Below are 144,179 nucleotides of genomic sequence, written 5' to 3' on the forward strand. Positions count from 1 at the left end.
CATTCTGAAAGAGATGGGAATACCAGACCACCTGACCTGCCTCTTGAGAAACCTGGATGCAGGTCAGGAAGCAACAGTTAGAAATGGACATGGAACAACAGACTGGTTCCAAAGAGGAAAAGGAGTACGTCAAGGCTGTATATTATCACCGTGATTATTTAACTTATATGCAGAGTACATCATGCAAAATGCTCTGCTGGATGAAGCATAAGCTGGAATCAAGATTGCCGGGGGAAATATCAATAACCTCAGATATGTAGATGACACCACCCTTATGGCAGAAAGTGAAGAACTAAAAAGCCTCTTGATGAAAGTAAAAGAGGAGAGTGAAAAAGTTGCCTTAAAGCTTAACATTCAGAAAACTAAGGTCACGGCATCTGGTCCCATCACTTCATGGGAAATGGATGGGGAGACAGTGGAAACAGTGTCAGACTTTATTTTTTTGGGCTCCAAAATCACTTCAGATGGTGATTGCAGCCATGAAATTAAAAGACGCTTACTCCTTGGAAGGAAAGTTATGACCAACCTAGACAGCATATTAAAAAGCAGAGACATTACTTTGCCAACAAAAGTCTGTCTGGTCAAGGCTCTGGTTTTTCCAGTGGTCGTGTATGGATGTGAGAGTTGGACTGTGAAGAAAGCTGAGCACCAACAAATTGATGCTTTTGAACTGTGGTGTTGGAGAAGACTCTTGAGAATCCCTTGGACTGCAAGGAGATCCAACCAGTCCATCCTGAAGGAGACAAGTCCCGGGTGTTCATTGGAAGGACTGATGCTGAAGCTGAATCTCCAGTACTTTGGTCACCTAATGCAAAGAGTTGACTCATTAGAAAAAACCCTGATGCTGGGAGGGATTGGGAGCAGGAGGAGAAGGTGATGACAGAGGATGAGATGGTAGATGGCATCACTGGACATGGGTTTGAGTAAACTCCGGGAGTTGGTGATGGACAGGGAGGCCTGGCGTGTTGCGTCATGGGGTCACAAAGAGTCGGACACGACTGAGCAACTGAACTGAACTGAACTGGGGTTGGCTCAAACTCATGTTCATTGAGTCAGTGGTGCTATCCAACCATCTCATCCTCTGTTGCTGCCTTTTCCTGCTGACCCCAATCTTTCACAGCCTCAGGGTCTTTTCCAATGAGTCAGCTGTTTGCATCAGGTGGCCAAAGTATTGGAGCTTCAGCATCAGTCCTTCCAAAGAATATTCAGGGTTCATTTCCTTTAGGATTGACTGGTTTGATCTCCCCTCTGTCCAAGGAATTCTCCAGGCAAGAATACTGGAGTGGAAACCATTCCCTTCTCCAGGAGATCTTCCCGACCCAGGGATCAAATCAGGGTCTCCTACATTGCAGGCAGATTCTTTACCATCTGAGCCACTTGGGAAGCCTTGGATCTCTGGAAATAGAAGTAATACACTTTTTTTTCCTTCAGAGGAATTTTGAGAACTTTAAAAGTAGTCCCATATGCAGCAACAAACACTCAGATCAGCCAAAAATAAATATTTTTTTAAAAAGAAAGTGAATAGTATCAAACACATGCCTAATAAGATTCTTTCCTTCTTGTCAAAAGACTCATTTGGATTAACACACTATTTCTAAGTCTAGTCAAATTCTTTCACATGTAGATGAAAGAGGGACTCGGTAGTGAGGTTCTTGGAAACTTTTTTATGAAAGCATTTTTGTGATCTTTTCAATAATTTTCTTAAGAAAACTGTAGCATCCTAATGACTTAAACATTTGTCAGTGATTGACTAATTAGTTAATAATTCACACTGGATTTACATATATATTTTGGTGAAAATGACAAAGAATGTGCTTGGTAAGTTGAGTTTTTTTTTTAACTAATCCTCAGAACTTGATATATTATATGAAAATATTCATGGTCTGTGAGCTAGAGTTTCTTCTTTTTTCCTCTTTAACCAGGTTTGTGATTCTGAGCAAGTAAACACATCTCTCCTGGGGTCTCCATTCCATCCTTAGTAAGATGGGAGGATTGGATTAGATCACCTCTAGGGGGCCTACCATCTTTCAGGTCATTTGCAAAACAAAAGTTTACATCACTTTCATCAGCATTACTAAAGTTTTATACACTACATTAGGGCTGAATTCAAGCTCCTAGGATTATTAAGCTTCCTCAAGTAGTGTTAGAATTGAAATGCCTAATACTGGGATGTTGGGCTGAAAAAGATGGGCTTCACTGGTGTTCCAGTGATTAAAGAATCTGCCTGCCAGTGCAGGGGACACCAGTTGGATCTCTGCTTAGGAAGATGCCACATCTGTGAGGCAACTGAACCTGAACCCACAGCTACTGAGCCTGTGCTCCAGTGCCAGCAGCAGTTACTGAAGCCTATGCACCTCAGTCTGTACCCTGCGACAGAAGCCACCAGCCCACTGCTGCAACCAGAGGGTAGACCCCAATCCCTGCAATTACAGAAAGCCCGCACGCAGCAACAGACACTCAGAGCAGCCCCCAAATAAATATTTTTTAAAAAGAAACTGAACAGTATCAAACCCATGCCTAATAAGATTCATTTCTTCTTGTCAAAAGACTCATTTGGATTGACACACTATTTCCCAGTCTAGTCAAATTCTTTCACATGTAGATGAAAGAGGGACTCGTTGGTGAGGTCCTTGGAAACTTTTTTATGAAAGCATTTTTGTGAACTTTTCAACAATTTTCTTAAGACACCAGTAGCATCCTAATGACTTAAGCATTTGTCAAACAGATGGCTACGGCAACAAAATGGCCAGTGATCCTCTGAGCAGGACTTCAGCAACATTTCATGTCAATTGTTGGGACTTACAAGAGCTACACCCTTACTTTTGCCTTTTAAAGTTTTGGGTAGAATAGTCCACTCCTTAAGCTGTTTCCCATTTCCCTCCTCCACTTTATTCTTCTTCTAGCCCTGTCTGGCCCTTTCTATTCTGCTTGGCAAACCCTTCTCTCACTTTGATCTCTGTGTCTGAGAGACAGTGTCTGGATTAGGGCAGGGTGTGTGAGGATCATAAACAGAGCTAGAGCTTACAATGCTGGGATTTACAAGTAGGTACATATCCAGCTTCAGAAAGAATACAAAGATTTTTATTTGGAATTACTTTTCCATCTTTAAGACATTGTTATCTATCTCACAGGGATCAAGTGACTACACTTACCCTGTTAGGCAGTTTCTCTGTAGGACTTACACATGGCTATTAATATTTTGCTATAATTGAAAAAAGTTATCATGTATTTCCCCACTTGGATGCTTCCCTTTTATCTTAATTACTCGCCTTATTTTCTCTATTGGAATAAGGTCACCACCCAACGAAATGTCAGCTCCAGCTCCCTCAGTCTGGAGAAAAAAATTAAGTTCAATAGCAATTCATGAATGTTTTCTTTTTGGCACTTTAAACTATGCTTCCAATTATCTTTATTTGGGCACATCTGCATCACTAAGTAGATTTTGAGCTTCTAGGGTTCTAGGATTCTGAGACTTCTAAAGAAGCTTTGTGTTTTCTGATTACACAACTTAGCACCTTGCAACTTCTTAAGCAAAGCTGAAGAAGCTCCAATGCTTTGGCCACCTGATGCTAAGAACTGATTCATTGTAAAAGGCCCTGATGATGGGAAAGATTGAAGACAGGAGGAGAAGTGGATGACAGAGGATGAGACAGTTGGATGGCATCACTGACTCGATGGACCTGAGTTTGAGCAGGCTCTGGGAGTTGGTGATGGACAGGGAAGCCTGCTGTGCTGCAGTCCATGGGGTTGCAAAGAGTCAGACACGACTGAACGACTGAACTGAATTGAAAAAGAGCTTGTTGAACTGAAGGAGACTGGAAACCTGCAATATCTGTTCATCAGCTCAAACATCATTCATCAGAACTGTTTGGATTGTCTTTTGCAGTCCATTTTGAGGTGAAATAACTACCCTCTAGGGTAGGAAAAAAAACTCATCTCCAGTCTTAGCAGGTGAGGATAATTTTAATAGAAAAATTATAATGACTTTCTTTGCTTTCTAGATCCACATAATTCCAAAACTAATTTTCAAAAGGATTACTGTCATTCAATAAACAATCTCACTTGTTTTCTAACATTGTCTTGACAGACTGTTTATAAAGATCCCTTGACTTTCTATTTTCAAGTCTGTCAACCAAATAATTTGGAAAAAATGTATTCTGAATCACTATAGTAGAAACTCTCAGATTAATTATGTATACATATGTAATATAATTATATATGTAACTTATATAACTACATATTACATAAATTGTTGTTGTTTCATCACTAAGTCTCATCTGACTCTTTGTGACCCCATGGACTGTAGCCTCCCCAGCTCCTTTCTCCATGGAATTTCCCAGAAGAGAATACTGGAATGGGTTGCCATTTCCTTCTCTAGAGGATCTTCTCGACCCAGGGATCAAACCCAAGTCTCCAGCATTGGCAGGTGGATTCTTTACCACTAAGCAACCAGGGAAGCCAGCCTTCAGTGTCTCAAGAAAATATTAAAAAAATATATATATATATATGTATGTATGTATGTATGTATACCCATTTGTAAATAACATAACACACCATAGATTTCCCTTTAAATTCAGCATCAAAGAAGGCAGATGCATTGCTTGCAATCTTGACACTTGTAGAAATAAAATCTCCAATTATGAGAAAAAGAGTCAGAAATTCATTCCCATATCATCTTATGTAAGAGTCACTCCAAAAGAAGAAAAGCAAACAGAACCCACTGCAGAAAGAAAAAAGATACCTTGATTTTATGCAGGGTTATAGACCAATCTTAAGGGTCATATTTTCTTATTATTCCATCAATTAACAAGATGGGAATTAAAATCTCCAATTATAATTTTGAATGTTAATTTCTCCATGAAATTATATTAGTTTTTGCTTCATTATTTTGAAGATCTATTATGTCCTCTTGATTGACCACTTTTTCATCGTCCCTGTTAATATTCTTCATCAGATTTTTGCTCACTGGCAATCTTTGCAATGGCAGCAGAAAACTCCCTGCCCAGAGGAATAGCAATATTCCAGTAAATTCCACCCCCTCCCCACTGGCTTGTAGATAGCTGCCTTTTCTTTGTGCCCTCACATAGCTTCTTCTCTGTGTGTGAAGGTGAAAGTTGCTCAGTCATGTCTGACTCTTTGTGACCCCATGGACTATATAGTCCAGGGAATTCTCCAGGCCATAATACTGAAGTGTGTAGCCTTTCCCTTCTCCAGGGGATCTTCCCAACCCAGGGTTCAAACCCAGGTCTCCTGCATTGCAGGCAGATTCTCTATCAGCTGAGCCACAGGGGGTGCATAGAGAGAATTCCAGTGTCTCTTTTCTCTAAGAACACCAACCCTGTGGACCTAGGACCCCACCCTTAGGGCTTCACTTAACTTTAATTACCTCCCCAAAGGTCATATCTTCAAATATAGTCACATTATGAGGCAGGGCTTCATCCTGTGAAGTTTTAGTCGGGGTTGGGGAGAACAGTTCAGTCCATTGCCAACAAAGTCCGTCTAGTCAAAGCTATGGTTTTTCCAGTAGTCATGAATAGATGTGAAAGTTAGACTATAAAGACATCTGAGCACCGAAGATTGATGCCTTTGAACTATGGTGTTGGAGAAAACTCTTGAGAGCCCCTTGAACTGCAAGGAGATCCAACCGGTCTATCCTAAAGGAAATCAGTCCTGAATATTAATTGGAAGGATTGATGTTGAAGCTGAATCTCCAATACTTTGGCCACCTGATCTGAAGAACTGACTCACTAGAAAAGATCCTGCTGCTGGGAAAGATTGAAGGCAAGAGGAGAAGGGGATGACAGAGGATGAGATGGTTGGATGGCACCACTGACTTGATGGACGTGAGTTTGAGTAAGCTCTGGGACTTGGTGATGGACAGGGAAGCCTGGTGTGCTGCAGTACATGGGGCAAAGAGTTGGACACGACTGAGCGACTGAACTGAACATCTTCCCACATGTACAATTTCGCATTTGTTATGTTTGGTGTTGATAGGCCATCTGCCATGGCAACACTAAATTACTCAAATTCCCTGAATTTCTAACATTTTTTCCTCCATGCTGTTGCTCATATTTTAGTTTTGCTAAGTTCTTGCTTCTCTATCTGGCAAACCTGCAGGTCAATCTCTTTTCTGAGGACTTTTCTTTCTTCAGGAAAAATGAGTGTAGTCTCATACATAACCTCCAATATAGCATTATAACATTAAACTTTAATTGATGGGAGATGCTCAATACATATTAATATTTTTGAACAATGAATGATACTAACATTTTTACAAGATCTCTCAATATTGCTGAGTGATTGAAACCTGGAGGGGGCAGGGGGAGGTCTGGGATGGATTTATTTATTCTACAGTTACTACTCTAGTAGGCAAGACTCCAGCCTCCATGACCTTTTGTGAGTTCCAAAGGGTGGATTCGAACAGTTGGTAATCAAATGAGGAGTACACAAGAAACCATCTGAGGCAAGATGGTGCATCAAGATTAGGAGACTGATCATCCCAGCCCTGCACAACCTACTCTTGTCAGCAACCCCATCTTTGAACCATTGTTATAAAATTCCTCATCAAATCCTCCCCGATTGAGACACATTGAATTATCAAGGCAAGGACCTGCTTTTCCCCTTCACCTGGCAATAAAGCAATAAAGCTATCCTTTTCTACTTCACCCAAAGTTCTGTCTCTGAGATTCAGTTCAGCTCCAGTGCAGAGAGGCTGAGCTTTCAGCGTCAACATGAAGATAGTTCTTTAGAAAGTTGTATTCATGGATTATTGTTATGCAATCGAGTCTTTCCTCCCAACTTTAAGGGATTACCTAAAGTAAGGGATAGGTGTTCCTGTCTCAGACTTTCAGGCAGAAATTTAATTTGAAGAAACAACTGATAATAAACATTAATTTTACTTTGAAGTCCATATATTTGAAATCTGTATAAGTGATGGCTACATAATTAGGAAAAATATTTTGTTTAAAATTTAAGAAAAACTGGTAAGTCTGGAAAACCCAGGACTCCCTAAGTGATGTGGGACTCTCTCCAGGACGACATATAAATTCATCACACCAGTCATCAAATCTGTCTGTTTTCTCCCTGGACTCAAAGTTCGTTTGTTTTCAGGCCATGGGCTCACCCACAGTTACTAATAATTGGAACATATTGCCCAGATAATAGAAAAGTCTAGTTGCTACGTTTCCCACTAAAAAAAGGAATTGTCCAGAGAACTTGGTAACATTTCACTTTTCTCATAATTTAACTGACCCTGTACCTATATGGGTGATAATATCATTGTCTGAAATAGGCAGTCTGAGCTTAGAAAATTTCAATTTTAGTATATGTGCTGCCGAAGCGAGCACAAGTCTAAGCTTAGAAAATTTCAACACTAGCTATGTGTGTGTGTACGTGTGAGCTTAGTCACACACTCTTTGCAAACTCAGACTGTAGACTGCCAGGCTCCCCTGTCTATGGAATTTTCCAGGCGAGAATATTGGAGTGGGTTGCTATTTCCTACTCCAGGGTATCTTCCCGACTCAGGGACTGAACCTGAGACGCTTATGTCTCCTGCATTGGCAGGTGGGTTCTTTACCACTAGTGCCACGTGGGAGACAAATTTATTATCCTGTGGTTGTCTTCTTATTTGTAAAACAGGGACTCACCTCTCAGGATCACTGGCAAGATTAAATGAATACATGTAAAATACTCAAATCAGGGCCTAGCATTTATTAAATACTCAAATGTTAGTTATTATATTCACTATTATTAAAGTGTCACTTGGTTGAAATTAGTCCTCCATAAGAATACTCTACTAAATGAGCTGTTAGGTCTCAGAATCCCACACAGACATCAAAGATTACAACCAACCAGGTATGCTTACCCTCCTTATGAAGGATGCCTTAAAATTTTGTGATCTAAGAAAAAACTTCTCTACTGCTGAAGGTTTACGTACGATCCAAACTAGGTATCTGATCCAATTGCTTAGGAACATAAAATGAGTTGGTAAAAAAAAAAATGGGAATGGGGTAGAGATAGCTCTGCAGATAACTGTTTAACCCCGAGTCACTGTTCAATACTCAGTTATTGTTCTTTCAGAGTTGCAGATGTTAATGCTGCTATGAGGATTTAAATTTCTTTAGAAAGGATAGTATATAACCTTTTCTGAACCAACACACAGCAACACCAGATTTCTAGAAGTCATATATAAATTATATCAACACTAGACCTGCAACCAGGGTCTTTGGCTTGGTGTAATCTTGAAGTCTGCAAATTTCCTTGACCAAAGGTTTGGGAACCATTCTTGGCTTCTAGCTCCAGCTCAGCAGTGATTTGGTGAGATGTCTGTGACAATCAATGTAGACAGAACTTATCTTGTTTTTCCTTCCTCCTCGGTCTGTATCGACAAAACAATGTTATCAAATAGTTTTACTTGGGATGGTCACAAGAACTTGGGAACACTGCACTTCAGCCTTAAATGTCAGCAGAATTCGGCCACTTTCCCTACTGCTATTAACAACGACTCCAAGCACTTAAGTTAAAATCTTGCGATCAACCTTCACTCCTTCTATGCCTATGTGTCAGATCTGCTTTACCAGAAATACTGTGGCTCTCCTTTAAAAAAAAATAGCCAGAAACCTATTACATCCTATAAGTTCCACTTCTATCCTTGATCTAAGCTGTTGTGACATCACCTTAATTATTACAATACTCATTTATCTATGGCTGTGCTGGGTTAGTTGTGGTGTCGGGGCTACTCTTGGTTGTCCTGCATGGGCTTCTCACTGTGGTGGCTTTTGTGTTGTGGGCTCAGTAGTTGGTGTACCGCCTTAGCTGCCCGTGGCATGTGGAATCTTCCCAGACCAGGGATTGAACCCGTGTCTCCTGCATTGGTAGGCACATTCTTAACTACTGGACCTCCAGGAAGTCCCACAATACCTTTAACTCATCTTGCAGCTTCCACCCTTGTCCACATTATGGTCTTTGTCTCAACATAGTTGACAAGATGATCCTTTTTAAAGTCTTACCAGGCTACTCTTCTGTCCAAATCCTTTGGCTCCGTGTCTTGCTCAGAGAACAGCCAAGTCTTTCATAAAAATCCTGTGTGATCCTGAGCTTCTCACTCCTTCACCAGCCTTCCTCACTTTTCTTCTCTTCTCTTGTGACCTCCCTGTGCCACGAATGCTCTTCCTTTCCTTTTTCACTCAACGGCCACCTCATTGAGGCTTATCCTATTTAATTGTGCACAGGCCCCCCCACACACCCAAGCATTTCCCATTCCATACTCTGGTGTTCTCTAGAGGAGAAGTTCCTAAAATGTGATTCCAGAACTTTCAAATTCCGGTTGTGATGCTGATGGGGTCCAGCGACCACACTTTAGAGGAATCTTCCTCCTAGGCTCAATCTCTCTGATGGGAGTAGGGGTAAACTACTAAAACTTGAGGGGCCACCAGATTACCTAAAGGGTTTCTTTCAAATGTGACTAGTTGAATAGAATATATGATATTCTTTTTTTTATTAAGTGTATCTATTTCCTCCCTATTAGAATAAAACTCTGAGGCAGGGATTTGTTTTTTTTTTTTTTTTTCTTGTTTTCTGCTGTTTCCTCATGCAAAGAACAATACCAGGCACATAGTCGCTGCTCAATAAATACATGCTGACTGACCAAATGGAAATTACTTAACCCTAGTGATATGTCAGAAAATTTCTTTCTTCTGTCAGATTTTATATGCAGAATCACAAAGTTAAAAAACCTTTATAGTTCAATCTCTTCCTGCAAGAAAGCATTTTAAAGTAATGGGCTGCAGAGACAACTGGGATTTCTTGATATTCAGGAAATTATCAATTTATATTATCATCGCAACATTACTCTTAATAACAATAAACATTTATGGAATGCTATTTGCTGAGTATTTCATGTGCAGTATTTCACTTTTCATATTGAACTCTAAGGTGGCTAGTGGTGTCACCTCCATTTTACAGACAGGAGTTGCTATGACAAAGCCCTCTTCTCTCCGGTTTTCATAGCATCTTCTCCTCTCCATGTGCTCTCCCAATTGGGAGCAATAGGTTGGGTGTGAAATGGGAGGTGACAGTTTTCTTCCCAGTGGCCAGACATGTTAGGATCTGAACTAAAATTTGCTGAGCTATAGTTTACATTTACCATTTATAACATGAAAGATCATCCAAGTCATTTTTCTATTTCAATAAAGTTCCACAGAGCTATATCAGAACCCTGGAATTGCAGATGCAAATGTTGAACTCTACAAATGTTGTAAGAATTTAGCTGTGAAAGATATGAAAATAGTTTTCAGGAAGCTTGTTTTTGGGGGGCTTGTTTTTATAATAATTTAGAACCGTTTATTCTGCATATTCATTCTATCAAACTCTACATAACAGCACTACACTTATGCAAAGAAAAACAGAAAGACATTATGAGTTAATGATTCATTTTCTTTCAAACAGACTGTTAGAACAGGGGTCAGCAAACTTTTCCATAAAGGAGCAAGTAGTACCTATTTTAGACTGGCAGGCTGTATAATTCTGTAGTCATGGAAAGCGACCACGCACAGAACATAAATAGATATGATTCAGTTTCAATAAAACTTTATTTATATAAGTGGCCAGCCCATAGACCACAGTTTGCTGACCCCTATGTTAAAAGATTCCAAATATTAGTGTAATGAATGAAATACACCAGATAAATTTCAGGTACATCTGCCAAATTTCTCTCATTTTAAAAACTGTGACTTTAAAAAAGTGACAATTTCAGCATGCAAAAATGGTATCTGGCTCTGCAATAAGTCAAACTAGTTAAAAGAAACCTTGTATTTATTTTTTACACAGCACAAATGCAGGTGACACAGTAAGTTCATAATTCCCCACAAAAAACTTATAAACTTAACAACTGAGAATCATGTTCTTATAATCTGCATCATTCATAGCTATACACTCTATGGAATCCATTCCATAGCAGCAGAGAACCTTAACTCAAAAGCACCAAGTTTCCAGGCATTACTACAAATATCTTGTTTTCATTCTCTAATACATGCAGTCAAACTGCCTAGGAAGCAAATACCAATTCACCTTAAGTGTCAGCGGGTAAGGGAAAACAGTTGAGCAACCAACATTATTCTTATGTCTAGAATTGATGCTACCTCTTTACTTCATTATTTTTTCCTTTCATGAACATTTTACTTTTTAGTGTAGCTACATTTGAGTATAAACTGAAATTTGAATATAATCTTTCAGATTCATCTAACAGTTTAGAACATTCATATCTGTTTAATTAATCCTGAGAAAACAGAAATATGATCTCTAATCTAGAATATTCTGGCAGTCTTTATTAAAAGTTAAGTTCAGACTTTTATAGCAAAGTGATTATGTTCTGTTTGTTCAAATTATAGATTATAAGATTCCTTCATTTATTTAGATTAAGATACAAAGCTAATTCCCAATACATTTTATAGAAGTGTTTTCATTTCTTGAACAAGCAGGGTTCAGTGGGCATTTTAGGACCTTGCTCACATTAGAGAGCTATATAATCAGAGACTACTGGATCCACTAAATGGACAATGAAAACTGGATGAGGCTGCTGATGAATACTTCAATAGGAATCTGATACACAGACACAGATTTCATTGTTACAGTCAATGGAACTGAAATCTTCCTTAAAACTGTGCTCCTGATAGGCTGAAGATAGAGTAGTGGACTGTTAGTTCTTTAAGCCAAAAATGCATGGATGTTGTACAAAGGCTTCATTCTCTGCCTGTAGTCAGTAACTTGAGGGCCTTCTGCAGATTCTGCACTGCAGTGCTGACATCTTCATACTGCAAAGCACTCCCAGCATACTTGCAGTATTTCTGAGCCCTAGCAAAGTCCTCTGGTGTTAGTCGGATATCTCCTAAGAGAAAAACAGAGCAATGAAAGCATTTATGAAGAATATAAAAAGTGTTATTTAGGTTAGGTAAATGCTTATACTCAAGATTACAGAAAATGTTTAAGTTTATATAAAAATATGAAGGTCTTTCCCCAACCCCTAGTTGTATCTGAATAAATTTTCTTTATGCTTTTAAATTTAATTATTAATATAAACTATACATATGCCAGTGCATAATGACTTCTATGAGATTTTCTTTCCAGAAGTCATCAACTGGAAGTCTTTATATATTGGCAAATTAACTGCAAAAAATTATATTCATATTCTGTATAAAATAAGGAAACTGGCTTTGGTATTTATGTCAGAATTGCTGACATAAAAAGAGCAATAAAAGAGACTCTCTTTTTATGGAACAACACACACAGTCTAAGACATTCAAACCTCATTTGAACTAGAATATACATATAAATAAAAAATTATGTAACAAACTTTATGCAAATATTACATACATTATCTAAATTTTTTTAAGCATGTGAAGGGTTAAGGATTAACTAAAACATATTATTAAACTACACAATCAAACCTAAACAATCCTTATTAGTTCTTTGTTCAAAATTGATTCTCATCAAGCTTTCTATCTAGATACACATGTTTAACAAGGATAGACCTAGGAAAATAATTTGGGTAAAAAAAAAAATACTGAAAATATTTAATCTAAGATTTATATTTGAATATATAGTTCTAAAAGTGAAATTAAAAACTGACTTTGTGTCTTTGGAAATAAATATTTTCTTTATAGAAATTTTAATGAGGACCCTAAGAACTGATCAGAAGGCTGGGGGTACACAATACAATGAAAAGATAATATATTTTGATTCCCTTTCTAAATGAACATATATAAATATAATTGCTTTCCACTTAGTTGCCTTTAATTTTGCCAGAAAATAAAGCATAAAATGAAAACTTTGACATTTGAAGTCCTACTTCAAAGTATGTAGCAATTCCAGGTACTCTGATACTAAATTCTTTTCCAAATTAATATTTTCTAAAATTTTCAAAATAGAATGCTAAAGTAATGTATCCTAAAGTTTCTAACCCAGTTGTCAGGCACTCATAAGTGCTGAATAACTTCAATGAATGGCTATAAAAAAGCCATATTTACTTTAAATTATTAGGAAATAATTTAAATAATTTAAAAATACATTAAGTTCACACAGAATTAAACATTAAATTTAAGATTTAAAATAATGTAAAATTAAAACATTAAAATTTAAAATTTTAAATTTAAAATAATGTACTTATACATATACAATGCCTCCAAATACTTGTTGAGTATTAAAGATTACAATCATAGTTGGTCCTCACTGTTGTGAATCACAGATTGTTGTTGTTCAGTCGCTAAGTCATGTCTGACTCTGCAACTCCATGAACTGCAACATGCCAGGCTTCCAGTCCTTCAGACCTTCGGGAGTTTGCTCAAACTCATGTCCATGATGCCATCCATCTCATCCTCTGTCCCCGGCTTCTCTTCCTGCCCTCAATCTTTCCCAGCATTAAGGTCTTTTTCAATGAGTCAGCTCTTCACATCACGTGGCCAAAATATTGGCGCTTCAGCTTCAATCCTTCCAATGAATAATAAGGATTGATTTCCTTTAGGACTGACTGGTTTGATCTCCTTGCAGTCCAATGGACTTTTAGGAGTCTTCCCAGCACAACAATTGGAAAGCACTAATTCTTTGGAGATCAGCCTCTTCTATGATCCAACTCTCACATCTGTACCTCAAAGTCACTGTGGATAGGGACTGCAGCCACAAAACTGAAAAATGCTTGCTCCTTGGAAGGAAAGCTATGACCAACCTAGACAGTGTATTAAAAAAGCAGAGACAAAAAAAAGGAAAAAAGGAGCGCCATCATTTTGTGAACAAAGGTCCATATAGACAAAACTATGGTTTTTCCAGTAGTCATGTATGTTCCATAAAGGTTGAGTGCTGAAGAACTGATGCTTTCAAACTGTGGTGCTGGAGAAGACTCTTGAGCATCCCTTGGACTGCAAGGAGATCAAACCAGTCAATTCTAAAGGAAATCAATTCTGAATATTCACTGGAAGGACTGACGGTATAGGTGATGCTCCAATCCTTTGGCCACCTGATGAGAAGAGCTGACTCACTGGAAAGGACGTGATGCTGGGAAAGATTGAAGGCAAAGGAGAAGGGGTTGGCAGAGGAAGAGATGGTTAGATATCATCACCGACGAATAGACATGATTTTGAGCAAACTCCGGGAGACAGTGAAGGACAGGGAAACCTGGCGTGCTGCAGTCCATAGGGTTGAAAAGAGTCAAACATGGCTTAACGACTGAACAATAGTCCTCTGTCAAGATCAATCAACCTTGGAAAGGCATAGTTTTATCAATTAGGTATACAGGGATTTCTTTTTAAGCCAAATAATGATTGTGTTGTCTCTAGGTTATTTCCCCAACTCCAAAAGATAATAATCTTATACCACTGTTTCTTGATTTATAAGTTTTTCAGATCATTTCAGTCAATCAGTTGTGTCTGACTCTTTGCAACCCCATGGAAGCAGCACACCAGGCTTCCCTGTCCATCACCAACTCCTGGAGCTTGGTCAAACTCATGTCCACTGAGTTAGTAATGCCATCCAACCATCTCATCCTCTGTCCTCCCTTTCTCCTCCAGACTTCTATATTTCCCAGCAGGGTCTTTTCCAATGAGTCAGTTCTTAGCATCAGGTGGCCAAAGTACTAGAACTTCAGCATCAGTCCTTCCAATGAATATACAGGACTGATTCCCTTTAGGATGGACTGGTTTGATCTTGCAATCCAAGGGATTCTCAAGAGTCTTCTCCAAAACCACAGTTCAAAAGCACCAATTCTTCGGTGCTCAGCTTTCTTTACACTCCAACTCTCACATCCATACATGACTACTGGAAAAACCACAGCTTTGACTAGATGGACCTTTGTTGGCAAAGTAATGTCTCTGCTTTTTAATAAGCTGTCTAGGTTGGTCACAGCTTTTCTTCCAAGGGGAAGGCGTCTTTTAATTTCACGGCTGCAGTCACCATCTGCAGTGATTTTTTGGAGCCTAAGAAAATAAAGTCTCTCACTGTTTCCATTGTTTCCCCATCTATTTGTCATGAAGCGATGGGACCAGATGCCATGATCTTAGTTTTTTGAATGTTGAGTATTAAGCCAGCTTTTTCACTATCCTCTTTCACTTTCATCAAGAGGCTCTTTAGTTCCTCTTTGCATTTTGTCATAAGGTTGTTGTCATCTGCATATCTGAGGTTATTGAAATAATTTCTGTAGGCAATCTTGATTCCAGACTGAGCTTCATCCATCCTGGCATATCCCATGATGTACTCTGCATATAAGTTATAAAAGAGTGACAACATACAGCCTTCATGTATTCCTTTCCCAATTTGGAACCAGTCTGTTTTTTCATGTCCAGTTCTTCCTATTGCTTCTTGATCTGCGTACAGATTTCTCAGGAGGCAGGTAAGGTGGTCTGCTATTCCCATCTCTTGAAGAATTTTCCACAGTTTGTTGTGATTCACACAATCAAAGGCTTTGGTAGTCAATGAAGCAGTAGATTTTTTCCAGGAATTCTCTTGCTTTTTCTATGATCCAGGGGATGTTGGCAATTTGATTTCTGGTTCCTCTGCCTTTTCTAAATCCAGCTTGAACATCTGGAAGTTCTTGGTTCATGAATTGTTGAAACCTAGCTTGGAGAATTTAGAGCATTACCTTGCTAGCGTGTGAGATGAGTGCAATTGTGCGGTAGTTTGAGCATTCTTTGGTATTGCCTTTCTTTGGGATTAGAATGAAAATTGACTTTTTCCACTCCTGAGGCCAGTGCTGAGTTTTCCAAATTTGCGGGCATACTGAGTGCAGCACTTTTATGGCATCATCCTTTAGGATTTGAAATAGCTTGGCTGGAATTCCGTCCCTTCCACTAGCTTTGTTCATAGTGATGCTTCCTAAGGCCCACTTGACTTCACATTCCAGGATCTAGCTCCTGGTGAGTGATCATACCATTGTGGTTATCTGGGCCATGAAGATCTTTTTTTTGCATAGTTCTTTCATGTATTCTTGTCACCTCTTCTTAATATCTTCTGCTTCTGTTAGGGCCACACCATTGCTGTCCTTCATTGTGCCCATCTTTGCATGAAATGTTCCCTTGGTATCTTTACTTTTTTTGAAGAGATCTCTAGTCTTTCCCATTCTATTGTTTTCTTTTCATTGATCACTTAGGAAGGTTTTCTTATCTCTCCTTGCTATTCTTTGGAACTCTGCATTCAGATGCGTATATTCCTTTTCTCCTTTGCCTTTCACTTCTTTTCTTTTCTCAGCTATTTGTGATGCCTCCTCTCTGCTATAAAAGGTAAAGTAGTTAGCCACTTACACTCTTTCCTTCTTTCTTACCCTGTCTCCTCCTAAATTTATTATTTTTTTCAAATTTTTTAGTTGCTTACTTCTGTTTTCTCATTCCATCAACTCTAGAAAAAAATTTCAACATTTCACTTTTGGACACTCCCCCTAAATAGAACCTTCTTTTATTCCACCTTTCAACCTCATTACCTTCAACTTGTCAGTGTTGATTTATATTCTGTCCTGAATAAAATACTGTTTGTGATAAGCCTATGCCATTTCAAGGAGAATGTTCTTTGTGTCCAAGGCAAACAAAATCCCTTTTCTTATATTTCATAATTCTATTATTGTTCAAAATCATGGCATATTTCAGTTTGCTTCTTACTTGAAATTTCTTGTACAATTTAAAATGTTTTGTTGGATATTTTCATTCTTCTTGGCAGACAAAATCTATGGCTTCTTATCCATTTCTTTCACATTCTACAGCTTTTTATTGTATATATATTGCATGGAATCCACTTCAGTTTTCTTAAAGGAGGGGTGCTTTGGTTTTCTGTTCTAATTTTAGAGCAACTGTTTTTCAAGCCTATGGAAAAGCTGTCAATGGAATTTTTCCTGTTAGGTGACATAAGGTTAATTCCACCATTTCTTACATCTCATATTTCTTCTCTTGATGGAGTATATCCTCTGGTAACTTCTTTAGAAATTGTATGTGGTAGGTGAAACTTCAGAACCCTTACATATTTAACAATATTTACTCTGCATTCATACCTGACAGTTTGGTTGGGTAAGATGGCAGACTTAGCATATGTAATTTTTTCTTCTGAAACCATATTAAAATGATAAGGTAAAAAACAAAAGGAAATAAATCCTAAAACTGAAGGAAAAGCAGAGAAGTCAAAAAGTGTAAAAACTGGAACAGGTAACTGACAAGAGATTTAAAGAAATTCCTAGAAAACTAGAAATTAAGTGGAGGTATGCCATTAGATGGGCTTCCCTGATGGTTCAGACAGTAAAGAAAATTCTGCCTGCAATGCAGAAGACCGGGGTTTGATCCTTATGTCAGGAAGATCTCCTGGAGAAGGGAATGACAACCCATTCCAGTATCCTCACCTGGAGAATTCCATGGTGGGCTACAGCCCATGGAGTTGCAAAGAGTCATACACGACTGAGTGGCTAACACACATGCTGTCAGATAAGACTGGAAAAACATTCCAGCTCAAAGCATGTTTGTAGGAGGCCTTTATGTGGAGCTTACCTAGAGAAACTTCAGAGAAGTGGGGTGAGGGGTCTGTACTCCATCCGTCTAACAGCCCCACTCTGTCACCCTCTGCATATATGCACATCCTCAGCCCCACTGCTTTCCCATCTCTCACATGACACCCCAGGTTAAAAAGACTGAGAATGTCTCTCTAAAATCATGGAATTAACCTCCTGAGGACTGACAAGGTATGTGTGGTACACCCCTTGCCACTACCCTCCAAGAAAAAAATCTCATCCATGGCTGAGATGCAAGAGGAAGCTGAATAGCCTGTTTTCACAAGGGAGAAGAGAAAAATCAAGTGGGAAAACAGACTTGCAGACATAACATCAGGGAAATTCAATAACAGCTACTGAAAGTAACCAATCAAGGCCTTCACCTTACATATAAAAGGACTAATCTCATCAGACATATGAAGAAAATTCTGAAAAAGACTAAATTAAACAAACAGAACAACCAAGTTGTTCTGTTTCTTTCCAGAAAAGCTAAAAATCAATCAAAATAACAATCCTCAGAGACTTCTATCTTCAACTATGGTTAGTTTCTCTCTTCTTAGATAATCTACTAACTCAGTGCAGGTGAAGAAGATTGTAATCATGAGGCTTCTCTGGTGGCTCAGTGGTAAAGAATCTGCCTGACAATGCAAGAAGACTGTAATCAAATCACAAGGTAATCTTGAACTAAACTAACAGAAGCTTCCATGATAGCTTTGGTTACATGTTTGTACCACTATATCCAGCAGTACATAAAAAAAAGGGGGGAATGTCTTTGGATTTAAATATTTTTGATCTAAGAAATAATCTTGGTTTATTGGAGAATTTGGTAAATACATTTAAAGAAGTGTGTTTCAAATTACCTAGACATTCAAATACAGGCATCCCAAGATAAAAGCACAGAACAATGCCCCCAAATAGGAGATACACTATACTTCATAAAACAGCTGACTTACCCTGGGAAACTGTACTGAAGAGTGCAGGATCAATGGCCGGAATAGTCTGTGGAGTAGGCTGGATAGTGTTACCTGTTACACCTGCAAATCAGAAAACCACAAATGAGTACAAAAATGTTACACTCTCAATCCTCTTAATTATATACTAGGAAAGCACTCAGAGGATCATGGAAGAATCTCATTACTTCACTTAATTAGTTTCCTGAAATCTCAATGAACTGTAATTTGAAATACATCTTATTTGATGTTGGAGGCTGGTATAAGAAATATGCAGAAAAATAAATTTTGAGCATTTACACAGATGTGTTATTAGGCAATATATATTCTTATAACATTATTTTGCATTTTCGACCACATCTACTACTTCAAGGTGCTTCTCAATAAAGCTTACCATATCTCTATAGAAGTAACAGATTCCCTTCCTAGCTTTTAATATAATTAAGTAATTTTGAGGACAAGATAGGATATAATTATGATTTAGTTTAACTTATGGAATGAGTCCTATTTCATCTCTGTCAATGAAATTTACAAATTATATATTCCAATTTTCCAGTTTATATGTTTTTAAGATAATATTTTACACACCCAAGAAGCAATTAGTTATGACTTCCTATTAGAACTTGTCATGATGATCATATTCAGTGGATAACTAGCATTCTTGATTAATGCTAAGTAATATACTAAAGACTATTAATCATCTAAAAAATTAACATAAACTGTTGAAACTTCCAAAGAGTTTCAATTAACAAAAATTATTCAATTAACAAGATGTTTCAATCAACAAGAAAGCAAATGAAGAAGAAAAGCTGATTACTCTCAATCAACAGACTCAAATGGAAAGCAGGATTCTTCTGCCCCAAGCTGAGGTTCAGTCTGAACAGGCAGTGTGTAGTAGGGGGCCTCCCAGGTGGGTCAGTAGTAAAGAATCTGACTGCCAAGCAGCAGATGAGAGTTGGATCCCTGGGCTGGGAAGATCCCCTGGACAAGGAAATGACAACCCATCCCAATATTCTTGCCTGGAAAATTCCATGGACAGAGGAGCTTGGCTTGCTACAGTCCATGGGGTTGCAAACAGTCAGACTATAACTTAGTGACTAAATAGCAGTAGTGTAAAGTAGGAAAGACACTAGGACAAGAAGAAAGTAACAGAAGAGAGAAAGAAAACAAATTGGGAAGTTTATAGGGGCAATGAGAGTTCTAGAGTTATGGCTTGACTTAGGTTCTCAAATATATCCTGCAGGTACGAATTTTACTTGAAGGACTTCTTGACTTTGAAGGACCTTATTATTTCCCACCCAAAGGAAAACAGTTTAAATATATACTATTTTATATCATTCAATTTTGTTTTGGCAAACTAGTTTCACTTTCACAGCCTTGGTGCTATTTTTATTAAGTCATATAAATCTTCCTTTTTAACTAAAAATGAAACAAAAATTTCCAAAGTCCGAAGGGGTATGGATGAAAAGTCAAGTACAAATTTTAAATAGCCAAAAAACAACAACAACAACAAAAAAAACAAAAAAAAACCAACTACCCCAAAAAGGGTGCAAAAAAGTGAAAAGCTTACCTCTCATTCTATTCCACTTGAGGACTATCACTAGTTTCTAGGGCACCCTTCTATTCACATAAAAATGTGTGTGTTTTCAGACCAGTGTATGCATGTATAATAAAGAAATGTACTTTGCTAAGAAATCTGCGTTCTTGCCTAAATCTAAATCTTCTGGTCAAACTCCTCACTCTGTGGGGAAGGCATACTTCAGCATACGTGTTATTAATAAATTAATATTTTGCTAATGGTACTATGTCTGCATACTGCACTATTCTGTGCATTTTTCACTTAATATGCCTTAGCAATAATTCCAGATTAAAATATATAAATCTGCCTTGTTCTTTTTAATGGGTATATATAGTAGTGTTCCATTACATATGTGAACACAAAGTTTATAATGCTATCCATCACTGAGGACATTTAGGTTGTTTCCAATCTTCTGCTATAGCTAATACTAGCAAACAATCTTATACAGTGTATACATATATATGTATGAATTAATTTATAGGAAAAATTATATAACTGCAAAGTCAAGAGACACACAAATTTAAATTGACCAATCCAATGACTATGTTTTGCTCGATTTTAAAAATTGCTAACGAAATATGCATGTGTGTGTGGGGTTAGTAGCTCGGTCCTGTCCAACTCTTTTCAGCCCCAAGGACTATAGCCCACCAGGTTCCTCTATCCATGGAATTTTCCAGGCAAGAATACTGGAGTGGGTTGCCATTTCCTCCTCCCTGGGATCTTCCTGACCCAGGGATCAAACCCACATCTCCTGGGTCTCCTGCAGTGGCAAGGCCCTAACAAAATTTATTTAGTTATAAACATATGACATAATTCTCCCATAAAACTTGAACTTTCAAAGGCAAATAATTACACAATTTCATTTTTTTTTTTTTAAACTTAGAATGCAAGATTCGACAGGGCTCTTTAGAAATTACCTAGAGAAGTCCAGGCAGTTGAGGCAGCTGAGCATAAAAACACATGTTGCTGACTACAAATATTTTTCACACAGATCTTTAGGAAAAAAAGGGTAAGTTGACAACTCTTCACAGATAATCTGGATATCAATGTCATTTCTAAGTAATTTGTGTTTCTGAGTACATTAAAATCCTCCTAACAAACCCCTTTCTCTATGGAGAATGTAAGGTTTCCTTGGTCAGCATCCTGCACTAATTTTTAAATGCTTCCTTGCACATCTCCAGCTGATTAAGTAGGCAATATTACTTAACAAGAACAAAAGAGAATTTACAGAGATAATCTATTATGTATTATGTGTGTGTGTTAGTCACTTCAGTCATATCTGATTCTGTGATTCCATGGACTTAGACTGCCAGGCTCGTCTGTCCATGGGATTCTCCAGGTAAGAATACTGGAGTGGGTTGCCATTTCCTCCTCCAGGGGATGTTTCTGATGCTGGGATGGAACCTGTGTCTCTTATGTCTCCTGCATTGGCAGGTGGGTTTTATACCACTAGCATCACCTGGGAAGACCATTATGTATTACAGTAAAATTTTATTTGAGTGATACTGAAAAAAGAAAAACCCACAAATAGTCTGCATTTATTAAGAACTCTGATCAGAGTCATTCAACCAAGGCTTGAACTGACAATATAGGCTGCTCAGCAAGTCTCATGCAGCAGTGAGAAGACACGGCTTCTCATCTGTCTCCACGCACAGGGACCAAGGCCTAAGTCCTTGGTAGCTACCATGACACATTCCTGTGGGGGCCTAGCACAGAGGTTCAACTAAGTGTATAAACACCAGTTAAATCAGTAAGAATGGTTTTTAGTTTACGTTAATTTATCATTTTAAAATGCCCTAAGCTACTTATTTTTCCTTCTTACCTCAATTTGTAAAGGTTTCATTTGTTATTTTGCAAATGGGTTATAGCTCATTATACTACAATATGTTGGAATGATGTCACCATAAAACAATACTGGGGAAGACAGAAGTGTGTTGGAAATTTCTACCACTTAACAAAAAAGAAATGTTAACAAGTAACTTCTGGCTAATTTTTTTTAGCAGATGGTTTTTATATAGCCTATTTGATGAGATTATATACACTCAAAAATTAAATACTTTATGACTTCTGATTAAGTACTAAGTTGTTCTCCTGACTGCATGGTGTGGGAATTCTAGAAAAGGAGAAATGAGTGTTGGTAAGAAAACTCGAGAAGATGATGCACGAAGTATAATTAAACAGAACCCTGAATGGCAGTAACATTTGAAGAGGCAGTGAAAGAGAAAGACATGATAACTACGAGGAACACTGTAAGCAAACATAGGAACGCTGGGTTGAGTAAACTTCAGAATAATCATGGAAAAACAGTGCTGACAGAAACAGTCAGGCCAGAATACAAAACACTTTGAAGGCTGGATAGCAGAGCTCAAATGCAGTCCTTCTGTCACTTAACGAAAATAAAAGAGTGAAGTTTTTGATCTAGATATGAGGTAAGCTGCCTTTATAATTAAAAGGTTTGCATTAATTCTAAACTAATTTTTAATCTATTTAGATTTACTACTGAGATGTTCTTCCTCAATATTTACAGACTGCAGAAAGCATATTTTAAGAGAAGGAAAAAACGGTAGGCTGTATGACCTCTATCTGATAGTACACAGCGGTAAAGGCACAAAGAGCCAAACACTTGGCTGTTTAATCACTAAACCCGCCCTCCTTGCACCCTCTTTGCTTTTCTGTGGAAGAACTAAACACTGTATATTAGTACATACTATTCTTTTCAGTTATCTTAAGGATTTCCCTTTGATAAAAGTACATCCTGGACCTTTATATGAGAGAAAGTAAATCATTCTTGAAGTGAGTAAGAGGGGAAACATCTGCTATATTTATAAACTGAAAATGTTATTTCATTTTCTATTGGGCTACTATGAACTAATTTTTTAAAACTGTTTTAAATGTAATAGAAAAATTTGCCAGCAAACGGTGATTTCCATATCTAAGCCAATCTTAAGGAGAAAAATATTATGAGACATGTATGTTTTAATCTGATAGAACTTACAGTTTTTCAGAGGAAGGGAAATAGAAGGGAGGTGCCAAAAACATGAAATCCAAAAGACTTGGGTTCAAATTCTAGGACTGTCAGTTATTAGCTATGCTAGTATGTATATTTCTTCAGGATAATGGCTTTTCTTTAGTTTGAAAATTAGGGATAGCAATATCTAATATAATTCTGTCAGCATAAGTTTGTGAAATAGCCATGATAATTATTTAAATGCTAAGTCTGTAAGAACATATACCTGATGCCTTAAAGCAATTCTAAGATTTTCAATTTTATGCCTCATGCTAAAGAACATAAGTGGGAAAAAAAATAAGGCTAATGCCACATTTAAATGGATTGCAATGAACTATTTATGGCAGAAAACTTCTTAAAATAAATAGAAGACTACTTCTTGATATCTATCTTTATGTCTGCATATTCTAAGCAGGAGTCTGTTAGTTTGAATATATGAAATTAATGTTCTATCACCTTCACTGTACAAAAACAGACACATGGTTTGTGTCTATTTTGTCCTATGAACCATGGTCATATGGTTCAACCTGTTACAACCCTCCTACCAGAAGTATACTTTCCATCTCATATGTTTGATATATAGACATACTGTAAATATGTAAAAATGGCAACCCACTCCAGTATTCTTGCCTAGGATATCCCATGGACAAAGTCTGAGCCTGGTGGGTGGTAGTCCATGGGGTTTCAAAGAGTCGGACAGGGCTTAGCAACTGAGCACACACTGTAAATATATGCATATGTGCCTATACCATAACTCTGCCCTAAGATACACTGAGCAATAAAACCCTTTAGTCAACCTTTTCGTAAGGTCAATGCCTTATCCACAACTGTGATACTGTTCCTGATTCACAAAATAATTTTAAGTGTTCATTAACTTGCTATTAAATATCCTTTCTTTGGCACACAAATAGGAAGGAAGGTTAAAAAAAAGGAAGCTAATTTGCTGAATACAGATTTTTTGTTAGGCACAGTAATCAATCTTCATACTTTTTCCTCTTTAATAATTGAAACAACTATGAAAAGTATGATTAATTTCATTTTGAAAGAGGAAAAACCGAGAGAGAGAAGAGAGGAGTAACAGTAGAGTTTGTGGTTTAACAAGGAGTAGAAAGTAGTAACTAATACTATGTGACTCCCACGTGCACTTTATTTTCACTTTGTCCTTCTGTAAGGATGACTGTGTTGGAGGCTCTAGGTCAGTGTTTAAACTTACTAGTATATTCGAGCAGTATTTATCTAAGGCAAATACATCTAAGTATGTAGCTGGTTTTGCTTATTTTGTTCTACAATGGAAATACTGAACATTCCCCCAAAGGTAATAAAATATTTAAAACAATGTTCCATGAAATTTTACTTACAAAACTAATGCAAATTGGTCTATTAATGCCATCACATAGACTATGAGGCAATGAAAAGTCAGGCAGGGTAAAATTTAGAGAATGATGATACAAAAGAGATCAGCATTAAAACAACCATGCTCATCAATATGCTTAAAGACAAAAATGTTTGTGGTATTTATAGATGATATGAAGTTGAAAGTTTTAAAACAGAAGGGAAGAGAAAAACAGGAGGGAAAAGACTAGTCACACACCTACAGTGGTCAAAATAGAAAACTTAATAGTTTCTATTTGACAAAAATATCAAAACAGAAAGCAACTTAAATGTTGTTCAACTCATGCAAAATAACCTAAATGGTTTGGGTAAACAGAAGCTGAAAGTCTGGAAGTCAATGAAGTAACGGTGAGTAACAGAAATAGTAGAATCATCAAGGCTCAAAGATAACTTCTATTAAACATTTTGAAAATATAGTTTACTACCATAGATTACTAGTAGGCTGAGATAAAAGTAAGTTTAAAAACAATTTATGGAGAAAAATTTTATTAAGTTAAGCTTTATTTAAATTACGGTTTTAAGTGCCCTTCTGTTTGGAAGTAAAGGTGATTCTCTGTCAACAATACAAGAAAACAGAGTAGCTGTCTGCAACTTTAAACAATTTATCTACTGACACTGACTTATTCTTGGAGACTAGTTTTGTCAGTGACAACGCACTCCAGTGTTCTTGCCTGGAGAATCCCGTGGACAGAGGAGCCTGGTGGGCTGCTGTCCGTGGGGTCGCACAGAGTCGGACACGACTGAAGCGACTCAGCAGCAGCAGTTTTGTCAGATATTTTTTTCCATGAAAACAAGGTATATAGTACTAATTTATTCAAAGACAGTAGATATTGCTTCTGTGGTTTATTTTTAGACATGTTTGTAATATTTAAAAAAACCAAAACCTGAAACCCCTCCTTTCACTTGTCTGTAAATCCACTGCTACTGAGATTCTGTGCCTCAAAGCCGGCTCCTTCATCAATAATACCCATACTGAGGGTAAGGAGTCAAGAGAAAAATGGATCTTGTGATCACAGTAGGAGTCTGACTGACACTCCTATAAATAAGACCCACTCACTTCAGTGCTACTCTTCAGTAGCAGTGAAAAGGAAAGAAAGGGAGGGGAAGAAAAAGAAAAGGGAAACACACATGAAAGTACAGACACTATGTGGGGGTGGTGGTGGTATAAGTTGCATCTGACTCTTGCAACCCCGTGGACTTAGCTCACCAGGCTCCTCTGTCCACAGGATTTCCCACACTGGAGTGGGTTGCTATTTCCTTCTCCACGGGATATTCCCAACCCAGGAATGGAACCTGGGTCTCCAGCATGGCGGGCAGATTCTTTACCACTGAGCCATGGGGGAAGCCCATAGACACTATACTTATTAATAATATAAAGTAAATAGTAATCAATCACACATAAATATTCTTTCATTTTTTAAAAAATTAAAATACAGTTAGTATTAAAATTTCAATGAACACAATTTTGTAAAGCAAATATCTTTCAATTTAAAAAATATATAAATTAAAAAAATTTCAGTGAAAAGGATTTAATTTTTTTGTGGGTTCCAGTGGAATTCAAAGAACACTTCATGCTTTAGGGCCATCATTATGAGGCAAAAATAAGATAAGAGGAGCAGTTGTTATTTACGAAAGGAAGAGTTCAAACCTGTTAAGCTTCAACTTCCTACCTGTGCTGTGAGGCACTTCTGCTGGGGTATTAGCTGGAGCGTGGGCACCAGGGGGAATCTGGATTCCAGCATAGCCGCTCGATGGCATGTTGCTTGGGTCATACGTTGAAGATGACGGCTGAAGTGGCTGAGTGGGCAGAGAGGTGGCTCCAGCATCTTCATTTTCCTCAACGTCTACTACATGATGTACATGAAATGTTAAACGAGATCCAGACAGTTTTTGATTTATGATTTTGTCTTTTTTTTTAAAAACGGTAGTGTAAAAGTGATATGGTTTTGGTAGAAACTATACTTTGAATTTTGATCTTTTCCCAGGCAGCAATAAGCGGTATAGTATTCTCTTTGATGCTGGGCAGTGGGAGCCACAGCTCCCAGTCAGCCACGAGATCACAAAGCTAAACAACTGATACACTCACAACCATTCTCTTTTTCACTTTCAGTATATAGTCAATAAATTACATGAGATACTCAACACTGTATTACAAAATAGACTTTGTGCTAGATGATTATGCCCAGCTGTAGGTTAACCTGGGCTAAGCTATGATGTTCAGTTAAGGTAGGTTATAAAACGCATTTTCAAATCATAGTTATTTCCAGTTTATGATGGGTTTATCAAGATATAACCCCACTATAAGTCGAGGAAATCTGTATTTTGAAAGAAAAATGCCAAATATTCTTTTGATATACAAACATGATAGACCTTCAAGTGCAATTCTATTTAATGCAGTTGATAAGCAGCTTCTCTTAAAATAATTGTTCTAGTTTTTTTCCTTTTCTTACAATAATTAGTTCTCTGGCAATATGCATAACATTTATTTAAATTAATACTTTCCAACTATGTAAAATCTATGCATATATTTTTCTTAAAAGTAAATTCTTTAAACTCAGTCTTAAAATTTATGAAAAAAAAAAAAAGGAGGACTTTTCAGCAAAACATACCACATTTATGCTTTCCCTAAGAGCTCTATTTTCTGATAGCTGCCTTTTACTCAAGATTTATTGTTTACTAGCTATTAAATGATTACCTGTGTCATTCAACAAATTAATCAACAAAAACAAAGGAATAAAGTTTCACATTGAGCTGTCTATGTAGAAAGGAGAAATATGAGTTAGTCACTTTTGGGAATTTTACTAAGTGGACGTGTAGATGTTATATATACTAAAATAACTTTTTCCCATATTAGAGAACTCTAACACAAACATCCTGGGAAGGAAAACAAACAAACAAACTTTTTAAAGACACTGGAGAGTGAACAAAGGACAGTTAGAGAGTTTAGGATGGACATGCACACTCTGCTATATTTAAAATGGATAACTAACAAGGACCTACTGTATAGCACATGGAACTCTGCTCAATGTTATGTGGCAGCCAAGATGGGAGGGGAGTATGGGGGAGAAGGGATACATATATATGTATGGCTGAATCTCTTCCTTGTTCACATGAAACTGTCACAACATTGTTAATCAGCTCCACCCCAATACAAAATAAAATGTTACCAAAAAAAAAAAAAAAAAAAAAAAAACCGTTGGTAGAAATTAGAATGAAGATGAGCCTTGACAGAAGAAATCTCACCAGGGAAGGTTTGCTTTCATGTCGCTTTTCACCTGAGGACACCCAAAAGTCTATGCAAAAAAAGGAGTTGCAGAGAAGTGGGCCTTGAAATGTTTGTATGAACTTGAACTAAATACCTATATGGCCCTTGAATTATGCAGGCAGACTCAGGGAAGGGTCTAAGGAACCCTGAAGAAAGCAACAGCCTTAAAGCTGAAAGAAAAGAGGGGCAGTTTAGGCAAGTTAACTGTCTGCTAGAACAAGAATCAAGACTTTGCAAAGGAAGATAATTGAATGCAGAGGAGCTACAAAGGTTATCAATACAAAAATTAGAGATATGGGGGGAAGGGAGAGGAAGAAAATGTGACCAGAGGCAGGTGAAAAAGAGACAGGAAAAGACCCTGATGTGACTCAGATATTGAAATTAGTGGAAAATAACTTTGAAGCAAATACTATAAATAAGTTCAAGGCCATGGAGAAAAATGTAGTCATAAGGAATAAAAGAAGAAAAACTCAAAATTACCTTCATTAGTTTTTATTGAAGTATAGGTTAATGTTGACCATTTAAAAAGAATACCTGGGGAATACATGTAAATCCATGGCTGATTCATGTCAATGTATGACAAAACCCACTATAGTATTATAAAGTAATTAGCCTCCAACTAATACAAATAAATGAAAAAAAAAAAATACCATTTTGCAGATACTGAAACCAAGTGGATGTGGAAACTCAAGAGTTTGAATGTTAACAGATTTCCCTTCAGCTAAGCCTATATTTTTTCTAGAATGCTTTTTTTGTATCAATTGTATGACTCCTTCTGTACTTTTAGACAATATGGTAATATAGTACTGCTTTCAAAAATAAGAATACTTTTTTTCCCTCTTCCTCTAAACTAACAAACGTATAGTATTTATTTTTTGGCAGCATTGCACAGCATGTACAATCTTAGTTCCCCAACCAGGGATTGAACACATGTGCCCTGCATTGGAAGCTCAGTGGAAGCTTCTACTGGACCACCAGGGAAGTTCCTAGTACCTATTATTTTTTACTAGCTTTACTAGACTTACAGAACAACAGAAAATTAGACTTTTATTAAACATAGTATCTTTTATACCTAGCATATCTTGTAAAATTTAATAATACAAGGAATACAATGCTACATTGAAAAAAAGAAAAGTCAGTTTTAAAGAAAAGTTTTTGAATACATATTCAGATTTCATGACATCCTCTTTCAGACCCATAAGCCATTTCTAAGCAGACACTGTTAGATGTTATGACATTAACACCTAATTATGACACCAGGCTACATTTTAAATTATTTAATAGGTTGAAAAGTATATAGTGAAAATATTCTCTTATATATTTTAAAGGATTATTAGTATTCTATAGCTAGCAATTTTCTGCTATCCAGAAGCTCTATAAAATAGAATGGAAATAATGAATAAATAAAAACTACAAGCTCAATTTAAGCTAATTTTGGGAAATTAAAACAAAAATTATATAGTATATATTTAATAATCTACAATATTAGAGAGGACCTAAAATAACCATTTCAGAACAAAAGAGACTATGATAATGATCAAAATGTAACACTTCCTACTTTCAAGAGAAAAGGTTAAAATTTTTAGGATGAGAGGTCACTGATACTCAGAGTACCTGAAAAACAAAATTGATCATTAGGTATTTCAATGTATCTAGAATGATACCTCTGAAATACTACTGAAAAGTATAATGATATGTTTAAAACAACAAAGATATTTTCATTTTCAATGTGTATTTAAGAATTGAGACATAAATCAAATGTCTGAAATTATGAATATTACATGTATTTTTACATTTACTACATGTATTTTTATGTACCTTACTTAAAATAACAGAAGTGCCTCTGCTTCAGTTTCTAATCTAATGCGATTAGTAAAAGTGTAGAAAGGCTGGTTCCATCTTTGCTTATAATTCTTAAGCAATCCATTTTCCTTGGGTTAGCCAATATTTTACTTTAGCTTCACTTCTTCCTTTTAAACTGACAACTCCAAAATACCACTTTTAGCCTAGATCTTTCTTCTGAAATCTTGGGTAGAATATCTAATTGCCCTTGAACTTCTTCAAGGAGTAATCACATTGACATTTCACTAGAAACCAAACTGTTGGACCTTGATCTTGGATCTTCCAACCTCCGTAACTGTGAGAAAATAAACACCTTTTGTTTCAGCCGTCCAGTCTATGGTACTTTGCTGCGGCAGCCCTAGCAGATTAAGCCAACAGGAGACAGGAGGAGGAAATAAAGCCGGTAAAGTAGGTCGGTTCCATATCACAGTGAATCTTGCTTATTAGGCTAAGGATCTCAGATCTTTTCTTTCGGACAACTATAAATGACTAGTCGTTCTGTACACAGCAGTACTGACACATAACATTCTGGCTATGGACAGCATTAAAGCAGGGAGAAAAGTACGTAAAACATTCAAAAATATTAAATGAAAAAGTGAGAAATAAAGTTGTGGCAATAAACTTTAAAAAATCCAATTTCACTGTTGTGATGTAAATAAGCCCAAAACTTAATCATGCTTTAGAACAGTCAACTTTAAACATTTAATAACAACTTAGTATTACAGTATTCACGCTGCAGTGTTAGTAAAAAGAGCCCAGGACTTAAGAGTAAGAACTCCAGTTCTGGTTCCCTTCTCTGTGGGTCTATGAAATTAGGACAGCTAAACCTGAAACCTCAGTTTCCTCTTCTGCAAACAAGAATAACATCAAGTGTCAAAGATTTCTGAGGGTGTGCTATATATAAAAGACTATCTAAAGATTAAACAAGTGTTTTTTTCAGAAATAGCAGAAAATTCACTTGAAATGCTGTATGTTGCATCTCTAGAGTTTACATGTAGTAGCTATATGTACAACCATAGTGCTGCTTTTTTAAACTGAATGGTATCATAAAATTCTAAACAGACTTCTTAAATAAGTCAACCACCCAGATGCATCAAAAGAACAGTGTGTATAATACCAACTGTGTTAAGAAAGTGAGGATATATATTCCTATTTACTAGTAATTTATAAAAAATAACTTCTATAAACATATACAAAATACTAAAAAAATACTTCTTTTGGTTTCAGTAGAATCTGGGATGATAAAGAGTAGGGTGGAAATGAGAAATTCACTTAAGATTTTTTACATACTCTATTACAAATTTTGTGAAAGTATTACCTACCCCCCTTTCCCCTCCAAAACTCACCTTATTAAAAAATAAGTTTTCAGTTTTCTCTATGGTTTGGAAACATTTTATAGACTACAAAAGGACTGCCTGTCCCATGTAGCAATGAAATCTGATCAGATGCAGGAGAAAACCAAGCCATTCTGTTGTTGACACAAACAGATATTAGAGCAGTTTTGCCTTAATTTTTCACTTGTCCCTAAGGTTATAATTTTACAACTGATTTTGGACCTGATGAAGGAAGTAAAATGGCTTCCAAAAATTCTGAATAGTAATATATTGAACAATTATGATTCCACCAAATCATTTTACTTACATAAATACATACCATTATCTTCTTCAATCCCAACAGGCCCTGCTTGAGGAGTCTCTCCATTCTTTAAACAATTATGAATATATGTTGCCTTCCACCTTGCATACTTTCTGTGTTTCACATTCTAAAAGAAATATTTTTATGTCAATGTTAGACTGCAGTAAAGAAGTCAAATAAAACTATACATTATGATGACCTATATCATACTTCTAGATAAAACCTATTTTTGCATGGTTCAGCTCTGGAATATTCTGGCAATCTCCCCATGTCATCACTGGATTCTACCAACTGCCTAGGGCATGACAAACTTCATGAAAAGCTATCTTCCTCAAGACACATAACTAGTTCTCTCTTAAGGTTTCATGTTTCAGAAAAGGACTACAATGGAACTATGAGGGTGTCCCTCCAGTGAAACTTACAACTCTTAATGCATAGGAGATAGGTCAAATGTAATTTAAAATTAAATATAAAAGAAAACAACAATTTTCACTAAAGAGGGAAAAACTGATCTGTACAAATCTACAAAAACTAAGATGCTATAGTGGCCAAAGCAAACATATGAACAACTGACTGACAGCTGGGCAAACTTTACCTTTTAACTTGTGTTATTTAACAGCTCTAAATATCATTTACCTTAGTTCTAAAAAGGGGGAAATAATATATCATAGGGTCGCTGGAAAGAGAACTGGAAAATCAGTGAAAAACCTGCTAGTTACCTCTTCTTTCTTAAGACTTTTTCTATATTCATTGATCAGTGGTACTGCTATCACCTGGGAGCCTGTTAAAAATGCACTCTTCAAGTCCAACTGAGACCCACTGAACCAAAATCTGTACTTTATCAAGACGTTCCTCCTTCCCCCAGGTGATTTGTACGTACAGGAAAGCTGGAGAGGACACATGATTTTGTCATGTTGAAAACAGATGTAATTAGTCTGTTGTAAAGATCCATTAAGTCATCAGTAACTGCAAGTACTGCATACAGTTCAGATACTCAGTTGAGTATTCTGCAATGTGAGATTCTCTACATACTGCTATGGATAAGTGCTTCTCTGTAGCTAAAACGGTAAAGAATCTGCCTGTGATGCAGGAGACCCAGGTTCAATCCCTGGGTTGGAAAGATCCCCTGTGGAAGGGAATGGCAACCCACTCAAGTATCCTTGCCTGGAGAATTCCATGGACAGAGGAGCCTGGTGGGCTACAGTCTGTGGGGTCAGGAAGAGTCAGACATGACTGAGTGACACTGCACTACACTATAGACTAGTGGTGTTTGTCTGTGTGCTCAGTCACTCAGTCAGAACAGACTCTTTGTGACCCTATGGGCTGTAGTTGGCCAGGGCCCTCTGCCCATGGGCTTTCCCAGCAGGACTACTGGAGTGGGTTGCTATTTCCTACTACAGGGGATCTTCCTGGCCAGGGATCAAACCTGTCTGGCGTCTCCTGCATTGGCAGGTGAATTCTTTACTACTGTGCCACTTGGGAAGCTCTAGGTAAGTAGTATATAAAAACCTCAAAAAAAAAGTAATGCTCCAAATGACTCAATTTGCATATTTAAATTTTCTTCTCTTAATAATTCTCTCATATATTCAATTCTTTAAAAAGGTCCATACTTTGATTCTCATTTTCTTCCAGGTACAATTATAATTTGCTCCACTTCACAAAGAAGCTTTTCAGCAGCATCCATATTTAAAGTCTTCAGTTCTTTATTATTCAATTCACTCCATGTGGATCTTTCCTGTTCTGTTCTCATTCTTGTCACTCGCAAGGTCAGAGAACTTGAATGTGCCCAAGTCTTTTAATGGCAGGGAGACCACACGTGGCAGTCTCTACCTTACTTAATTTTAAGTAGTCAGTTCGACTGAGGAATTGCTCTTGCTAATGTCACCAACAGCCTATTCCACACGCTAGTAAACCCAACCAACACTTTCAGGCATCATCTTACCAAACTTGTCAGCAGCATATTAAACACGAGACCATCCAAGCTTTGTGAAATATTCTGTTTCTAGTTTTTATGACACTATATTCTGGTTTCCCAAACATCTCTTCTGGCTGCTAATCCTTTATCAGATCTCTAAATAATCCTAAATACCCTGTCCAAGCAGAGACTGTAATTTGGTGGGTTAAATCAATGCTGACTCATACAATTTTAAGTATGAATTATATTTTCCACATAATTCAATACTAGAAAAGGCACAGAAAATCCAAATTCTTAACTTCTTGTTTAAAAAATGGAAGGTCTAATAACATCAGGGCCATATTTATTTGGTACTAATTTTCTTAGTAGAAGCAGCCCCTTTCAGATGATGCACATAAGTTCAGATTTATCTATTCTCTCTATAACACCACTCCCCTACCCCACCTCCCTCTCTAGTTCACATACCCTTATATCAGTTGTCATTTATTATCTCACAGTGGGCAGTCTTCACCCATTGTATTTCCTGCGATTCCTGCAAGCCTCAGGACTCCTGTCTTATAGCTTATTTTCTTACCTCTCCATACTCATTCTCATGGTTTTAAATACTACCTTTATCTTTATTCCTAAATTTATGTATCTAGCTAGAATTTGCTTCTGACAAATATCCAGTGACTACACCTGGATATCTCATGTACAACTCAAATTATTTTGTCCCCAGCTGTTCTCTCGACGGCCCCCTCCCCGCTGCCCCCGCCTCACTTCTTCCTCCACAGAATCGCATTCTCCCAAGTCAGAAGTCTTTGGGAATCAAGCTTTGTACCTTTCTCTCACCCTGTGTCTCTCTACTGACTCCCGCACGTAATTTATCAGGACCCCAGTTGATTATGCTTCTGATAACTTTCTAGAACTTCTGTTCTGTTCAGTTCAGCTCAGTTGCTCAGTCGTGTCCGACTCTTTGCAACCCCATGAATCACAGCACACCAGGCCTCCCTGTCCATCACCAACTCCCGGAGTTTACTCAAACTCATGCCCATCGAGTCGGTGATGCCATCCAGCCATCTCATCCTCTGTCGTCCCCTTCTCCTCCTGCCCCCAATCCCTCCCAGCATCAGGGTCTTTTCCAATGAGTCAACTCTTCACGTGAGGTGGCCAAAGTATTGGAGTTTCAGCTTCAGCATCAGTCCTTCCAATGAACACCCAGGCCTGATCTCCTTTAGGTTGGACTAGTTGGATCTCCTTGCAGTCCAAGGGACTCTCAAGAGTCTTCTCCATACTTCAAAAGCATCAATTCTTCGGCGCTCAGCTTTCTTCACAGTCCAACTCTCATATCCACACATGATCACTGGAAAAACCATAGCCTTGACTAGATGGATCTTTGCTGGCAAAGTAATATCTCTGCTTTTTTATTTTTTGTCTCTGCTTTTTAATATGCTGCCTAGGTTGGTCATAACTTTCCTTCCAAGGGGTAAGCCTCTTTTAATTTCACATCTGCAATCACCATCTGCAGTGGCCTTGGAGCCCCCAAAATAAAGTCTGACACTGTTTCCACTATTTTCCCCATCTATTTCCCATGAAGTGATGGGACCAGATGCCATGACCTTAGTTTTCTGAATGTTGAGCTTTAAGCCAACTTTCACTCTCCTCTTTCACTTTCATCAAGAGGCTTTTTAGTTCCTCTTCACTTTGTGCCATAAGGGTGGTGTCATCTGCATATCTGAGGTTATTGATAGTTCTCCTGGCAATCTTAATTCCAGCTTGTGCTTCTTCTGTAACAGCCCCTTAATCTGTCTCCTTTCTTGTATTCTTGTCTTATCCCCACTACACCTCTATCATTCAGTCTTCAGAGTAGAATGATCTTTCAAGATATAAATCTACTCATGTCAGTCTTTTTAATGGCTTCCAGTGTACTTAAAATACAAAACTGTAACTCTAGCTACAGATCCTACTCTACTTGGTTCTTGACTGTTTAATTTCCTCTAATGTTCTTATCTGTTCACTTGTCACCAACAAGCTACCCTGGCAGCTTTCCTGTTCCTAAACACATGGGTCCCACTCACTGTGTTCCCTCTGCCTTTTCCCCTTTCCTCACCTAGCTAACTCTTAAGAGCTCATTCTTCATAGATCAGGCTGAACATCATTTCCTCTGAAATGTTCTCCTGATCGCCTCAAAATTTTCTCATATTTTAGAAAATATTACTTACCACAATTTAATTACATTTTACATGTATGTTTATGAAGGCCCCCACACCACAACAGGCATACTCTAAAATATAAGCTCTTCAAAGGTAGGGTCTATGTCTGTCTGTTGTTAATGACAAATTAAGCACTTAGTTCGGTGACGAGCATACAGTAGCTGCCCAACAAATATACACATCTCAGATATATGATAGCTTAAATGATTAGGATGGCAGTTATTCTGTTTAATGTACAGATTTATTATTTGTGGTGGCATAGTGAGTACTAGGTTTAAGATGTTCAGTTAAATTTATTATATACTTAGGTAGAATGATTTGAAATATTCAGTGTTTGACTATTTTTGACATATAGAAACAGCACTATCACCTGGTTCAACTTTTTTCCCCTCCACTCCCATTCTTTCAGAATAAGCAATGTGCGCTAAATAAAACACTGGGTTTCCTCACTTGTTTCACTGTTTCAAAATCCTGAACAATAGGGACTGAAGCTCTGCAAAGAGTGAATTCTTCCCACACTTAAGAGTCTCTAGGTTTGCATGTTTACTTAAATTGAGTATCTGTAAAATAACATTATTTAAAAACTATTACTATTAACCTATACTCCAGCAAATAAGTCAATATATTATTTCTGTTTTTAGGGAACTAATCATCTTGTTATGGATACAGAATTAAAATATAAATGAAAATTATTATAAAATAGATTAGCGAGGAAGTATTACAGATTTTCTTGGAGTAAGTAAAGCAAAGAGTTCCTCGAATGAAGGAAAAAAAATGGAATAAAGGATAACTGATAAAGCAAATAGTACTTCAGTTTGGTCTTGCAGGATGGATATGATGTAAAAAAATGGTGGAAAGCAATAATAAGACTATTCTATGGAGAAGTATCAGCAAGGTCAGAAAGGTAGAAACATACAAGGTGGACAGGCAATGAGGGAGAAGAAATAAATTTTGCCATGGATATAAGATATATATTAGAAACTACTAGAGTAAGTAAGCCAAATCCAAGATAAGATTGAAGTCTTGGACAAAAATGTTTAAAGTAGTCTATAGGTTATAAGCAGGGAAATCCACTAGACCATTCAGGTATGACCTAAATCAAATCCCTTACAATTATACAGTGGAAGTGTCAAATAGATTCAAGCAATTAGATCTGATAGAGTGTCTGAAGAACTATGGATGGAGGTTCACAACATTGTTCAGGAGGGAGTGATCAAGACCATGCCCAAGAAAAAGAAATGCAAAAAGGCAGAATGGTTGTCTGAGGAGGTCTTATAAATAGCTGAGGAAAGAAGAGAAAGAAAAGGAAAAGGAGAAAAGAAAAGATCGCCCATTTGAATGCAGAGTTCCAAAGAATAGCAAGGAGAGATAAGAAAGGCTTCCTCAGTGATCAATGCAAAGAAATAGAGGAAAACAACAGAATGGGAAAGACTAGAGATCTCTTCAAGAAAATTAGAGATACCAAGGGAACATTTCAGGCAAAGACGGGCACAACAAAGGACAGAAATGGTATGGACCTAACAGAGGCAGAAGACATTAAGAAGAGCTGGCAAGAATACACAGAAGAACTGTACAAAAAAGATCTTCACAACCCAGATAATCATGATGGTGTGATCACTCACCTAGAGCTAGACATCCAGGAATGAGACGTGAACTGCGCCTGAGGAAGCCTCACTATGAACAAAGCTAGTGGATGTGATGGAATTCCAGTGGAGCTATTTCAAATCCTAAAAGATGATGCTGTGAAAGTGCTGAACTCAATATGCCAGCAAATTTGGAAAACTCAGCAGTGGCCATGGGACTGGAAAAGGTCAGCTGTCATTACAATCCCAAAGAAAGGCAATGCCAAAGAATGTTTAAACTATCACATAATTGCACTCATTTCACACACTAGCAAAGTAATGCTCAAAATTCTCCAAGCCAGGCTTCCATGGTACTTGAACCATGAACTTCCAGATGTTCAAGCTCAATTTAGAAAAGGCAGAGGAACCAGAGATCAAACTGCTAACATCTGTTGGATGATAGAAAAAGCAAGAGAATACCAGAAAAACATCTACTTCTAATTTATTGACTATACCAAAGCCTCTGACTGTGTGGATCACAACAAACTGTGGAATATTCTTTAAGAGAAGGGAATACCAGACCACCTTACCTGCCTCCTGAGAAATCTGTATGCCGGTCAAGAAGTAATAGTTAGAACCGGACATGGAACAACAGACTGGTTCCAAATTGGGAAAGGAGTACGTCAAGGCTGTATACTGTCACCGCGATTATTTAACTTATATGCAGAGTACATCATGCAAAATGCTCCGCTGGATGAAGCACAAGCTGGAATCAAGATTGCAGGGAGAAGTACCAATAACTTCAGATATTCAGACACCACCACCCTTATGGCAGAAAGCAAAGAACTAAATAGCCTCTTGATGAAAGTGAAAGAGGAAGAGTGAAAAAGCTGCTTAAAACTCAACATTCAAAAAACTAAGATCATGGCATCTGGTCCCATCACTTCATGGCAATTAGATGGGGAAACAAAGCAAACAGTGGCTGATTTTATTTTTCTTGGCTCCAAAATCACTGCAGATGGTGATTGCACCCATGAAATTAAAAGATGCTTACTCCTTGGAAGGAAAGCTATGATCAACCTAGACAGCATATTAAAAAGCAGAGACATTACTTTATCAACAAAGGTCCATCTAGTCAAGGCTGTGGTTTTTCCAGTAGTCATGTATGCATGTGAGAGTTGGACTATAAAGAAAGCTGAGTGTCGAAGAAGTGATGCTTTTGAACTGCGGTGTTGGAGAAGACTCTTGAGAGTCCCTTGGACTGCAAGGAGATCCAACCAGTCCAACCTAAAGGAGATCAGTCCTGAGTGTTCATTGGAAGGACTGATGTTGAAGTTGAAATTGGAATACTTTGGCCACCTGATGTGAAGAGTTGACTCATTTGAAAAGACCCTGATGCTGGGAAAGATTGAAGGCAGGAGGAGAAGGGGATGACAAGGTATAAGGTGGTTGGATGGCATCACCGACTCCTTGCACCTGAGTTTGAAAAAGCTCCGGGAGTTGGTGATGGACAGGGGAGCCTGGCGTGCTGCAGTCCATGGGGTCGCAAAGAGTCTGACACGACTGGGCTACTGAACTAACTAACTGTAGGTTATAAAGCACCTTCACATGCTGTCCCTTTAATTGGTCCTTCCCATAAACCATGAAATTAAGCAGGTAACATTTTACTCACACTAAGGCTCTGAGACATTAAAGCCTGACCCAATGTAAAATACAGATTAATCTAGCATTTACTGACTTCCCTGGTGCCTAGAGGGTAAAGCGCCTGCCTGCAATGAGGGAGACCTGGGTTCGATTCCTGGGTCAGGAAGATCCCCTGGAGAAGGAAATGGCAACCCACTCCAGTACCCTTGCCTGGAAAATCCCATGAACAGAGGAGTCTGGTAGGCTAACAGTCCATGGGGTTGTGAAGAGTCGGACACAACTGAGCGACTTCACTTCAACCCAGCATTCAAGGCCTTTCACTTTATGGACATGGCTTCAGTCTCATTTCCTACCCTTACCCTCACTCCAACTGGGATTCTGTCCCATTTTCAGTCTTTTTGTATGCTATTCTTCCTCTTTCATATGGTTTCCTCTTGTGTCAAAAGTCTCCTCTTCTTTTAGGCTCACGTTCCCATAAAAGACACCCTGATTCCCAGGAGGTCCACAGGTATCTGGCATTTACTTAAGTCACTTCCCATGCTAACTGCTAGAGGTAATGAGATGAACGCGTTAGCCATGTGCTTGGGAGTCCAATGTGAAAATCAGGCAATAACTCCCATCATTAAATGTGACGCCTGTATTATCTAAAGTCTATAATATTTTCTTCACGTTTTTCTCTTAGGAATCTTATAATTCCATCATCAGAGAAATGAGGAAGTGGCATTACAAAAGTAAAATGACTTACCCAAGGCCACATTAGCAGTCAACTCAGCTATCCCATTTCAAGGTGCTCTGGTTAGCTACAATTAGCAAAATGCAATTTGCAATTTAGGTAGGAATATATAAAATACAGGAAAATGGGCTTTTAAACAGTCAAAGGTCAGATACTTAATGTGTATTTATAAGGGATATATTTTGGTAAATATAGAGAATCATTTTGAAAGTAAATGAATAATTGTTTAGGAAAGTTAAGTTACTTTCTTTTAGAATCTTTTTTAAAATGAGACATATTTTCTTTGGTTTGAAATAATTTAAAATTTTCTAAAGACTCAGTTAAGTAAGTCATATTGTAATGATTTTAGAAGGTTCCTTCATTCCTAATTTCATAGTATGAACAGTATAGAGATATTTAAACCATCTTGGGTTCCTTCATTAGTATGTGAGATTTAAAAAATATTAACCTGAAACGGGTTCATTTTAATAAATACAGTAAAAAAGTTCCTCCAAAGCAGATAAATACAATAGTTTAATTTATAATCCCCACTATTTCCAAGATGCCTCTAGAAACTGGTGCTTACAGTTTGAGCAGATTTTGGCAGTTGTAACAAAAGCTAATTCACTTTTCAATTGTGTTAAAATAAAGGATGCTCAATATAAAACAATATTTGAAGAGGAGAATTTCAAGATGTCAATATTTTTGAAATCTTTTAACTCCTTTTGGCTGATTACAGACATCCTTTCTGGGAAATAGGAATTAAAAAAAAATTTTTTTTTTCCTTTTTTAAAAACTTTTGTCCCTGGCCTTTAAGTTCCTGTTTTGTGACTAGGCTGATGAGTCGCTGACGTCTGCAAATTTTGGCCACTGAAGTCAGCAGTGGATAAATAAGAATTTTCATTTATTTTTAAATCACTTGCACTTGATATGCTGAAGAATGACTGGCTAGCAAACACCAATCCTATGTTACAAGAGGGGTTCTCAAATCCGGTATATATAAAAATCATATTAGGGTACAATAAAAAATAAACTCCTGGTCTAAACTATAGAAAATATGATATAAGTCATTTTCCATTAGGAAACCAAAAAGCCACTTTGAAAGAGAATGCTTTATATTATCTGTCTACAATTGTTCCTCTTGAACCCATCCTGTGCAAGTTAATCTCCAGTATGCACTGGAAATGCTTTCGTCAAGGCTGAGGATTACTCCTCTCTTGCTAAATTCAAAGCTTCAATGTCATCTTACTTGTTCCCACCAGCATGGAGAGTCGAGTACTCCAACCTCTTTACAATTCCTTTACACTTGGTTTCCTGGTTATCAAAGTCTTTTGGTTTTCTTTGCCTTGCTAGGTCCTACATATGGATTCGATTCTTTCTCATCTCCAGGTGGGGAGTGCCACAGCATTCAGTTCTTGGACAAATTTTCAAAACTTTGATCTTGACTATCTCTTTCTAACAGCTTTAAATACCATGTGACAACTCTCAAATTCATATCCTCTGCTCAGACCTTCTTCTGAACATCAGGATGTATAATTCAGTTCAGCACTTCACTTGTATATCTGATAGCTCAAAACACCCAAAGTTCAAAACTGATTTTAGATCTTCCTCTATCAAATCTGTTCCTCCACAAGTCAATAAATGCCTTCTTGTTGTTCAGGCCCAACACTCTGAAGTTATTTTTAAGCCCCCTATTTCTCCTATTCTACCAATTAATCTTTTCAATTCTGTCAGCTCTACATTCAAAATATATCCCAAGTCTAACCACTACTCATAACGTTTTCTACTGCAAATTCTGGTCTAAGCCACCAATGCCCTCACTTTATTAATAATATACTGATAGGTCTCCCTATTTCCACCCTTGTCCATTAAAATGTAATAATACTTTAAACACAGCAGTCAAATTCAATCAATTATGTTTGAACTCCATCCCCCCACCTCCCTCCATTCCTTTCACTCTAGATTCAGCTACACTGCCTTTCTTGTTATGTCTTGAACTTTACGGGTAACTCTGCTGTTCACAAATCTTGGCACTTTTTCTTGTCTCTTCCTTGAACATCTGTATGATTCACTTCACTGTCTTCTTCAGGGCTTCTTTTTCATGTTGTCTTCTTAGTGAGACCTTTCCCAAATACCTTATTTAAACTGAACTTCCTATCCCCACCATGGGAGACATCCCATGATGTTTATCATCTGACACACTATACATTTTATTTATTTGCTTACTGTCTATCCTTACCAGAGGAATGTGATTCCTATGATGTCAGGGATTTAATTCACTGCTGTATTATTAGTGCCTAGAATGGTGTCTGGAATATAGTAGAGATGAACAAATATTTGTTGAATGAATGAATGGAGAGCAGATTCTGGAATCCATGTTTTTTTAAAATCAAGTACTGCAAATGATTCTGAAGCTGGTTGTCCTAGAATGGCATTTTGCTAATGAATACATGTGAACATTAAACTTGAGCGCACAGTTTGACTTGGGCTTCCACGGAAAAGTCAGGGGATAGGGTGAAGCGTATCCTTGAAACTCCCTAAGTTATATGCAAAAAAAGCAATACATGTATGCATGGAAGATAAGTCACAGTTTTCATAACATTTCAAAGTAGTTAGCGACACGAAAGAAAGTAAAAATCTCTAACTTGGTGATAACATCACAGATAATATATTTGTACCCTTAGGCCCACAATTCTCCCAAGTATCAGTCAGTTCAGTCGCTCAGTCATGTCTGACTCTTTGCAACTCCATGGACTGCAGCATGCCAGGCCTCCTTATCCCTAACCAAACTGTCCCAGAATTTACCCAAACTGATGTCCATCGAGTCGGTGATGCCATCTAACCATCTCATCCTCTGTCATCCCCTTCTCCTCCTGCCTTCAATCTTTCCCAGCATCAGGGTTTTTTCCAATGAGTCAGCTCTTCACATCAGGTGGCCAAAGGATTGGGAGTTTCAGCTTCAACATCAGTCCTTCCAATGAATATTCAGGACTGATCTCCTTGCTGTCCAAGGGACTCTCAAGAGTCTTCTCCAACACCAGAGTTCAAAAGCATCAATTCTTTGGTGTTTAGCTTTCTTTATAGTCCAACTCTCACATGCATACATGACTACTGGAAAAACCACAGCCTTGACTAGACAGAACTTTGTTGGCAAAGTAATGTCTCTGCTTTTTAATATGCTGTCTAGATCAGCCATAACTTTCCTTCCAAGGGGTAAGTGTCTTTTAATTTCATGGCTGCAGTCATCATCTGCAGTGATTTTGGAGCCCCCCCAAATAGCCAGCCACTGTTTCCCCATCTATTTGCCATGAAGTGATGGGACCGGATGCCATGATCTCCCAAGTATATTATACACAAAAAATAAGGGCTATATATAACTCCCATTAACATTGGACATAGCACAATGAGAATCAAATATTGAAGTTTATAATCACAAATTATATGTATTTCATGTAGATTTATTCAAAAATTTTATGTCTTTATATTTTTCAAAGCAACTAGAATTTTACAAAAACGAAACAAAAAACAAATGACACTAAAACTGTAGCAAAAAAGCTTAACTAAAATACACATTTAAATTTACTCTGTTTTATGATATTTGAAATGTATACTCTAATTAGCCAAAAGATATCCAAAGGTGGCTCTCCTGGTAGCTCTGCTGGTAAAGAATCTGCCTGCAATACAGGAGATCCCGGTTTGATTCCTGGGTCAAGAATATCCCCTGGAGAAGGGATATGCTACCCACTCCAGTATTCTTGGGCTTCCTTGGTGGCTCAGCTGGTAAAGAATTTGCCTGCAATGAGGGAGACCTGGGTTCGATCCCTGGGTTGGGAAGATCCCTTGGGGGAGGGAAAGGCTACCCACACCAGTATTCTTTCTGCCCTGGAGACTTCCAAGGACTGTATAGTCCAAGGGGTCGCAAATAATCTGACACGACTTTCACTTTTCACTTTCATCCAAAGAAAGTATGAGCATTAACCATATAAAACCTAGTCCATCAGGGCAAGAAAAGAAGCTATTATTATCTTTTTTCGGGGAAAAAAAAATCTCTCTATATATACACAGATATATATGTTTTGGGAAGTAATTTATTTTATATAATTTCATTAAGCTGGGAGAAGTTTTTAAGACTAGTACAGAATATCTTTCACTCAGATCACCCAATTGTTTACATTTTATCAATCTACTTACATATGCCTGACTTCTTAGTATGCAAAATGTTAACTGCATTTTTGTCAGTACTAATTTAAGTCACTCTGCCCTCTTATCCTTTCATTAAGCATTTGCCAAGATGAAGGATAATCTCATGGACAATGGTTATTAAAATCAGGAAATTTAACACTTACAAAAGAGTACCATTTGATTCACAGTTCCAATAAATTCTATAAATGGCCCAATGATGTCCTTGGCAGTTCCTCCTTTGGGTCTACTTATAATAACTTAAAAAGCAAACATTATTTAGTTGTCAGGTCTTTTACGCCTTTAATCCAGACAGCCTTTGTTATTAGTGTTTCTGGACACTGACATTTCAGGTTGTATTTGTCTGATGTTTCCTTATGATTAGATTCAGATTGTGAGATGCTTGTCTTTCTTACTTCAACTCATTAGGAGGCACATTATTAGCTGGTCCCATTACTGGTTGTATTAGGTTCGACAACTTGGTTAAGGTGGTATCAGACCGGTTTCTCCGTTACTAGCTTACTATTTTTCCTTTTAAACTTAATCAATAATTTGAGGGGAGATATTTAGATACTAATGCAAACATCCCGCTCTTCACCAAATTTTTTACCCACCAGTTTTAAACCCCATGAATGATTTCTAACTTTATTGTTATTTCTCCACTTCTCTACTTATTAGTCAGAACTCTACTATAAGAAGCTTTCTCTATCCTTCCATTGTTTATTTCATTGTATGCTTCAGTAGGGAGCCATGAATTCTTACTTTTCAATGGGTTACCTATTAATACCATATTTTGATAGTCAAATTGTCCCTGATACGGACAGTAGGAAAACTTTCAAACTGGCTTCTGGATCTTTCTGACATGTGCTTGTGATTATGGGAACCACTTCTTTATTTTCTGGCACAGTAGGAAGGACTGGCTTCATGTAGGCTCTTCCCTGACCCAGCCCAAGCTTCAGCCCTGTGAGACCTGAGAGCTCTTTAGAATCCAACTCAGGCACTACAGGTGCTCCCTGTTACTGTCGTTGCTTTTAGGTTCTTTCCATACAGAGATATGGGTATTATGTTTTATGTGCATGTGTACACAGATCTATGTGTATACAGTGCATGCAAATAAATACATGCATTTATTGTCTATACACATTATTTACATGTATAACTATTTATATACATGTATTTACTTTGCCTTATTTATACAATATATTTAAAAGCATGAGTTAATATGGACATCGCCAATTCAAATCCAACACTATAACACAATCTAGTCTTCTCCTATCCCCTAATGTACCTTCCTTTCCCAGAAGAAACCTGGCTCCCTCAATATATTTACTCAATTGCACAATTCTCGAATACAGAGTAAGCAGTTTTAGAATTGCCAACCAAATACCATCAAGAAAAACCAAACCTACTAATAATAGTTCAATATTCAGCACTTTTTTGGTGTGGTAAAACTGATATACCTTGCTACATACAAATCTTAAAAGTGTATAGTCTGATGAGTTTTGACAAAAAGATTCATAAGTGTAAAATGTATTCTTATCAAAACACAACATTTCTACTTTTCTAGAAAGTTCTTTTATATCCCTTTCCAGATCAACTTCCCCTTGCCACAGACCAAAATACTAATTTTCTTCACTAGAATAAAATTACCTATTATAATACTTTATATAAAGGGAATCATATAGTTTGTATTCTTCTGTTTTTTTTTGCTCAGTATAACGTCTACAAAATTGAAGCATGTTTTAGGGTGTATCAGGAGCACCTTTTTAAACCTTAATAACAGCACAATTTATTTATCAGTTCCTCTGCTGGTGGACACGTGGACTGTTTCCAGCTTTGGGCTATTATGAATAAAGTTCCTATGCGCACTCTTGAACAAGTCTTTTCTGGACATGTTTTCATTTCTCTTGGATAAACACCAAGGAATGGCTGGATAAAAGGTAGGTGGATGTTTAACTTTATAAAAATCAGCCAAATCTTTCCCCAAAGTGGTTATTACATCTAACATTTTCACCAAGCAATGTATGAAAGCTCTTGTTTGCACATTCTAGCCAATATTGAGATGTGGCCAGTCTTTATTCATTTTAGTTAATATTACTGTTTTTAAACTATTTACCCACCAATGACTGAGAGGAGCATGTTGAAATCTCCAACTATAATTATGATTTTTCATATATTTTCTGTATTTCTATAACTTTTTTTTCCATAAAGTCTTACTAGATACATAGACTTTTATAACTGGCATCTTAATGAACTGTAACAACTGATGAACAAAATGTCCCATTTTACCTCTGGTAAAACACCTTAAAATTTATCTCATCTAATATAATATGACCACTTCCAATCTTTCTTACTTAGTATATTTACACTGATGATTTTTTTCATCGTTTCATTTTTAAAATAAGGATGTCTCTTATAAATAGTATAAAGTTAAGGCTTGCTCTTTTATAAATCTCTACTTTTAATTTGGAGTGTTATTTCACTTATAGTATGTATTCATACAGCTGTATGTAGGCTTAAAATTTGCCATTTGTTTTATATTAGTCCTATCTATTAGTTTCTATTCCCTTTCTCTGCTCTCTTTTGGGTTTACCAAATATATATATATAGATATCTATCTATATCTATATATAGATATAGATACAACAATTTTTACTTAAACAGGCATATATTTAAAGAAATGAAGAAAAAATATATAGTTTTAAGTATATCAATATTATGCACCATATCATTATACTTTATTCCTTCCTATAAATTCAAGTTGTCATCTAGAAACATTTCTTTCGTCCTGAAAAGCTTCCTTTCTGCTTTTAGTTCTTTATTGCAGAACTTCTAGTCATGAATTAATTGATTTAAAAATGCCTTTTACCTTCATTATTTGAAGGTATTACCTTCATTATTTGCTTTGCTCTACATAGAATTCTGAGTTGTCAGGGTTTTTTGCTCATTTGTTTTTTCTTTCAGTACTTTCAGTTCAGTTCAGTCACTCAGTCATGTTCGACTCTTTGAGACCCTGTGGACGGCAGCATGCCAGGCTTCCCTGTCCATCATCAACTCCCAGAGCCTACTCAAACTCATGACCAACGAGTCAATGATGTCATCCAACCATCTCACCCTCTGTCATTCCCTTCTCCTCCCGCCTTCAATATTTCCCAGCATCAGGATCTTTTCCAATGAGTTAGTTCTTTGCATCAGGTGGCCAAAGTATATTCAGTACTTTAAATATGCCAATTTCATTATCTTCTTGCCAGAATGTTTTAAAAAAATGAGAAATCAACCATCTTTCAAAGCACTGTTACCTTGCATGTAATGTGTTGTTTCCCAAGACTGCTCCTCTTTCTCAAGAAAGATAGATTTCTTTCTTCCATCACTGATCTCTACTGGTTGGACCATGATGCTCTTGGGTATGGTTTCTTTGTATTTATTTTGGTAGAGATTCACTGAGCTTCTTGGATCCGTAACTATTTTTTCACCCAGTTTAAAAAGTCTATGGCCATTATTTCTTCAACACTTTCTTTCTAGTCTGTTTCGGAACTCCAACTGTACACGTTGGACCTCCAAATATAAAGTAATAATACATAATGCTTATTTCTGAATAAATATACCTTAATATATAAGATTTGAGTAGATAAGGATATTCTTTCTAAATATAGGACACTAGAACATTATCCACCAACTAAGAAAAGCAAAAACTAATGTTTGTTGAGCATTTTCTATATGCTAGGTACTTTGTTAAAGGCTTTACATGAATTTTCTAATTTAAAATCCAGACACCTTCATGAAGCAGGCACTATACTTTTTATCTTACAGATGTGGGGACAGGTTTACATAACTCAAATAAATTACTCAAAGTCACACAGTTACAAAGTGGTATATGGAATTTTGAGGTCAATGCCTGTAGTACTCTTATCCACATTATACTAACACTGCATGCAAAACTCCACCATTCACTTACAGTTAATTGAAGAGCAGATACAAGCCACTGTTCTTGGCAATTATTATGCAGAGGTGAATAAAAGAGAAATTTCTACTCTAGCAAGAGAGACAATGCTAACCCTCATATATCTATTTATTATTATAATTACTAAGAATGAGACTTTCAGTGTACAGTGAGAGCATGAAAACTTAAGGTACGGTATATGTACAAAACACATGATTTGGGGACTTCTCTGCCGGGAGAAATATCAATAACCTAAGATATGCAGATGACAACACCCTTATGGCAGAAAGTGAAGAGGAACTAAAAAGCCTCTTGATAAAAGTGAAAGAGGAGAGTGAAAAAGTTGGCTTAAAACTTAACACTCAAAAAACTAAGATCATGGCATCTGGTCCCATCACCTCATGGGAAATAGATGGGGAGACAGTGGAAACAGTGTCAGACTTTATTTTTTGGGGCTCCAAAATCACTGCAGATGGTGACTGCAGCCATGAAATTAAAAGATGCTTACTCCTTGGAAGGAAAGTTATGACCAACCTAGACAGCATATTAAAAAGCAGAGACATTACTTTGCCAACAAAGGTCCATCTGGTCAAGGCTATGGTTTTTCTAATAGTCATGTGTGGATGTGAGAGTTGGACTATAAAGAAAACTGAGTGCCGAAAAATTGATGCTTTTGAACTGTGATGTTGGAGAAGACTCTTGAGAGTCCCTTGGATGCAGGGAGATTCAACCAGTCCATCCTGAAGGAGATAGGTCCTTGGTGTTTATTGGAAGGACTGATGCTTAAGCTGAAACTCCAATACTTTGGCCATCTCATGTGAAGAGTTGACTCATTGGAAAAGACCCTGATGCTGGGAAGGATTGGGGGCAGGAGGAGAAGGGGACGACAGAGGATGAGATGGTTAGATGGCATCACCGACTCAATGGGCATGAGTGTGAGTGAACTCCAGGGGTTGGTGATGGACAGGGAGGTCTGGCGTGCTGCGATTCATGGGGTCACAAAGAGTCAGACACAACTGAGCGACTGAACTAACTAACTAACTGGTGGTCCAGTGATTAAGAATCTGCCTGCCAATGCAGGGGACACAGGTTTGATCCTTGGCCTGGAAAGATCCATATCAGTTCAGTATCAATCAGTTCAGTCGCTCAGTCATGTCCAACTCTTTGCGACCCTGTGGACTGCAGCACACCAGGCCTCCCTGTTCATCAACAATTCCTGGAGTTTACTCAAACTCATGTCCACTGAGTTGGTGATGCCATCCAACCATCTCATCCTCTGTCATCCCCTTCTCTTCCTTCCTTCAATCTTTCCCAGCATCAGGGTCTTTCCAAATGAGTCAGTTCTTCACATCAGGTAGCCAAAGTATTGGAGTTTCAGCTTCAGCATCAGTCCTTCCAATGAATATTCAGGACTGATCTCCTTTAGGATGGACTGGTTGGATCTCCTTGCAGTCCAAGGGACTCTCAAGAGTCTTCTCCAACACCACAGTTCGAAAGCATCAGTTCTTCGGCGCTCAGCTTTCTTTAGAGTCCAACTCTCACATCCATACATGACTATTGGAAGAACCATAGCCTTGACCAGATGGACCTTTGTCGGCAAAGGAATGTCTCTGCTTTTTAATATGCTGTCTAGGTTGGTCATAACTTTTCTTCCAAAGAGTAAGCCTCTTTTAATTTCATGGTTTCAATCACCATCTGCAGTGATTTTGGAGCCCCCCAAAATAAAGTCTGTCATATGCCACAAAGATCTGTCATATGAAGATCTACAGGCCACAGGTCAACTAAGCCCATGTACCACAACTTCTGAGCCCAAGTGCCTAGAGCCCACGCTATGTAGCAAGACCAGAAGGCTCTGCCATGAGAAGCCCAGCATGGCAAAGAAGAGCAGCCCTACCTCAGCCCCAAGCGCAGAAAGCCTGCATGCAGCAATGAAGACCCAACACAGCCAATAAAAGCAAAAAAAGAAAACCACATCATTCTGTAAGGAGATGCATTTCTCCTGATCTACCATGGTTTTCCAGGGTAGCAATAAGATGCTGCTTAATTCCAAACTTTCCAGTGCAAATGAATACCTTAAACAGACCATCTCCTCTGAAGCCAGCTATTCATGTACATGATCGTTCCAGCTATGTTGCAGCTCTGTTTTTTAAGTAGGGAGAGCTCCAGATTGAGATATAAACAGGATTCTCTGGGAGCTCCAATAGAGGAATGTCAGATTAGCGCCAATCAAAACATGGTCTGAGAACCAGGGCTGGCTTGAAAACTGTTTACCAGTTTTGTGACAAGATAGTACAGAAATTGAGAGTATTTAGCAGACAAAACATATCTGGCTTGTATTTTATATGTCTTCTTAAAATCTTATTTTTCTAGATAATCATTACTTGTATTTTACAAAACAATCAGTCTGCAACAGAGGGGCTCTGACAACTACCTTTCTGTTCTTTTAAAAATTTTCAGAGCTGATAAGAAAAAGAAAATACTATTTTTTACCACTTAAAAAAAAAGATAATTAAAACAATTAAAGATAGCATTAAAACTTAATGATAATTAAATCATTATCTTGATTATAAAGATGGCAATATTAAAAGATTATTTTAAAATATACAAATAAAAATTATAAGGTAATGTTTCTCAAACAGCATTATTTGAGAAGCAAGAGAAACAAATCTTTTTGAAGAGTTTCAGTTTTATCAAAAAACTATGGGATACTATACAGTTAACAACCACTACATTTCCTTTATAAATGAACAAGTAAGATATAGCAAGTCCTGAAATCTACCTACAGGAGTATATATTTAAAAAAAAAATCTGCCTACCTGAAATCCTTAAACTCACTCTTTTCTCACCTTTCTGTTTCCTATCTTTGTCTCTGCTAGTATTTTTAAAGTACAGAATGAACTGAAGTGGAAGTTGAAAGAAGGGAATGAGTTACAACAGTTATGAGTAACCAGCTATACCCAGTTTTTAAAAATCTCATGTGATTAATAGTTATTCTGAAATAAGAAATGTTCCAATAATTTGCATCTTGATTTAGGCAGTGAGTGCTTAAATCATAAGTTAATAAATACAAGCCTCAGATTTCCTCAGACAACAATGAGAACCTACAACAGGGAGTAAATGCCGCTGACTACCTGTTTCTGCAGCAGCTGCTAAAGTGGAGCACTGTTTAAAACTATAACACTTTAAATCATGATTTTGAAAAAGCTATTTCCTCAGTAATAATGATAGAGATGCCATTTCTAGAAATGAAAAATGATGGAACAAAACAACATTAAAAGTAAGAGAAAACAGAATTTGAAACCAGGCTGATCAAACTGGTTGGCTGGATTATGCTATTGACGCATGGACAACCTTGCCAGTATTTTAGTTTCCTTGTCGGTTGCCTTTATTTAGTCAACCTTCAATCATGGCCAAAAACCCATTTACTAGTCATGTAAGGATAAGATCGCTGTGTAATAATAGGATATGAAAAATGTCAGTACTGTATGCCAAACAAATTATAATTTTTGATATATACAACTTTCACTGGATACACAAATTTCGCATGCTGTAACAAACATATGTATGGCAGTGAAAATGACCTACTTATACTACATATTAATTGTGTGTACATTCCTTTTCTAATTTAAAATGCAGGATTTTTTTTACATGAAGACCCAAAAAATAAATCTCAGCCCAATAAAGTAGCTTCAGGGACTTATTTTCCATGCCGTCCCTACAATGCCTAATTTTCTCCATACTATTTCAGACCTGATTTCGGATCCTCCTGATTTCTTGATCCTTTAACCACCAAAACAGATGTTGATTTCCTACTTCAGTGCATATGCAAGGCAAAAAAAATTATGTATTTCATGCTTATACTACATATATTCTTCAGTATCCTCAGTATTTAAACAAATCTCCACCAACTCCTCTTGAAGTCCTATCATTTGTCCTATTAGGTAGTCTTGGCTTTAGCTACTATGTTCAAGTAACTAAGGAAGCTGTTCCCTATTCAGGGTTCTTCAGTTCAGTTCAGATGCTCAGTGTTGTCAGATTCTTTGTGACCCCATGGATTGTAGCACACCAGGCTTCCCTGTCCATCACCAACTCCTGGAGCTTGTTCAAATTCATGTCCATTGAGTCAGTGATGTCATCCAACCACCTCATCCTCTTTAATCCCCTTCTCTTCCTGCCTTCAGTCTTTCCCAGCATCAGGGTCTTTTCAGGTGAGTCAGTTCTTCACAACAGGTGGCCAAAGTATTGGAGTTTCAGCTTCAATATCAGTCCTTCCAATGAATATTCAGGAGTGATTTCCTTTAGGATGGACTGCATGGATCTCCCTGCTGTCCAAGGGACTCTCAAGAGTCTTCTCCAACACCACAGTTCAAAAGCATCAGTTTTTCAGTGCTCAGCTTTCTTTAGAGTCCAACTCTCATATCCATACATGACTACTAGAAAAACCATAGCTTTAACTAGATGGACCTTTGTTGGCAAAGCAATGTCTCTGCTTTTTAATATGCTGTCTAGGTTGGTCATAACTTTCCTTCCAAGGAGTAAGCATCTTTTAACTTCATGGCTGCAGTCACCATCTGCAGTGATTTTGGAGGTCCCCCACCTCCTCCCCAAAAAAAGTCTGTTACTCTTTCCATTGTTTCCCCATCTATTTGCCATGATGTGATGGGACCAGATGCCATGATCTAGTTTACTGAATATTGAGTTTTAAGCCAACTTTTCATCTCCCCTTTCACTTTCATCAAGAGGCTCTTTAGTTCTTCATTTTCTGCCATTAGGGTTGTGTCATCTGCATATCTGAGGTTATTGATATTTCTCCCGGCAATCTTTGATGCCAGCTTATCCTTCATCCAGCCTGGCATTTCTCACGATGTACTCTGCATATAAGTTAAATAAGCAGGTTGACAATATACAGTCTTGACATACTCTTCTTCTGATTTGGAACCACTCTGTTGTTCCATGTCCGGTTCTAACTGTTGCTTCTTGCCCTGCATACAGATTTCTCAGGAGGCAGGTCAGGTGGTGTGGTATTCCCATCTCCTTCAGAATTTTTCACAGTTTACTGTGATCCACAGAGTCAAAGCCTTTGGCATAGTCAATAAAGCAGAAGTAGATGTTTTTCTGGAACTCCCTTGATTTTTTGATGATCCAAAGGATGTTGGCAATTTGACCTCTGGTTCCTCTGCCTTTTCTAAATCCAGCTTGAACATCTGGAAGTTCACGGTTTATATAGTATTGAAGGCTGGTATGGAGAATTTTGAGCACTACCTTGCTAGCGTGTGAGATGAGTGCAATTGTGCAGGAGTTTGAGCATTCTTTGGCACTGCCTTTCTTTGGGATTGGAACGAACACTGACCTTTTCCAGTCCTGTGGCTACTGGTAAGTTTTCCAAATTTGCTGGCATATTGAGTGCAGCACTTTCACAGCATCATCTTTTAGGATTTGAAAGAGCTCAACTGGAATTCCATCACCTTCATAGCTTTGTTCGTAGTGATGCTTCCTAAGGCTCACTTGACCTTGCATTCTAGGATGTCTGGCTTTAGTACCTAAATGTAAACTTATGTTCTTTTTTCTTTTGAAATACAGATGTAGTACATGCTAAATAGATATATTTATATGTCCCTTAAGTAAAACAAAAACAAAACAAAATACCCATTACTCACTTAAGATTTATGAACATTTTGTTCTTTTTCCTGTATCTGTTACTTTACCTATTGTCTGGGTACCCCACTTGTTGACAGTTATAACTTCATGGAACTGTGTGCGTGCTTCTGAGATATGTGGGCAAAAGCAGCTCCTCCAAGAAAGAAGTAGGAGATGCTTCTCAGAAGGAAGAGACACTCAGAAGGATATGGCAAACCGATCTGCTACTTTGCCTCATTATGACATTCTCTTCTGACATCTGACATTTCCATCATCTAATTGTGTTTCTTTATTCACTTCTTACTCTAGCCTTTTACATGCAGGTGTTTATCAGGATGTTTATCTAACCATATTCTCTTTCAAAACTATCTTCTTAACCTGAGAGTTTGTCTACTCTCTTAACTCGAACTTTCACCTCTATTTTGGATATTTCTTGTCTTTTGACTTCCAAGAGTCTTGTGGCAATTTATTTTTGATTGGTATACCTGCACTTCAAATTTTAAATCTAAGTTTAAACATATTATTATTCCTCAGGTCAAAGACAACCCACTTTGTAGGAGGTTCCACACTAATAATCAACTAGTTCTTTTGCTCAAAGTATAGCTCTTTATTCAAAAAAGTCCTCTTACTGAAGATCCCAGTCTTTTTATCATCTGTCTAATCTGGTTTATGACTTACTTTTCAGGTCTCTTTTTCTCCTTCACCCACCTAGTACTCTCTAAAAAAAATCCCATGGACAGAGAAGCCTGCTGGTCTACAGTCCATGGGGTCACAAAAGAGTCGGACATGACTGAGCAACTAAACAACAACGCATACTAGTTTAAACAGGAAAAAAAATCTAGGTAAATAGTGACAGGAGATGGGAGCAGAAATGGAGCCAAACAGTGGATTTACAGAATCTTTAAATATAAGTGAGAAGTGTCTCTGATTTTCACACTCCAAGTCTCAGTTTTCTCTTATATTCAGTACTTCCCTATTTCAAGAAAATCTGAGAGAAGTGGCCTTTGATGGGCATTGCCCCATATCCTAGAGAGGTTTTGGAAATATCTGCTGGTGGTTTCCAGTCATCTGACTGGTGGAAGAATGCTCTGAGGGCAAGGGCCAGGGACGCTTGATGCTTTGAAATAAAAGGGAAAGTCACACTCAGTAAAAGGTGTCCCTCATTTAGCAGTTTTGAACTGTACTGCCCATTTCTGCCAACTCAAAAACTTAGCTTATGATCATCAACCCTAGAGCTTCACTTCATTTTACATATAAACAAAGAATATTTTGCACAGTTTTGATATATTGTTTTATGAAAACGTAAGCTATCTCATAGATTGTTTTGTTTGGAACTTTACTCTGAACAGCTAACCATTTTGAAAAAAATCATTTTTCATAAAAAGCAATCTCTCCAGAGATTTCAAATCACTAATAAGACATTCCTCTATCAGTCTCACTTGTAACTCCCTTTTCTTCTTTCTCTTTCTAAAGCAATCTCTCTCCTCTCAGAAAACAATTTTTCCATTTGAATGGTAAAGCCCACTACAGTGAAAACAGCACTGAACTGATGGCAGTAAGTTCATCACTTTGCCTCAATTTGCTCACACATAAAACAAATATGTGCTCAACTTATTTCAGAGTGGTTCTGAGAAAGAAACTGATAAAATGGATAGGAACTACCTCGTAAAAATATCAAGTTGTATACGCATTTTACAATAGAAACAAATCTCTAACAATAGTATTTTTGGCAAGACACAAAATAGGAAAAAAAAAGAAAAAAAAAAAAAAAACAGTCCTAAGAAGTTTCTGCCTCCAGTAATGCTTACCAAATAACAATAAATAAGTTTAACAGCACCAAGGATCAGTAATATTTAAAAACTCAATAAAATAAAACTATGAACCTGGGGTTCAGAGACCAATATAGTAGCTATGCACTCACTAAAAGTGTTAAACACATTCTGGATTTAAAGAATCTACTACAAAAAAAGAACATTTATTGTTAAAAAATAATTTCGCCTTTTGTGTTTAACTTTTTAAAATGTAGTAGACAATTTAAAATTACACGTTTTGCTTTTACTACATTTCTGATGCACAAGGGCTCTAAGTAAACAGTGCAATAACAAAACTAATAAAAAGCAACAATACTGATCTCTAGCTAATAAGGCAATAAAGAATATACACTCACTTCATCAGTGAGTTCTCCAAACACTGTTATGACATCTATTAAAAGACTTGCAGTATAGAAGGACTTGATCATGTTTCTGGAAGAGAAAAGAGAGTTCATTTAATTTAAATGAAAAATGTAAGATGCAGAATTAGTCTTGTAGCTACAAGAAGAAAACTTCCAATGTTTTAAAAAGCACTCTGAAGTTCATGTTTTCAATAAAATCAGATTTTAGGAACACAATGGAGCTCCTTCTGTAAGCTGTATTAGCAGGAAGTGACAACACATATTACAGGTGAATATGGTACAACAAGGTTTTCACAATATGCTTTTCATTTTAGAAGATGTAGTGACAATGCTATCTGAATTGATATTATGCTACGTGTATTTCTTTGTATTTAAGTTTTACTATAATGACAAATCATCTGAGTCAGTGGGATTGGAAATTTTTAAAATCAGTATCACTGAACCAGGATGTTTTGGCTAACAGTAAAAGGTTATGGTGTTTCCAGTGGTCATGTATGGATGTGAGAGCTGGACTGTGAAGAAAGCTGAGCATCTTAAAGGAGATCAGTCCTGGGTGTTCATTGGAAGGACTGATGCTGAAGCTGAAACTCCAATACTTTGGCCACCTCATGCGAAGAGGTGACTCATTGGAAAAGACCCTGATGCTGGGAGGGATTGGGGGCAGGAGGAGAAGGGGACGACAGAGGATGAGATGGTTGGATGGCATCACCGACTCGATGGAGATGAGTTTGGGTAAACTCTAGGAGTTGGTGATGGACAGGGAGGCCTGGCGTGCTGAGATTCATGGGGTCGCAAAGAGTCGGACACGACTGAGTGACTGAACTGAACTGAACTGAGATTTTATTAACTGCTAAAGAATGGCTAGTGAGTGTATTTACTGAGAAAATGAATCTGCTCTGGGTACTTGTTTTTCAGCCATGTTATCTAAAAAGTCAGGATCACTTTTGTAACCCAGACTTATTCTAAGATTCCAAAAAAAAACCCCCACTTAAATCATTAATCAGGAAGACTGAAACTTCTGAAAAAACTTCAGAAGACTGAAACTTAAGAAAAAAGCTGGAATAATTCCGGTTATACAGTAATAAAACTTGTCATTTTTATTTGATCTTTCTTTACTTACTTGTGAAATCTCCCAGCACGATCTTCATTATCTGCATACAAAAACATTTTCAAAGCATAATTCTCCAAATGTGCAGAACCAACTATTTCTTGAGTAATAGCTTCATTATCACCCAACTGTTTCTTAAGCTAAAATGAAATGAGATATAGAACTTATGATTCTGGACTCAGAAGCGTATACCAAGAACAAAAAATCCTAATAATCAAATCCAATGTTTAAAAAAATTTGAAGAAAGATACTCATGGTAACCTAAAAGTATAATTTAGTTTTAAATGTCAAAACATGTGAGAGCATGCTCGGTTGTGTTCGCCTCTCTGCTATCTTATGGACTACAGCCCACCAGGCTCCTCTGTCCATGGGATTCTCCAGGCAAGAATACTGCAGTGTGTTGCTATTTCCTCCTCCAGGGGATCTTCCTGACAGAGGGATCAAACCTGCATCTCCTGTGTCTCCTGCACTGGCAGGTGGGTTCTTTACCATTGAGCCACCTGGGGAGCCCAAATATCAAAATAATAAAAAGCAAAAAAAAGAGAACACGCCCAACTATGTAAAGCATCAGACAAATATTTCAAATATGCTAAGAAAGATGGAGTTAAGAAATTCTTTCCTAGCCATATAATTTAAATTTTAAATTTACTCCTATTTCAATATCTCCTATCAAATATAGAAAAATACAATGAGAAGGATCATTATATCCTAAAAAGTATCTCTCAGAGCACACTGTTAAATTTAGCCAAATACACACCTCAAATCAACACAATTTACACCCATGTAAATTTCCAGTCAGTACATCCCTTCCCTACACACAGAAAAACTTAAAAGTATTTTAAAAACAAATTAAATTCCTACATTTTACTGACACTGTCATATTGGAATAAAGCGACCTTCCAGAATATTAGATCTGAGTATCACAGTATTATTTAAAAATTGTTTTCAAAGAATATTATAAAGTAAAGAATTAAATTTAGAAAAAGCCACAGAATTTTTCATAAAATTGGCAAAGTCAATATTCTCATAATTAAGGCCCAGAGGAGACTGAGTATTGGAATTTAAGGACATCTGGGCATCCTTACCCCGAACAAAAACAGAAAAAAAAAGCCCCACGTGTAACACTAGTTTACTGTATCCACACTGTGAAATAATTTAATTGGAAAGGCAATTTATTTCTGGAAAAATTTAGTGGGAGTATGCCATTTAATCTCATCCTCAACATAAACTATCTGGCAGCAAAAACATAATATACCTGAAGTTTTCCAACTATAAATATAAACATTATAACACAAGTAGATACATTCTCACTATGGAATAAACTTCCTTGTTATTTAATGCAGATAATAAAAAATTCCTGGTAAGTCCCTTTATAAATATGATTTTACATTTTGTGTATTATAAAGAACCATTTACGTTTTGTCTTATCCATAAGCTATTGTTATTTCACCTATTATTGTTAAGCTGTAAAATTAAGAGGTTTATTCTATATTAATGTCTGTAACAGATGGTATTTTACAAAGTATTGCTACCTGTCAGACACATTCGTCCACCTCCTAACCTCACTCTCCAAAAGAGTACTCAAACTTTTCCTGCATTCACAGAAGCAGCATTAGAAGCAGAAGGCCAGACAGGCTCCAAGGGCAGCTGAGTGGTCATCAGTGGTGCCACCAGGCGTACCTTGGGTGGATAACAGCATAAGATGACAGGGTTCCGGCTCAGAAGGTCAGACACCCATACAAGGTTAGAGAGAACACTCTTATCCGTGGCTGCTTCATACAACCAAGACTTTGATCTGAATAACTTTCAACATTTATAAAAGGCTCTGGACTGACTGGTATAAGTGTTTTGATTTTTAATATAAGTTTTAAGTTTTGTTTCTCTAAACAAAATAATGCAACTGGTCAAATAAATATTTAGGTTTCTAATTCTCTTGTTAGTCACTCAGTCATGTCTGACTCTTTGTGACCCCATGAACTGTAGCCCGCCAGGCTCCCCTGTCCAAAGGATTCTCCAGGCAAGAATATTGGAGTGGGTTGCTATGCCCTCCTCCAACCCAGGGAGGAGATGAACTAATGAGCAGACCTTGACACTGTTAAAAAAGAAACTGGGAGGCACAGGGTGGAGCCCCTATTACCAAGTGAGGTTACTATAGTTTAGCATTGCCTTCCTGATATATTGATACCCAATCAAATCCATTCAGTTTTCCCTAGATTGGTGCTTCCACACAATCTGTGATGTTACATCATAGTTCAGGATGATTCGCTAGTCACCTACCACATTTCTGTCAGCAGAGGAGATGCCTGGGCCATACGAGTATCCTGTTACAGGACTAACAGTGGGAGGAAGAGACAATAGCAAACTTGCCTCGTTGTCCTTTTCACTAAATAAATAGTCCATTTCTTTTCTTTTTTTTGGCTGTGGCTTGTGGCATGTGGGATTTCAGTTCCCTCCCCAGGGCAAACCCACCCGCCATGCAGTAGAAGAGCAGAATCTTAACCACTTGACTGCCAGGGAGGTCCCCCATTTCATTACTGTAGAGCTATTTAAGAATTTCTAAATCAATCATCCATGTGAGTACATGAAGGAAGGTTAGAAACGATTCGTTACTTCAAAGGTCGTCTACAGTAACCTGGAACAAGAAATAATGTATAAACAAAGACACTGAAACCGACTTTTACTTACAACTCCCTAAGCAGTATAATGTAAATGTAAAAAAAAACTGTCTAATTTTTCCTCAGCTATAGTAACACTGCTGATGGACACCAACAGTAAGAGCTACAATAACACACACACACACATGAAATAAAATGGTATTATAAACATCAACCAGAAAAATGTTCAGTGTTCAACTTACAGCTTCTAACTGATCCATTAGCCTTGATAGAAATTTACGACATTCAGGAGTTTTACTATCAATCTTCATTCCAGTTTGCATTGCATATAATCGACCTATAAAGAAAAATACAATGATATGAATAATTCCCAGGACTGAATGTTTAAAATATATTTTGTCTCTAATAAATAATTTAAAATTTAAGTGAATTTAGAAATAAAACTTTGATTTACTATGGATCTGATTCACAAATATAAAAAACACAGAAACACTATCCAAAGAATACAAGATTCATGATGATGATAAATTTCTATGAAGGAAAGTCTTCTCTGTTGACATTATACTTAAAATAAAAGGACTAGTCTGAGGTTGTCAAAAGGACCTGCAATTTAAATTTATAGTATAGTAGGTAAGTGAGGGCATTAGGAAAAACAACCTTGTGTATAGGAGCACTTGCCAAGGGCTAGATATGTGATAACTGATAAAATACACAATATGCATTGGGAGAGGGGAAATGCCACTTGAGCTGAGGTTAATGGGGAGAATTGTTTTGGTCATTTTTATGTATACACGTAAAAATAAACATACTGAAGGAGGAAACAGACAGAACAGGCTCTATCTCGAAAGCAGGACTCCATCTTGGGTCAGACTGTGGACTTTGCACTATATGCCCAGTATCTATGCAAACAACATACCAACTGGAAAACCAGGTCCCCGGAAGAGCCGCAGGGCTTGTACCTAGACTCTCCGTCTCCTAAAAGAATACCCTAATTATCTGTGTAACCAAATAAAATCATAAATTCTATCATGCTTATTGGCGTATGACCACAGGTCTATTGGTAATTGTCCACTGTTAACTACCTAGGCTTAAGGCATACGAATCATGGGTTAACTTTGATTGTATCTTTCTTTTCCTTTGTTCAGGCTTGTTTCAGAGAATTTGGGGAGGTGGGTTTGAGCACATACACTTAGGGTATATAAGGTTTTTACAAAAACTGGTCGGGGTCCTTGGCTAAGAGGAGACTCTGTCTTGGGCCCACTGGTGTAATAAACTGCACTCTACTATCTGCATTGTCCTTCTGAGTGAGTTGGTTTCCTGAAAGTGTGGCTACAACAATACCATCTCTTGAAAAAAATAATAAAAATGTTACAGATAAGGCTGAAGCTAGAAACTTCTCTGAAACCACAACCCTAAACAGCTTTCTCAGTGATGAGAGCTGTGAAGTTCGGTGGTAATTATTACCACCGGTGCGTACACATACTGCTTGTAATTTTCCTCTTAGTTTCAGTAATAAGCCCTGAAGATCTGCGTAGCCCTACAAGGCTCCACAGTATGGACACAACATTTGAACTAAAGCACAACTAGGGAGTTCTCAGATTTTCCAGATTACAAGCCATGCTGCATTACCAGACCTTCTTGAGCGCACACTCCTGGGTTCCCGTGGGAGACACCAAGGAGAACTGCTGGCCAGTAGTACGTGCACCTTCCTCATTTGAAGAGCTACTCTTCCACTGTCCTTCAAAACAAATCACCACTATGCAGTTACAGCTGCAACACATGCAAGCAGCCATCTTTCCCAAACTCACAGAAAACTGACATTAAATTAAAAACTGGTATTAAACGTATCGCTCTCAGGACTGTGTTATCTCACTTCTGATTTTGCATTTTCACTACTCAAAAGGTCTTAGAGATGTACTGAAGACCTCTATATCCTCTTTTATGAATGCAGAATAGCTATCAAAACAACAATTCGTCAAATTTTCTGTTTGGTCGCTTGTTTTTTAACAAACTGCCTTGTGGCAGTTCTTTATACAGTAGGAAAGAGCGCTATCCTGTCCCCCCACACCCCCAAGCGGAATCTTGTGAACACTATCGCCTTTCCTGCTCCATTCTGTTCTCCTTGGCAGGGAATCATCTTCAACCTATTTCTTCTCAGATTCTGCAACTCCAACTTAAACTCCATGATAATGGCAATTGTGGTCCACTTGGTTTGCTGATGGATCCTTGACATCTGCGATAGTGCTTGGCCTTCGAAAAACATTTTCTGAATAGATAAAATACATGAATGAAAGAACAGCTCATTCTGCCTGACGACTTTAAATGCCACTTTTGTCATTCATTATCATATATTAAATTTTCATGGGACAAAAGGCCCCAACTCTGTATATTGTCTATCTTGCTTTGTTACTTGTTAGTCTACTGTCTATCACAGCTTTATTTACTACAGCTTTAGAACATGGCAAGCTGTTAGTTACTCTTACGATTTCCAATTCATACCTTCTTTAAAGATGTGTTAATATACAAATAATATAATCATGTATTCTGCGTGTGTTTAAATTCAATAGCTGTGTCTGAAGGAACTACTTTTAAAGGCTTAGGCTTTTAGGATTATCTCACAGAGCTTGAAGTTTCATTTATTAATGTATTTATTTCTGTATCAAATGTATGGATTTGATTCATCCAGTTATCAATGAGAAACAAAAATGGAGTTTCTTAAAGACCTGTACTGATTTACACTGACTCACAATGTAAAAAGCATGACACTTTCATTTTTACTGTACAATATCCAGCACTGGATATTAATCTGACCAAAAAAAAAATCTAATTTGGAAGCAAAAATAAAAATCCACTTATTATATTCATTGCTTTGATCACAATGTGACAAAATTTTCTTTTTCTCTTTCTTTTAACCACATCTTTTTTCTTTTAAAAACATGTCCAGGTCGTTTGAGAACTTGGTTTGAATCACCTCTCCCCATGCCGTGACTTTTAAAAGCATGGCTGATCACCATCCCCTTTTTAAACCAGTCATCTCTTGAGTTGTTCCAGCTTCATGTTTATTTTAGTCAGCTCTTCTTTTTTTTATAACTGTGACAGAACTCCCCAACACATCCTCTTAGTGAGTTGTTCAGGTCTTTTCTTCCAGCATTTTTGCTGTATTTCTTTATTAAAAGTACATCACATGAGCTCTTTGGAAAATAAACATTTTGGATGCAAGTATTATGCCATCTTTCAATTTTTGAATGTTGTTTTAAAATACAGAAACTTAAAATATTTATGTATCCAGTGATTTTTCTATCAATCCTAAGCTTGGAAAGTTCTTTATCTCCAAGAAACTGGATATTCAGTTACATGACTTTACCAGTTTTTCCTCTAGTTTTCCAAATTTAACTCTTTAATAACTTGCATCTACCTCAGTTACTGGTATCTGTCCCAAAAGCAAGTGGTAAAAAATCCTTTCCTTCTCTAATGACTTGCAGTTCGTCTTTAGTATGTTTTTACTTTTTATATGTCTTGGCTATTTGACTTTACTGAGATTACAGATCAAATGTCTTCTCACATAATACCTATAACTGACAATATGTTTTTTCTTCCTTGAAATTTAATCTTAGTACATCTTAATGTATTACCAAATTTTTCTGAAGACTTTTAAGTGTTCTTCCTCTTATTTTCAGAGGGAAGGCTTTTAGCTGAGTGTAGGGATCAATTCTGTGCCAGATTGCTTCTATTTCCCCTAACAGTTCTTGCCCTAAGCTATACTGAGGCTGCAGACTTTGAGACCCATAAGAGTCCAGGGAATGGCTACAGTGTGGGAAGAAAATATCAGCATTTTATTGATATGTTTATTTCATCCTTTATACTTTTCTTTTATATGCTTCCCTGGTAGCTCAGTAGGTAAAGAATCTGCCTGCAGTGCAGGAGTCCAGGGTTTGATCCCTGGGTTGGGAAGATCCCTTGGAGAAGGAAATGGCAAACCACTCCAGTATCTTTGCTTGGAAAATCCCATCAACAGAGGAGCCTGGCAGGCTGCAGTCATGGGGCGGCAAAGAGTCAGGCACATGTAGTATTTTTATAATATATATATATTTAAATATATTGTATGTAGTACATCAATACAGAAAAATTATTTATAAAGTTACATAATATTGGAGACTCATGTTTCATTATTTTCAACTTGAGGGTAGATAAGCAAAAGGTTAAGCATCACTGCTTACTGCATCCTTACTCCTCTCAACTGTAAACTATACTTTTTGCCCCAACCACGTCCACGTTTCTCCACAAAGCCATACTCCTTCTACCGTACTCCCCGGAAATATTGTTGAAACAACAGTTGAAACAATTCTGAAGAATCAGCAAACTGTCTTACCTTTTCTTAGATTCCTTCTTCCCACCTGAATGTCACTTAAGAAATCATTTTCTTTGCAGTTCTCTCAAGTAATGAGTTTTAATTCTCTTACATTCCTTCCAGTATTTATTTATTTATTTTTTCCCTTCCAGTATTTAAAAGAATTAAGAGTTGGCAAGTATGACTGGTTTTCTTTTTGCATCTCGCTGTTACAGTATTCTCTGAAGGCTTTCTAAATACACTGGTCTAGTGCTCATCCATTCTCTTCCACTGGACTGTTACACTTGTAATTGCTCATGGACCTCAGGGTCTTTCCTTATCTTTCCACCATCTTAAAAATTTTGCTGTTCACATGGATAATTAACACTTGTGACAGAGACAGCTAGCAGCCTACCTGCATCCCTTCTCCCTGTCTTCTTTACTAACAAGATTCCTATATTACTAGGGAGTTGTAATATAGCTAGCCAAAACAGTACATTTTCCAGTATTCCTCAAAACAAAATATGGCCATGCTAAGACAAATATCACATAACCAGAAATGGTTGAGAGAGACTTCTGGAAGGCTGTAAAACGGAGATGACGGCAGGGGAAAGGAAATGACTCATCCCCCTTTCTCCTCCTTGCTGCCTAGAACAGAAATGGGATGACTGAAACTCGAGTAGGTAGCTTGGACCACAAGGCGACTTTGGTAATCATGTGCTGGTTTACAGATTTGCAATCAGAAAGAGCCTGGGTCCCTGACTTCATGGAATTGGTACTGGGTACTGCCAACATCAGGCTTTCTTTTAAAGGAGGAAATAAATCCTTATTTTACTTATGCATTGTAATTCTGAATTTTCTGCAATAAGAAAGCAGATCTATTTCTAACGCTGTGCTCTCAATTCTTATCAATACTGATCTCCCTAACTGTACGGACTCTCCCTTATATGCCAGTAACCTCATAGCTAAATTACCATTTCAAACTGCTATACTGCGAATATCAGTATATCATGTACTCACTCTAAACTGCTTTTCTTCCAACTTTACACTCTGTTTGTTACAATAGGCTTGCAGTTCATTGGTGTCTCTCTACTACTTCATTACAATCAGTCTTTTCTCTTTTAACTTCCTTCTGTAACTAGTTTTGATTTTATGGTAGATTTTTCTAGGACTTTATTGCCCTATCTCTAAACCCTTTTTATTACATTCGTCTGGCAAACATACACTCATATATAAGCCCAACAATCCTCTCTCTCTGCATCTACATACCAGCAACACAGACCATAGACAGATGAGCATCACTATAAATATTAGAATTATCAACCTCAAATGAGCTTAATACTTTTTCATATTGAATATTCCAGTATTATTTATTTGAGCAAGTAAAATACACTTTCCATCACTACAAACTGAGCAAGCTACAGTTTTTTAAACACACATATTTTTATGACATGCTAACATTTTATGTCCTGTGTGAAACATTTGGTTTAAAACTAATCTTAAAGCTCTCTGTTTTGTTTCCCATATTCTTTCTTGTTTTGGCATTCTCTGAAGACATTTTATATTAATTGTGTAAAGACTGGTTTCCTTATCTTCTCAACCTCTCAAATGACTCAAGCACATTTCAAGCAAAACCTTGCTCAAACACACAAACAGAAAATTAAATAGACATTAGTTAATTATTTACTGTCAATATATACTATTAGTCAACCCAGTAACACAACGTGAGGAAATAGAGGAGTTAGCTTCATTTCCCTGGGAGGTCTTTCTCCTTATTTTATTATCAAGTGGACAGTGTATGAATCCTACCATCTATGGAGCGTAGTGAGCTACTTAATAGAGCAACCTTGGGAATAAATGGCTATTCAGCAAAGGTAAAAGTCCATTAAGCAAACACACAGAAAACTAATCAGTACTTTCTTGTTATCAAGAGAAAGTTATTTATTCCTATGTAGAAAGTACAATTTTCTTTCTGATTTGTTACTTTTAACTACTTCCACCATTGCTCATAATAAAAATGAAGATTATCTGTATCTCCTTTGAATGAGAATCAGATTTATTACCAATTCACTACCACCAGAGTCATCATCAATTTCCCTCACAACACAAATATAATATAAGCTTCTTACCCTCTAAAACCTAACCTTAATACAAGTGGCTGATACTTGAAATACAGTGTAATGACAACATAGTTTAATGGTTTCACTTACATGCATTTTTTTCTTGGCTTACATGCATATTCAGTCTTTGCAATTACGAGGACACTGTTACAAAGTAATACCTTTAATTGAAGGACGAGAAAGAATCATCTCAAAATTGAAAAGATTTAAGTACAAATTTGCCTAGCTTCTGTATTTCTGAATATCTTACATGGTTTACAATTTGTAAGTTGTATAACAAGACACATTTTTCTAATATTAACACAGTGAAAAGATGTTAAATCTACTAATGAAAACTTATACATCAAAAGATCTTTTAGTCATACGGATGGGAAAAAGGACTACTTTCACATAAAACTCTGTTCAGGACAAGTAATTCATTGTAGAAGCACAGGATGAAGAAAAACTGGTGTCCAACATGGAAAATTACCCAATAAAACAGAATAAATATGTAGCTAGAATCACCTATAGTGAAATACATTTCATCAAGGAAATGTGTTTATTTTTATGAATAAATATTTTTTAAAGATGAGTAATGAGGCATATTTGCAAAAGGACTGAATACTTTCCAACCTAACTTTAATGTGAAGCATTTAGGAGACAAATATTTACTAATCCTCAAAGTTTCATTAAATCTAAACATTAACATTCTATCACATCCTCATTTATACACGAGAAAGCTAAAAATATGAAATGCATGATATCAAGACGCAAAAGGCACATAAAAGCAATTGTTAAGAGTGATGTACTAGTGGGTTAAATAAATATAGCACTCAAATAGGAATCACTATGACTTACACTGATGTATAAAGCCAAATTTTATTTCAGTAAATAGAACCAAATATATTACTCTACTCATAAGTATATTATAAATACCTCCTATATGGTTAGTATTGTCTTTGTGAAGGGACAAAAATAAAATAAAAACAAAGTATGAATGAATATATCCTAATAAAGGGTACATACTTCACTCATTCCTTCATTAAACAAGTATTCTTAGAGCTTCTGTCATAATAGCTTTAAGAAAGGTTAGCTCCTTCTGAATTTCTACTAAAAGATTGTGCTGGTACTTAGTAAACACTAGTGATGATTTGATTACTAAAATAAGAAACCAGATTCTAACTTTGGCCACAAGGAGTAATATTTGACATCCTACTGTGAACAATCAAAGAAAACTAGACAAAATATATAAAAGAGGTTTTTAGACAATGCAAACAGACATGGTAAGATTAAGACATCTGAAGAAAGGAAACATATGAGACGACACCAGTATCAGCTTAGCATTGTGCCTGGAGGTACATCCCAGTCTAAGGAGTAGGAAGGGAATCCTAAACAGAACACAGTCCTCTATGAGTTGAGAAAATGAACTGGAGTTCAGGGAGACTGGGGCAGCTGTAAATTGAGGGGCAGAGTTCTGAAGAGTACGGAGCTACACAGAAAAGAAACCCAAAAATCTGTATAGGAGTTTATCTTGAGGCTCAGGTGAACACTGCCATGTGCATGTGAAGGAGAAAACTCTACAAGGTCAAAGAATGAACAGAAGCTATGAGAGGGATTATCCCCAATGCACACATAGGGCTGGGAGGCATTCAAGTTCCAACCAAAAGGAGCAGAGAGCCCCAGAGGTTTACCCAGGATATTCTGTAGACAGCCCCCAACTAAGTCGACAGCCCCCAATTAAGTAGTAAAGCAAAGAGTACTTTAGAACCGTCCCCCAAAGCTAAAAACAAAACAAGGCACCAAAGAATTAAACTGAATAGCAATTAATTGCTGGCTGCATTTAATCCCTTCAAGGAACAGACATTCAAGAACTTAAAATTCACTCTGTCCTGCAATCAATCAAAAATTACTAATGATGACAACAGTAGAAGAATGTGAACATAAAACAATGACAAAATAATGGAAATAGCAGATGATGACATTAAAATACTGGGAAATCATTTTGAAGTATTTTATTGGAAGCCATGAATAAAATAAGGAGATAGAACATACACAAAGAAACACAAAAGGGCCATCCAGAGATGAAATATAAGAGTATCTGAAATGAAAAGTTTTACTCAACAGGATTAATAGTAGTTTAGATCTCATTAAAGAAAAAACTAATGAACTTCTGAACACAGCAATAGGAACTACCTAGAATAAAGCAGGGAGAAAAAAGACTGCAAAGGAAAACAAGCACAAAACCAGAGTTTCAGTGTGGTGTGGGGAACCATCGAATGCTCTAACGTACATGTGATTGGAGTCCACCACCTTAACGGTGGGCAGGAGTGGCAAGAACGATTGATAATTCTTTACCCAGCAAAAATATCTTTCAAAAGGAAGGATGAAAATAAAAGCTTGTTTCACACAACAGAAGCTGAGAGAACTGGTGACAATCCTTTAAAGGAAATGATAAACTTTTCAACAGGCAAGAAAATGACACCATATTTAAAACCAACGACAAAGCAATGAAGAATGCTGAAAATGGTCATTATGTGGGAATATACTAAAATTTTTATTTCCTCATTTTATAAATTTCTTTTTAAGAAGGACAATTAAAAAATAACTACATTCTAGGCTTTACAAGTTTATAACTGAAATATATGACAACTACAGCCACAGGACAGGAGAAGGGAAAAGTAAGTTCTAAACTAATATGTGAAATGCGACTGTATACAGTCGTTGACTGTGATAGGGGTTCCCTGATGGCTCAGTTGGTAAAGAACTTGCCTCCAATGCAGGAGATGCACGTTCGATCCCTGGGTCAGGAAGATCCCCTGGAGGGGGGCATGGGAACCCACTCCAGTATCTTGCTGACAGAATCCCATGGACACAGGAACGTGGTGAGCTACAGTCCATGGATCACAAAGAGGTGGGCATGACTGAAGCAACTAACACACACATACAGCCTGTGACAAGTTACTGTAATGCTAGTGTGTGTGCGTTAGCGTAGAGAGTCTAACACCAAAATGATTTACTCAAAACAGGAGTAATTACTAAAATGACTATTCTACAATATAAAATTCATGTCTGCAAATATGTTTGCAAAATAAAAAAAAGAAATGGAATGTTAATGGATAAGTCAGCAGGACAACTTTCCAAGGTTTTTATTATTAACCTGTCATTGCTACAGTAAAGTATCCTGAGTCAGCTACAATAAAGAAATGATACATACTTAGACAAGAGGACTGTGAGCTCAAATCAACTGTTACAGATATAGAAATCAGCACAAAAAACTGCTTATCTTTAATTGGCTTAGTGAAAGTTATTACTCATTAAAATCAATTTCTGTGTGATTAACAGCAAATAACAGGCAACTGATTATTAAGCCTAATATCCAAGTAATTTACCACCACCAATAAAAATCCACTATTATTTAGCCTTTAAATATTTACACTTGTGTCCTATGACATCTTGTATATGAAAAATACCATGTGTATTTTCAACTTCCTGAACAACTACATCTAATTTTCCAATGGTCATATAAAGAAATGACTCTCAAAGAACATTTATACATACTCACTGAATGTCTATTATTTGTACAATACCACCCCCTAGAGGAAACTTTAAAAACCCAAATCTGAAACTTTATATGTTGATATTTAATATCAACTTTATGTGTTGATATTTGATATCGGTACTAAATATCAACACATAATTTAAAGGGAAGGAATCTTTCTAGTTTTCACTTTATCCACAACATCAAATGTCACAGAATCACAGTATTTATCATATGATGTCTATGTTTAGTAGGAACTCAAACATTTTCTGGCTTCATTAAGGGGAGAAAAAAAAGAACAAAGAGAGAGAGCTACAGAGCTCAGAAAGATTTGTCAGTAACATCAAGCCTGTCCTCCATTTCTACTCTCCACTTATCAGGAATCTTCCAGATTACTGCACCAGTTCCCTTTGTTTTCCCATGGATTTAACAAGCTCTTTACGTTCACTCTGTAACTGCTATTCTAATTACCACTCTCAACAGTTTTTCATATACCCACTTCTCATCCAGCATCTGTCATTCAGGTCCCGGCTCCATCACTTACCAACAGAAGGACCAGGATGACTACGAGGTTCAAATCAGATACCCTGAAGAAAAGGACTGTTATGAATGCCAAAAGCTACATGAATGTTAGTCATCTGGCCTCTTTATTCCACAACAACTATAAGGTGTAGCTATAGGGACCATGGCTGCCCTAAAAGTCAGGACAATTTACCATTTTTGGAGTACCTATTCCTTACTATGTAAGTATCTTTAGTGGCCAACCACTCACTACCTGGTACAGTGAATGAATCAAGAGGCCCTAGCAGGGTACAGCCTTCTTAAGTTTACACTCTAGAAGGGACAACAGGCATATGAAAAGCAATTTAAGATAAAGCCATACAAGGCACAATGAGGTCCGAGAGATGATGCATCTTAAAACCAGGGAGTTTAAAACAAGGCCTCCCAGAGAAAGTGACATTAAAGCTAGAATCTTGATAAAAATGGAGTGGGTTTGATAAGGAGGGGAAGAGGTGTCAGGGGCTAGAGAACAATGTTGGAAGGTCTGGAGACAACAGAAAGTCAGTCAGGTTCTAGAAATGGAGTGAAATTCAGCTTGATTAAAATTACAGAAGATGATGCCATGTTCAAATCATGAGTGATCACTAAAGGCACTTACGTTTTTTCTGACAGTCAGATGGAGCTACTACTGGAGTTTAAAAATTTTTTTTTTGCTTTTAGTAAAGCTTTTGGTTTTTAGTAATGATGGTATGAAACACGCCCACTTGATGTTTCAAGAGAACAGCATCGAAACATGTCTATTATCTAGGGTGAAACAGATCACCAGCCCAGGTTGGATGCATGAGACAAGTGGTCGGGCCTGGTGCACTGGGAAGAGCCAAAGGGATCGTGTCGAGAGGGAGGTGGGAGGGGGGATCGGGATGGGGAATACATATAAATCCATGGCTAATTCATGTCAATGTACGACAAAACCCACTACGATATTGTAAAGTAATTAGCCTCCAACTAATAAAAAAGAAACACGCCCACTTATAGGAAAAATTTTAAAAAGACAATCAAAAGAAAACCATCCATAAACCTAAAGCCGCATTTTTTTCCTCCAAGTTTATTATGTGTGTATGTGTGCATTTTAAAAAGTTCACTTCAGTTGCTCAGTCCTGTCTGACTCTTTGCAACCCCATGGACTGCAGCACACCAGTCTTCCCTGCCCATCACCAACTCCCGGCCCTTGCTCAAACGCATGTCCATTGAGTTGGTGATGCCTTCCAACTGCCTCATCTTCTGTTGTCCCTTTCTCCTCCTGACTTCAATCTTTCCCAGCCATCAGAGTCTTTTACAATGAGCTCGTTCTTAGCATCAGGCAGCCAAAGTACTGGAGCTTCAGCTTCAGCATCAGTCCTTCCAATGAATATTTAGGACTGATTCCCTTTAGGATGGACTGGTTGGATCTCCTTGCAGTCCAAGGGACTCCCAATAGTCTTCTCCAACACCACAGTTCAAAAGCATCAATTCTTTGGCACTCAGCTTTCTTTACGGTCCAACTCTCGCATCCATACATGACTACTGAAAAAACCATAGCTTTGACTAGATGGACCTTTGTCTACAAAGTAAGGTCTCTGCTTTTTAATATGCTGTCTAGGTTTTCATAGCTTTTCTTCCAAGGAGCAAGCATCTTTTAATTTCATGGCTGCAGTCATCATCTGCAGTGAAAAGTTCAAATCATAGTATATTATATCCTGCATTTTTATATCAATCTTTCCCCATGTTACAAAAAGTGCTAATTTCTAAATGATTACATCACTTTCTGTGCAATGGATATATCATAACTTAACCATTTCTACCATGATATATGTTTAGGCTATTTTTGAGCTTGCCACAAATGTATATAATTGTTCAGATAATCCTACATAAACTTCTTCATATATTAGTGATTATATCATAGGCAGAAGCTTTTCAAAACTGGAATTACTGCACATCCGATACTTTTACAATTCTATATACTTCGATAAAATGCTTTCTAAAACTTGGAACCAATTCACACAGCCATGTCAAGGAGAATTTCATCACATACTCATTTTGCATGGGTTATAACTTTAGTCAAAAAATGGTATGCCATCTTAATTTACATGTGCTAATTCAGCTGAACATTAAAAATTAGTATGCTCTCTTTTAGTAGTGCAAACCCATTTCTGTCCATTTATAGGGATCATAGTTTTCATTTTTTAAAATGGATTTGTATGAGTGTTTTCCCTATCAAGGACACTGGCCCTCTGTCTCTCATCTATGGGAAATATTTTTTTCCTAATGCAAAGCTTTTATAAATTAATTGTACTGCTTGTGTAGCACAGGATTTCTAAATGTTTAGCTTTATCCTTCTTTTATTCTGTGTTTTCTCACTAAGCATTTAAAGCAGAACTTTCAAGCAGCAACAGGTACTATCTGCTTGAAGTAGGGGCTTCCCTGGTGGCTCAGATGATAAAGAATCTGCCTGCATGCATGAGACCTGGATTTGATCCCTGGGTTGGGAAGATCCCAGGGAGAAGAGAACAGCTACCCAATCCAGTATTTTCGCCTGGAGAATCCCCATGGACAGAGGAGTCCGGCAGGCTATAGTCTGTGGGATCACGAAGAGTTGAACATGACTGAGCAACTTTCACTTAGCTTGAAGTAGAAGGTAGGAAGCTATCTCAATAGCTTAGATGTAAGGTGAGGGTATGATGTCAAAGAAACTAAGAAGGTAAGTAAAAATTTAAACATTTGATGACTGGGCTGACTGCGACAGGTATGAAAAAAGGAAGTGAAGGTTAAGTCTGTAATTTCTTAACTAATAAATCTGAAAATCTGAGAGATATGAAAGATATTCTAGAAAACTTTAATGCATCAACATTAGCTCAAGTTAAAATTTTTAAATGTGAGAAATTGACAAGTGTATAAAAGAATGTCCGCAAAGCATAAACTTCTGGCTGTAATAGGATTAACATGAAGGATTCTTCTTAGGCAACTTCTATCTTCACTATGGTGTTGGATACATGAACCTCCACTTGAGAGAACTATTTAGAGCTAAAGACAGACATATACACAAATGAATTCATGGAAAACGAGGTAAGTCTAAATGAGATGGGAGGACTGTGTCAGTATCAATATTCTGGCTGTGATACTGTACTGTAACTTTGCAAGCTATTACCACTGGGCACAACGAGTGAAAGGCACAGAGGATCTCTTCGTATTAGTTCTTGTAACTGTTTGTGGACCTATAATTATTTCAAAGTAATTTAATCAAAAAAAAAAAAAAAAAAAAGGAGTGAGATGTTCCAAGTAAGAGTAAATTCAATAATTTGTTATTACTAATGAAAAAAGTCAAAGAAGTAAACTCTAAGCATATTAGTCAAAAAGTAATTTGATATATGATATTTCAACACTTATTCCTGACTTAAAAAGAAAATAAAAGATCAAACAACTTAGAAATATAGGAATACTAAGGTAACAAAAAATGATAAAACACTGGAGTATTCCCATTAAGGCCAGATCTAAATCATTTCTGGAAATCACAAAATACTGGAAACGAGGAACCACAAAGGGCACATACCTGTGACATACCTATGACAATCTGATAGCCACAAGCTATGAAATACTGTGCTTTGAGATTCTTTTCATTATGTTTCTGTACTGCAGTAAGAGCATGTGAAAAAACTATGAATTGCCCTATATTTATTCAATCAACACATATTACATGTAAAGTACATAATTTCCAATTATCTACCATGGCTTAGGTACTGTATTAGGAGTTAAGAGATACAATGATCATTACTTGAAGACATATTTCTTGCTTTCACAGAGTGAATATTCTAGTAAGCCTGGAATATTCGTTAACACTTAGAACAATGGCATTCATTAAATATTTATGAATGCCACTTATGTGTCAGGTGGTGAGAAAAAACAAGGTATCAGTCCCTGCCTTCCAAGAGAATCCAGGAGACTGAAAAGTAAAGTGATACCTTTCTAGACATCATGCCAGATCAGGAAAACCAATCTGTAAAAACAATACTGAGTAGGGAATTCCCTGGTAGTCCAGTAGTTAAGACTCCAAACTCTCAGTGCCGAGGGCCTGGGTTAAATTCCTGGTTGGAGAACTAAGATCCTACAGGCCCTGAGGCATGGCCAAAAAAAAAAAAAAAAAAACACACCCCACAAACTTAAGAGATCAACAAAATATTAGAAACAAAAATACCAACCAAATATCTGAAAATCAAAACACAATGTATACTGCAAAGTGATCCAGAGGATGGAAACCCCCGATTATTCATTTAGGTTTCTATCAATGTGTCTGAATAATGCCTCCAATGCACAGCTTATTCCAGCTACACACAGTTCAAAAGGAAAAAAAGTAAAAAGTACTGAGTCAATAAGAGTTAAGTTCGATTAAGAGGAAGTCATAGGGGATTCCAGGCAGAGAGCAACATACAGAGAGGAAATATAAGAGAATATGGAACTTTTATAAATCAGTGAGCACTTCAGCAAAATAACCTTTAGTTTTTCTTCTCACAAAAAATTCTTCCTTGCTCTAGGAATTTAGAAAATTTTGTTTGCTCTAGTTTACAGAAATGCATCCCTTCACACATTTTTAGGCTGACATTTACTACTTTTTATCTGAAGTTTAAACAGGTAAAAAAATGTAATATCTGTATTACAGATGTCAAGTGTTGACATCTAAAAATTTTATCACTCTTTCAACTGTAAACACCATAGCAATTTGATATCTATTACCATCTTTTCATATTAAAAATTTATTTTTTTAAAGAGTCAGAATACACTTATTTTCTTTTAACCCATATTTCTATGTACTTATTTTACAGGATTATATTATAAAAAATGTATTTGCATGCTCAAAGGTGTTACTTGATTATCCTATCACACTGCTCTGCAACAAAAGTATATAAAAATTTAAATTTAAATTTTTATTAAATTTCCTGAGAGAAGTTGCTATATGTTAAAATGTTTCTTCTGGAATTGAGTTTTTGCAATTGTTATATATAGCAATGTAACATTTAAAACAATATGAATTTTATTTATCTTAATAATCACTAAGTATACAAAATAAAATTTTCTTGGAAATGCATGAGTTAACTATGAATTAACACGATTTATCCTCATAACGAACCAGAGTATTGGTTCTATTACTGCTTTCATTTTTATGAATTTAACAAGGGAGAAAACTCATTAACATAAAGCAGCAGATGAGAATGGAAGCTTTGTCACAGCAAAACCACCAAATTCTTTAAATTCCTTCTGGGTTATAGGCTAAAAACCACATTATCACTTACCATCAAATAACATTTTTAATAATCTTTCTTAGCTGACATTTTAATTAGGTTTGCCTCAAAATTTGTTTTAAGACTAGAAAAGAATGTGTCACCCCATTATCAGAGTATTCATCTTCTCAATTCCTCTGAAGTATACAGAAAAGATCTTATAAAGACTCTCGTTTGCTTTCAATCAAAGGCTTCTTTTTATTGTAAGAGTGAGACAGGATTGGGAAAACTGATATAGTGTTCATTTCAACATTCTCTGGCAGGGAAAAAAAAAGTTATAATATTTGAATCATCACTTGTTTTAAGTGTATTTCTGAAAAAAGCAAAACACTTCAGAGCTGAAGATTTACCTAATTTGAGGAGAATGTCCACCGTTCTACATAATTGGCAAAACTAACTGCTAAAGTCAAACCAATCAGCCATTGGAGGCTTACTTTTTTCAGAAAAATATGACTTCTCTAATTCAAATAAATGTTAACACATGTTCCCACACACTTTTTCTCATTTCTGAATTCTAAGACTATAATTTTGATAACCTACAGACCTTGATATGAGCTTGTCACCTGAATAAAACAAGGTACTCCCACTTCAGCATTCCCCTTTTGCTCTTACCTCAGGAATGACACTTTAATAAGGAACAGAGAACAAAATGCTAAAATCATATAATGAAAACTCTTACCATTTTGAAACTTCAACACAGGCCAGTTTTGAACATGTTTCCCAAGAACAAGGACAACACACTCCATACCATCTTGCACTTGACCTTGGTTGCAAACTGCCCCTCTGCACTCCTCTGGATAAAATCCAAAATGATTGAACAATGGCTGCTAATAGCTAAGAAAAATTCCTTCTTCTTCTGAGATTCATTCTTGACCAATTATTCCTGAAAGGAGATGACTCCAGGTGACTCCCTTTATAAAAAGCTGTATGTCAGAATGTTCCTTTGACATCCTTCTTTCCCATGCCCAGCATTTTTAAATAAAGGCTTATTCTGCGCTCTGACTGGTTTTCTTCCAAATAAGACACATAAAGACAGGAAGCTTTATCCAATGGCTTAATAAATGGAGGTTTCACTAACACCAGTAATTTGTTAGAACTGTCCTTTTTTTCTGGACACCCTGGAGGATTTTCCACCTTCTCCTCCAGAATAATACACCAAAAAAAATACTAATGATGTAGGAGAGTCTGCCTTTATTCTTTAAAGTAGGAAAAGGGCAATTGAGAACAAGATATAGTAAAAATAAATAAATAAATAAATAAATAAATAAAGGGAAGCATACTACTTTGCCACCTTGACCAAAGGAACTTTGTCAGAAAAGAAACACAGAAGTTGCGAAATGTGAAAATGATTCCTGTAGAATTATTTGCATACTGAAGTTTGAACCAGTCCATCCTGAAGGAGATAAGTCCTGGGTGTTCATTGGAAGGACTGATGCTGAAGCTGAAACTCCAATACTTTGGCCACCTCATGCGAAGAGGTGCCTCATTGGAAAAGACCCTGATGCTGGGAGGGATTGGGGGCAGGAGGAGAAGGGGATGACAGAAGAGATGGCTGGATGGCATCACCGACTCGATGGGCATGAGTCTGAGTAAACTTCGGGAGTTTGTGATGGACAGGGAGGCCTGGTGTGCTGCGATTCATAGGGTGGCAAAGAGTAGGACACGACTGAGCGACTGAACTGAACTGAAGTTTGAAGAGTACTGGTTTAGTAGTTCTAGTGCCTAAGTTACAAGAATAAAAATGTCATGAGCCATTTTTTGTTATACAGCAGAATCAGACCTAAAATATAACCTATACAGTAATTATCAGACAGCAAATATAAATGCAAATATTTTTAAAGCACTTAAAGAAATAAGTGTGCTTTTAGAACAGTTAAAAGATTGTCAGAAATGGTGAGGCTGATTTAAAAACAAAGTAAGAGAACATCTAGAAATAAAAAATGAAAATATTAATAGAAACGTAACAGATGGGTTATACAATAGAATATATGGAGGTGAACACTGACCTACAGAAATTACACAGAATGCAGCACAGAAAGAAAATGGACACGAACTATCAAGGCATTAAGAGACAAAGAAGCCAAAGGAGGAAAATGCAATACATGTCTAATTAAAATTGCAGGAAAGAACAGAGATAGCAGAGAACAATAATTGAACAATAATTAAAAGTAGATAATTTTCTAGATTTGATGAAAGACACCCATCTACAAACTCAGGAAGCCAAAATCTCAAAGGTACACAAAAAGAAATCAAGACCTAGAAAATCGGAACATAAATCATAAGGAAGAGATTACTCAATTGGTCATAGTTTAAAATTAAGAACTTTTGCACATCAAAGGATTTCATAAATAGAACGAAAAATCAAAAATCAAACTTCTCAAATAAACTTTGAGAAGACATTTGCAATACCAAAAGATCAGTAGCTATATTAAAACAATGAAGTAGAAAATGGTCAAAAGCAATAAGTATGTATTTCAATAGGAAATCACAAATGGTTAATTAACATATGAAAAGATGCTCAACCTTATTAAGACTCAGTGAATTGCAAATTTCATGCCAATGAGACATCATTTCACAGTCTCCAGATCAGCAAAAATTTGAAAGTCTTAATAACTGCAAGCATGGTAGGTATATTAGTATTCATTTTACTATTCCTTGAACTGCATATACACATTATATATGTTCTTTAACATGCACATGCTTCATAACAAAAATATTTTTAAAGTGACACCTGGTTTTGGCAATAAAAATCATGGTTCTTGCCTGCTGAGAGCAGTTTCAGTGAAATAATGGGATTGAAAACCAGACTGCAATGGGCTGGAAAAGATCTATGAGGTAAGGATCTAAAGACAACTACAGACAACTATTTCAAGCTTACCTTTGAGGTTGGGCAGACAGGACTGCAACTCTAGGGGAATATTACTGTGAGAGGTCCTTTTATTTTTTAAATAAAAGGGAACCGGGGCAAACTTTAGAAAGAAACAGCAAAAGTGGGAGGATAATGACACAGGAAATAAAGGGTCCCCCAGGATAGTAACAAAGGTATAGAATACAGAGCCCATAAAGACGGACTGCTTTTAGACAGAATCAAGGGTTCCTATTTCATTGTTATAAGAAATAATCTCTCTGACTTTAATTACATTGTTTTTCTGCTTGCTCTATTCACTCTAGTTACAACAGTCACTTTGATCCTCCTTTAAGCAAGCCCCTACCCCAGGACTTTTGCACTGGTTATCCCCTCTACGGAGAGCACTCTTGCCCAGGTGATGCAAAGCTTGCCTTTCACTCCTGTTAAGTTTGTTCAGATGTGAACTCAGTGAAGCTTTCCCTGACCACTCTGAAAATGAAATCCCTTCCTCACTTCCTACCACCATACTCCTGGTAATCCCTGTTCTTTCCCAGCTTTCATTTTCTTCACAATCTTCTAATATTCTATATAATTTACTTATTTTATTGTTTAATCCCCCCACCCCATAGTATGTAAGCTTCATGAATGCTGCAGCCACAGTGCCTGGTAATACTCATACAGGTAAAATCTCAATAAATACAAGCTGAATGAATGATTAATGATTCCTGCTTGAGGAACCTGAAAAACAAGTACAACGCAAAAATGTTGTTATGATCCGAACAAACTGAGGAGGTAAAGCCTTGAGAGTAATCCTCTTACTGCCCACAGAAGAGGTGACATTTGAGTTAGAATCTGAATTAAGGAGTTGGCCAAGTGGAAGAAAAGGTAGATATTCCAAAAAAGGGAAGAATGTGGAGGTTTGAAAGGGCCTTGCACATTTTAGGAATGAAAGTGGGGTACACCTGGTTTAAGGCCAGGATGACAGCAGACCATATTTCAGCTAACCTTATATTGTCTATAATAGAGGACACATTATACTGAGCTTCTCAAAGTTAAAAATCTTTTTCAGCAAACTATAGTTGCTTGGTCACTGTTTTATTTGCAGCAAAGTTAGAACATGGAATATAAAATGACCTGTACTGGAACTATTCTCTTTAGCACAAAGGAAAAAGTGTGAACAAGTTTCATCTGTGTTTTTCATCAACTGTAGATTATATGTATCACAGTCAACCAAAGTGACAGTATGTCACCAAATGTCTCAACCTCACTTATTACTCAAAATCAAGGCTAAAAGTTCTCATTTTTAGGAGACAGCAGTTTAAATGCAAAAGAAGAAATGGGCAAATACAAGTGTTTGTTCTGTAGCAGCCACTCCCTATTTATGAATGGGCCTGCAAGTTGTCATAATTAACCCACACTCATTACAGTGTTTTCAATTAGTCAATCTTCCTTTTCCCAACATCACTACTGTCTTTGGAACACTTACCTTCCTTTTAGCCCCAACTCAGTTACTTAACTACCCAGGTTAATTTCAGGATTTCCTGGTGGAGACAGAAAGCTCCTGTGTACACACAGGGAGAAAACTTTGGAACACTGCTTCAGAGTCCATGAGCCCATGTATTCCGTTTAAAAACATTTAAGCACAAGACTGGATAGGTGGTGGACGCTAAAGTACTTTCGAAGTTTTGCCTTTCTGAGGCCTGGAGGGGGCAGAGAACTTGGGGATCCCTGAGGAGGGCGGGGCCCCAAGAGACTCCCAAGACAGGTCAGAGGTCAAAGCTCAGGTCTAAAGCGAGAGAGGCGGGGCCGGCCTTAACACCAGGGGGCGGAGGGGGGGGCCCGGAGGCCAAGGAGGGCCGCGGAGACTCGGAAGGACTCACAGTAATATGCCACCACAGGGTCCCGCTTGTCATGCTCCTGCGCCGTCCTCAGATGATGCTGTATGCTCTTAAACTGTGGGGGCAGCGGGGGGAGTGTAGCAAGAGAAGCCATCTCCTCTTCAGGAATCACCACTTCCTACTCGCCGGCCGCCGACACTTCCGCTTCCGCCTGGGAGGGTGCCCGCACGAACGCGCACGGCAAATCCCGCCCATTTCCCCGTTGCTCAGCGACAGCGAGGCAACTACGGGTTGGCCGCAGGGACAATCTCAGTTCGCCTGGCACGTGGCGGTTAGAGCCCAGAGGAAGCTGAGCGCCTCGGCCATCCCGCTGCCTTTGGCACCAGTGCCCTCTGCTGGCTGCTGGCGGGAGGGACCTGGGATTTTGTTTTACTTCTCTTTGTTTGGCCATCGACACCCCTTTTGTGGCTGAAGGACTGGTAGAAAGGGAAAAACAGGAAGAAAATGGTGTTTATTGATTGGGAGAAAAGGTAAAGAGGTGAATTGCCTTTGGCATCCTTCAGGAATTATCGTTTCCAGTTCCTCACTTTATATTAATAGCGTCCGTAGAATCCTCTCTGACTTTAGAAACTTTGAATTGAATTCTTTCATAAGAGGAGAGACGTGTTTAAAATTTTAAATTATATTTCTATATGGACACATTGGATAAAATAACCGGATGCTTTTTCAACATGAGTACTAACCCATTAAACTTAAAGAACTTTTGTTCTAAGCTGGGTGTATACACTAGTGAATTAATACTTTGTAGATAGCTTGTTTCTGGAGAGTAATGAACAATTTGCAGAGTTCTTTGATAGTTACTATCTTGTCAATGCACAAATAAGGCATTCATAGTTCTTGCTCCATGCTGCCGACTTATACCATTTTAGGTAGTCATCAACTTTTCCTTCTACCATCAGTGACATTAATCCTTTTTCTTGTTTCTCCATGCATACTATCAGGATATTACACTTTATTTACTTCCTCCAGCAACCTTCATCTTCATTTTATCTCACTTCCCAGTTTTGAGAGTTCATCTTAAAACTGGTTTTCATTGGAAGCACATCACTTGAAGAAACAAGATCTCAAACTCTGAAATTTCCCTCTGCCTCCTATTTTCTAATCAATACTCCACCCTACCCTCACCCAAACATCTGCAGAACCTGCTCAATGTCCTTGTATTAACTACAATGCACATCTATCTTTTTTCCACCCCTATTTGCAGAGTACATCACCTTACTCAGGGGGCTGCCTCTTTTTCAAAGAACTGAGTTTTGTGTTCTCCCCAATTTAAGCAACATATTTATTAGCTCTTAAGAATGCATTTATTCAGCTTTCTGACCCTTACAGTTTGCATGATATATCTTTTTCTACTTTTATTGTCTATGTAATATTTGTTAAAATATTTTAAAATATTAAATCTTTAAATATTTAAAGTGAGCTTCTTGTTAATAATTTGATCTGTATATTTTTAAAAATGTTAGTCAGCAATCCCTGTTTTGCTTTGAAATGCTTAGACTTTTATATGTATTTATTTTAGATATTTATATTTATTTACATATTTATATTGTATATAATATATTATATATATATTTAAATATTTATATTTATTGTAACTTGATATTTTTAGGTCTAATTCTACTACCTTGTTATTGTTTTCAATTTGTCCCCTCTGTTTTTGTTCCTTTTTATCTTTTTGGCCATCTTTTGGATTTGTTGAATGTTTTGATTTCCTTTTTTGGCTGAGTAGCCAAAATTTTGTTTTTGTTTTCCTAGCTGTCTTGTATTTTATAGTATACATCTTTAAATTATCACAGTGTATTTCAAGTGACAATGTATAACTCCATATATATTATAAAATCTTACAAGGATATACTTGCACACATGATTTGATATGCTACATTTTTCTAATTGTTATTTTTAAGAAGAATTTTGGATCTATCTATTGTATATTGTTTATTTTATAATTTGTTACTTTCTGTCTTTATCCATATTAAGTTGTTTTTGTTTTCCTTAGTTTTATTTTGAAGTTCTTATGTTTGCTGCTTGAATTACATTTATTGTTTCTTTTTTAAATAAGAAGTGTATATTCTGCTGTCAATTTGCCATGCTCTACAATTTTGGCAACATCTTATAGAATTTAATATGTAGTATCCTGACCATTTTTCATTTATAATCAAACTGAAAAACTTCAATTTAAATTATCTTATTTGACCCAAGAACTTTTTATGCAATAACTTTAAATATATTTTCAAGTGGTTAGTTAGTTATTTGTTTAGCTTTGACATTCTTATTCATTTTTCGTACAGTTGCAGTTTAGTTAGAAAAATCAGTTTTTACATTTTATATAATTAAATATCTGATATTTATATGTTACAAAAGCTATATTTTTTGTAGCATTTATTATCCAGGAGTATATAGGTGTGTGCTAACAATCCTGATATAGTTACTAACAAAATGAAATCATAGAATATTATAGATCATTAAGCAATTAAAAGACCGTCCAAACAAACTGACACCGAATCTGTATCTTTACACATATGCACTATGTACGTAAGTAAAGCAGAGGTGACCAGATTTTCTCTAGTGACTTAGAATTGCTATCTTTCCTCCTTGTCCGGGGCTGAGGAGGCCAGATTGACAGGACAGACTGCCTCAGGGGGAGAAGCTGCAAAGCGTGAGCCCAGAGATCTGTAAAGGGCTTTGACTGAGTCCTGATCAATGTAACATCTTCGCAGGAAGAGAACTACCTGAAAGGATTAAAAGGAACAATACCCAAGAGTCACATAGAAGTGAGAAGAGTTACTTTTCCCAACAGCTAGGGTAGAAATTCTCTTTAAAAGGGGCATTACTTTGAAAATGTCCTAGGATGAATCAGAATAAGAATAAATCAAAGTGTTCATCTTTGAAAGGGCAATGATATTAAAGGGAATTCTGGTTTTTTTAAAAAATGATCTTTCCTTAGAAAATTTGTAACAGGCCATCAAGAAGAAAGTCTTTTTACCCCTTCCCCCTTCTTTCCTTGGGCACAGCAAAGACCTGCTTCATGTAGCTACAGTAATTTCTGTGGCAACCATGAGTGCAATGGGCCAGATATTTGTGTTCCCCCCAAAATTCATATTTTGGAAATCCTAACCTCCAGTGTGATGATTTTAGCAGGTGGGACCTTTGGCAAGTAAGTAGGTCTTGGGAATGGAACCCTCGTGAATGGGATTAGTGTGCTTGTAGAAGGAACTCTAAGGAGCCCTCTGGCCTTTCCACCATGTGAGGCTATGATGACAAGACTATAACTCAGAGGAGGGCTCTCATCAGACCCTGAGCATGCCCGCACCCTGATCTGAGACTTCCGTCTTCCAGAACGATGAGAAATAAATTTCTTTTGTTTATAAACTATCCAGCTGAGATATTTTTGTAGTAGTAGTCCAATTGGACTAAGACAGTGAGTCAACCAGCCTGAGAAAGGAATTCAAGAATTTGAGAACAGTGGAAAAATAATATTTTCAAAGCATCAAAGGGGTATCTCATAGGGTACTCAGAAAGGTTTTGCTTTAATAATGGGTCAAAATTGGGCCTTCAATGAGGGTTACCCTGCTCCCATCTCACAGATCTTAAAAGAAAGCACCAAGGATCAACTGTTTCCAAGTCATTTCACTGTGCCCCAGAATAGAATTTAAGAATTATTTATGTAAGGACTTCCCTGTAGCTCAAATGGTAAAGAATCTGCCTGTAAAGCAAGAGACCAGGGTTCGATCCCTAGGTCGGGAAGATCCTCTGGAAAAGGGAATGGCAAGCCACTCCAATATTCTTGCCTGGAGAATCCCATAGACAGAGGAGCCTGCTGGGCTACAGTCTGTGGGGTTTCAAAGAATGGGACACGACTGATTGACGAACACACCAATCATTTGTGTGTGTGTGTGTGTTAGTCACACAGTCATGTCCGACTCTTTGTGATCCCATGGACTGTAGCCCACCAGGATCCTCCATGCATGGGGTTCTTGGTCTTATAAAGGTGATAAGTCTTGTTTATCTTTGTATTTGAACTTTTAATGTGGTACATGTTTAATAATAGATACTAAGGAGCTATTCTTTGAATTTCTCTTGTGCTGTCATGTGGAGAAAGCCTCAATGATTTAAAACTCCTTAAATGTAGAAATTCATGATATTAACCGTGAGTTGAATAGTGCCTAAGAAAAAAATTGAAAATCTCAGTTTTTAACCGACTATACTTATTTCCCTAATAAAGTGCTAGTAAAATGCAGTCATACATAAAGTTTTTAAATGATATTATATGGACATGATTATTGGTAAAACAGGCAGTTAAAAAGAATGCACTGAATTAATATGAAAATACCTTAGAAATCATTTCATAGCAATTTAGGAAGTCTAACAATATAAATATAATTTTCTATCTCAGTAATCTTGTATATAGAAACTACAGTTATAGAATATCTATGAGCACAGAGGGATTTTTTTTTCCTCCAACAAGAAGCAAAGAGACCATGCACATTATTTCCCATAGCATTTTTATTTATTTAGTGGCCATATTACCATATACTTTAATATTAAAAATTTCAAGAAAGTGTTGGTATAATATTAAAAATGTAAGTGCTCCATTTCTTCAAGTTAGTGATCAAATTATAGAATGACTCTTTTAATAATTAACTGACAACTGTTGTACTTCAGTAAGTTATATTTTACATGAATGCAACAATAATTACATTCTCAAAATTTATGCTGCTTACTTAAGTGGAGAGGGAAATGACTTTCTAGTTAAGAAAGCTGAATCCTGGTCTGGTTGTGTGACTTTGGATGCATACATTAACTTCCTTGAGCCTAATTTTCCACCTGTGTTAAAGAGCTGACAAAAGTTTCTCTGGCCATAAAATACCGTGATTGATTAAGACGTTGTGTATGAAAGAGCTCTGTAAAAGTACTGTTTAAAAAATGAGTTACCATTAGTTCCATGTATATTTCTTAATGTGTGAAAAAAATTAAAATGGAACGAAAGGTTCAAGAATCCCTGCCTTAGAACTTAGTCTTATATTTTATACTAGACATAAATTTCAGACACAGTGAGGTAAGTTTAAAAAACAGATATTTATGTGTGAAGTTGAGGTACTCACCGAATAAGATAAAACTAAATAAAAATGGTTGATAAGTAATTGTGGCATGACAGTAGTTAATCATCCTTTTGGTCATTGACTGATTAGAAAGCATAATCTTCTAAATATGATCTCAAAAATCTCAGCAACACATAATACTATTGTAATGACAGTAAATGTATACATTGCAATGAGAAAAATGGTCTTCTCAAAGTGTTCTGGCACCATGCATTTTATAACAGTAAATTTTTTCCCAAGAGACACAGCATCACACAGGTAGAGAGGTTTTACTTGGAAACCAAAAAGGTGAATCTGAAGCCAAAATGCTACCACTTCTAGGCTAATTCTTAACAAAACAGAGAGGATGTAGATCACAGTGTAGATGGGTTTTTGAAGAATGCATTCTTGATTGATGCTTTTACATGCAGCATATAGATGGAAAATAGCTCCAGGAACCAGGACAATCACTAGTTGTAATGCCCAGAACACCTAAAGTATGTCAGAAATATCTTAGTCAAATCCACAGCATGTCATGAAAATATACACTAACAAAATGTACTGACCCTCAGTAGAGGCTAACTTAAAAATTCTAAGTTTTGTAAGTCTTATGAGGAATAAAAATAGTATAATGAAGGTAGCAATGCTGGATATATCTCATTTAATTTTCAAGACGTTTAAAGTTTAAAACTTTAGATGTCTTAATAATTGTGAAAAAGTAGTCACATTTTACTGTCATTACCTACCAATTACTAACAATGATGATATACTTTATTTTAGTAGCTACCCTATCTGCATTTTCTAATTACAAGCCTGGAGTATAATTCTAACATCAATAGATAATAGAATGCTGGACTTAGAAGAAACTCTTGATCTGCTTAAATTAATTTACTTGAAATATACGATTAATTTTTAAAAATTATTATTCTAGAAATAATACTCATTAGCATAGTCTATATATTATTTTACATTTATAAAGAAAACAATTTTATCTGGTGTAGAATAAGGTTTATATTTGTACACACAGAAAAACTTACTTGTGGAGTGATTGGTCTGAACTGATTATAACAGAAGAGGTTTATTTCTCTCTTGTCCGGATCACAACTGAAGTGCAGAGCCTCATTCCCGTAGACTGCAAAGCCTAAGACCCCGAGGAAGAACATTCGAACTGATCCAAAGAAAAGGGTGTGAAATTGGCCAATCACGGTAGGAGGCTTCATCTGTTACAGTTTTAGGAGGAAAAAAAAATCTTTTGAAAACAAAAATTAAAGGAGGACATTTTAAAGGATGTTTTCATCATCACATTTTTAAAAATTTTAAGATTTATGAAATTTTGAAGAAAGAACCTTAGATATCATCAAGTCCAGTTTAAATCATGTGTTATGAGATTTCTTAATGCTTTTCACTCTGAAAATACGAAGTGCAACAGTCAAATGGGACCTTGTTGCTAATGAAATAAATAATTTTGAAAATTTGTAGAAAGCTTTGAAGTCAATCAATATCCCTTTTGCAATACAATCAAGGTAATCTTAGTATATCTAGTACCTATTAAAATAATTGGATAACAAATCCAACGTTAGACTCATTAGTATATGCACTTTCTTAACAACCAAATAGTGTTTATTTAGTTGTCATTACACCTTCTTTCCTACTTCTTCAACTATCAAATTGAGCAAGCAAGCTGCTTTAAAGCACCGACAGCTAGAAGTACTTCCTGAATTATTCTAGTTACAGTTATTTAGATTCAGAATATTTTGAAGTAAATGGTTGATATTTGTATGACTCTCCATGCACGTAGAGAATTCTATTCATCAGCAGTCATGCGAATCAGGTTAAAATACACAGAGAGGACTCATGCCATCGTCGCTGTTTGTATAATACTCACACATCCTTCATAGAAGTTTTTGATGTAATTTAGAGACATGTCTCAGGAGATGTTATCCTGGCATCTCTGAGGGTTAATCCTTGACCCACATTGCCAGTTTGCTTCTGCCAGAATCAGACTCTTATTTTCTGTCATGACTTTTACAACAGAAAGCACTTATCACTGCACATTTCTCTCCCCTCCTCCTTTTCTGTCTTTTTTTTTTTTTTTTTTCATAGATCTCTGGGGCCCCAGTTAACTTTCCTCTCTCCCTCCCCAAACAAAACAAAACAAAAACAAAGGGCCTGGGGCGTGTAGTCAACCTAATAATCCCCTGACCTACAGTGTCAGCACAGCCAGCCAGTCACCCAGCTTGCCAGCAAAGCAGGGGCCAGCCGGGTAAGGGCTCCGACACTCACTGCCTCTCAGTTACCTAAGAATCGCCTGTGTGTAAATCAGTGGATTCCAGTCTACAGCTTTCTCTGAAATATTGAGTGATCTTTTTTAAGGGGGGTAGGGGGCTTCCTGTTAGGTGAGTCTAAAAAGATAAGTACGTGGGAAACTTCCCTTGTACTCATCCTTTCTTGTTTAATTCTGTGTTTTCTTGTTTACTTCTATGGAATAAAACTGATTTCTGGGAGGGATAGTTAGGGAGTTAGGGAAGGTCATATACACACTGCTGTATTCAAAGTGGATAACCAACAAGGACCTACTGTATAGTATATGGAACTCTATTCAATGTTACAAGGCAGCCTGGATGGAAGAGGGGTTTGGGGGAGAATGGATACATGTATATATATATGGCTGAGTTCCTTCACTGTTAGCCTGAAACTGCCACAACATTGTAAATCAGCTACCAGTTCAGTTCAGTTCAGTCGCTCAGTCCTGTCTGACTCTTTGCGACCCCGTGAACCACAGCATGCCAGGCCTCCCTGTCCATCACCAACTCTCGGAGTTCACCCAAACCCATGTCCATTGAGTTGGTGATGCCATCCAACCATCTCATCCTCTGTCATCCTCTTCTCCTTCCTTCAATCTTTCCCAGCATCAGGGTCTTTTCCAATGAGTCAGCTCTTCACATCAGGTGGCCAAAGGATTGGAGTTTCAGCTTCAGCATCAGTCCTTCCAATGAACACCCAGGACTGATCTCCTTTAGGATGGACTGGTTGGATCTCTTTGCAGTCCAAGGGACTCTCAAGAGTCTTCTCCAACACCACAGTTCAAAAGCGTCAATTCTTTGGCGCTCAACTTTCTTTACAGTCCAACTCTCACATCCATACATGACTACTGGAAAAACCATAGCCTTGACCAGATGGACCTTTGTTGACAAAGTAATGTCTCTGCTTTTTAATATGCTGTCTAGGTTGGTCATAACTTTCCTTCCAAGGGGTAAGCGTCTTTTAATTTCATGGCTGCAGTCACCATCTGCAGTGATTTTGGAGCCCCAAAAAATAAAGTCAGCCACTGTTTCCCCATATATTTGCCGTGAAGTGATGGGACTGGATGCCATGATCTTAGTTTTCTGAATGTTGAGCTTTAAGCCAACTTTTTCACTCTCCTCTTTCGCTTTCATCAAGAGGCTCTTTAGTTCTTCACTTTCTGCCATAAGGGTGGTGTCATCTGCATATCTGGGGTTATTGATATTTCTCCCGGCAATCTTGATTCCAGCTTGTGCTTCCTCCAGCCCAGTGTTTCTCATGATGTACTCTGCATATAAGTTAAATAAGCAGGGTGACAATATACAGCCTTGATGTACTTCTTTTCCTACTTGGAACCAGTCTGTTGTTCCATGTCCAGTTGTAACTGTTGCTTCCTGACCTGCATACAGGTTTCTCAAAGGCAGGTCAGGTGGTCTGGTATGTCCATCTCTTTCAGAATTTTCCACAGTTTATTGTGATCCACAGAGTCAAAGGCTTTGGCATAGTCAATAAAGCAGAAATAGATGTTTTCCTGAAACTCTCTTGCTTTTTCGATGATCCACTGGATGTTGGCAATTTGATCTCTGCCTTTTCTAAAACCAGCTTGAACATCTGGAAGATCATGTTTCATGTATTGCTGAAGCCTGGCTTGGAGAATTTTGAGCATTACTTTACTATCATGTGAGATGAGTGCAATTGTGCGTTAGTTTGAGCATTCTTTGGCATTGCATTTCTTTGGGATTGGAATAGAAACTGACCTTTTCCTGTCCTGTGGCCACTGCTGAGTTTTCCAAATTTGCTGACATATTTGCGTTCAGCACTTTCAAAGCATCATCTTTTAGGATTTGAAATAGTTCAACTGGAATTCCATCACCTCTACTAGTTTTGTTCATAATGATGCTTCCTAAGGCCCACTTGACTTCACATTCCAGGTTGTCTGGTGAGTATGAGTGATCACACCATCATGATTACCTGGGTCAAGAAGATCTTTTTTGTACAGTTCTTCTGTGTATTCTTGCCACCTCTTCCTAATAGCCTCTATTTCCATTAGGTCCATATCATCTCTGTCCTTTACTGAGCCCATCTTTGCATGAAGTGTTTCCTTGGTATCTCTAATTTTCTTGAAGAGATCTCTAGTCTTTCCCATTCTGTTGTTTTCCTCTATTTCTTTGCACTGATAGCTGAGGAAGGCTTTCTTTTCTCTCCTTGCTATTCTTTGGAACTCTGCATTCAAATGGGTATATCTTTCCTTTTCTCCTTTGCCTTTCACTTCTCTTCTTTTCACAGCCATTTGTAAGGCCTCCTCAGGCAGCCATTTTGCTTTTTTGCATTTCTTTTTCTTGGAGATGGTCTTGATTCTGGTCTCCTGTACAATGTCATGAACCTCCGTCACAGTCTGTCAGTCACTCTGTCTATCAGATCTAGTCCCTTAAATCTATTTCTCACTTTCACTGTATGTGGGAGGAATGTCTTTTCCATCAGAGTCTATTACTAAGATGCCGAGACATGGACTTTTGCTCACCAAGGACTAGTGGGATTGTACCCCAGTGGGCTTTGAGTAAATTTAATCATTGAAAGCTCCCTCTGCTCTCCCAGCCTCAAAGACTTTAACAGTGGTTAGGACACCTCAATGGGTTTCCTGAGTAAATGGCCTAAAATTTGAGGCAACCATATCAACTTGCTTGCTCAAACTTGCTTAAAGTTTTTAACTTCGGGCAGAAGGCAAGCCCAAATTTAGCACTGCTGCTGCTATTACACACACATACACACACACAGAAATTGCTGGCATTAATTGATCACTGCTATGTTCCAGTACTAATCTAAGCCCTAGAAGTCAGGTACAATCTTTTGACAGATATTCTCAGTGTCCTAAAAATTTCTGAGGCTAAAAACGTTTAAGACCTTTGTGGTCTAACCCAGAAAGGAGATAAACCTCTAATTTTGTGCAGAACTCAAGACAAGATTGGCTAAAATAAAAGTGCTGAAAAGCACTATTCATGGTAACTTACACATGGAAATTAATCCATAGATGTTATTTTTTATGATTATTTAATAATCTGCTCTAAATTAGTGCTTAAAAATCAAATTACATGTATTGCTCTAGAGGTATGCTTTTCTATGTGTTTGTGCTTATTCACCCCCTTTTTTTTTCATTCATTCAGTAAGTATTGAGCATGTACAGTATCAACTGCTCTGTAAGGTAAGGTGTTGGGAATGTGTGAGAACGATGTGACCCCTGCCTTCATGGGGCTTACATCAGAGCGTGTGTGCTTGTGTTGTATGTATATATGGACATTTGTACACATGTATGTAGACATGTATACTGCAGCATGTGTGCATCGTGTCTGACTCTGTGCGGTCCTGTGTGCTGCGGCCCGCCTGCAAAAAATACTGGAGTGGACTGTCATGCCCTCCTCCAGGGGATTTCTTCCCGACCCTGGGACTGAACCCACGTTTCTTACATCTAAGCTGCTTTGGCAGGCAGATTCTTTACCACTAGCGCCACCTAGGAAGCTGTATACTGCGTACTGCAGAGAACTTGCTTAAAATGAGGCATGACTTACATTGTTAAATCCTTCAGAGTAGAGTCACCATCTATCTTGGCTTATTTTATATCTGGCAAACAAAGAGAAATGATCTCTATATAAGTTTTGAACTGTTACAGTAATTTACCCTCCTCCACCCGAGCTATGGAATGACTGTTGAATGGGATGAAATAGAGGTCAATTTAGGTGCCCGCAACTGTGTGCATCAGAGAAGGACAGCTGAGATAAGGCAATCGGGATAGATGCCTCAATTCATAAATCACAATCCTTAACCAATTCACAGCTCACTGAAATCTCTGACCTGCCAAAATTGGGTTTGTCTTTCTGTATGAATAATTTATATTTTCTGGAATGATGTTGGAGATGGCTTAAAAGAAAGGGTCTATAACCAATGGTGTGATTTTAGGCAAGTTATTTAACTTTCTGGGGTGTGTTTCCATTTCAACAAAATGAAAAGAGTGAATTCTATGATTTGGAAATAATTTCTATGTTTTTTTTTATTCTAAGTTTTATAACTGTGCTTGGAGTTATTGTACTAGCTCTGAGATTTACTGTCCATAATTTGTGTGATGCCAGTAATTGCTTGACCTAATGGTTAAATTGAAGGTAATGCTCTCCTTGTTTATCAACAAGTTTATATTTTAAATATTCCTAAACTGTATGGTTTCCAGTCATATAATACATATCCCTTATTTCCTCTTCAGCTACTGCATCCATATAACCAAGCTGTGTAGGAGAACACAGCCTATAAATCCAGAAGATCTGAGTTCCTGTCTTTTTCTTCCATTACTGGTTGTTTAAACATTCCATGTTAACTCTCAGTTTCACCTAACAAGTCTAAAACTCAGTTTCCTCATTTGCTTGAAATTTGTTGAATGCTTTGGGTTTATGGATTTGTTTTCAACACATTTGGAAAAAATTAAACCATTATTTCTTCAAGTATTTTTGCCTTCTCCTTCACCTCTTGTTCTGGAACCAAGAATAAATACATATTAATTTATGTGTGATATGTGTGATATTATTATGCTTTATGCTTGATATATTGCCAAACATAACCCGATTCTCTCTATAAAGCCTTCTTCTCACTGTGTTTCATCATGAATAGTCACTATGTTAACACTGATCTTGTACAGAATCTCATCTGAAGTTAAGCCTGTTCAGAGCATTTTTCATTTCCGATATTTTTTTATCTCTAGGACAGTGGTCAGTAAACTATTTATTGTCCATGGATCAGCCACTCCTTTTGTGAAATAAGGTTTTATTGCAGCATAGTCATGCTCATTCTCTTATGTATTGTTTGTGGTTAGTTTTGTGAGAACTGAATGTTTGCAACAAACATTATATGGTCCATAAGCCTAAAATATTTACTATTCAGGCCTTTAAGAAAAATATAGCCAATCTTTGTGGAGCCAACCCTGCTCAGGAAGTTTAATTTGGATCTGGCTATGGAGACACAAGTTACTTTCAGCCTGATTTGTACTTTAAGTCTTAATATGTGATTCTTCTCTCTGGCCATGGGAAGTTTATTCTTATATATAAGCAGGTAAAGGTCTATATGGTCAAAGCTATGGTTTTTCCAGTTGTCATGTACGGTTGTGAGAGCTGGACAATAAAAGAGGCTGAGTGCTGAAGAATTGATGCCTTCAAATTGTGATGCTGGAGAAGACTCTTGAGAGTCCCTTGGACAGCAAAGACATCAAACCAGTTAATCCTAAATGAAATCAACCCTGAATATTCATTGGAAGGACAGATGCTAAACCTGAAGCTCCAATACTTTGGCCACCTGATGCAAAGAGCCAACTCATTGGAAAAGAACCTGTTGTTGGGAAAGATTGAAGACAGGAGGAGAAGGGGATGAGAGGATGAGATGGTTGGATGGCATCATCGACTCAATGGACATGAGTTTGAACAAACTCCAGGAGATGATAAAGGACAGGGAAGCCTGGTGTGCTCCAGTCCACGGGGTCACAAATAGTCGGACACGACTGAGCAAATGAGCAACAACTTGGTCAAAGCCTTAGGGGAGCCCCCTGCAGATCTCTGAAGTTCCCTCTATTTAGCTCCTGCCTTGATAGTACTCTACCCTCCAAATTCTAGTCATCTTTGCCCCTCAAACACTGACTCTGCTTCCTCAATTCATTGAGGCCGCTAGGCTCTGTTAGGGCTTTCACTTCCTGACCAGTGGCCTGAAAACTGCCTGCAGCTAATGAGTTCCAGCAATCAAGTCTCCCGTGGTGCACTTCTCTCTCTGTGACTACAGTCTGGTGCTGCTTGATTTCCATTGGCTGTCTCCTGTTTTACCATGATGGCTACCTTTTTTGATCCAATTTTCTAGTTGTTGTCAAGCAGAAAGCAGAAAACAACACCTAATCCTCTTTATTCCATTTCTATCTGAACATAAAACCCCTTCACACTGTTTCTTGGTTGACGATGTTCCAAAGAGTTAAGATCACATGACCTTTGAATAAGTATAATGTCAATTTTGCAATCTTTGTAGCACAGTGGTTCTAACTTTATATTTAAAATCAAGAAGTCAACTGAGTACCAAGTATCTGCAGGGAATTAAGCATCTGGCAGGCTTTCCAGGTGGCTCAGTGGGTAAAGAGTCCACCTGCAATGCAGGAGACAAAGGCAGAGGCGAGTTCGATCCCTGGGTCGGGAAGATTCCCCTGGAGGAGGGCATGCAACCCAATCCAGTGTTCTTGCCTAGAGAATCCCATGAACAGAGGCGCCTGGTGGGCTACAATCCATACTGTAGCAAAGAGTTGGAGATGACTGAAGTGATTGAGCATGCATGCAAGCATCTGACAATCAATGATTTTTGTGAAATTATTTGCTACAAAGTCAAACTCAGGAGCTCAATCTTAACATTCTTTTGTTAATGCTTATCCCTATTGCACCCCAATGTTCATCAATATAGGTTCTACAAGTGATCAATTCTTTGTAATTTTCCAATGTTGGACATAATGAGAAATTGTAAATGCTTTTGTTGCATGCTTTAGTGTGAAGAAAATTAACAATTGTTTTATGTTTGGTGAAGCAGTATATTCCAAATGCTTCTTAATTCCAGTATATATTGAAACATATTTTGTATTATTGAAATACATGGCTTTCCTTTAATTTATGAAGTGCTTGTAGAATCAAACTTTTATGCATGTAATCAGTCTTATGTGCATAAACTCCAGATTACTAAATTAAAACCCTGTGCTAAATTGCTGGGCTATCATTAGAACTTCCGTTCTTTATTCCCTTTGTGACATGTTACCAGGGAAAATTCATTGCTTAGAATAATAATGAGCTTGAGACAAATTTAGCTTTTGAAGCTGATTAATGCCTTTCCCTGTTATGAACACCTGATATATAAACCACTTTTGCTCCCCTTTAGAAGCAAATTTTAATGTCCATTTTTCTATAATTCCTACTTATTAAGTGTTAGGATATGCTAATTTATCTTTAAAATGTTAATTTATATCTCAGGATGCAAATGTACTGGAGCTGGTAAAATATGAAACCATATGTGAGATGATTATATAAATGTGCCACTGACTATAATTACTCAAGTTTTATGAGTCAGATGAACTAAAACCATCACAGAGATAGTTTTAGAAGGAATGATTCTTCCACCTTTATATGTTCAGGGTACATATTTTTCAAGATGTAGTGAAAGGTTTTTGAATGTGTCGTGACCTTTACTGTCTTTATCATCATAAGCATGCTTGTACACGGCAGCAAATGGAAACCAGTCCCAGAATTTATGTTATTGAGATAAAACAATTTAAGGTGAGTTTGTGTGCTCCAAGTTGCTAATAATGCTTTTTATCTATAAAATGTATATAGGACTTACTTTGGGTGAGATGGCAGGTTTCTAATGAAGATATCAGAAGTGAATTTGTTAGAAGCAATCATGTTAATAACAAAGATAATTATGGGGTTCTTTGGCTAACTGGATAACATTTACAATAATGATAATCTGAAAGATGACATTATGTCAAAAGATCTGTTAAAAATATGTAACAGTTATGAATAGATGTTTGATGGATAGGAAAATAGAAGAATGCCTAAGTACTACCTGGCTGTAAATTGCTTATCTATTGTCAAATGACACAAAGAGATCTGTGAAAAAGCAAGACCTCAGAGTTGGTGGAGCAATTGGAGTCGAGTGATATCACAGATATGATATAGAGACTGTCCCCCGATTCTGGGTATGTCACAACTCAAAACAAGAGCAAGCTACTCAAATTTCAAGACAGTGGAAGTACAGTGTGAGCACAAGTCCTTCATAAAAGGTTCTAAAAATAAATCCCCTTGGAGACCTTTACCTGTGTTCAAGCAGAACTTTAATAATGCTACACATTCCCTTTGAGCCAACTACTCTATGCACAACTTCCTGTAGTAATTATAGGCTGAAGATATGTTTTCGTGTAGGTGTGGGAGTATGTGTTTGGGTTGGTATAAGTTTCTGTGAGTTAAAGAGAATACTCAGAGCAATGGGTTGGAGTTCTTTGATTTAGTGTTTCTATTAAATCACTATTTGAGATCTTGATAATTGTACAGTCTTTCTTTTTTTTTTTTTTTTAATTTTTATTAGTTGGAGGCTAATTACTTTACATCATTACAGTAGTTTTTGTTATACATTGATATGAATTAGCCATGGATTTACATGTATTCCCCATCCCAGTCCCCCCTCCCACCTCCCTCTCCACCCCATCCCTCTGGGTCTTCCCAGTGCACCAGGCCCGAGCACTTGTCTCATGCACCCAACCAAGGCTGGTGATCTGTTTCACCCTAGATAATATACATATTTCAATGCTGTTCTCCTGAAACATCCCACCCTCGCCTTCTCCCAGAGTCCACAAGTCTGTTCCATACATCTGAGTCTCTTTTTCTGTTTTGCATATAGGGTTATCTTTACCATCTTTCTAAATTCCATATATATGTGTTAGTATACTGTAATGGTCTTTATCTTTCTGGCTTACTTCGCTCTGTATAATGGGCTCCAGTTTCATCCATCTCATTAGAACTGATCAAATGAATTCTTTTTAATGGCTGAGTAATATTCCATGGTGTATATGTACCACAGCTTCCTCATCCATTCGTCTGCTGATGGGCATCTGGGTTGCTTCCATGTCCTGGCTATTATAAACAGTGCTGCGATGAACATTGGGGTGCATGTGTCTCTTTCAGATCTGGTTTCCTTGGTGTGTATGCCCAGAAGTGGGATTGCTGGGTCATATGGCAGTTCTATTTCCAGCTTTTTAAGAAATCTCCACACTGTTTTCCATAGTGGCTGTACTAATTTGCATTCCCACCAACAGTGTAAGAGGGTTCCCTTTTCTCCACACCCTCTCCAGCATTTATTGCTTGTAGACTTTTGGATAGCAGCCATCCTGACTGGCGTATAATGGTACCTCATTGTGGTTTTGATTTGCATTTCTCTGATAATGAGTGATGTTGAGCATCTTTTCATGTGTTTGTTAGCCATCTGTATGTCTTCCTTGGAGAAATGTCTGTTGAGTTCTTTGGCCCATTTTTTGATTGGGTCATTTATTTTTCTGGAGTTGAGCTGGAGGAGTTGCTTGTATATTTTTGAGATTAATCCTTTGTCTGTTGCTTCGTTTGCTATTATTTTCTCCCAATCTGAGGGCTGTCTTTTCACCTTGCTTATAGTTTCCTTTGTTGTGCAAAAGCTTTTAAGTTTTATTAAGTCCCATTTGTTTATTTTTGCTTTTATTTCTGAAATTCTGGGATGTGGGTCATAGAGGATCCTGCTGTGATTTATGTCGGAGAGTGTTTTGCCTATGTTCTCCTCTAGGAGTTTGATAGTTTCTGGTCTTACATTTAGATCTTTAATCCATTTTGAGTTTATTTTTGTGTATGGTGTTAGAAAGTGTTCTAGTTTCATTCTTTTACAGGTGGTTGACCAGTTTTCCCAGCACCACTTGTTAAAGAGGTTATCTTTTTTCCATTGTATATCCTTGCCTCCTTTGTCGAAGATAAGGTGACCATAGGTTCGTGGATTTATCTCTGGGCTTTCTATTCTGTTCCATTGATCTATATTTCTGTCTTTGTGCCAGTACCATACTGTCTTGATGACTGTACAGTCTTTCTTGAGCATTATCCCTATGTCCAATTCCAAAAGATCTTGGTGTTTTAACTTGCGCACATGGACAAATATTACATCTAGGAACTTTTTAAAACTACCATTCATAGGAAAGATCAGTGTTTCATTTCTATTGATGGGTTATCCCTCCTCTCTGCTTCTGCTGTAGATCATTTCTGATATTAATAGTTTCTTAATTGTCTTATTGTTGCCATATTCAGTTCAGTTGGTCAGTCATGTCTGACTCTTGGTGACCCCATTGACTGCAGCGTGCCACGCTTCCCTGTCCATCACCTACTCCTGAAGTTTACTCAAACTCATGTCCATTGAGTCAGTGATGCCATCCAGCCATCTCATCCTCTGTCTTCCCTTTCTCCTCCTGCCTTAAATCTTTCCCAGCATCAGGGTCTTTTCATATGAGTCAGTTTTTCACATCAGGTGGCCAAAGGATTGGAGTTTCAGCTTCAGCATCAGTCCTTCCAATGAATATTCAGGACTGATTTCCTTTAGGATGGACTGGTTGGATCTCCTTGCAGTTGAAGGGACTCTCAAGAGTCTTCTCCAACACCACAGTTCAAAAGCATCAATATTTGGTGCTCAGCTTTCACTATAGTCTAACTCTCACATCCATACATGACTACTGGAAAAACCATAGCTTTGACTAGATGGACATTTGTTGGCAAAGTAATAACTCTGCTTTTTAATATGCTGTCTCAGTTCAGTCACTCAGTCATGTCTGATGCTTTGCAACCCTGTGAACTGCAGCACACCAGGCCTCCCTCTCCATCACCAACTCCCAGAGTACACCCAAACTCACGTCCTTTGAGTCGATGATGCCATCCAACCATCTTACCATCTGTCATCCCCTTCTCCTCCTGCCCTCAATTTTTCCCAGCATCAGGGTATTTTCCAATGAGTCAGCTTTTTCCATCACATGGCCAAAGTATTGTAGTTTCAGCTTCAGCATCAGTCCTTCCAATGAACACCCAGGAATGATCTCCTTTAGGATGGACTGGTTGGATCTCCTTGCAGTCCAAGGGACTCTCAAGAGTCTTCTCCAACACCACAGTTCAAAAGCATCAATTCTTCAGCACTCAGCTTTCTTTATAGTCCAACTCTCACATCCATACATGACCACTGGAAAAACCATAGCCTTGACCAGACGGATCTTTGCTGACAAAGTAATGTCTCTGCTTTTTAATATGCTGTCTATGTTGGTCATAACTTTCCTTCCAAGGAGTAAGCATCTTTTAATTTCATGACTGCAATCACCATCTGCAGTGATTTTTGGAGCCCAGAAAAATAAAGTCAGCCACTGTTTCCCCATATATTTGCCATGAAGTGATGGGACCGGATGCCATGATCTTAGTTTTCTGAATGTTGAGCTTTAAGCCAACTTTTTCACTCTCCTCTTTCACTTTCATCAAGAGGCTCTTTAGTTCTTCTTCACTTTCTGCTATAAGGGTGGTGTCATCTGCATATCTGGGGTTATTGATATTTCTCCCAGCAATCTTGATTCCAGCTTATGCTTCCTCCAGCCCAATATTTCTCATGCATGTAAGTTAAATAAGCAGGGTGACAATATACAGCCTTGACGTACTCCGTTCCCGATTTAGAACCAGTCCGTTGTTCCATGTCCAGTTCTATCTGTTGCTTCCTGACCTGCATGAAGATTTCTCAGGAGGCAGGTCAGGTGGTCCAGTATTCCCATCTCTTGAAGAATTTCCCACAGTTTGTTGTGATCCACACAGTCAAGGCTTTGGTGTAGTCAATAAAGCAGAAATAGATGCTTTTCTGGAACTCTCTTGCTTTTTTGATGATCCAACAGATGTTGGCAATTTGTTCTCTGATTCCCCTGCCTTTTCTAAATCCAACTTGAACATCTGGAAGTTCACAGTTCATATACTGTTGAAGCCTGGCTTGGAGAACTTTGAGCATTAATTTGCTAGTGTGTGAGATGAGTGCAATTGTATGGTAGTTTGAGCATTCTTTGGCATTCCCTTTCTTTGGGATTGGAATGAAAACTGACTTTTTCCAGTCCTGTGGCCAGTGCTGAGTTTTCCAAATTTGCTGGCATATTGAGTTCAGCACTTTCACAGCGTCATCTTTTAGGATTTGAAATAGTCCAACTGGAATTCCATCACCTCTATTAGTTTTGTTTGTAATGATGCTTCCTAAGGCCCACTTGACTTCACATTCCAGGATGTCCAGCTCTAGGTGAGTGGTCATAACATCGTGGTTAGCTGGGTCATGAAGATCTTTTTTGCATAGTTATTCTGTGTATTCTTGCCACCTCTTCTTAATATCTTCTGCTTCTGTTAGGTCCATCTATTTCTGCCCTTTATTGTGCCCATCTTTGCATGAAATGTTCCCTTGATATCTCTAGTTTTCTTGAAGAGATCGCTAGTCTTTCCCATTCTATTGTTTTCCTCTATTTCTTTGCATTGATCACCGAGGAAGCCTTTCTTATCTCCTCTTGCTATTCTTTGGAACTCTCCTTTCAAATGGGTATATATTTCCTTTTCTCCTTTGCGTTTTGCTTCTCTTCATTTCATAGCTGTTTGTAAGGGCTCCTCAGACAACCATTTTGCCTTTTTGCATTTCTTTTTCTTGGGGATGGTCTTGATCACCGCCTCCTATATAATGTCATGAACCTCCATCCATAGTTCTTCAGGCACTCTGCCTATCAGATCTAGTCCCTTGAATCTATTTATTACTTCCACTGTATAGTCATAAGGGGTTTGATTTAGGTCATAGCTGAATGGTCTAGTGGTTTTCCCTACTTTCTTGAATCTAAGTCTGAATTTGGCAATAAGGAGTTCATGATCTGAGCCACAGTCAGCTCCTGGTCTTGTTTTTGCTGACTATATAAAGCCTCTCAATCTTTGGCTGCAAAGAATATAATCAATCTGATTTCGGTGTTGACCATCTGTTTATGTCCCTGTGTGGAGTCTTTGCTTGTGTTGTTGGAAGAGGGTGTTTGCTATGACCAGTGCGTTCTCTTGGCAAAACTCTGTTAGCCTTTGCCCTGCTTCTTTCTGTACTCCAAGTCCAAATTGGCCTGTTACTCCAGGTATTTTTTGACTTCCTACTTTTGCATTCCTGTCCCCTATAATGAAAAGGATGTCTTTTTTGGGTGTTAGTTCTAGAAGGTCTTGTAGGCCTTCATGGAACCATTCAACTTCAGCTTCTTCAGCATAATTGGTCAGGGCATAGACTTGGATTACTGTGATGTTGAATGGTTTGGCTTGATAATGAACAGAGATCATTCTGTCATTTTTGAGATTGCATCCAAGTACTGCTTTTCAGACTCTTTTGTTGACTATGATGGCTACTCCATTTCTTCTAAGGGATTCCTGCCCACAGTAGTAGATAATGGTCATCTGAGTTAAATTCACCCATTCCAGTCCATTTTAGTTTGCTGATTCCTAAAATGTCATTGTTCACTCTTGCCATCTCCTGTTTGACCACTTAGGTTCCTATGCAATATTGCTCTTTACAGCATCAGACTTTATGTCCATCACCAGTCACATCCACAACTGGGTGTTGTATTTGCTTTGGCTCCATCCCTTCATTCTTTCTGGAGTTAGTTTTCCACTGATCTCCGGTAGCATATTGGGCACCTACCGACCTGGGGAGTTCATCTTTTAGTGTCCTATCTTTTTGCCTTTTCATACTGTTCATAGGTTCTCAAGGTAAGAATACTGAAGAGGTTTGCCATTCCCTTCTCCAGTGGACCACGTTTTGTCAGAACTCTTCACCATGACACATCTGTCTTGGGTGTCCCTACATAGCATGGCTCATAGTTTCATTAAATTAGACAAAGCTGTGGTCCATGTGATCTGATTGGTTAGTTTTCTGTTATTGTGGTTTTCATTCTGTCTGCCATCTGATGGAGAAAGATAAGCAGCTTATGGAAGCTTCCTGATGGGAGAGACTGACTGAGGGGGAAAGTAGGTCTTATTCTGATGGGTGGGGCCACGCTCAGTAAATCTTTAATCCAATTTTCTGTTGAAGGGCAGGGCTGTGTTCCCTCCCTGTTATTTGACCTGAAGCCAAACTATGGTGGAAGTAATGCAGATTATGTTGACCTCCTTCAGAAGGTTCCATGGACACACTGCTATGCTCAGTGCCCCCCAACCCTGCAGCAGGCCACTGTGAACCCACACCTCTGCCAGAGACTCCTGGACAGTCACAGGCAAGTCTGGGTCAGTCTCTTGTGGGGTCCCTGCTCCTTTCTCCTGGGTCCTGGTTGCACACGGTTCTGTTTGTGCCCTCCCAGAGTCTGTTTCCCCAGTCTTGGGTAAGCTCTGGCGGCTCAGTGGTGGGTTAATGGCGACCTCCTCCAGGAAGGCTTGTGCCATACCCAGGCCTAATGCACCCAGAGCCCCTGCCCTCACAGCAGTCCACTGCTGACCCAAACCTTCTCAGGAGACACCCCAATACAGGTCTGGCTCAGTCTCTGTGGGGTCTCTGGGTCCTGGTGCACACAAGATTTGTTTGAGCCCTCTGAGCGTCTCTGGTGGGTATGGGGTTTGATTCTAAGTGTGATTTCTCCCGTCCTATTGTCTTGCTGGAGCTTCTTCTTTGCCTTTGGATGTGGGGTATCTCCTCACAGTTGCTCCAACACCACACAGCCGCCGCTCCATACCCTGGTACTTCCATGCCCTGTGCTAGAGCAATCACCCTTGTGCGTCTTTGCTGTGTGTCTCCTAAATCCTCTACTCTTCCCCAGATCTTAATGACCGCAGATCCCACATCTTATTTTAGCATCTTGAGAATTCCACAAGTTGGTTTTTTTCCTTCTGAAAAAAATCTGTGCTTCTGTCACTCTGTCTCCTGTACCTCGCACATGCCTTATTTTTTTCTACATCTGGATCCTTTGCATTTTCCAAAAATATCTTAGTTTGCCCTTCTCCTTTTCATATTCCTAGTTCAAATTCTGTAGTTTCTTCTGGCTAAATTTAAATATGTGTGTTATGATCCCATTTCTGGTCAACTGAGCTGACAGCAGACTTCTCTCCCTGAGTTTTTAGAACATTTGGCAACACACAGGGTGTCAAGTGGATCACTTGACATCTTTGTATGAATGGGAAGAACACACTGAATTTGGGTAGACAGCCCCACAGGCACACGACCTGGTGAGCCGACTCTGATTCTAAGTGAGTTAGAAAAGAGTGCTTCGTAATCCTAGCCTATGTAGCTCCTTGCCAGGACATATTTTTCCTAGTGAATGGAGAATTGCTAGATTTCAGTTCTCTTTTCTGTCACTGTCTATCTGAATGACCTGGGATATATATATATGTTTCCGGCTCTAGATTTAGTTTTCTTCCTTGTAAAACAGGCATAATAATATGTCCATAGCATTGGTAAGAATATGACATGAGGTAATGAATGTAAATTGTCTAGCTGGATATCTGGCAAATAAACCCTAATCAGTAAGTATGCACCTTTATGATAATTATATTTTATGCCACTGTCCTTAGTCTCAGGACTAGTCTATTTTTGCCTTGAATTAAAGTTTCTGCTGTGGAAATTAAAAATATTTGTAGATGCAAGTGCTTTTTTTTTTTTGACTGAAATGTTTACTGATGATCCCTATCAGGTCAGTATCTCTTAACTAAATATTAACAAGACTGCATTTCTTGAAGCATGATGTTATTTTCTTCTGCTGTTGACATTAGCTAGACACACACTGATGTACAAACCTAGAAAGAGAAAATAAATACAAAATCCTATTAATACCCTCACTTTGATTTAAAGTTATGATGGATTTTGAGAAACACATTTGTTAGCATGATTAATCATTCCCATTCAACGAATGAGAATACTTTCCCTTCTCTGAAAGACAATTTGTGCAAAAAAAAAAAAAAAAAAATAGCAGATTACTGACCACAGACTAGTGTGGGGACAAAAAATGATGGAGATGATATCTCCACATAACACCAGAGAAAAGACCCTTAGCCTTGACCCAAGGAGATGGCCTTCAAGGCGACAAGGTAATTTATTTTTCCAACCTACTCTCATTCAAATTCTTGTCTTCTCTGGCAATATCGCTGCAGGTTATATTCAGTGGACCGAATTCATATCACTCTTTTAACCTCTCCAGAGCACTTTGTAACTGCATGCCTTGGTTTTGAGTGGAGCTTTTCCTATTTTATAATTGGGCTCTTCATGCTGAGAAACCTCAGGGGCATCGCCAGAGATTTACAGCCAGGAAAATGTGAATGTAGGAAGGAATTGGGCCAAAGGAAGATTTCTGCTAAACATTCATACGTTTGCATTTGGAGAGTATGAGTGACTTCAATATTTTGGCTATGTTTATATTTTCAAAACATCAAAGACTTTATGTGAAAACGAAGCATTCAGACAAAACTGAAAGTGCAGGAAAAAGTGGCAAATATTGAAATGTTTACAGATATTTAGATGCTTCCAAATTTAGTTAGCTACTGATTATATGATTGGTGACTGTGGATGAGAAAACATGTAATAGGAACACTGTTTGATTCCTCAATCCTGGTGTTGTACCTGCATTCTGTATATGGTAGAAAAAAATAAGTGTAATAAATGTACTAAGATCTATGGAGTTATTTAATTTTAATTTTATTATTTATTATTATTTTATTACTTCAGACAAGCTCTTACAGGAAGGTGGTGAAAGAGTTAAAGTTTTCGAGGAGAACTTTTTCTAAATAGAATCATTCTGTTTTTATAAAACTTACTAACAGTAAATACTAAAAACTTGATACTTAACCACATTAAGTTCTTCATTTCAGTAATTTCAGCAAAGTCAGAAGTTTGAATTACCCCTCATTTTTGTCAGTTGAGTCTTTACACCATGTTCAGTGTATATGATTCAATGCATTTTCAGAACTGAAAATTAAAATTAAAATATGACTTTAGGCCCTTTATTTTTAGGAATGAAAAAATACCAAGAAAGGGGTTTAAATGTCAAGTATAGAAATATCTTTCTAAGATGGTAACGATAACCCTATATGCAAAACAGAAAAAGAGACTCAGATATATGGAACAGACTTGTGGACTCTGGGAGAAGGCAAGGGTGGGATGTTTCAGGAGAACAGCATTGAAACATGTGTATTATCTAGGGTGAAATGGATAACCAGCTCAGGTTGGGTACATGAGACAAGTGCTCGGGCCTGGTGCACTGGGAAGACCCAGAGGGATCGGGTGGAGAGGGAGGTGGGAGGGGGGACTGGGATGGGGAATACATGTAAATCCATGGCTAATTCATATCAATGTATAACAAAAACAACTGTAATGATGTAAAGTAATTAGCCTCCAACTAATAAAAATTAAAAAAAAAAAAAAAAGCCCATGCATCAAAGACCCAAAAAATAAATAAAATTATTAAAAACAAAAAGTAGGATGGATTCATGAATGGATGGAGGGATGGATAGTTGGAGAACTGTGTCATTAGGCAAGAAGGGAAATGTCAATTATAGACTCTAAATAAATATACATATGTAATAGTCAAAAAAAAAAAAAAAAAGAAATATCTTTCTAGTAAAATGAAATATTTCAGCTTTCCCAAATGCTTTGCTTAATCAATTTAAAGTAGTAGACTAGCTTAGATCATATGCTTAATTGTGGCATTCTGAAATTTTTTGGAAAAAGTTAAACTGAAAATGGCATTCCATTATGTGTAAATTGTATAGAATTAAATTTTTTTTTACTCTTTTGTGGTTTGTGAGGATTTTTCACATACATTTTTAAATATAATTTTTATTATAAGTCAAGTGACAGATATGACTTACATATATTTGCTTTTGTCAAATATCTTTATCAAGTATCACAGTTATATAAATGAAATTTAAAGCTAATTCTTTTTTAACTTGACATCCACTGCTCTGGTTACCTCACCTCTATTCTAATAGCGTTAATTAAAAGAAAATGCTGGAGATATAATCCTTCTATTGTCCTCCTTTTGTTTGGTTTTCTTTACATTTGCTTTTAACTGAGATTTCTGAAATGTGACCAGAACTCAGTAGGTGGCGCTAATGAGACATAAAATATTGACTTGAACCAGTCCATCCTAAAGGAAATCAGTCCTGAATATTCATTGGAAGGACTGATGCTGAAGCTGAAACTCCAATACTTTGGCCACCTGATGCGAAGAACTGACTCATTGGAAAAGACCCTGATGCTGGGCAAGATTGAAGGCAGTAGGAGAAGGAGATGACTTGAGATGGTTGGATGGCATCACCAGCTGGATGGACATGAGTTTGAGCAAGCTCCAGGAGTTGGTGATGGACAGGGAAGCCTGGTGTGCTGCAGTCCATGGGGTCGCAAAGAGTGAGACATAACTGAGTGACTGAACTGAAGTGAACTGACTGAATTGCCAGTTAAGATGCATCGCAGGTTATAGTGTTTTTTTCTGTAGTGTTAATCGCTCAGTCGTGTCCGACTCTTTGCAACCCCACGGACTGTGGCCCGCCAGGGTCCTCTGTCCATGGGATTCTCCAGGCAAGAATACTGGAGTGGGTTGCTGTTCCCTTCTGCAGGGGATCTTCCCCACCCAGGGATTGAACCTGGGTCTCCTGCATTGCAGGCAGATTCTTTACTGTCTGAGCTACAGGTAAGATCCAAAAGTTGCTCAAAAAAAAAAGAAGATCCAAAAAGTTGTGTCCGATTCTTTGTGACCCCGTGGGTTATACAGTCCATGGAATTCTCCAGGCCAGAATACTGGAGTGGGTAGCCTTTCCCTTCTTCAGGGGATCTTCCCAACCCAGGGATCCAACCCAGGTCTCCCGCATTGCGGGCGGATTCTTTATCAGCTGAGCCACAAGGGATATTGCAGGTTTAGTGGGTAAAGACATGCTAGCAGTCCTGAGTCTTATTTGAGGAATGCTAATGCCACATCAAATGATTTTAGAGATTTATTCAACCCCTACTTGATGTTGAATTTGAAGATAATATTTTTGTTTGTTTGTTTACTTCATAACATTTGAAAAAAAGAAAGCACCTTCTTCTACTGAAAACTAAGCCAAGTAGTTTGCCTCTATAAACTACTTCCCATTTATATGCTGTAAGAGGGGAAAATATCAAATCACACTGTGGTTATTCCTTTAAGCACAAAATATGAATTCAAGAGAAATGCTTGGGAGCTACTAACTCCTAAGAAATTATAATCCTGCTTACTTTTGAGAGAAATCTGGCAGATTATTCATCAGTTTCACGTTCAGGTCAAGCATTCCAATTTGGGATTATTTTGTTTTCTTTTGTGGTTCTACCAAACATTTAGAAGGAAAACCTAATGTACCAGAGTAATTAAGTGACCTTTGTAGAATAAGAAATACTATTTAATTACCAGGAATTGAAATATTTACTTACTTTGTCAAAATAATAATTTTGCACAAATTCCTTGTGTGTTAGGTAGTGCCTTGGTGATTTCTGAGCAAATTATTTCAGAGATATCCCACCAAGAGACAAAGAGGTTTATCTTTCAGTAGAGTTTACTAAGAGCATACTAATGCATACTCTTTGAAGTCATATTTCTACATAGATTTAAAGGTTCTTGACATTTCTGGTACCCCAAGTTTTTCAGTCTTCATTTTTTCCCTTCATATCCAATCTCATTCCAGCTCTATGTCCTAATTTGCATAAAATGAAATTTTTGTGAATCCCATTTGAAACCAGGAGGTGGACAAAACTATTTCACTGAAGTTTCTTCTGAGTAAGGTGAAGACACTGCTACCTAAATGGCAGTCTCAGTTAAGTTCAGTCTTTCAGTCGTATCTGACTCTTTGAGACCCCATGGACTGTAGCATGCCAGGCTTCTCTGTCCACCAACTCCCAGAGCTTGCTCAAACTCATGTCCATCGAGTTGGTGATGCCACCCAACCATCTCATCCTCTGTCATCCGCTTCTCCTCCTGCCTTCAATCTTTCCCAGCATCATTGGTCTTTTCCAATGAATCAGCTTCTCGTATCAGGTGGCCAAAGTATTGAAGCTTCAGCTTCAGCTTCAGCATCTGTCCTTTCAATGAATATTCAGGGTTGATTTCCTTTAGGATTGACTGGTTTGATCTTGCAGTCCAAGGGACTCTCAAGAGTCTTCTCCAACATCACAGTTCAAAAACATCAATTCTTTGGTGCTCAGCTATCTTTGTAGTCCAACTCTCACATCCATACATGACTATTGGAAAAACCATAGCTTTGACTCTATGGACCACTTTGACTAAGTGGCAGTCTAGTTAATTTTTTTTACAAGTAACATTATTAACTGGAAAACTCATAGAAATCACATTATTTTACAACCAAACCAACTTTTTCTCATTAAGAAAATGACTTATTTTTTTTTGCTTTTAATCAAGAAATCAGAAATTGTAACAGTTGTATTTATTGCTCCTTTCCAACAGAAATAACCTCTTCCCAGGTACTAGCTTTTTTGTGTATATTGATGTAAATCGAAGAATATACACAGTAAGTTCAGGGTATAAGTCCATGGGGTCGCAGAGTTGGATACAACTGAATGACTGCATGCACACAAACATAAAACAAACCAATACCCATTAGCATTTTTCCTATTCCCATTTCCCCCCAGCTCTCCAGTCCTAGGCAACTTTCCACCTCTATATATTTGCCCTTTCTGAACATTCCATATAAATTTCATGCATTCCATTTTATATAAATGGAATCGTGCATTATCTGGTCTTTTATGATTAGCTTCTTTACCTAGCATAGTGTTTTCAGTCTTTATCAGCCTTGTGGCAGATGTCAGTACATGATTCCTTAATGCAATGTAGGAATATTATTTTATGGATAGATCTCATTTTATTTATTCATTGCTTGATAGACATTTGAGTTGTTGCTACTTTTTGGTTATTATGAATAAAGCTATGATAATTTGTGTATAGTGTGTTAGTTGCTCAGTTGTGTCCAACTCTTTACAATCCCGTGGACTAAGCTTGCCAGGATCCTCTGTCCATAGATTTCTCCAGACAAGAATACTGGAGTGGGTTGCCATTTCCCTCTCCAGGGGATCTTCCCATTCAAGGGACTGAATCTGGGTCTCCTGCATTGCAGGCCGATTCTTTACCATCTGAGCCACCAAGGAAGCCCCTAATTTGTGTATAGGTATGTGTTTTTAATTCTTTTGTGTATATATACTTAGGAGTAGAATTGCTGGGCAATATGGTAATTTGTGTAATCTTTTGATAAACAGTCAGACTGTTTCCCACAGCGAATGCACCATTTTTCATTTCTCTAAGGATTTGAATTTCTCCACATCCTTGTCAACACTTGATTTTGTCTTTAGTTTTTAAATTTTATTTTATTCTTGGCTGCACCACTCAGCTTGTGGGATATTAATTCCTGGACCAATGGTTGAACCTGGACCCTCAGCAGTGGGAACACAGAGTCCTAGCCACTGGACCACCAGGGCTTCCTGATGTCTTATTTTTTAATCATAGTGATCCTAGTGAGTTTTTCCTCGTGGTTTTGATGTGCATTTCACTGATGATTAATGATGTTGAGCATCCTTTCATGTGCTGATCGGTCAATTATATATCCTCTTTAGAGAAATGTCTCTTCAGATCCTCTGTGCATTTCTAAGTTGAGCTATTTATCCTTTTATGATTGAGTTATAAGGGCTCTTTATATTTTCAAGGTACAAGTCTCTTTTTAAATACATGGTTTATAAATTCCATTGTGTGTATCGTCTCACCACTTTCTTGATTGTATTCTGCAAAGTACCAAAGTGATGACCCCTTTTCATACCTGACTTTGGTAATTTTTCTCTTTTTTCTTGGTCAATCTAACTAAAGGTTTTTCAGTTTTGTTTATCTCTTCGAAGAACAACTTGTAAAAAAATTGAGGTAACATTGGTTTATAACATTATATAAGGGTGATAAATTTGGTTTAGTACTATCATTTATCTTTTTATATTATTGTAATGTATTTCTTTTGTCTTTTTTTCCTTCCTTTTTTGGCCTGTCATTTTAATTTGGTGGTTTTCTGTTTCCTGTTTTTATATTTTGTGTCTCTGCTCTAGATTTGTGTTTTGTGGTACCATGAATTTTGTGTAAAGGGTCTTATAGATATATAGTCCTTTTTCTGCCAATAGTACTATATCTTCATCTTCCTATGTGGGTTCCATCTTTTTCCTCTTCCCCATTTTTATGGTCTTAAATTATCCCTTTTTATGTTGTGAGTTTGTTACCAAACTGAAGTAATTATAGTTACTTTTACTGCTTTTTTTCCCTTTAACCTTTGTACTACAATTAAACTTTAAACAACCTACTCTGATATAGAGTATTACTGTATGCCTCTCTTATCTTACTCAAAATTGTGTGTACTTTTCCCTTTCCATTTCAGATAGAAGAGCTTCCTTCATTATTTCCTGTAAGGAAGCCCTATTAATAGCATTGATGAACTCTCTCAGCTTTTGTTCGTCTAGGAACACCTTTATTTCTCCTTCATATCTGAAGTATAACTTTGCTGTGTACTCTTGGCTGAGAGTTTGGTTTTTTTTCTCTTCCAATACTTTCAATACTTTGAGTGTATCATTCCAAAGTCTCTCCTGACCTGTAGAGATTCTGCTGAAAAAATTCTGCTTATAGCCTAATGAAGGTTCCTCAGTAGATGACCATTCTTTTTTCCCTGGCCGCTTTTAAAATTATTTCTTTGTCATTAACCTTTGAGAGCTTTAAGATAACGTATCTTGAAGAAGACCTTTCTGCTTTTAGGCAATTAGATGGTCTCTTGGTTTCATGGATGTGTACATCCAGTTTCTTCCCCAGGTTTAGGAAGGTCTCTGCTCTTATTTCTTTACACAAGCTCTCTGCTCTCTCCTGTCTCTTTTCTCCTTCTAGGATAATGTTTCCCTTCCCAATGAAGTCAGATAGTTGTCACAGGCTTTCTTCATTTTTTAACATCTTAATTCTATCTCTTCTACTTTTATCCTCTCTAGATTTCTTTCTTCAGACTCGCGAATATTCTCTACCATATGGCCTCTCTTTCCAGTGCATCCTAATGTTTCATCTCATTTATTGAGTTCTTCAACTCTGGAATTTCTATTTGGTTTGCTTTTAGAATTTTAGTCTCTTTAATAAAATATTCCTTGTATTCATTAACTTTATTCCTGAGCTTACTGAATGTCTGAGTTTTCTTGTAGCCTATTGAGTTTGTTCGTGGTGGCTGTCTTGAGTTCTTTATCAGTTAGATCATAATAGTCTATGACTTTAAATTTGGTTTCTGAAGAATTGTCCTTTTTTGTGTGATTGTCATGTTACCATGGTTCTTCATGGCACTTAATGATCTGTTCCTCTTCTGGGGAGAGAGGGAGCCCTGTGTTCTAGGCTGCACCCACATGGAGAGGAGCAATGTCATTCTGAGCTTAGTGTGGGGATAGAAAAAGAGGATTGAGTCTCAAATGTCAGAGTCTGGATGTTTTCACTGAAATTTAGTAGATAATATTGAATGATATTTCTTCAGTTGATGTGTGTGTCTTGAAAAATTCTGGAGATATTAAATGATTATTTATGTTTATTTATAATTTTCACCAATTACAGGGGTTTCACAGGGCAAATGTCTGTGGTGTCATTCCAAACGTAGTCCTCCCATCCTGGGCTACTTCAGCTTCTATTTGTAAAAATATATCTAAAATGCCTGCTTGATTTGGAGCACAAGCTCCTTCCCACTATTTTGTTCACTCACATTTTCTTAACAGTTCTTACCTTTGGAAGAGATTTAGTTAAAGCTTCTTTACCAGCCTGAGAAGCTTGCTATCATTTGCCTTCTCCCTAAAATAAGATATCATGGGCTACATATTTTTGCAAGAAGCTTTTATACTTTGAACATCTCTGCATTAAAGGTGAATTCTGTTTGTGCTGATTTCTCTACGCCTAGTCTCATTTCCTGTAATAGTGTCTTTGACAGGGTAGCCCAGTTTTGTTTTATCTCCCATATATGGGAGATAAACATATATGGGGATACAACATATATGTTGTATCCATTGTATGCTAACTGCCTGAGTGAAATTAGGAAACACATTTACGCAGAAATGTAGACAAGACAAACTCATGTGGTAGTGATTACTCCCAAATATACCTTTATTTGTGTGTGCCTGTGGGTCTTCCACATGGTTACAGGTGATGTGGTCTCCAGTAATTGAGCCCCTTTGCATTCCTCATGGATTCATCTGCTTTAATATTCTTAGATCTGGTACAGATTTTGTCAGATTTATACCTAAGTATTTTATTTTGGGGGGTGCTAGTGTAAATGGAATTATAATTTTTATTTAAAATTCACTTGTTTATCGCTGGTATATAAAAAAATAAATTGACATATATTAACCTTGTATTCTGCAACCTTGCTGTAAAATTGCTTATTATTAATAGTTCCAGGAGCTGTTTTTTGTTGTTGAATTTTTGGATTTTCTACATAGAAAATCATGCCATTCTCTAACATGGACTGTTTTATATCTTCCTTCCTAATCAGCATGCCTTTCATTTTCTTTTCTTTTTTTCTATTGCAGTCCTAGAACTTGTGGTACAATGTTGAATAAAAGTGATGAAGGAGGGCATCCTTTCCTTGTTCCTGACCTTAGTGGGAAAACTTCTAGTCTTCAATATTGGTAGAATTTTCTTCACGTTTCTTCTACCTGGGATCTACTTTCTTCAAATTTGAAAAATTTGGGGCTGTTATTTCTTCAACTATTTAGAAACCATTTCCTTTATTTCCTGTCCTTCGATAACCTAATTACAGATATATTAGGTCACTGAAATTTTCCCAGAGTGCTCTGATACTATATTCATTATTTTCAGTCTCTTCCTCTCGGTACTATATTATTTGATCTGCTGTTAATCCTATAAAGCTCTCCATCACAAATATTGCTTTTTCTTTTACATAAATTCCATATATGTATTTTTATACTCTCCATGTCTTTCCTTACATTTTAGTTTCCTTCTTCCTCTTCACACTCACAAAATAAGGTTTTACTAACATTTTAAATATTCTTATCTACTTATGATGTTGTCTGTGTCATCACTGGTGTAGGTTCAGTTGACTGATTTTGTCCTTATTTTTGGTTGTGATTTCCAACTTATTTGCATGAGTTTGAAACAGTAAGAAATGTTTATATATAGTTCTGAACAGTATTTGTTCAATTTAAGGCAATGAAATGTATAATATATACATTTTACAAACATTGAAAATGTCAGTATTAAAAATACACCCTTCAGTTATATAGAAATCATATTTTTCCAGGCAATTTTTTTCTCTGGGAACAATGCAATAAAATAGACTTTGAAGTCAAATATAATAAACTTCAAGATAGTTTTGAAAAAAACTTCAATATGGTTTTACTAGTGCATTTATGAAATTAAGCAAGTTATTTTGTCTGTGTGAATTTTGATTGCTTCATATGTAAAATTGAGATTCAAAATTTATACACATTAAATTAGATATGATGCTGAAGAACCTAATGATTTCAATGAAAATGTTTGTCTTTTCAGTAGTATTTATCTCTGATGATATTGATTGTATACAAACGAGACAACACTCACGTACCTATATGTAACTGGTGATGTATTAAAATAATTCATACATAATGTAATAAATTTGTAACATTTTAATAAAATATCAGGAAGGTCATCATTATTTACACATTTATTATACTTTTTACTTCCACAACCCAAGCCTTTGAGTAAATGCATAAGGATTCACTTGAATGGAAAAGATCAATAATTCAGATGCCTTATTTCTGCAATTCTAGGCAATTGGCTATTTTTTTTTTTTTTAATTAGCTGGTGCACTGGGAAGACCCATAGGAATCAGGTGGAGAGGGAGGTGGGAGGGGGGATCAGGATGGGGAATACATGTAAATCCATGGCTGATTCATGTCAATGTATGACAAAAACCACTACAATATTGTAAAGTAATTAGCCTCCAACTAATTGGCTATTTTTTAATCCAGTTTTAGACTAGACATTTTAATCTAAATCATTAATATTGTCCAAATACAACCAGAAGAGAATAAAACTATGCATAGAACAATTTAAACTGCAATACATTTTCATATAAAATAGGCTAAGATGGATAGTTGCAATTTGAAAGGCTGAGAGATTTCAGAGTTTAGACGACTGGTTTTAGCTAACTTATTTTGCATAATGAGATTGGATGCTAAGTAACAACTTAAATAACAAGATAAAATTCCTAGAGACATTTTCAACTTACATGTAATATCAATTGCTTTGCTACCTATGATATATAAAGTTCATTAACATATTCAAATGTATTATATAAACATTCTATTTAGCTAACTTCAATAACAGACTGTTTTAAGTAATGAAATCCAAGAAGAGTATAATTAGGACTTGTAACTGAGTTATAAAAACATAAAATTGATTATTATGCAAATGTTTACCTTGTCTAATTAAACTATGATAATTAAATGCTATTCTTGGTCAGTAATATCTGAAAAAATTACTTAAATTTTACAAATGGCTTGGCACATTTCATTAGTTTATAATTAGATCATTATAGGCAGTCCTTGACCAATTTTCTTGTTATCATACAATTTTATCCTTTAATCAAGAACTAGCCAAATGTTTATTTCCTAATGTGAAAAGTGTTATTTAGTTAACTTCAGAACTATGCCACTTCTGAGACGTCTACATTAAACTCAAATGGTGTGAATTTGGAAAGTTATTTTGCTCTTAGTGACATCCTATTTAAAACACTGTATCATTATCAGATATATATTGAGTATATACATAGGGGTGAAATTGCTCAGTCATAGACATGCAAAAGAATAAAACCTTGGAATTCACTTTGAAAAATTTTCAATTTCTGCTCAAGTTGAACATTCTTAATCATTGTGACCTAGGAAGTCCACATCTGGAGCTCAAATGTGCACCAGAAAACAGGAACAAGAATATTTTCAGAAACATTATTCAAGTTAGCTAAAGCTAGAAAGAATCCAAACATCAACCAACATTAGAAGGGATATCCAAACAATGGTATATTTATACTAGAATACTAGTACACAAAAGCATGGGTGGACCTCACAGATATAATGTTGAGTAAAATAAGCTGGCCCAGAGTAAGTAAGTGAAGGTCACTCAGTTGTGTCTGACCCTGGGACCCCGTGGACTCTCTCTGACCCCAGAGGAGGCTGCCAGTGTCTTCTGTCCATGGAATTCTCCAGGCAAGAATACTGGAGTGGGTTGCCATGCCCTCCTCTAGGGGATCTTCCCTCCCCAGGGATCGAACCCAGGCCTCCTGCATTACAAGCAGATTCTTTACTATCTGAGCCACTAGGGAAACCCAGGAAGACTGGAGGGGGTAGCCTATCACTTCTCCAGGGGATCTTCCCAATCTGGGAATCAAACTGGGATCTCCTGCATTGCAGGCAGGTTCTTTGCCAGCTGAGCTACCAGGGAAGCCCAAAGAAGTGTTTAACACATGGTTAGACACTATATAATTCCACTTATATGATGCTCAAAAATAGGTAAACTTGTTTCAGATGATAAAAGGCAGAACAAACAGTGGTTACATTGGGCGATAGTGGTTAGATTGTAGGTTCTGAATGGTGTATATCCGATCTGTACATTTAAGAATTGTGTACCTTATACATGCTTTATTTCAATGAAATGTCAGTTAAGAAAACAATATACTGACTATAGGAAAGAGTTTCTGTCTTTGGAATGAGAAAAGTGGATCAAGGCAGAAAAGTTGTGAGGGAATACCATTCATTTACTTCCTTCTTGGTCACTCCTTTTCTTTCCTAAATTCAGTGTGAGAGGATCAGGGACTCACCAGCTCAGCCCCCAAAGCTTCAGAGGTGCACAAACTTCTGTCTGGGGCGCTTCCCGCTTGGAGGCGGGTAAGGACGGATGTATAGGGGGAGGCCCCGCGAGAGAAAGCACTCGGAGCCCCTCCAATCCCACACAACACTGCAGGAACTGCAGGAACAAGAGCAAAGCTCTGGGACCAGCAGAGTGCCAGCCGCCCCACTGCTAGATCCTAGAGTTTCAGCGGCTGGACAGCGACAGGATGACTTCCTGCCTTCCCCTCGAAAAGTCTGACAGGCACTTTAATTAATTCCAGAACGATAACTCTTTATTCACAAAAGGGTTATTCTCCGCTAGCTAGAAGCGAGGACAATCAGATGAGGACTGGAACAAAGACTCAACTGCTTTGCTTTTTTTTTTTTTTTAATTCGGAGCCAGCAGGAGCCAACGCGCCCCTTCTAAAAGTGAAGGGCTGGAGCGCGCGGACACTTCTCACCCGCCGGGTCTTCCTGGGGACCAGGCGGTGTGACCCGATCCTCGCGGGCGGGAAGCTTGTCCTGGCGAAAGGGAAATCCATTCAGCCTAAGAGTGAGTTGCACTCTTCTGAGCACCTGGCCGCACGGAAACTCCAGCGAACTCTCCTGGAAAAGAGACCATGCCACCCGAGTCTCTTTCCAACCTCTCCCAGCCCGCGGGCGGGAATCGGAGCGGTTTCGTTCCCGGCATGTCGGAGAGGGATTTCCTACCCGCCCGGGACGGGAGCATTGCGGACTTGGTGATCCGCGGTGTGATCCCGTCCGTCTACCTGCTCATCATCACCGTGGGCTTGCTGGGCAACATCATGCTGGTGAAGATCTTCATCACCAACAGCGCCATGCGGAGCGTCCCCAACATCTTCATCTCTAACCTGGCCGCTGGGGACGTGCTGCTGCTGCTCACCTGCGTCCCGGTGGACGCCTCGCGCTACTTCTTCGACGAGTGGGTGTTCGGGAAGGTGGGCTGCAAACTCATCCCGGTGATCCAGCTCACCTCCGTGGGGGTGTCCGTCTTCACTCTCACTGCCCTCAGCGCCGACAGGTAAGGGCAGAGGCCGCGGCCGTGGAGAGGGGCGGAAGGCTACCTGGGCAAGGCGAGGGAAGCGAAGGGCAGGGAGGAGGAGGGGAGAGGAGGAGAGAGACTCTCTCGGAGAATTAGAGTAAAAGGACTTAAAATGGACAGAGATGTGAAACTTGGGAAAAAAAAATAAGAAAATCATTATTTTTAAAGCATTTGCATTAGTTTAAAATTGCACAGCCTAGCCTTTCCCTTGCCCTCCACATATTTTGTTCAGCTGCTAAGTCGTGTGTGAGTCTTTGCGACCCAATGAACTGCAGCACCGCCAAGCTTCCCTGTCCTTAACTATCTCCCCGAGTTTGCTCAAACTCATGTCCATTGAGTCACACACACTGTGGCGATCTTCATTATCCACTTCATAGAAAAGCTATAGAATAGATGTGCAACAATCTTGTAGAAGCTTTTGATGTGTCCCTAGAAACTTAGAGGTTCACTTTCCTTACTCAGTAGTTTAATAACCTGATAGGTAAGACTTTCTGCCTTAATACTAGGAAAGTGTTTGACTTTGATTTTTTTTCCAAATAAGGAGAAGAATTATTTCACTAACTAAATGCTGCTATTTATTTGAAGCAAAAACATCTAGAATAGCACACATTCTTCAGACATGACTTTATACATTCTTCTAGTTTTATTACCTGAAGTCCAGTGATATGATTTTTTTCCTCTACCAACAGGTGAGATACTAAGTTTTAGTATCTTAAAACAGTGCTGAAAAATACATCTTTGATATTAAATCTGCCTTCCATATATTTCAAGAGTGGGAAATGTCTATTATTCTACCTTATGGATCAACTAGGTCAACTGTGTTATTTTTCAGATGAGGATGTTGAAGCCAGGCAGATCTGGGAGGAGAATCCAGTCCTGCTGACTCTTGGTCCAGTACCCTATCCCAGACTCTCGACAATCATGATTGGGGCATTTAAGCAGGAGGAATATCTGGATGGGTGTGGGGAGAAATGTGTAATTAGACATCATTGCATGGAACCCTGGTCTAATTTCCTTAGGAGTGGGTTGTTGATTAAACTGCTTAGATAAACAGTTTAACTTGAATGATTAAAGTGGTATTCATGATCCTTCTCTTTAATTTACATATTAAATTATTAATGAAAAATGAGTCCATCTAAATTTCCTGGCATTTGTAATAATACCATTACATCACTTTGGCATTGAGAAGTCACTCTTCATTGATGAAAAGACAATATTCAATAGAAAGTTGAGAGCCATTGTCTTTTAAACCAAATACTATCAACCTTTTAGTTTGTGTAATGTAGTCTTTCTAAAACCACATTCCTATAAAGATGGGTGACTTTGAGTAAGTTATGCATCTCATTTTGTTTCTATGACCATTTTTATTCAGTATTATCCTTTAAAATACTTTTTTGTATATCAGAAGCAAAATGTGACTTTTTAGTTTAGTTGCCCTTCTTCATGGAACCCATTTTAATTAGAATGTTAAAAAATTCTACTTAGTGATTAGAATAAAACTTAATGAAGAGCTATATAATAGTTACTCTCTTTATGCTTTCATTTTTAAAAGTGATATCAGTAGCAAGACCTAGGGCTTGAGTTTATTTCATACTACTTTTCTCAATCTATTGTCTTGGAGATTGGTAAATTGGCTCTGACAAAGGACAGAGAAAATGCTATTCTTTATATGTTTACTGACTTTTTTCAGTTTATGTGTATCACATACTTTATAAACATAGCGTGGGTACTTTAATAAAAGTCATAAAGTTGGTTGCCTCTTCTGTGTGGTCCAGAGCCTACTCTTGCATTTTGAAATTTTGTGTGCATTTTGAAAATTTAAATCAAGGAACTGGAATTACTAGTGGTGAAGTTACACAGCACATTCCAATATACACTTCAAATGGTTTGGAAATGTTTTGTTATATGTTGTTTACACTTCTATTTTTCTTCCAGAACATAGTAATCAAGTGTTGATTAGTAATTAACCTCCTCATACTTCATCTCACTGAACATTTTAATTTCTTATGGATTTGGAGATAAGTGTAAGATTAATTGCCCTTAGCACTGTGCTAACTTTTTTTGTATGTTTCTTAGCCTCACAACACTATGAAATAGGCACTGTAATTATTACCATTTTAAAGTGAAGAAAGTTAAGACTTGAAATTAAGCAACATTTCCACGATCTCACAGTGATGGAACCCAATTCAAAACCTGGACTCTTCACCATTATGATGCATTATTACTTTCCCTGGTATAGGAAATTCTTATTGGCTTTTCCTATTTAATGACAGACTGAAAAGTTAAGTTTAAAAAATCATCATAATATATTACTTAACTCTGCAGTGAGCAATGTTTGTTTAACCATAATAATACTGCAGTGACTATCTTGTAAAAGATGTAATATATCTTATTAAATCAAGAGGTTAAGAATGAGAAGAATAAAGGTGGTATAAGAAAGAAAATCTTTAAATATCATAACAGGATGTCAAAAGCTAATGTATGTAATATTTAATTCAAGAGACAATGACAGAAGTACCTTTCTTGGAGGTAAGGAGGTAATGATTTGAAATTTAACTCAGGAGTGGGACCAGAGATGGAATGAGCGATTTCTACTTTTTTTGTAGCACTCTCAGTGCTCTCTGACTTGAAAAATGAACCAACCTATTTGAATACATTCATCTGATAAAGTTTAGAAGAGCAGATACATTAGCTCATTCTAGTTACTGATTGTAATTCTTTCAGTTTTGGAAGAACATTCAGTTAATCAGAACGGGAAGAAGAAACTCATGCCTGTTGAGTTCTGCCATGTGCAAAGTCTGTATCGTGTTTGCAACTTCATTAACTTTGGAGTTGAAGTTGCTTGTTGCTTTGCTTTCATTTTTGTATATTTCTTGGGAAGACCCTCTAGATGAAAATGTGAACTGCTGTTTTCTTGTTGAGGGTCTGGGAATGACACCTGGTGCAAGTCAGGAAGGAGAAAGACTGTTTTATTGAGGTTGGGAGCTGCTCCTCTCCTATGGGCCATGCGATGAATTTTTACAGAACCTCAGAGGGAGGCTTTATCTGCTTGTTTTGTAGCTTAAAATACTATAAATTTTTGAAATATTGGACTAACTCAAATATAAATAAAGAGAAGGCACAGGATCATGGCATGGTAACTAACTGCTAGGTGCCAGGCATTGTAATAGGTGCTCTGTACAGTTTTTCTTTCTTTTTTTTTTGAAATAAATAGATCATCTTTAATAGTTAAATACTCCCAATATCCAGTTACACATGAATGACTGTACAGTTTTTCTAATCACAAAACTTTGAGGGAGCTGTCTTTATCCCCACCTTACAGATGAAGAAAAAGGTCTTAAGTGATATTCTAAAGGATATCAGAGATGAAATAACAATGCTCATTTGTTTGACTAAAATCACTTTTTTCTGTATCTTGTTAACCTCCTTGGTTAACCTAGGTATAGGTTAGGTATAGGTATATAGGTTAGGTATAGGTATAGGTATAGGTATATAACCTAGGTAACCTGAAATGCTTTTAGAGATAGATATAGGTAATTTGAGATTTACATATGATTTTGTTCTGTTTGCATTATTATTAACTTACTTAATAGTACGTGTAATTGAATGAGGTATAGAAGGCTTGGATTGTTTAAGCTATTGTGTCCTGGAGTGTGGTTCACTTACCACTATGATGGTATTAGGTGGGAGAAGACTTCATGATGTCTTGACATTAAAGAAATTTGAGCTATAAGGACAGAATGTTATTCTTTTTCCAGTTCTTTCTGTCCTTATGACCAAATTAGGGAGAAAAATCCCATTCTAGATTATTCTTTAAGATTTCTCAATGTCCTTAGGGGGAAAAAAAGGTAGGAGACCCAACCTCAGAAGCTCTAGAACAGTATTCAGGTAAGTTTTAAAAATACTATTTTGTGAACATTGTATATTTTATGTTATGGTAATTGCAGGAGTAATTGGAAATAAAAGTATTTAATTAGAATTATTCAATATATGATAATACTTGTAGTATGTGTACATGGAGAAAATACTTGTGAAGGATGTAAGCAAATTACTGCAGTTGGGACATGACAATTTAAAATATTATTCTCATCTTTTCTATGCTCATAAGCAGTGGAATGACTTGTGTACAGATAGACACCAGAGTTCTTAGTTATTCCACACACTACATAACAGCTTGGGAATAATGGGGTATGGGCACCTCTCTCTTTTTAAAAAAATAAAATTTATTTTACATTGAAGTATAGCCAATTAACAATGTTGTGATAGTTTCAAGTGAACAGCAAAAGGACTCAGCCATACACATACATGTATCCATTCTCCCCCAAACTCCCCTCCCATCCAGGCACTACATAACATTGAGTAGGGTCCTCTGTGCTATACAGTCAGTTCTTGGTGGTTATCCATTTAAAATATAGCAGTGTGTACATGTCAATTCCTATCCTTCCTCCCATCCTTACCCCTGGCAACCACAAGTTCATTCTCTAAGTCTATGAGTCTATTTCTGTTTTGTAAATAAGTTTATTTGTACTACTTTTTAAAAGATTCTTTATAAAAGGGAGGCCATATGATATTTCTCCTTCTTCTCTATCTTTGTTAACGCAGTGTGACAATCTCTTGGTCCATCTGCGTTGCTGCAAGTGGCATTATTTCACCCTTTTTAATCGCTGCATAGTATTCCATTGTGTATCTGTACCATATCTTCTTTATCCATTCCTCTGCTGATGGACATCTAGGTTGCTTCCATGTCTTGGCTATGGTAAACAGGTTGGCATCTTAGTAAAATCTCTCTCTCTTTTCCTTTCTCTTTTTAATTTTTCTTTCTTAAGAGAGTAATTTGAGATGTACTGTCTGCCCAGGTACAGAGCCATTGTAAACCCCATGGATATCCAGACATCAGGGGCAGTGCTGTGGACCTGCGTGAAGGCCGTGGGCCATCTGGGTGGTCTCTGTGCTGTTGGCTATTCCCGAAGCCATATTTTCCCAAGTGGCACGCATTGGCAGCTTGGATAACGGCAGCTTCACGGCGTGTATACCCTACCCTCAGACGGATGAGTTACATCCAAAGATTCATTCAGTGCTCATCTTCTTGGTCTACTTCCTCATACCACTTGTTATCATTAGCGTTTATTATTATCACATTGCAAAGACCTTAATTAAAAGTGCACATAATCTTCCAGGAGAATACAACGAACATACCAAAAAACAGGTAAGCTCTGTAGGTGCGTATGTTGAGGGCATGCTTGTGAGAAGCAGTCAGTGCTATTTGGAATTCTAGTTCATTGGCTTTCAATACCAGGAATGATGAGAACAGTCAGGACACTGGGACATGCAGTAGCCTGAACTAGAAGGGATGTTGGAGACAGGGGTCTCTATTTTGTGGCCATGTCTTAGCTCTAAGAGTCCACTGAGGTCCAGTTTATCTGACACCTGAACATGCCTGTTAGAATGTCTCTGGTAGCTTTTCTTTATGTGCAAATGTTTATGCAAAGAAACACATAACAAACCAGAAAAAAATTTCACATTTTAAGTTTGTGTATGTGCTAAGTCGCTTCAGTTGTGTCTGACTATTTGTGACCCTATGGACTGGGTTTCTTCTGCATTGCAGGCAGCTTCTTTACCATCTGAGTCACATTTTGAGTATACATTTATTCAATTATTGTTTCTTCTCCCATTAGCCCACAAGGGATGACAGAAAGTCTGGGGGAAGGTTACATCAGAAAAGGACTAGGACACTACCCGGGGACTGGGGGTGAGGTTTGGTTAGAATACCAAAGCAGGAGCCTGGGAACAGAAGGCCTCAAGACAGGAGTGAAAGGGAGCAGAAGGCAGGCTGGTGCTGACGTCAGACTTGGTCTAATTCAACTTTATAGCTTTTCCAATAAATAAATAGTAAATACATGTATACTGCAGTGAAATTCTGGCACCTAGGCTCAACCTTCTATGGAGGCCCATGCTTAGTAATACAAGCTTCACCTCCACTTCCCTAATTCATCCAAGTTGTCTAATTGATGCTACTACATGGACTGATGGACTACATCTAGAGCACCACATTCTGCCTCCTGATCAGACTCCTTCTCACTTACACTTTTGTTTATCATTCACCACTACTTACTCCCCAGTGTCAGACCTGTTTTAATCCTAAACCTTTCCAGACTTCTCTGGCATATTCTAGTCAATTACCAATAGTTTTAGCTCAGAAAATATCTTGTCTCCTATAAATATCTTGGTAAATTACATCTTCACTTTCATGTTGCCTTATTTAACTATTCAAACAAATTAGACAAATGTGAGCTAAACTTGGGGCTCTAGATGTAAGAAAATGATTTTTAGATTTAAAAAGATTACTGTCTCATATTTGAATTTTGTCTATTTATCACATTCCTGAAGACCTTCCTATAAAACACTAAACATACTAGGGAATTTTATGAAAAGAAAATGTTTTTATTTTAAGGGTACGTGGTCTAACATAATAATGTTTATAGAAATGACAGTTATGTCAGATGCTTTTGATTTATGAGAGGCTGAAGTTTAAATCTCAAGTTTTTTTTTTTTTTTCTGTGTGTGTGTGGATAGATTTTTAAAAAGTCATACCCTATTTCAATAGATCAACTTTTCTTATTTAAAATACTCTGATTTAAAATTTTTTAAGCTTGAATTTATTCTGTGGTTTTAATACAAATAGAAATGATTTATGTTTATAGTGACATGATAAGGCTTTAAGGAAAAGGAAAAGTTAAAAATAAGAAATTTTTAAGATCACAGTTTTAACATGAACATAGCCTTTTATAAATTGTCAGACATTTTAAAGTGAAAATAGTGTAATGACCAAAATAGGCTGCATCAAATTGGTTAAGTCATTATCTTGGCAAGGAAAATCGTTGTTGTGCTTTTGGATGCATTTGCATGCTTTGCTGAGTTTTACATCTTTCGAACCACAGTATGTTTGAGAATGTGGCTGCCTCCATTTTCCTTTTAATCAGAGGGACTCTTTCCTTATATTTGCAGATGGAAACACGGAAACGCCTGGCCAAAATTGTGCTGGTCTTTGTGGGCTGCTTCATCTTCTGTTGGTTTCCAAATCACATCCTTTACATGTACAGGTCTTTCAACTATAACCAGATTGACCCATCTCTAGGGCACATGATTGTCACCTTGGTCGCCCGGGTTCTGAGCTTCTGCAATTCCTGTGTCAACCCATTTGCTCTTTATCTGCTCAGTGAAAGCTTCAGGAGACATTTCAATAGTCAGCTCTGTTGTGGAAGGAAGTCCTCTGGAGAGAGATCCACCAGCTACAGGCTCAGCTCCTCTGCGGTGCGCATGACTTCCCTGAAAAGCAATGCTAAGAATGTGGTGACCAATTCTGTATTACTAAATGGGCACAGTGTGAAGCAGGAAATGGCACTGTGATTTTGTCCATTCAACTCACTACCTGAAAAGAAGGTACTCTTGTATTTCTGTTGAGTAGAAAGAACTGAGCAATTATTTTTCTTACTAAATCTCAGCTAATTCACTAAACGATTTCACAAATTGACTCAGAAAAGGCAAAACAAACATTGTTACCATTTTTCTCTGAACAAGACTTTAAATGACATTAAAAATGTATGTATTCCTCACATTAAAAGTGATTCAAAAAGCAAGTCTATATTTGTATAAGTCAATATTGCTTCAAGATTGAAGTTGTTCCTAGAGCCAACTCTAGGGCATTTATCTTAGATTTGTTTTATTTGGGAGCATGAAATAAATTTCTTTTTTGACTCAATGATCTGATGACTGTAATATTCAAGCTTCAACTATTTGAAATACAAGTCATTTTTTCCTGGTGAATTTTATTCATAACTAGTGCATGTATGTATATCCATTGTTTGAGTAAATTAATAGAAAATTCAAAAGGTGGAACAAATCTTTGTACAACTAATCATAATTTATAGAAATAATTTATATCTGTAACTTCTAAGCATGTGATTAAAACATTTGTATGTGTGAAGTCATTTGTATTATAGTGAAATAGATATCATCTGAATATGATTTGAATATAAAATAGGCATCATATGTCCCAAATTGTAAAATTGTAACTCAGAACTTGGCATGGCTATCTTATTGTACATTGCTAAATGTTTGGATATTTGGGTGATTCTGTGTAGCTGTGATCAGATATAATTCTGGTGAGTTCAACCATTTACTCTGGTGAATTCAACCATCCTTTCTTGCAATAGCCACCAGATGAATGTGTATATAATCTACTTGGACAGTTTATTCTGCAATAGTATCATAATTATCTCAATAATTTTGGATTAAAATTTCAAAACAGAAACTTAAAGAGGGTTCCACAGCCATGTGGGAGAGGTAGGATTTAAAACCATACCATGACATACATACTCACTACCCCACCATCTCTCTCTTTCTTTCTTTCTCTTTTCTCTATTGGCTTTCTTGTATCTCAAATAGTTGCTCTTAACCTTTAGGAAAGTTGGAGAGTCATTCACCAGAAAAGTGTAAAATATCACAGATAAATTTTATATTGACTCTAGGTATTTTATAAACCTTTCAAGTATCATCCGTTAAAATCTAAAGAACCATGGGTCTCAGGGTGAGAATTTTTGGTCAATCAATAACCATTCTTCTTGCTAATAATAAGGTGAGGGTAGAAATAGGTATGTATGAAAGATTATAATATATATGCACATCATATTACATAATATTATTCTTTTAAACTCTAAGTTTTCAGGACCTTATAGTTAAAAGGTGCCTATGTCACTTTAGCTTCGTGTATATATATATATATATATATATATATATATATAGAGAGAGAGAGAGAGAGAGAGAGATTATATTCACTATATAATAAATATATCATATATTACTGGGCTTCCCAGGTGAAGGTGGTGGTAAAGAATCCTCTTGCCAGTGCAAGAAGTGCAAGAGATGCAAGAGATGTGGGTTCAATCCTTGGGTCAGGAAGATGCCCTGGAGTAGGAAATGACACCCTACTGCAGTATATTGCCTGGAAAATTCCATAGCCTGAGGAGCCTGGCAGGCTACAGTCCATGGGGCCACAAAGTGTTGGACACGAGTGAGTGACTGAACGCACACATACTATATTACTATGTATAAGAATATATATACAATACATTGTATATGTAACTTCATATATGCTGTAAACTAAAAGGACATACATCTTAACCATAATGATCTAATAATTTAAAGGGTAACATTGTTAAATAATCTGATATCTGATTTATTTTTCAAGAATGAAAAATATTTAAGAAAATTTTTATTTTATTGAAAAATTTAAAAATATTTTGTTAAAAATGTTTTTCTATAAGACTACCAGTGGGGTAATAATGGTGCCACACCACAAGTTTCAATTTTCCTTGTTTTTAAAAAAGAATTTTAATAATAGCCACATATTTGATTATATAATGTTATCAATATTATCAAACTTTTGACTACATTTTAGAATTTTCTCTCTGGTTTCTATTTATATTAATATTGCAACTCAGATTGCTGTTAATGTTGAACCCTGCTTTTAGGAGACATGTTCAATACTTGGGCTTCGTGAATTAAGCAGGTTGAGGATTATCTGTACAAACTCTTCTGTGAACTTGACTTGCATTCTACTGTTGGGTTATAATTTTAATTCAGTCACTAAACTGTTAACGACTTTTCATTTTCAAGAAGTCTCAAGAATTGCATCATTTTCTCAAATATTTCCTTTCTTTGGAATAGTCACTTGACAGTTACAATAGTAGTATATAATCTGTGGTATATGATCATGCTATATGTAGCATGAGAAGTAAATATTTAATATTTACTTTTATTATTTATTTTTCAAGTCAAACAAAACTTCATGTCTTACACACACATACATACACCGACACACATGAGATTTGGTTCATATTAAAATTAGAGTTTCAACTTTGCTCTTGATCAGGTTGTATCTATGTTTACTAATGTGCAGCTATTTTGCTTACATTTTGAAATATTTCTATTTATTTCTGGGAATTAAAAATTTTTATTGTTCTTATTATTAAGTAATGAAGTTAAAGGAAATAAGCTTCAGATTTATCTATGAAATAATACAACAGAAGCAAATATAACTGATTATGCTTATTAGCCAGAAGTAGAACAAAAATGCCAAATTCCAAATCTGTTAAAAAATGTAGGGTAAAATAGATCTTTAAGGATATAGTCAATTTATTGATTTATATGATTTCATCTAGTAGTATTGTAATTCTAGGAAATATTAGGAAAAAAGCTGTGTCTAATGTGGCAATATCTCCATAATGGAGAGAATTTCTCATCAAATTTCTCTAAATTATTTTTAATGTAAATATAGGCTATATCTTCTCTGATTCTCCTCTTTAAACCTAGAGAAGTTAAAAAAAATTAAAAATATAATATCTTTAAAATTCTGGGACTAGAGAATGCTCCCTCTTAATTATTTTGTCTGTAAAATGAATTTACAGGGTTGTAATGGTCAAAGTAGATAATGCACATAAAATATTCACATGGTGCCAAAATATATGCAAAATAACTGCACATTAGTGAAATATAGATACAACCTGATCAAGAGCAAAGTTTAACAATTTGACTTGCAAGTCAAGTTCACAGAAGAGTTTGTGCAGATAATCCTCAACCTGCTTAATTCACAAAGAGAGTTCCAAGTATTGAACATGTCTCCTAAAAGCAGGGTTCAACATTAACAACAATCTGAGTTGCAATATTAATATAAATAGAAACCAGAGAGAAAATTCTAAAATGTAGTCAAAATATAATTTGACAAAATATAATACTAATTTTAACCATAAGTGTTCAAGAAATATTTTTATCATTTTAAAGTCATCTTTCCTCATATAGTGAAATAATAATAAGATGTATTAAACATTTACTATGTGGCTGGTCTTATACTATGTCCTTTATAGGAAAGCCTCCTGTCAGCTCATAAGGAAAGCATTATTCTGATTCCCATTCTATTGGAATTAATAAGCAGATTAATTCTATGAGGATTAATAAGCAGATAATTAAATGAGCGAAGAGATTGTTATTGAACTCTTATCTATCTGACTTTAAATTCATATAATTTATCTATCATCAATACTGCCAGGAAACTGGAATTCAGATAATCCATTGGAAAACAGAAAGAATCATGCAAATTTTCCTCCCTAGGATGTAGAGCTTCTCTGTAAATAAAGGACATAAAAATGTAGTTCTCTGAGTTTATCTTTATCATTCTAGAGTAACAATAAAAGCTTAGATTCTGGTTGTCCATGTGAATACTTTTACAGAAATAAATTTCATATATAAAAATGTGGGATTGTAACTTCTCTCCCCAAGTTTCTTTCTCTATTTTGTGCATATTATATATAAAGAAAGGAGATTAGAAATAATAAAAATTAACAGAACACCTTTTGACACCGAAACATATATTTTATTGGACTATTTGCTTGTTAGAACATATCTTAAATGTTTATGATTCTATAGAGGTGTAAAAAAGTGGATTTAGAACAAGTACAATTTTCCACTTAATAATATTTTATTACTGTCTTCACTGCACAGTCAGGAACTATTTCCATTAAGTTTCTGAGAAATGAAATATTTCAACCATCAGATTTCTCTTAAAATAGGATAAGCATGTGTATTTCAACTTCAAATAAATTAACATGTGTGCTTGTTTTCCTTAGACTTTTTTGTACAAGGAGCGAGGTGTGAGTAAATAAGTGTGAGCAAGGTGTGCACAGTTTTAGTGCAGAAAGCCATTTTTGTAATGTTATAAAAGAATAAAATAAGAGTGCTAAGGGAAGTCTGGTTATAACTGTGTCTTTAATGGTTATTGGAAGAAACGTTACTTATATACTGTGGTTACAGCATTTTACATCATTTCATTTTCTAAACTATTTTACCAAGTTATTTTAAGAGCTATATTTTTTCCATATGTTGTGTCTCACCAAAATTTCAAGCAGTAAATTTTCTTATACAAAGAGACATGTCTTAATCTATGGTGGATAATTTGTATTAGAAATTGTGTACAGCAAAATTTAACCAAGATTTTATTTCTGGGGATGAATTTTTCCCTTGACCAAGAAACTGATAATAATTATCTATTACTCTGCATAGTAGAAGAATAATATAAATGTAACCCACTTAGGAACCTAAAAAGCATTTTACGGAATATTTAGTGGTACTTAACAGAATAATTTGAAATGGAAAACCTTCAATCATTTGAGGTATTTTGGCATTGTAGATAATCAAATCTGAGAACCAAGCACTGAAATGTTAAATTGCTGTTTGTATATGCTGCAAACTTTAATTGGTAGACACAAGTCTGTGCTTAAAATTTCTAATTTCTTATGAATTTTAGAAATGTATCCATTTAAGTGTTGGTATTCTGCTGCATTCTTCAAACAAAGAGTCCTCATCAGTATGATCCATTTTTTAAAAACCATTTTACATGTTTATTTATGTGCATGTGTAAAAGAAAAATAAACATGGTCTTATAAAGTCCCGAAGTAGGAGGGAAAAACCCACAAGTCATTTTAATACGACTTTGTTGTCTCCATTAGTCTTACTCATTCACCTGAGTTTGTGGTTTTCAGTCTTTTCTCTGGCAAAGCAGGAAGAGTTTGGTCAAACAATTATTTGGTATCTTGCAGACAGTTAATAAAATTCAATGGGGAATTGAATTTAGTGTAGATTTCTAACTTATTTTAAAAAGAAAAATTTATCCAAATAGCAAGTTACCAAGAACTGCATTGTTTTTGCTCACATGGTCAATCAAATGAATCTCTTGGAATCAATAAGGACCATATAAAAGTCCATGCTGAGTTTCAGGAGTACTTGATCTGCCTGCATTCTTTTATATTTCAGCCTAAATTATAATAAGCTGTCTAGAGTATTTAAAAATTAGAACTTGTTTCTCCTCTCTAGGCAGTTTGCCAAGAAGCATATTAATGAAACATATCATTGTTTAAAGAAAATGACTTGGCATATCTCACTGCACAGGACAGGAGAATACATTTTCTTTAGGAGAATTTATTATTAGTGAATGAAATCAAGACATAGAAAATATAGATAAATGTTTGAACACTTTTAATGCTTCTTGCCTGTGCGTGTACACTCAGATTTGCCCAACTCTTTGCAACCTCATGGACTGTAGCCCGTCAGCCTGTGCATGGAATTTTCCAGGCAAGAATACGGGAGCGGGATGCCACTTCTTCACCCAGCGGATCTTACCGACCCAGGGATCGAACCCACATTTCCTGCGTCTCCTGCACTGGCAGGCATATTCATTACCTCTGTGACAACTGGGAAGCCCTTAACGCTTTTAGTTCTTCATTATATATTGACCTCAGATTCGGAGTACATATTGACTTCTTTTTAATTAATAAAATATTACTTAACAAATAGAAAGTTACACATCTCAAGACAAAAATCACTAAGTTCTGGAATTGAGTTCTGCAATCTTAAAACACCGTTTTGGTTGTCAAGTAGAGACTTTTCTCTTGAAGTTATCTAATAACTATATCCTTTTCTTTATTAATAGTTTCTTAAATCATTCAAAATCGAAATATCACTCTATATATAGTTTTCCATTAAGGTAATTGCATAATTTTCAGTTAAAACTAAGCAATTTTGAAGAACATTTTATTTCTTCTTTACATTATTTCAAAATATCAAATTGGTGATAAAGTCACAGAAGAGGAGCCCATTTCACTACTCTCAAGTTTCACCTCTCTCTTTCTTAGCTTTGAATATAAAGAATATATATATACATTTTTTTTAGAGACCAATGAAGTTTTTGAAGTTTACAAAATTGTATCTCTTTCAATTTAGTGACATACCATCCTAACCCAGAATTACTTAAGGTGTTAGTGTGATCGTTTCCATCAGAATCTGCTCTTTAGATTTTTAAGGTGTGTATAGGACTATTTTCCTAATTTTGAGCTTTTGGCTCAAAGAAGGGAGAGTTTTTCTGTGTTATGTTTTTCATACTGATGGGGGTAGATGAATGCCAACTTGAAGTATTCATTAGAGAAAATAATAGTATAAGTAAAAAAACTATATTTTTGTTAGAATTTTAAACACATTTGATTTTATAATGTTTATTGTTATTATTAGTTGATATTCTTTCTACTATTGGAAACCTTACAGAATTAGATGTCATGATAAGAGGTAGTCCTCTTTAAATTTCAGTTTATGATTTGGCAAACTACAGATTGTGGGAATGTGCAGAATTGGGGAATTAATAGTTCCATTTGACATATTAGTATGACTGTTCACTGTTATTTTAAAGGAATAATAAATTTAATTCAGGTTGATCTAGAATCAGCTTTAACTCATGTTTTTTTTCTATCTCAGAATCTATGACACAATTGAATAAATAATCTTGGATTTATTTTGAACCTTGTTCTTTTTAGTGATTGAATTTTCACTGAAAGACTAATCAGAGGTTATTAATTGCAATTATCATGTCTCTTTTAGTATGTGTGATTGAATTTTGTTCTTTGACTTAGTAAATAAGTTAGTGTATGAATAAACTTATTTTTTAAAAAGTTTTAATTTGAGGATAATTGCTTTACAATATTGGGTTGATTTCTGCTGTACAACAACATGAATCAGTCATAAGTGTATTTATATATGTATATATCTCTTCTCCCTTTTGAGACTCCTTCCCACCCCCCCCATTTTTTTCTTGTAATAGCATTAGTTCATAAAGCTCAATTGTGGGGGATGTTATCTAAGAGAAAGCACACAAAAAAGATAAAAATTTATAGTTGCTTACAAAGCAGAGGAGATCATGCGTCAGAAACTTGTAACCTATAAGGGTTACAGAGAGATGAAAGGTGAAGTTGATATTACAGACACAAATACTTTGGCTGAAAAAACACTTGGGTTTAATTTCAACTGTATATGCTAGTAAAGGAGAGAAGTCTTGTCCTCTCAGAATGCTTGTTGAGAGTTTTTGCTTCAAAGTTCAAGATTCAGAAGTCTCTTTTGCTTTAACAGATTAATTGGTTGATGCATCATGATATTTGGTAAGCATATGAATTACCCTCATGGCTTTCTGTTGCATTAACTGTCTTCTGTAATGATTAAAACTATTGTTAGAGAAAGTATTTCTTGGCACATATTCTTCAGAACTGTATTATAAGATTTAATGCACATCAGTATCTCAACCTCTCCTAATAGAAAGACTGAAAAAGTGGAGACAAATGAGTGTCTTACCTCAAATTTTCATAAGGTAATGCATTGCAAAGTGAAAGATAGGTCTGGAATCTTGAACCAAAAATTATTGCACTTGATTAATCTTTCAAGGGTATTTTTCATTCCTTTCTGTACATGCACTTTATGGTTGGATAGCATTCTTCTCATTAGAAACATACAAACCAATGGTATTTCAACAGAGTGCTAAACATCTGGATGGAAAATAAAACAACCATACAATAATCACTTACTGTTTCTTGTTATTTAGTGTTTAGGTGAATTATATATATGATCATGTCAATCTTTCATCTTGTTGCAATATTTTAGTGTTGTTACAGCTTAAACTCTCATAGTAGATCTTAGTGGCTAGGTTAACTAATAAATTATTTCATTAGTATAAGTTTGCTACGCTTTTCTTAAGTTGAGTTGGCTACCTCAGTGTATATGAAATCAATATTTTTCTTGATGTTTCTGCCTACTTTTTAAATCATGATGAAAGAAAAATTATGCTTTCATAGTTTCTTTACCTAACAAATGAGAATTTTTCCCTGAGCTCTTAGCAATAATAATAACCACTGCAAATATTCAGTGAATGCCTCTGTGGATCTCTTTATTATATATAGGATGTGGGTAACAATAACAGAGCAAGTACAGCCAAAGATTTGCCTTCTTATATATAATTTCTTATGGAAAGGCAGTATTGACTTTTTTTTAGCTAAAAATATTCATAGAGTAGACAAAAATCAGAAGTACAACTAATGGGAATTTATTTTCCTAGGTATCAGAGGAAGAGTCAAAATGTTTTATGATAGCTTTTATGTATTTCAGAGAGCATTCTCTTGTGCTGATATGGATTATTTAGCTACCTTTCATATACTTCTTTTATGAAGGTTCCAAAAAACTTTAAAAACTGCCCTGGAATGTTGCAGTCAAATCATTTCATAGGACGCTCCACAACTTGTGAAACAAATCAAAGGGATATTGCTTATTACTCTGTAGTGAAGACTCTGAAGAGGAACCTAAGACTTCAGCTGAATCGGCCCACTAAACTAGAGATGCAGCAGGTAAGGGCTTGATTTGGAAGGGGCTTTCAGCAATTGGTGTGGTAAGGGAATTCTGCTTGACGGGGACTCACCATCAATCATTAGTAAGAGAGCAGAGATAAGAATAAATTCTTTTGGTAGAATGGGTATGTTAAAGATCAAATACAGGATCATTTAAAGTCCCAAAGCTTATAGAGTCCTGGTCTGAACAGTTTATTTCTTTGGGAGTAAGAAAAGGAAGAGTTCCACAAAGGCTGAGAAATTAAAAGAGAAGAAAAGGGAAGGGATTTTGGTAAGACTCATTTTTAAGTTTTACCCCAGGGACAGATACGCTCCAGAGCCAGTGACATGGGTGCTAGACGGGCCTTGAAGAGGGCAGCCACTCTGGTCAAGACCTGCGTGGATCATTCAAAGTCAACTGAAAATTTATGTGTCTGCAGCTAACTCATCATTCCCAAACTTGATTCCACTTACTTCCACATTTTGGCAAATGTCATGCCTTCTACCCTTCACTGAAGGGAAATAAAGCTTGGACTGCCATCCTTAATTCTTCCTCTGCTTCTCCACCTCCACCCCACCAGCAAACCCTATTGACTATACTTCCAAAATATACCTTAAGTCTTTCACTGTCTCTCCATTTTAACTGTTTCCACGTGTTCTAAGCTAACCAACCTCCCCTTGCCTAGATTAATGCAGTAAATGCTTAACTAATCTCCCTGTTTTCACTCTAGTTCAAATTAAATCCATTCTCCACACTGTAAACAGAAACCATGATTAACTTAAATTACATCATGCCACATGTTTGTTTCCCAATAGCCTTAGAATAAAATAAAAACTACGTGCTTAGATCATGTAATCAGGCTCCTGAATACCATCTCACAATCACTTCTCACTTAGCTCCCTGGCCCTCTGCTCTGTCCCTCCAGCACACAGACCGCTTCCCACTTCGATGCCTTTGAACCTGTGCCTTGTGACTCAGAGTCTCTTTTCACAGATATTCACATGGCTGACTTGTCAGAGAGGTTGTCAGTCATCAAACAATCTATAGAGGCCTCTATTAGACCCTCCCGTTCCACTGCCTTGTCCTGATTTATTTTCCCATGGTATCTATTTTGTTTCTCTCCTTACTTATACGGTCTTTTTCCTTTATCTTAAATAAAAGTCCCGTAAGAGCAGGCACTTGTCTGTGTTGATGTGTATCATGTCTTCAGGGTTTGAAACAGTTCCTGGAATACAGTTTAATGTCGTTGGTGCTCACCAAGTAAAGAATTAAGGCTTAAATGGTGCTGGGCAGGGAAGGTCTCCAGGGATTATCTTGTAGTTCTCTTTCTTATTGAACTAAATGGAAACCCTTCTTTTAAACAGGAATTGGAAAACAGTTGGGATCATCAGAATGTTATACTTTGGCTCTATCTTCTACACCATTAGGCAGCCATAAACATGGCTTTCCTCTTGCCAGGCAAAGCTTGGAATGCCTGACGAAATGTCATTTGGATGATATCTTTCAGGGAAAATGCAAAGGGCATAAAGCATAATTGAACCCATTTTTCTGCAAGCCACATGAGATGCTCATGCCTTTAGACTTGCCTTGTTCTTAAACGTCTGATAGTTTGAAGTGAGAAGAAGGCTCGGCATAGTTTGTCTTCAGGAAACAACTTTTGGATACCCTGAGGATTCTTGCCATTAAAGCAGTCATTTTGTGTTGTGGGACCATGTCCACGATGCTGCTGCTGCTAAGTCGCTTCAGTCGTGTCTGACTCTGTGTGATCCCATAGAAGGCAGCCAACCAGGCTCCTCTGTCCTTTAGATTCTCCAGGCAAGAACACTGGAGTGGGTTGCCATTTCCTTCTCCATTATAGCTGAGAGGAAATCCACTGACTTCCATTACTACTGCATGAAATCTTCTTTCCCTTTTTAGGGACTTATAACTAAAACCTGACTGCATTCTGTTCTATTTGAAAGCTCCACTAAGTGAGAAAATTGAGAGTGACTGCATAATATTATCTTAGGTAGTATGCTTAATATTATAAGCAGAGCAGATAAATTGGATTTCCATAGTGGCTTGGATGGTAAAGAATCCCCCTGCCAATGCAGGAGACCTGGTTTGACCCCTGGGTTGGGAAGATCCCCTGGAGAAGGGAATGGCAACCCACTCCAGTACTCTTGCCTGGAGAATTCCATGGACAGAGGAGCCTGGTGGGCTACAGTCCATGGGGTTGCAAAGAGTCAGACACCACTGAGTGTTTAACACTTCATCTGAGTGCAGATAAATTAGTCTTCTAAGACGTGTAAACTTCACAGAATATTTGTCAAATATTTTCCAATTTAAATGATTATGGTTAGATTTAATTGACTGATTAGAATAAAATAGCCAGAGATTTTGGGTCAGCTGTGGGTCATTGCTAGTGTGTCTGCATTTCTAAGCTATTGGGTTGGCCAAAAAGTTCATTCATTTCCCATAAGATGGTAAGGAAAAACTTGAATGAATTTTTGACCAACCCCACAGTTCTTTTATTGAAAATTCTGAACTCCTGAGTGCTGTGAATTCTATACTTTATATGATTTACCACCTCCTTGCTACTCCAAATTTGATTCTCTTATCCACTGGGATGCAAGTTGCCTAAAAAGGCTGAGATATAATGGTTTAACAGCACTGAGAAAGGCTAAAATTATAGCTTTTTTTTTTTTCCTCCAGCTGAATGTCAGAGGTTTTCTTGACTGAGTCTGTTTCATTGACTTACTATATTTTCGTTGAAAACATAGGTGTATATAAACATGGCTAGTCATTTATTCCCCTCAATCTCTGGTCAGTAACAAAAATGAAAATAAAGTTGCCCAGGATGTATTTTACATTGGTAAAATGCTAGTAGGGGAAAATAATCTTGGGGAAAATGTGAAATCTAACATATTAGGATAACCTAGGTATTGTGCTGGTCCAATGTAGGTTCTGATCATGTTCCTATCTCTAATTTTTGCATGGCAAAATGGCATTTAAACTGTAGATATATGATAAGCAGTTTCAAGTATGGTGGTTTCTTACAGATTTATTGCATTAACTTCTAAACAAAGGTAGATCAAGGAATCTTAATCTGTGCCAAAGCTTTATTTGCTGTAAGCTGACATCAAACCCACTAGTAAGAGAAATGTTGTCTCTCATCTTGAAAATCTCCATGAAAAACAGGCTTCTTGGTAAAGTACAGCAGTATACGACTTCAGTGTCAGAATAATTTTGTCAACATTTACCCTTTTGTCAATAGTTTACCCTTAACTTTTCTTTTGTTATGGAGAAAAAACAATTTTGGGGGGCAGCCTCAAGATTGTTTCCCAAGACAATGTTTTTGCATTTTATTATGATAACTACTCAGCAGACCAAATAGTAAAGAAGGCATGCATAGACTGTACAATTTAAATGACACTCTCATAAACCAATTATTACTCTGCACAGTGGTCTACTTATATTTGATGATGTTGATTTTAATCTCAGAATCTCCAGATAATTGGAGTCCCAGTCAGGTGGAGAAACATTGGTCTCCTGGGTTTCAAAATCATTTGCTGCCTGCCTGAGAAAAAGCTCTTAAAATGGGCCCCTCGCCTATACTTGTTCAGAGAGTTAGCCCTCAACTGTACTGACTTGATTATTTTTCAAAATTTTTTTCTGTAGGGATTATAGCAACACTACTTAGACCTGTTTTTCTTTCATGAAACAGCTTAAAATTTTATTTAAACAAGTATCTATGTAGAAGCCCTATGTATATAATGGGTCCCTTGTTAGATCCTGGGTATACAGTGGAAGTGGCTTCCCCAGTAGCTCACTGGTAAGGAATCTACCTACCACTGGGAGATGTGGGTTCAATTCCTGGGTCAGAAAGATCCCCTGGAGTAGGAAACGGCAGTAGGAACTCCAGTGTTCCTGCCAGGAAAATTCGATGGACAAAGGAGCCTGGTGGGCTATAGTCCATGGGGTTGCAAAGAGTTGGACACGGCTGAGCACACATGCCCATACAGTGTAAACAAAGCAGATGTGGACAGAGAAACCCTAATTGTCACAAATGGACATTAGCTAACTAAAACAGAGGTAAAATATTGGGGAAGAATATTAAGAATTCCCCAAATTAATGGAAACTGCAAGTTAGGCAAGAAACATGGGCAAGAACAATATTTATGCTGATGGTCAGATAGCTAGAGTGGGTCTTCTGGGTATCCTTTAGTCTTAGAGATAAGTGTGAGATAGATATAAAAACCAAGAAAATATAAAATCAAGATATGATTGTAATGTGGTGCTGGTGATGTTAGAGAAATAGAGAGCTGAGATAGAGAATAACAGTCTGTGGGTAGGGATAACAAAAGACCTCTGATACTTAAGCTGAGAGGAAGGATGGAAGGATACCTCCTAGAAAGCTTACCTTCAAAATTATTTTACTATCAATATTGTTTTACTACACATACTTGAAAGAGATTGGACTGATACCTAGGAGGTTAAGAGTGGGTTTGGTGAGCAGTGGTGATTAGAGGAGTGTTCCAGGCAAAGGAAATAGTGCATATAAAATCTCGATGGCAGGAAAAAAGACAACAACAGGATATATTTGATGGACATGAAAGAGGCCAGTGTGGCTGAAGCAGAGTGGGGGAGGGGGAGGGAAAAATAAGATGAGATTTTGAAGTTAGGCAATGGTCCTAACTTCAGACTTTGGAATCTATTTGAGGGGAAATTGGAAGTTTTAAAGGGTTTTAACCAAGCAAGTGTATACTTATTTTTACTTATTAAAAATTATTTTCGCTGCTTTATGGAGAAGAGAAGGAAACTGTGAAAAGAGTCAGGAGTTTGCAGAAAAAATACACATGACAATGATCTATGTTACCATTGATGTTTTTGTATCAGCACAGTGGCAATGCATATTGGGGAGAAGTGATCAAAGAAAGCTATAAATGCGAGTGTGCAAACAAGGAATTGTTGATGGATTATATACCAATTTTAAGACAAGGATTTGCCATTCTTGAATGAAGAATTTTACTTATATGAGTGATATTTATTTATTAGTCTAGATGCTTTTGACTACAAATGACAGATATTGAATTAAAATTAGATTAATAAAAAATTTATTGGCTCATGTGATTGGAAAACCTAAAAGTGGATTAAGACTTTAGGCAGCATTGTGTCCTAGCCTATGGATATTTTTGAGCTTTTTATGAACCTCTTATCTCCATTTGTTTCTGTCCACAAAAGAAGATGTTACTCTCCTTGCTCCAAGCCTTAGTGCACGTTATGTCAGGCAACCCCAAGTTAAAAACATGGGAAGAATGGGAGACATTTCTTCCCACAAATCACATATTAAGACTCTGAGAAGGACTCTGATAAGACCTTCTTTGGTGCCTCATGTGGCAGTGACTATTGGGGTATCAGCCTGGGCTTAGCTTATTACAATGCCTATTATAGTTATCCTCAATCCCTGATAGCGTCCAATTCAGAGTCAAGCCCTGCTTCCTTAAACCCTGCCCCAATCATCTAACACAGGCTCAAATCCTATTATCAGTCTTCTCTAACACCCTCTTACTGAGTTAGCCCATGGGTCCCCATACGTGCCTTCATCTTCAGAGCAACGAGCAAAAAATCAATTTGTTCAGCTACAGTGTTATTCTTGGTGGTCTTTGCCTGGAAGGCATTGACATAAGTGGTTTTTTTTAGATTTATTTTTTTATTGAAGGATAATTGCTTTACAGAATTCTGTTGTTTTCTGTCAAACCTCAACATGAATCAGCCATAGGTATACATATATCCCCTCTCTTTTGAACCTCCTTCCCATCTCTAGCCCCATCCCACCCCTCTAGGTTGATACAGAGCCCCTGTTTGAGTTTCTTGAGCCAAACAGCAAATTCCTGTTGGCTATCTCTTTTACATATGGGACATTAATGTTTTTTATTATTAATAAAAATAAAACAAAGCTGTATAGCATAGGGATCTCTACTCAGCTCTCTATCCTGACCTAAATGGGAAGGAAATCCAAAAAAGAGAGGCTATATGTGTGTGTGTGTGTGTGTGTATATATATATATATATATATATATATATAGCTGATTCACTTCACTGTACAGCAGAAAAAAACACAGCATTGTAAAGCAACTATACTTCAATTAAAATTTAAACAAGCAAAAGCCCAAACAAACAACAATAACACAACTAAAAATTCATTTAAATTGCCACCTGTAAATTTCATTTAGCTCTGCTTGACAGTCTCTCTGTTTCTCCCTCATATTTTCATTTCGGGCATTAATATAAAACAGAGCAATAGTGAGGAACTTAGAGACAAGTAATTGTCACGACATTGCTAGGATGGTGATGCACTTGAACTTTTTTTTTCATCTATTTTTATTTGCACTTGAACTTTTATGATATATCATGTTATGCCCAGGTTCTATGTGTGTTAACTGACTCCGCTGTGACACAAAGCCTGTCCTGGTTCTTTGATGAATGAGGAAGCCTTGGTGCTTCCCTTTAGCAATCAAACTGATAACACAATGCCATCAAGTTTCCTTTGACTTCCTCTGATTTTAACCATTCATGGTTTTCTCCAGATTTTTCCCTAGGACTGTACCAGCCAAAAGCTGGCTATGGTACTGAAAAAGAAATCTTTGTTCATGACTGTTTCCTGATCATTAAAGCAGGTTGAAGGTCTAGTAGTAAGTAAAGCTTTTTTTTTAATTTTGACTGCTTGGAAATGAGATGAACAATTTTAACATGGCCTCTGTTGAAATTGTTGCTTCTTTTGTATTCTTTTAGTAATCAGCTATGCCTAAACTGTACAAAGGTTGAATGTTTTTTATGAAAGTCTGTATTTTTCTTGCATGCGTGCTAAGTCACGTCAGTTGTGTCTGACTCTTTGCAGCCCTTTGGAATATAGTCCACCAGGCTTCTCTGTCCATGGGATTCCCCAGGCAAGAATGCTGGAGCGGATTGCCATGCCCTCCTCCAGGAGATCTCCCCAACCCAGGAACTGACCTGAGTCTCTTGTGTCTCCTGCATCGGCAGACGGGTTCTTTATCACTAGAGCCACCTGAAAGCCCAGTATCTTTCTGGAGGGAAGGAATTTATTATTAAACTGTAAGTTTTTAATAACTACCCTTATTTATGATAGAAAGTGGGTACTTAACTGTTTGTTCAAAAAATGAAAGGATACAATTATAAGTAAACTTCACTGTCTTAACATTGCTCCTAAAACAAACTCCAGACTCTATCCATGACCTTCACAGTTTGGCATGATCTAACGAACGGCCCCAGTTGCTCCTATGCCCTGTTATACCCTCTATCTGGACTTTAACTAATGTACCAAACCACTAATATCCAGGACTTGGCTCCGGTAATTTCTTCAGATGGAATGGTCACTCTGAATGCTTCGTTAGCCAGTTTCTTCTCGTTTCAAGTCTCAGCTTAATTTTTTTTTTCAGTGTAGTCTTGTCTACCACTTAGGTAAAATTATCTCTCACATTTATATCACCATCTTCATTTCCTTTATAGAATTTGTCCCAATAGCTAGGCTACATATTTATTTACCTATTACCTCACATACAGTCTGTTTTCCCACTGGAATGTGAGTTCCAGGTGGCAGAAATCTTCTTAGCATGTGCATAAATCTATCCCCAGTGCCTGTCATGGGAACTAGGATTTAGTAGGTCCTCAACAAATGTTTATTGATGTTTTGAATAAAAGAGTGAGTGCAAATTACTTTTGTAGCTGACTTAAAGAATTCATATTTAGGGTAGACCTAAAATAGCACAGATTATTATAATATCTTGAGGAATATTAGATATTATAGGAAAAGTACAAATAATGAGAGTTCGAGGTCTGAGAGTTTCTTATGCTCATTATCAGAAAAGGGTTGAAGAACTGGTCACACTTAGGCAGGGCCTTGAGAGATAGTTAAAATTTAATAAGTGGAGTTTTGGGATGACACAGTATCAGGGGTGCCAAATCTTTAAAATGAAAATTGGCCTATTTTGGCTAGAGCATAAGCTTCCCAGATGAAATTGTTGACATAAGAATTAGGAAGGATCGCTTCTCAGCCTTTTGGCTAAGATCAAGAATTAGGAAGGAAAATTGATATCAGACTGTGCATGGTTTGAAAGGCATGCCAAGACTGGATTCTGTGTTGCAAGCTAAAAGCAAGCATTGATTCTGAGCAAATGGACATTCTAACAGAGTTGTTTCTTCAGGTAACTAACATGAAAGCAACATGGAGGATGGTCTGTGGAGGGGAGAAATTGTTAGAAACCAGTTGGAGATTATTGCCTGGAATAGTGCAGATGAAAAAGTGAAGACCCAAACAAGAGTGTTGGAAATGGGAATAGAAAGAAGGCAGTGAGTGTAAAAGACAATTTAAAGATAGATCAAGCTCACAGGGCACATAGAGTTGTCTTAGGTGTTTATTCTGTTCTCTAATAATTGTCTGAGCAAGATATTTTTACTGGTACTGTTAGCTTTTTTATTGAGGGAATCTGTGAAGTGGAAAATTACTTGATTTGGAGAGAGAGCAAGGACACTCTGACCAAGATGCAAATTTCAGAAAAAGAAACCTAAAGTCTACATGGCACAGCCAAATTCACTAACATTAGCAATTCCAGAGGAACGTCTATCGTGCAGGGTAAACTGGCCAGTTGCAGTTAGAAATGGATCAGAGTTGGCGCTTGGTGCTGGAACACAATGTCACACTGACCGTAGAGCCAAAAATCAATGTCTAATTATAATATTTCAACTCTTTTCATAGGGGTGTGATGTGAGGGTAAGTGCTTTGAAGTTCCATCTTGGTCTTTTGAGCCAGTTTTACTTGAGGCAATTGGTAGTAATATTGTTCAAATGGAGTAAAAGTATTTTACTACTATCCTTGCATATTAGTGTTTCATAGTTATCTCAATTAATCAATTATTGATGAGCAGACTCTAGCTCCCATTTGGGATAACCCCCACATAATCTTTCAGTTTGTAAATGAAAGGCTTCATGGAGCCATTTTTCACTTTGTGAGTCTAAAACTCCACAACAGCACTGGACTTAATCATGGAGGAATATTTTCTTTTAGGAATGGTAGTATCTTACTAATATTAGAATAAATAAATAATTTTTCCAAGTAATTATTTATTGTGCCTAATCTTAAAAAGAACTGATATTGCAACAATAAACTATTCTGGTAGAATAAATATCTGCCTTTTCACTTAAAGCTTAATTTACTATGATGTCAGTAATAATAAAAAGGTAGTGTTGAAATATACATAAATCCCAATTAAATTACTCTTTTCTCCTTTAATCTTTGATTTGGCTGGCATCTTAACACTTTGGACTGATTATTATTTCTTACTCACAAACAGCATTTAGTTTAAATGACTTTATCAACTATGCATACATTTTAATCAGCTCTTGTTCCATGTTGGAGTATAGTTCAATTCTATTAAATAATTCACTTTGCCATTAAATTCACCTCTCAGTGGTGTTGCCTGTTAAATATGGTGTTTTGGAGAAAATCCATATTACTGAACATTCACTGGTGACATGAATTATCTCCTGAAGATGGTGTTGTGATTCAATGCCATAAGTTATTTGGACAGCTCTTACGGTAACTCTGTTTTACTCTGTAACACCTCATAACTCACCACTGTCAGCTTAGAAGGGTGGGAGGAAGTCCCCACATCCTACATGCCTTCTTCCATTAGTCCTCCTTCCTTTCTCTCCTAGCAGAGAAAAGCTTGTCATAGCAATAGCAATCACTGGTAGAATTTCCTTTTGAACTGCATGGTTTATTCTTTGAATTGTTTTGAATCTGAGACAATTAAATAACCTCTTGAAAGAAGGGGGAAGATTCTTATCCTTTCAGTAACAGTGCATTTATCGTCCAACTTTCTGGAACAAATATTTGCTTTTAGACATCCTCTCTTCTTCATGTTCCCTGTGGGACAGAGGTTTATTTGCAATTTGATGAGGTCACCCAAGAACCGTCTGAGTGTGTGTCATTGTGCTGGGTTGGCAATAGCAGGAGGAGATATGAAGGGGGCAAATCTAATGGTTAGGATGCAGAATTGGTAAAACTGTCATTTCAGACAAATGCCAGAAGATGGCAGTCCTATTTGTTCAGGTCTTTATGAATTTTGCAGGACCCATGAGTGCTCTTTGGTTTCAGCATGATCATAGCTCATGAAGAAACCCCAGAAATTAGGTTTTGTTACTATAGAAACCAAATGGAATGACTGATTTTTTTTTTTTAAAGAAGCAGTCTCAAATATCAGAGTACTAGGGAAAAAATGTGCTAGAGAAAGCAAACACTTATTTTTTTTCTTCTTATGGCAGCAGTAAGAAACTCTTGAGCCCTTAAAAGTATTTTTGCTTCTTTGTTTTAAACAGAAATATATTCAAGCTTTTGAAATCATCTATTGCTTTAAAACAAATTAACTTAATTTCTATTGTTGTAAGTACAATAAATATACAAGAAGGAAACTGAAATGACTTTTTTCAGCACAAAAAGTATATTAGGATCGGGATGGGGAATACATGTAACTCCATGGCTGATTCATGTCAATGTATGACAAAACCCACTGCAATGTTGTGAAGTAATTAGCCTCCATTAATAAAAATAAATGGAAAAAAAAGTATATTAGGATATTTTCCCGTTTTTTGGTTGAATGTAAAGGATTCCAAACCAGAAATTGTCTAAAAATGGCTAAATTTAGAAAACAAAGTTGTCCTGCTTCCTCCTGCTCCTCTTTAAGATGTTACTAATGTAGATACTTTGTAATTGCTTTTGTTGAACTGATTTACTATATGAGCTACCAGGTAAATGATCATTTTTGACTACTCCAATTAACACATTTAACGTTAGAGCACTCAACCTCTCTCCTTGTCTTTAGAACTTAATGGGGCCTATTTTACTACATTTTAATTTTGCATGGAAACTACTAACTAGTGAGCATAAGCAATAGATATAAAAACTGGCGCCCTTTTTAAAATCTCTATCTTGGGAGTAAACAATTATATGCCTATGAACAGTGACAATTCAAGAGGAAGCAATGAGCTAAATAATAATGGAGAGAAGCTAGTGCAAATAAGTTGAATACTGTTATACACCGTGTGATTCCCACACTCTAAATCCCTCCTCTAGCTTCACTTGGCATGTGTAACCCTCTCTTAAATGTTGTAGGGCCGCCATGACACAAGGACTGGATTTATGCTAGTGTTGTATAGCTCAATATTTTTGTCCTTTCCTGGTGCTGTGCCTCTGACCTTGGACACCAATCTGGATAGCTAGATTTTGTTTTTCCCTGAAATCTACTCCATTCTTCTATTACTTAGGCTCCCTGCTCATACTGTCACCCTTGTTTAGGTGATTTGATATCTCTATTCCTTAATCCTTGTCACTGTTTATTGCAGCTACTGCTTTTTGGAAATAAGAACTTTGGCCCTGAACCACAGCTGGATTGCTCTTAAGGGCCTGTTAATTGATGCTTGATACCTGCCATACCCATTGTGACTTCACCGGTCTTTCCACGCCTCTCCTCCACATCTCTTGAGACTCATGCCACTACTGCCATGGTTACCCAAGGGCTCATTTAAGACTGTGGTCTGGTGTCACAAATAGATCCTTGCTTGTCTGGTGGAAACCTACAGCTGTCCTTGCAACTTAATATACTGCTAAGTTGTGCCCACAACTTCGTTCCAGAATTTGGCTTTGTGTCTCTTTTTTGGAAATACTACAAAATGAATGTTACTACACATCTCTTCCCTATTCTGTGACTTCATCTTGGCAGTTTGAAATAAGCTATGGTGGGAGTATTTATCCCATATAAATTGGCAAGTGATATAAACTAGGGCTTCCTCCCAACACATTCCCTCAGGAGAACACGTGTAAAGCAATTATCAGAACATCATTACCCCTCAATTTAGAGGTGCAAGATCACCATTTTCTTTTTAAAAATAATTATATAATGAATGAAAATTCAATTTATGGAAGCATTGGCAATGTAGAAATGTAGTTTGGGGATTTGTAATAAGAAATGATGAGAAAAGGAAAGCATTAATTAAAAATGAGATTCATACTTTATTTAAAAAATCACTTACACAAGCTGGGAATATAGCTTATAGGATGATTACTGCAGTAATCATGGAATTCTCCAGGTCAGAATACTGGAGTGGGTAGCTGTTCCCTTCTCCAAGGAATCTTCCCAATTCAGGGACTGAACCCAGGTCTCCCACATTGCAGGTGAATTCTTTACCGGCTGAGCCACCCAGGGAAGCCAAGAATACTGGAGTGGGTAGCCTATCCCTTCTGCAGTGAATCTTCCTGACCCAGGAATCGAACTGGGGTCTCCTGCATTGCAGGCGGATTCTTTACCAGCTCAGCTACCAGGGGAGACTCAAGTTAGCAGTAGTGTGCTATAAAAAAAATTTTTGATGTGAAGAAACAAGAAGTATTAGAGAAAGAAGAACCATCTCCTTATCATATTGGGAAATTTATTATTTACAACCCTTTAAAAATTTGATTTTTAAAATCATTGTACATTCTGGTGAATGCTTTTGAATGTCTTATGTCTGTTTAAAATACTTGTCTTGTTTTGTCTTAAAATTTCATTGTCATACTTTAAAGCAAAAAACAAAAAAAAAAAAGGATCCCAACAAGCATTTATATAGCAGCTGCCAGTTTGCTAGGAAAGAAAAAGAACAATAAGAAGCACTGCTA

General features: G+C 37.0%; 3 protein-coding genes across 7 annotated transcripts; 1 reads left to right on the forward strand and 2 right to left on the reverse strand.

Moving 5' to 3' along the window:
• Positions 1-10,794: 10,794 nt before the first annotated feature.
• On the reverse strand, positions 10,795-79,528 carry VTA1 (vesicle trafficking 1). Of its 5 annotated transcripts, XM_070461574.1 has the most exons (10): positions 79,353-79,441; positions 75,304-75,507; positions 65,388-65,458; positions 59,093-59,187; positions 56,248-56,375; positions 55,122-55,197; positions 31,180-31,300; positions 26,102-26,278; positions 18,457-18,537; positions 10,795-11,884 (listed from the first exon to the last, which is right to left on the reverse strand). In XM_070461574.1, the coding sequence occupies exons 3-10, from the start codon at positions 65,413-65,415 to the stop codon at positions 11,739-11,741; spliced, it is 852 nt and encodes a 283-aa protein (XP_070317675.1). In that variant the 5' UTR covers positions 65,416-65,458; positions 75,304-75,507; positions 79,353-79,441; the 3' UTR covers positions 10,795-11,738. The 5 variants fall into 5 exon arrangements, with proteins under 5 accessions (XP_070317675.1, XP_070317674.1, XP_070317673.1 ...); XM_070461573.1 differs by lacking the exon at positions 65,388-65,458; XM_070461572.1 differs by lacking the exons at positions 65,388-65,458; positions 75,304-75,507 and having other exon boundaries at positions 26,102-26,275; positions 31,192-31,300; positions 79,353-79,528.
• A 5,016-nt stretch (positions 79,529-84,544) lies between these two features.
• GJE1 (gap junction protein epsilon 1) lies at positions 84,545-85,668 on the reverse strand. The gene is made up of 2 exons (XM_070461596.1): positions 85,474-85,668; positions 84,545-84,940 (listed from the first exon to the last, which is right to left on the reverse strand). The coding sequence occupies exons 1-2, from the start codon at positions 85,666-85,668 to the stop codon at positions 84,545-84,547; spliced, it is 591 nt and encodes a 196-aa protein (XP_070317697.1).
• A 28,924-nt stretch (positions 85,669-114,592) lies between these two features.
• NMBR (neuromedin B receptor) lies at positions 114,593-124,694 on the forward strand. The gene is given in 4 exon segments (XM_020910190.2): positions 114,593-115,208; positions 120,086-120,158; positions 120,160-120,435; positions 122,235-124,694. Coding segments are annotated over 4 exon segments (1,173 nt in total). The 5' UTR covers positions 114,593-114,786; the 3' UTR covers positions 122,637-124,694.
• Positions 124,695-144,179: the final 19,485 nt, after the last annotated feature.

Source organism: Odocoileus virginianus, chromosome 34 (assembly GCF_023699985.2).
Source record: "Odocoileus virginianus isolate 20LAN1187 ecotype Illinois chromosome 34, Ovbor_1.2, whole genome shotgun sequence".
In the NCBI taxonomy this organism is placed as follows: domain Eukaryota; kingdom Metazoa; phylum Chordata; class Mammalia; order Artiodactyla; family Cervidae; genus Odocoileus; species Odocoileus virginianus.

Coding starts and splice junctions, on each gene's coding strand:
- VTA1 (XM_070461570.1), bottom strand. CDS start 79,464: ATGGCTTCTCTTGCTACACTCCCCCCGCTGCCCCCACAGTTTAAGAGC. Junction 59,188..79,352: donor CCCTGTGGTGGCATATTACT/GTGAGTCCTTCC, acceptor TTTTCTTTATAG/GTCGATTATATGCAATGCAA. Junction 31,301..55,121: donor TTGGAGAACTCACTGATGAA/GTGAGTGTATAT, acceptor TATTTCTTTTAG/AATGTGAAACACAGAAAGTA.
- GJE1 (XM_070461596.1), bottom strand. CDS start 85,668: ATGAAGCCTCCTACCGTGATTGGCCAATTTCACACCCTTTTCTTTGGA. Junction 84,941..85,473: donor CTCCACAAGTAAGTTTTTCT/GTGTGTACAAAT, acceptor GACATACTTTAG/GTGTTCTGGGCATTACAACT.